Here is a 144,179-nt window from a genome sequence, read left to right on the forward strand (position 1 = left end):
TTAATGGTGCTCCCGGTCTGCCTCTGTATTAGAGGCAGACTGGGAGCACAGGATCGGGCTGCCCCAGCACATGTACCCGCTCTGACAGCATGTCAGAGCGGGCACATGTGCTCAGTATACTCACCTTCCGCCTCCCTGCACTTCCGGGTTCACTGTGAAGTGCAGGGAGACGGATCAGTGCTGATCCTGCCCCCTAGTGTAAAAGAAAAAAAGTAAATTTAAAATCCCACCCCCCTTTACCCATTTTAATAAAAAATGAAGCCCTTCCCTGCCAATTGATCACTGTAGGATTACATTTTAATATGATCTGATTTTTTTTTTTTAACCCCTGAGGGTTAATTCTTTTTTTTAACCCTCAGGGGTTACATTTATTTTATTAATTAATTTAAATATTTTTAAATTATAAATTTAGCTAGCTGGGGAGGGTGGAAGTTAGTGGGGAATTGGGGGATTTAGTGTTAGGCTAACTAGGGGTTAACGTTAAAAAAAGTTTTAAAATAAGCTTTAAAAAGTTAAAAAATTAAGTTAAAAAAAGTTTTAATAACGTTTAAGTAAAAAAAATAAACCCTTTACCCAGTCCAAATAAAAATTAACCCCTTCCCTGCCAGTCGATCAGTGCCTACAGTGATCAAAATACAGATCACAGTATTTTACTGTTATCTAATTTTTTTTTTAACCCCTGACGATTAACTTTTATTTATTTTTTAACCCTCAATGGTGAAATTTATTTAATTAACTAATTTAAATATTGTATAATTAAATATTTTGCTAGCTGGGGTGGGTGGGAGTTATGGGAAAATGGGGAATTTACTGTTAGTGCTGCTTACTGCTAGTTAGGGGTTAACGGTAAAAAAAAGCTTAGAAAAATGTTAAATCTGTAAAAAAAAGTTTTACGAAAGTTTAAGAAACTTTAAAAAAATTAATAAGCATAACAAAAGTTTAACAAATAGTTTTAAAAAGTAAAAAAAGTTTTAAAAAGTAAAAAAATACATTTAATAACGCTCATTACCACTACACCTGGTACAAGCTAGCGGAAAAATGATCCCACGCTAAGGTTCAAAATATGCCTTTTGAAATACCCTGGGATGTCTTATTTAAGAAATGGTATGGCTCTATGGGGTATTTGGATTATATAGCCTGGTAAAATACTCTAAAATGGGACATGGGCACAGCGTAAAAATGTAAAGTTTGAAAAAAAATGAAATGGCTGTGTCCCAAATGTGCCCCTCCGATGTCCACATATACCTGGCAAAGGTACATACGGGGGTATTTTTGTACTCAGCCGACATAGCTGAGCAACATATAAAGTATTATACAGTCATAGTACACATAAGGTTTGCAAACTATACTGTGCAAACTCACTTTGTGTGTCAAAAAGGCAGAAAAAACGCTTAATACCACTACACCTGGTACAAGCTAGCGGAAAAATGATCCCACGCTAAGGTTCAAAATATGCCTTTTGAAATACCCTGGGATGTCTTCTTTAAGAAATGGTAGGCCTTTGTGGGGTAGTTTGAATTATATAGCCTGGTAAAATACTCTAAAATGGGACATGGGCACAGCGTAAAAATTTAAAGTTTGAAAAAAACTGGAATGACTATGTCCCAAATGTGCCCCTCTGATGTCCACATATACCTGGCAAAGGTACATACGGGGGTATTTTTGTACTCAGCTGACATAGCTGAGCAACATATGAAGTATTATACAGTCGTAGCACACATAAGGTTTGCAAAATATACTGTGCAAACTCACTTTGTGTGTCAAAAAGGCAGAAAAAACGCTTATTACCACTACACCTGGTACAAGCTAGCGGAAAAATGATCCCACGCTAAGGTTCAAAATATGCCTTTTGAAATACCCTAGGGTGTCTACTTTAAGAAATGGTAGGCCTTTGTGGGGTAGTTTGAATTTAAAACCTGCGAAGATGCTTGGAAATTGCACATAGGCCCAGCGTTAAAATCCAAAGTTCTGTAAAAACTGATATGGCTTGGTCTCCAATATGGAACTGTAGCTTCACAAAATAGTGCCAACGACATTCATTGGGGATGTCTTTTTACTCAGAAGACTTAGCTGAGCATAATTTGGAGGTTTTGAACTTAGTGGCACATATGAAATATACAAAATGCCCAGCAAAAATGCAATCCGTATGTAAAAAATGCACAAAATTATTTTTTACCACATACTTTGGCATGTAATGGTAAAAAAATGGGGGCATGTTAAGGCACAATATGCACCTTATGAGATACCCTGGAGTGTCTAATTTTACAAATGGTAGGCCTTTGTGGTTTTTTTTTTGAACAGTCAAACTGTTATAATACCCCAAATGGAAGCATAGGCTCATTAAATCCGTCTCTCAAAATTCTACTGTGAATACTGAAAAGGACAGGTCTCCTGTATGGCACTGTAGCTTCACGAAATAGTGCCATAGACATACAATGGGGGTTTCCTTTTACTCAGAAGACTTAGCTGAGCATAATTTGGGGGGTTTGAACTTAGTGGCACATATGAAATATACAAAATGCCCAGCAAAAATGCAATCCATATGTAAAAAATGCACAAAATTATTTTTTACCACATACTTTGGCATGTAATGGTAAAAAAATGGGGGCATTTTAAGGCACAATATGCACCTTATGAGATACCCTGGAGTGTCTACTTTTACAAATGGTAGGCCTTTGGGTTTTTTTTTGAACAGTCAAACTGTTATAATACCCCAAATGGAAGCATAGGCTCATTAAATCCGTCTCTCAAAATTCTACTGTGAATACTGACAAGGACAGGTCTCCTATATGGCACTGTAGCTTCACAAAATAGTGCCAAAGACATACAATGGGGGTACCGTTGTACTCAGCAGAAGTAACTGAACACATAATAAAACTTTGTACAGGAATAGCACACACCAACTTTACAAAATACACATGAGAAGTTCTTTGTTATAAGTTTGTGTGCGAAAACCCCCCAAAAACACAATTTTACTCCAATATTTAGCAAATGGCTACGTATAAAGTGTCAAAACAACCTTAGGTAAATAGCCTGTGGTGTCTACTTTATATAAATATATACTTTTGTGTGGCAATTTTGTTTTCTTTTATGGCTATTAAGCTTACAAGACAAACATACCAAATTCTAAAATCGCTCCACATTAAAAGTTTATTTTACTCCTTGTGCTTTGTGACCTGTAACTACCAAAAAAAAAAACTTAAAATCCCAGACACATTATATATTCTGTAAATCAGAACAACTAAATGAATTTATTTTTAATTACTTTCCTTAACCTGCACTAATTGTGCACACATTATTATTGCAAAAACTGTTAAAAAAATCAAGATTTTTCATTTTGTTTTGCATTTTTCTGTATTTTTTAATAATAAATAAGCATTTATGTAAATATATGTTACATCAAATTAAAGCCCTTTCTGTCCTTTAAAAAACGGTATATAATATGCGTCGGTGCAATAAATTAGTAAAATGCAAATTGCAGTTGAACGCAAACAGCAAAAAAATGCAAAAATGCTTGTGTCATTAAGTGAAAGACAAGCTTCTGAAGCTCTGTCCTTAAGGGGTTAAGGGGTTAAGGCACTTCTTTTTATTATTATTATTATTATTATTATTATTATTATCGCCATTTATAATGCGCCAACAGATTCCATAGCACTTTAAAAAATTATGAGAGGGGGGGGGGTGGGGGGGATGTAACTATAAATAGGACAATTACAAGGAAATTTACAGGAACAATAGGTTGAAGAGGACCCTGCTCAAACAAGCTTACAGTTTATAGGATGTGGGGTATAAAACAGGAAATATCAATCAAATAAGGTGGGAGTGAAGCAGAGCTGAAGGAGAGAGTAGAGTGCTGCCCTAGGAGAGAGCAAGTGACAGGTATGTGAGGTAGAGGTTATTCTGGGAGGCCATAAGCTTTCCCATAAGTTTTCCTAACTTCTTAAACGATTGAAGACTGGGGGAGCGTATCACCGAGTGATTGAAGAGTTTGAAGAAGGAGAGCATGATTAACAGTGTCAAAGGCAGCAGAGAGGCAAAATATATCGCCAATATTGGCAGATTCTCTGTCTGGTGAGAATTTCCATAATTTAAGCCCATTTAAACATGGTACATGTGCTCATAGAAGCCACTGTATTGTAAAAACTTGCTCCATGAAAGGGATACTTTTTTAATAATCAGAAAACTTGACTGTTTCCTTGAAGCAAATTGTCTTGTGTGAATTTTGCATTTCTGTGATGACATCTAGTGGTCTCTTTATATTGTTGTACTTTGAAATATTCATTTATGAGTGTCCTTCACCAATTTCAAGCAGTTAATAATGAATGCATTTCTTAGAAATAGGATACTTACATAATATTTAAATATACCCAATGAGACAAATGTTTTCTGCAATAGATTATGTTTTTTAATGATTTTGTTGATAGCTCAGAATTATTTAGCGAAACATTCAAAACAAATATACACATTGTATAAAAAAATATACACATTAAATACAAATACACACAAATAGATATTATTGAGTGTTATGCATGGTTTCATAATTGCTTAAAAGAAGAAAATGGAAGCAAGCAGATCCACCAGTGAATGTATAATCAAACAGCTTAAACCAAAACAAAGCATTTATCCCAGCGCTACGGAATCTGATGGCGCTGCATAAATAATAAAATAATAATAATAACAGTAATAATTATCAAATGAAGTAAAAGACAAAAATAAATCATCTCAGTCATAGTATTCTAAGGCAGTCATAGTATTCTAGGGCGATTCACCAAAACTAGACTATAACATTTTGCTTGACATATTTTGCACCACACAGGGTGCTTACTCATAAGCGTGTCCACGTGCCTTCTGGAAATTATTTCTCAGTCAGAGCTCAGAGTTTGGCAGTGTGCCACAAGATGTGAGGTACGATATATATTTTTTTAATTTTATTTGTGAAAATCTTCTTTTTCTTTCTCTACACAATTGCTTAATGGAATGGACTTTGGATTGGAAAATCTCAATTCTGACACACATCAAATAAAACTAAATTAGAAATCTAACAGAAGTCCATTTATACTGGATGCTGGTGGCTTAATCAAAATCATACAGAACACACATGCTTTTCACTATATCTATAATATTCAGAACGGTAAATGTGGCTTTTGTTATTTAATTACTCAGCGTGTAATTAAAAGACGCATGCTCTGGGTCATGTGCCTGCAGACCACGGCAAGTTTTCTCATTGTGCATAAATCAAGATGAGCACACAATTTTCCATTTTGTTTTGTTTGGAATCTGAACTTTTTCTTAGCTGTTCATATGCATTTGAGCAATGCGATTCTTAACAAATATAGCATATAGAAATAAATAACATTGCATTCCTAGTTCAAAAGACTGCTGTGGATACATTGCTATAAGAAATGGCATAGAGAATTGTGTAATTTTGTTATTTGCTAGGCAACTATCGTATTATTATTATTGGTATTTATACAGCGCCAACTTATTCCGCAGCACTTTACAGTATGATGAAAGAGGGGAAAATGTAACAATAAATGAGACAATTACAACATGTTACAGGAACAAAAGATAGATGAGGACCATGCTCAAACGAGCTAACAGTCTAGAGGAGGTGGATTATAAAAACACAATAGGACAGCAAGGGGAAGGTGAGAACAGAGTGTTACTCTGGGAGGCCATAAGCATTCCTGAACAGATGGGTTTTGAAGGACTTCTTAAATGATTGAAGACTAGGGGAGAGTCTGATGGGGGTAGGCAGGCTGTTCCAAAGGAAAATAGCCATCTGTGAAAAGTCTTGCAAGTATGAGTTAGCAGTAAGGGTGCGAGTACTGGACAGGAGAATAGCTGCAATTAGGTTATTTGTGACTTTAGTCAGAACAGTCTCAGTAGAGTGGAGGGGTCGGATTGAAGAGGATTAAGGAGAGAGTTGAAATTGAAGAAGCAAGCCAAATGAGTAAAGACAAGTCTTTCTAGAAGCTTTGAGGAAAAAAGAAGCAGGGATATGCGACCATAGTTGGAATGGGATACGGGTTTAGAGATGGCTTTTTAGGATGGGTATGACAGTTAACAGCTCTTCCACAGCTACTACAGCTATCACCCATAGTTAGAGCAAAAGGCATGGTAAGGATAGTATCAGTAGTCGACAGCTGCAATTTGGACAGTGAGTCAAAGCAGAAATGTCCCCCCCCCCCAATTTTTTTTACTATAATAACCCTTTCATCAAGTTTTGAAAGGAAATATATTATTTGTTAAACTAAATATATTTATTTTAAAACTTAGAAAAACTTGGGGGGCGGGGCCTGACTCGCAAGCAGAGCAGTCGCATGGTAGAGGAGCTCCCGCCACACACAATATTTATTGGGATAAACCCAGACTTTCCAAGCCTGAAATGATACCGGGGCACGCTACTCTTGATGGGGGCTCCCTGGTGAAGTATCCGATACCGGACTCAAGGGTATCCCGTAATTGAGAAGCCAAGGCGGCAGGCTGCGGCCTGCGGTGGATGGAGCTGAGGGGAGACGGACGCTCTCCTCGCCCCTACGCTGGAGATACCAAACCATTGAGCACCAGTTCTCCCCCCTCAGGACCGGTGGGGGTGATCCCGGTCCAACCCCACCAGGCAGCAGGGCTAAATCGTGCACTGACAGGGGAACCTCTCAAGCAGCCCTTCACTACACGGGCCTACAAAATGGTGGACGCCACATGTGCCCACAACAGCCACTCGGAGAGGCAAAATATACAGACCAAGCTTGATGCCCTATTCGAAGCCTTTTGGGCAACACTGGCGAGCAGAGGCCGACAGGTCGCGGAACCAGAGCACTCACCCAATAGAGAACCCGCGCATACCCGCCAGGACCACATGGGCCCCTGCCTGACGAGGCCTACAAGATGGTGCCAGAGAAGGAGACCCCTCCCGCCTAAACATAAACGAGCGAGACCGCGCCACGCAAACGGACCCGCCCGAAGTAGCTCGAAAGCTCCCCACAGAACCGGCATGAAACCGAGACCCACGACACACCCTGTAACTGGCGGGCTTCCCACATGGTTCGGAATCCGCATGAAACCGCGGAGGGCCCTAGGGTATCAGAGAAGAACACCACTCACCTGCGTTACCAGACCAGGCCATCACCGCGACGAGCGGACAAGCCAGCTGCTGGAACCAGCGACGCGGCATATTGCTGTGACCCAGCAGGACTCCTACGTACCCCCAACAACTTTCCCTGTGCTGGGTATTGGCTGACAGTGGACTCACAAGATGGGAACCACAAAGGTACACTTCCAAAGCCTTTGCTACAACAGACGCTGGATGGGCCACATTGCAGCCTCCTAAACAGAGACTTACCAACAATGCAGAATCTTATAGAAATGTTCACTCTTTGACCACTCTTGTATAGCTAGCACTCTCACAATCTGCCTTATATATAAGTATATTGCTGTACTGCACACAGCAATCACGCTCTCATGTAGCCTGTCATTTAATCACCTAGAGAAGCTGAGCCAGACTGCCTGGTACTCATGTAATACTCTCCAATGTTTAAACCATATTACTCACTCAGTAGGCACATGAGCAAGTTACCATTTTTACTTTATTTTAGTACCTTGTAGACTTTTAAGAATCGACTATACGTGGTAACGATGCTTAACATATACCTACCTTATTAGCCTGTATAGTGTTACTGAAGTTATAACGCTGCTTAATATCTCACTTAAGTCTAACCACTTTCTTTACTACTACGCTAAACTTACTAGAACCACTCTTCTTAATATAAAATGAGGCTAAAAGTTACTCAGAGATGATATAAATTGCATTGTACTATACCCGTTATGTATGAAACTTTATCGTCTCTTTTCTCTCATTCTGTACCCCATATAATTTTATGCCTCAATAAAAAAAGAGATTGACAAAAAAAAAAAAAAAACTGAGAAAAACTTATCCTTACCTTTAGTATATGACAGGATCATTCAGTCATATACATGCACCTTGAGTTAGACAGTGTCTGAATTTGACAGTAAGTTGGTCTAAATATGTCATTGCCCTGTGCAGGGTGTGAATCAGGGAATACCATAGAGACTAACTTTCAGTTTTCAAACACTGTCTTATCCAAGGTGTATGCATATGACTGAGGATCCTGTCACATACTAAAATTAGGGAGATTTTTTTTTACATATACTTTATTTAACAAATAATATATTTACTTTTAAAAAAAGAGGTGATAGTTGTCCTATAAAGACAAAGTTCATTTTGCCAAGCTGCTACTGCGAGTGTCACTTACACCCATTTTAATTCTCTTCTTTAGAATTGTTTTACTGACGAGTTGGTAAGATAATTATTTAATTTGCAGTGTGCTTTGGTGCTACTGCTTGTGCATGGACATTGCAAATGTCTTCTCTCAGTAAGATACACAGTGTTTGGCTGTAGTTTAATGAATTCTGCTCATACTGAGTATGGCAGTAGTAGTGTTGCAGGCAGGGTACAGCATCATTAAAGATGATCAGTTCTCAAAGCCTTATGACTGCTCACTTTAAAAAACAAAAAACAAAAAAGAAAACGTTCGCCCCCCTCCCGAGCCCCCATCTGTGGGAGGGGGGGTACATTTTTATTTAGGGTCCCCACCTGCCGCTCAGGGGTGGGGGTCGGGGGGAGGACAATAGGCCCCCCCTCCCTTATTGGTATTTAGGGCCCCACCCACCGTTGAGGGGTGGGGGCCAGGGGGGAGGACATTAGGTCTACCCCCTTATTCTAATTTAGGGCCCCCACCCACCGCTCAGGGGTGGGGGCCAGGGGGGAGAACAATAGGTCCCCCCTTATACTGATTTAGGGCTCCCACCCACCGCTCTGGGGTGGGGGCCGGGGGAGGTCAATAGGTCCCCACATTATTTTACTTTAGGGCCCCCACCCGCCACTCAGGGGTGGGGGCCGGGGGTGCAATAGGTCCCCCCCCTTTAGTTTCAAAGCCCCCACTCGCGCGTCGTGGGTGGGTGCTCGGGGACCCTTTTTTTTTTTTGAACAGATAGCAACCACAGGCTGCTCACTGTTGAAAAGACATGCCCCTACTGGCGGTATAGAGAGTAGGGGCAAAATCTACTAATACTAAGTAATTTTTCGGAATTTCGGCATTTCGGGACTTCTCTTGCAGCCGCTTAGTAGATAACTCCCTAATTCCCACGGTATTAGGGAGTTATCTAACAAAAGGCTGAAAGACCTAATTGGTATAAATAATAACATAATAATAATAATAATAATAATAATAATATTAATAATAATAATAATAATAATAATAATATTCCTATAGATTATAAGACGATTCTACAAGGTTTTTATTCCCCATTATATTATCTATATGCCCCATTTTTGTCTCAGAGTATTCTATTCTTATCAGAAGATAATTGGCAGGCAGTACTGTGTATTTTGTATATATGTTGTATATATTTTGTTTTGTGTTTCACTATAGACTGATTGTATAGGTATATCAAGCACTGTACCTTCTTTCTTGTACTTGAGCTGTGTATAGGTAGACTGTATTTTTTGGGGATCTTACACTAAGTGTTTTATACTCTGTCTCTACACTTTTATAGTGGTGAGCAAACCATTGAATAGGACTATCATCATACCTTTGGTGTCTTTACACAGGATAGATGAGTACTATTTGCAATTTTATTAAGTTGTGGCAATAAATGTATATTCATTTACACTTTCTTTCTTGAGTGTGGTATCATTTGGTAGTAATTTAGGGTCTTTAGAGGTGACTCAGATACCTGCACCTTTTGTTTTGACTGAGTGCAAGTACTATTTTTTTTTTTATTTACCTGCTTTTCGTTTATTGCTATTTTTTTCTCTCTCTATTTAGTCTTCAAGAATGAACAACAAGCTTATAAAGCCACAACAGCGATTGCAAGCTATTCGATAACAGATGTAATAGTACAGTGTCATGGATTGCAGACTAAATGCACACTTTTGTATATACCGTATATACTCGAGTATAAGCCGACCCGAATATAAGCCGAGGCCCCTAATTTTACCCAAAAAAACTGGGAAAACTTATTGACTCGAGTATAAGACTACGGTGGGAAATGCAGCAGCTACTGGTAAATTTCTAAATAAAATTAGATCCTAAAAAAATTATATTAATTGAATATTTATTTACAGTGTGTGTATATAATGAATGCAGTGTGTGTGAATGAGTGCAGTGTGTGTATGAGTGCAGTGCGTGTATGAGTGCAGTGTGTGTGTGTATGAGTGCAGTGTGTGTGCGTATATATTAATTGAATATTTATTTCCAGTGTGTGTATATAATGAATGCAGTGTGTGTGAGTGCAGTGTGTGTATGAATGCAGTGTGTGTATGAGTGCAGTGTGTGTGTGAGTGCAGTGTGTGTGTGAGTGCAGTGTGTGTGTGAGTGCAGTGTGTGTGTGAGTGCAGTGTGTGTGAGTGCAGTGTGTGTATATGAATGAAGTGTGAGTGTGTGTGATGCAGTGTGTGTGAGTGCAGTGTGTGTATGAATGCAGAGTGTATGAATGCAGTGTGTGAGTGCAGTGTGTGTATATGAATGAAGTGTGAGTGTGTGTGATGCAGTGTGTGTGAGTGCAGTGTGTGTATGAGTGCAGTGTGTGTATGAGTGCAGTGTGTGTGTGAGTGCAGTGTGTGTGTGTGAGTGCAGTGTGTGTGTGAGTGCAGTGTGTGTGAGTGCAGTGTGTGTGTGAGTGCAGTGTGTGTGAGTGCAGTGTGTGTGAGTGCAGTGTGTGTATATGAATGAAGTGTGAGTGTGTGTGATGCAGTGTGTGTGAGTGCAGTGTGTGTATGAATGCAGTGTGTATGAATGCAGTGTGTGAGTGCAGTGTGTGTATATGAATGAAGTGTGAGTGTGTGTGATGCAGTGTGAGTGCAGTGTGTGTGATTGAATGCAGTGTGTGTGAGTGCAGTGTGTGTATATGAATGAAGTGTGAGTGTGTGTGATGCAGTGTGTTTGTGTATGTGTTGGTGGGGGTGGGCATTTAATATATTATTAATTATTTTTTTTTTAATTATTTTTTTTTTGTATTATTATTTATTTATTTATTTTTTTTTATTATATTTTTTTTTCGTCCCCCCTCCCTGCTTGATACATGGTGGTCCAGTGTCATTGGTAGTTCAGTGGGGGGAGAGGGGGGCTGGCAGAGCTGTACTTACCTTTCCTGCAGCTCCTGTCAGCTCTCCCTGCAGCTCCTTCTCCGCGCGGTCTGTGCAGCTCCCTCTGTCAGCTCCCAGTGTAAGTCTCGCGAGAGCCGCGGCTCTCGCGAGACTTACACTGGGAGCTGACCGAGGTGCTGAACGGACGGCGCAGAGGAGGAGAGAGCTGACAGGAGCTGCAGGAAAGGTAAGTACAGCTCTGCCAGCCCCCTTCTCCCCCCAGTCTGTATTATGGCAATGCAAATTGCCATAATACAGACTATGACTCGAGTATAAGCCGAGTTGGGGTTTTTCAGCACAAAAAATGTATATACTCGAGTATATACGGTAATAGGTTAAGCTAGGTTTAGCATTCTCATTAAATGTAACATATCAGTGAAACCAAAGCAAATATGAGCAATGTGCTAATCATTATGTGATATGTGGTGGGTATACTTTTTGTATAAGGGAGTGAGCACAAAAATAGCCTGTAACATGTATGTAGAGTAGATTACATGACTAGATAAACAGCTTAGTAGAGAACACATTATCTAGACTAGAACAGGCTAGTAAACCACTGGTATCAGCTTCTGCAATTTGTAACTACTGCATGTTGTGGGATTATGGCAGTGACTTGGGAGTTAAACAAAGAGGTTAGTTCCATTAGATAGAGTCACAACCATATGGCCCTTAGTATAATCATGAAGGATGGCATCCGCGGGTGTCATGGGGGTCTAAGTGCTGAGCCACGACCATTGCAGCGGGAAGAAAGTCCACGATTAGCCAACCCCCGATATCGGGAAGCACATGCGTTCTGCATGACGGTCTTGATCAGCAGGAGGGCAACCGTTAAGCAGTGTATTCTCCCAGCCCCAGGCCTTTGTGGAAGCTGACATCCTAAGTCCACGGGTTCGGTACCTTTGTGTGGCCAAGTCTATGCCCCCCGAGGGGCAGGTGGAAGGTCGAGAAGGTCGATCTTCCGCCTGTGTGGTCAATGTCTAAAGGTCATGCCTCTGGTAGCTTTAAGCTGTTTAGCGTAAGTGCTGCCCGGGGGTGACTCCCCTGTCACCGTCTGTGAGCCTCTCAGCATCCTCTGTTCAGACCGGGTGGCAGTGGAGCGTGACTGCAGCTTGTGTGGTCAGGGCACTGCCATGTGTCTGCTGAGAGCATTGTGCAGTTGCGGCTGGGCGAGCGTTGGGCACCCAGTGGGGACCGAGATAACCCCCACTGGTCCAAAGGGGGGGGGGGTGGTAGGAGATAAGCAAAGTCACTGGGTGAGTTCAGTGCCAGGGAGAGTATCTGCCTCCCCCCAGCTCCAACTCCAGTAGGCCGCACGTGGCGTCCCGGTCTCCCAACTCTGACGGGTTTCAGAAATGTGTTTCACAATGCAGCGGTGCACCCCCAATATGAGTAGTGCACCCTAGTGAGTTTGTGGGCTTTGTAGCCACCAAAGTTACCCCCAAAAGCCGCCCGCCAGGCAGGAGCTCCACCCCCAAGTGTCGCTTAACTTTATGTCTTTTGTTGTTGTTTGTTTGTTTTTGTTTTTATCCAGATATATAATTATTTAATTTTGGAACATCGGAGTTGGCATTGTAAAAATGGTTGATACTGCATAGCCATTAGGCCAGGCAATATTGTAGCCATTTTGTTTGCTAACACTTTCATAGGCACCATTCTGACAGCTTTTTTGGCTGCTGAATTACCTTCTCAACGGCAGCAACTAAAAATTATTTTTGCCAAAGTTGTTTGTAAATTTATATATGTGCAATAATCATACTCTACCACGAGTTGTACAATGACATATTACTGGTAATATAATAATAAAATGAAGAAAAATGAAGAAAAACACAAATCTATTTATTTTATTCTAATGTTTTAATAATGTTACATGCAGTAAAATAGATTGTTTCATATTTCACAATATATATGTAGACATTTATGAATATTTTTTCACTGAAACAAACTTATTTTGTTTTCCAGTACCCATTTTGTTCCAGTAACATTGTTTTTCCTCTACCCATATCTTGTTTATAAGCTGATGTGCTATCAAAAGAGCAGAAATTCTTCTCTCTAATTAAGCCACTTCACTCCGCCTGTTTGACTGTTGAACAGGTAATGACTTCCTGAAGCTAAGATGACATAATGTGAATATTAAAATTAGAAAAAATCAAAGAACACATTATTTTATATGTTTATATGTATGTTTGCATGTATGTATTTGTTCACATGTGAATAAATTAGTATTACGAGCAATTTAAGGATTTCCAACAGATTCTAATAGGTAGGCATATGCTTGTAAGATGTTGGTGTTTATGTGTCATATTATACTTCTTAACTTATTTAGTGTATGGACGTGTGTTTAGCTTATTGCTTAATTACCTGGATCAATAGCACGGCCATCATAATACAGTGCAGCATCCTACATAAAGAAAATGAACAATCATTTTATTATTTTGTATAAACACAATATTTTTTAGAACTACAAATATGTTCTATACCTAGATGTATGTTAATCTATGAGTCCTAAATATATCAAATATAACCAAGAGTTGTAGGTTTGATTTTTTAGTTTCTTTAAAACCAATTTACTGGTTTATTTTACTAAAATTGGTTGACAACATTAGGATTGATTTACTAAAAATGCACTTAACTGTCTGACGTAGGGGGCTTTTCATCCAAACGTATTGGTTTATATTATGTTACTGTCCAAGGAGCCATAGATCCTGAGTGTGCCGGTTTCAGAAAATTCCCCTCCTTAATAGAGATGTTAAATTGTTTGCTATGGTCATTCCCAACAAACCCAAAAGTTTATGTAATCTTTATTCCACCTGGATCAATCAAATCTCATACCATATACAGAAAAGAAAAGTATCATTGTCTTAATTTTAACATTATGCATTTAGCAAAGAAAGTACACACACTTTCAATCAATTCCCATTCAGCTGATTTAGGATTCAACTTAAATACCTCTCAATCTAGCTGAAAACATTCTACAAGATGCTGTCATTGAGACATTTGCAAATATTTTTCACAGTTATAACTTACAGGACTTTATCATAGGGCTTTACCCATGGAATCTAGTCTTCCTTGGACACAGATATCCATTTCTCCTTTGAAAGGGGCAGTCCCTGTGAGTGTGATGTATCATGTCCATTAATGGGTCTGGAACGATGCTGAAATGGGCCATAACTATCACTCCATTCCACAAAGAATGTCTAGATGATTATCAACATTTGAAAGGCTGTGTGCAAGGTGACAAACTGACCTAGGCATATAATGTGTGAGCAAAGACAAGTCTTGTCTTTTGGGAAAGATGGAAAGATATTTGGGACAGATTTTTTTCCAAACACAATGTTAAACAAAATGTTCATCCTGGAGTGTGGGACCAAGTCACTGAGTAAGATGGCTGCATTAAGACAGAGCTCTGATGTACACCAAGCATATTTCTCCCCCCGACACTACACATAAGATGGGAAAAATCCACAAGCATTCTGGTCCCACAAAGTCCTAGGACCTGAGGAAAATATCTCTAACTCCTTCACTGCGGGGATACTTCACCACCATGCCAGATTGAAACCTGCGGCTCTCACCGGCCGGTGAGAGACGACCTCGAGATGGCCTAGAGATGGAACTTTATTCACCTACCTCCCCGGTGCTAGTGCTAGAGCAGTGAACCTAGATTGGATGATCTTAATTAGAGATCTGCCGACCAAAGCCAAAACTGTAGTTGGCGAATTCAGCCTTGCAGGCCTCCATCTGAGCAGACCTGCAGTGCCTCATTGATGACATCTAGGGCCTAAGGACCTCATAGATCCGCTGGAGGCCAACTCTGACACTATCAATCAATCAATAACAACAGACACCCTGCCAGAATGGCCAACTAAGGATGATGGCAGTCCTTATTGTCAATCTTGATAACACAAGTCATCACTGTAACCTAAGACTTCTGGGTGTACCTGAAAAAAATGCATCTCCTACTCACCTACGCAAAGACCTCATGGAAATCTTCAATTGCCTCCTCAAATGCCTCCTCTATTTTCTTTATCCAAGCACATCTGTCCCTCAGGCCAAAAGGCCCTCAGACAGCTCTCTTCTGCTTAGCCGACTATGGCCTCAAGGAAGCTATCTTGCATGCAGCCAGAGAAACAACAAATCTACACTACCACCAATGCCACCTGCAACTCTTTCCAGACTTATCAACTGCTGCAGTTGCATACTGCAGAGCCCTAAAACCACTTACCCATGTTCTGGCAACCCAGAAGATAAGTTACCACTGGCAGCTAACTATGGGCCTGGTGGTCAACTCTCCAAAAGGCCTGGAAACTGTTCGACCCTATCAGGATTTTGTTCATCTTGGGACCCAGCTTCAGCTTCCTCCCATAAACATGTGGTGGCTTGTCCCAATAGACTTCTATTTGCCGACCACCATTCAACCCGACGTAGTGCTGCAACCCCAGTGCCATAGAAGAGGTATAGCAGAAGTGACAAGAACAGCTGGTGCACTCTTAAGAAGCGGGGCAAATCCTCCTCATTCACTGGTGTCATTCTAGCTTACTTGCCCTTCTTCAGAATGATAAGGATCTGAGCTTCCAGATAAATTCTCACATGCCATTAGACATTTCAAGAGACATTAAGCACAGGTAGTTTACATCCAAGAGACATTCTTCAAGGAATACAGAGGGAACACAATTTCAGATATGGTGGGTATACTCACAAATAGGTCCATACTAGGAAAAAATACGCTAGATAATACAGACATTCTCTGATAATCCCAGCCCCATACCATACTTGCTCCTCAGGGTACAGGAAATCCCTAAAGATTTGGAATTTGAATGAGGCCAAAAGCCTGATAACGTTGTATTGAAAGAAAGAGGTTCCACCTAGACTGACTCTTTGGTTTCAATGCATGGAGGATTTCCACTCCATGGAGGAAATCACCAAACCTATCTAAACATTTGGAACCATTGAATCCTCTGCAAGGAGTTGCGGATCCTCTTAATGTGAAGCCGAGAGATCATATCCTCCCCCCCCCCCCCCCCCCATATATCTGGACTCCACTTGTTCAAACCCTCATTTTGGATTAAAGTTCTTATTCAAACAGCTAAAATGGAGTAATTAGAGAAGCAAAATGTGATAATTCACACTGAATTACCATGACACACAATGGTTGCAGGCCGTAGATATAAGACATAATACTTTTATGTTGCCACTTGTCTACAATTGTATCAGCAAGATGATAGCTTGTAGACATTTCAGCTGTAATGATGTTACCCTTTAGAACAGCTAGCATTCAGGAAACAATTGTTTTTTCATGATCTGTCATTTCATATGCTTAACTAATTATATTCTCTTTGTATTGGAGACGTGTGTATCTCAACACCTCTACGTTGTGGTATTGAGTTCTTCAAGACTCGCTCTGCTCTCATTTCCTGTGTTTTCGGTTGACATATGAACACAAAAAAATGATAAAAATAAATTTACACACAAAAAAACATGCTTATCCTAAACCACCATAACTCTGTTTGTGTGTGAGGGGTGCTGTGTGTGTAGAATTGTTGTGTGTGTGTGTGTGTGTGTGTGTGTGAGAGAGAGAGATGGGTGCGGTGTGTGAGTAAGGGGTGCAGGGAGCAGATGTTTTTTTTTTAATTTAGTTCTTTTTTTTAATAATAATGAATATCCATTGATAAAATCTTTATGTCCCACCAACCCTGCTTCTTACCTTTGGGGAAGGTGGGGGGGGGCACTGCCAGCCCTGGTGGTCCGGTGGTGAGAAGTGATCTATAGCCTGCAGCTCCTCTGGCTGCAGGCTGTCTTCACTTCCGCAAGCAGCATGCTGTGTGGAGCATTGGTGTGGTAATGCGCAGCAACACTCCACACAGCATGCTCGCGGGAGGAGTGATCTTCCTCCCATATCGCTCCTCCTGCCTTCCAGGTCCCTACTGCCTGTCACGGCAAGGGTGCATAATTTAGTATTACATTATGAAATATTATCCTTTAATGCCATTTGTGTAGTAAATGGCACAAAAGGATGCTATTGCTGAGGTCAACAGGGGTTACATCTTTTGAAGCTGGGACCCCCACAGAGGTTGGATGACAGAAGGGGAAGTGTGGATGGCATAGCAAGGTTGAAAGGGTTTTACTAATATGGATGTGAAGTAATCAAGGCTCTGCAAGGTGTGAGGTTCTACACTTGGGAAAAGTCTGAATGTATCTTCATCCATTTGGCCTGTACCATTAAGTGCTGAGTAAAACTCTTTGAAATGTAAATGCCATTTTAGCTTTTATTATATTTGGAATGGGACAAGCCCAATCTTTTAATTAAGCCTAAACATGAGTTGCACAACTTAAACCGTGTGGCAGGAATTGTGATGTCTGTCCTATTGGATCGCAGGTGGGGCGTGCAACATGTCTATGGAATGGGAAAACAATAACAAATTCATAGAGGCAATTATTATTTCTGTGGCAGGTACAGTAGAGGAGATAAAACCAAAAAGTTTATATTTGGCTTGCTGTTTCTGGAACAAAGGAGGTGGTCACTTGGAATCACTATAGGTACGCCCCTGGGTGGGGTGTGATAATTCCACAGGGTATATCTCCTGTGATCCTGAAGGGTGGTGTGTACTTGCTTGGGGCCAAGATTTAATTTTGAGTGAGTCACCATCATCCTTCCTTGCCAGAGACCCCCTGGACAGAAGTTGTACTTTGAAAAACCTAAGTGAGTAATTAGGACTTCTGTTATTTTATCCTTTTTGTTTTTATCTGTTGTTGGTGTAAATAATTTGTTTATTATATATTGTTATATGCACTGTGACTATTTTTGCTCATAATAAACATTCATTTATTAAGTTCTACCTTTGTCTGGTTAAGAATCGCGTTACCTGAAGAGACTAGTTAACATTTTTGTAATTACATAGATATTGTGCTAAGTAATATTTGGTGGGTTTTTATTGTTGATTTACCTGGGGGACCAAGGCACCCCATTTATAAATTGTCTTGGTGGTGGCAGCGTTAAGATAGTAATAGTTATATTATGTTTAAGTGTGGGTGGTGTTAAAAGGGGTATTTTGTCATTATTTCCGGTCTAGTGCAGACAAATAGTGTACTTTAACCCTTTCACCACTACAACTACATCACGCACACTCTTGGAGTAGGGTGCGTTCGTGACAAATTGGTGGCATAGCGGTGGGATAACTAAAAGATTTTTCATCTTTTTATACCAGATTTTAGTGTTGCTGGATTTGTTGGTTAATCCAGGCACTAAAATAAATTGTGTCTCAATTTCCAAAGGCTGAACTCAGTGCATATATAATATATTTACACCTCAACAGTCCCCCCCCCCCCTTCTCTGTTTTTTCTTTGCTATCTTTTATTTACTAAATGGAGTACCAGGCACAGTCCAAGGCAGCGCTAGACCAACTTTGCCGGGAGAGATCTATTCCCTGTCGGGGAGAAACAAAAGAGGAACTATTACAAGCGCTGGTGGACTATGATTTGCAACAAACAGTGCAAAGTGAGGCCTCAAACACTGCAGAGGAGATACCTGCAGCTTTTGTCAATGATGTACCGAGATCTAGAGATCCTTTGGATTCTTACTTGCAAACTGTGTTGAAATATGTGGACTCAGCAGATATAAACCAAAGACTACAGCTTATCCTTCAATATCAGGAGGCTGAGAGAGAGTGCCAAGCTGAGAGAGAGCGCCAAGCTGAGAGGGAGAGAGAGGCTGCTGAAAGGGAGAGAGAGGCTGCAGAGCGGCAGGCTGAGAGAGAGGCCTCTGAGCGACAAGCTGCCAGAGAGCATGAACTAAAAATGGCTGAGTTGGAGAGGTTGACTGCCTCCCCTATAAGTATTAATTCCAGAGACTCTTCTGCACCCAAACCACGTGCAGAGAATTTTCCAACTTTGGACAAAGATGGTGATTTGGATGTTTTCCTGCGCAGTTTTGAAAAAGTTTGCAGGCAGTTCCAGCTACCAAAGGACCAGTGGGCAAAATACCTCACCCCTTGTCTCAGAGGTCCTGCACTGGAAGCATTTGCTGCGCTTCCAGCAGAATTTGACCAGGACTATGATTCGATTAAGGCTGCCTTGCAGGAACGGTATAACCTCACTCCTGAGGTGTACCGAAAGAAATTCAGGACTTTGCAAAAGCATCCTACAGAAAGTTATGCAGCAGTTGTGGGGCACCTGGAGACAGCATTCCGACAGTGGACTACAGGGCTGGAGATTACCACTTTAGAAGGTCTGCAAGATCTGCTAATAAAAGAACAGTTTTTGCAGCTCTGCCCAGCCGATGTACAGGAATGGCTGCTGGACCGGAACCCCAAAACAGCATTGGAAGCGGGTAAGCTGGCAGATGTCCACACTGCCAACCGAGCAACAGTGGACCGGAGCAGAGGGTTTGCCAAGGGAGCATCCAGCTGGAGGACCACACCACCACGACTCCCCATCACCAGGCCTAGCGGGCCATCTTTTGTTTCAGCTCCTACCTTAGGGAGAGGGGGAGCTAGTGCCATGTCTGCGCAAGGAGATAGTCACAGATGTTTTATTTGCAACCAAGTGGGGCACATTAGTGTTGCTTGCCCTGGGAAACGGCATCCAGCATTATCAGCTGGGGAGGGACGCTCCTCGGAACCAATGTCCTCTGTGTTGTTTGTAACCAGATCAGAGGGCAGCAACAATGTGAATCTGCAACCTGTGACAGTCGGAGGAGAGGTAACTGTGTGACTCAGGGACACTGGGGCAGATGTGACTCTTGTGCGTCCAGAGCTAGTGCGCTCTGAGGACTTAATTCCTGGCAAGACTCTAGCAGTTAAAGGAATTGGGGGGATACGGCTTGTAGTGCCAATGGCACGAGTTTATTTGGATTGGGGAGCGGGGAAGGGTTTCAGAAATGTGGGGGTAGATGAGAATATCCCTGCAAATGCATTACTTGGTACTGACTTAGGTAGATTGTTATCCCAGTATGTGCCTGAAGGTAATGTGTGTTTTAAACCCAAGCCTCATAGGGGCCCTACTGTGCAGAGGGCAATATGTAAAAGTGTACGTAGACTACCTTGCTGGGAGGGAGGGCAGAATGAGCATGTGTGCCAGGCTGTGCCAGAACCAGAGGTGTCTGTGGTAACAGGTGAAAGTTTGCCAGGGCAACTTTACTGGGAGGGAGGGCAGAATGTGTGTCAATCTGTGCCAGAACCAGGGCTGTCCGTGGAAACATGTGAAAATGTATGCAGACAATTGTGCTGGGAGGGAGGGCAGAATGAGCATGTGTGCCAGGCTGTGCCAGAACCAGAGGTGTCTGTGGTAACAGGGGAAAGTTGGCCAGGGCAACTTTACTGGGAGGGAGGGCAGAAGGTGTGTCAATCTGTGCCAGAACCAGGGGTGTCCATGGAAACATGTGAAGGTGTATGCCGGCAATTGTGCTGGGAGCAAGGGCAGAATGAGCATGCATGCCAGTCCGGGCCAGAAATAAGAGTGCCTGCAATACCATATGTGAGTGGGCAAAAACAACTGCAAGGGGAGGCAGGGCTAGATGAGCGTGTGTGCCTATCTGTGTCAGAGCCAGGGTTGTTTGAGATCAAACCACTGGGAGTCAGGGCAGGATGAGTTGATATGTTCCCCTGTATGTCAGTCAGGAGTATGTCAGGTGCCAGAACCAGGAGAAAGTGAGGGGCTATGTGAGATTGTGGGAGGATGGCCTGGCTGGGAGAGGAAATTATGTGAGTGTGTACCACATTATGTGCCTGACCAAGGGGTGTCAAAGGTGTCATGTGACAATGTGCAGGAAGAGAATTCTAGGGACAGAGGGCTGAATGAATATGTGTGCCAATATGTGCCTGAAGCAAATGTATCAGATGGGCTGTGTGAAAGTATGGAGGGAACCAGGAACCTTGTCAGCTTATCACAATCACATCTCACACATACACCCAAGCCAGCTCAGGAGAAGGAATCTGTCTCTAAGCAACTTTTTGATTCTGAACCAAAGGTTCAGAGTCAAAAAGGGCAACAAGCCCTGCAGGCAGACCACAAACTAAAAAATATAAGGAGTGTGGATACATTGCAGGTACCCTGGGAGTGTCCTCTGTCTCATCTTTTGTGTGCTTACAGGGGAGTACTGCAGAAATTGGTTGGTTTCTTCCCCTTAGAGCTACTACATGGGCGCAGTGGGTGCGGCCCAAGAGATGTGACCAGAGCGCAGTGTGAGAAGGAAACAGGCAAATCAGGCATGCGTGTTGTGGATATGGCTGTTCTATGGCTTAGGGACAAAGGGCAAGCCTTTTTGGGGGAGGTGTGCAAACACATGAGGGCTACCCCATTCGGAACAAGTGTTGATACGCAAGGTAGAGGCATGTGAGCCTTCTCCCATTGCGTCTCTTATTTGGGGGAGGTGTCACGGCAAGGGTGCATAATTTAGTATTACATTATGAAATATTATCCTTTAATGCCATTTGTGTAGTAAATGGCACAAAAGGATGCTATTGCTGAGGTCAACAGGGGTTACATCTTTTGAAGCTGGGACCCCCACAGAGGTTGGATGACAGAAGGGGAAGTGTGGATGGCAAAGCAAGGTTGAAAGGGTTTTACTAATATGGATGTGAAGTAATCAAGGCTCTGCAAGGTGTGAGGTTCTACACTTGGGAAAAGTCTGAATGTCTCTTCATCCATTTGGCCTGTACCATTAAGTGCTGAGTAAAACTCTTTGAAATGTAAATGCCATTTTAGCTTTGCTCCAGTATCATACCCAAAGGAAGGACACAAACATTCATATTTACCCCACAGAATAATAATAAAGCCTAATTTTTATTATATTTGGAATGGGACAAGCCCAATCTTTTAATTAAGCCTAAACATGAGTTGCACAACTTAAACCGTGTGGCAGGAATTGTGATGTCTGTCCTATTGGATCGCAGGTGGGGCGTGCAACATGTCTATGGAATGGGAAAACAATAACAAATTCATAGAGGCAATTATTATTTCTGTGGCAGGTACAGTAGAGGAGATAAAACCAAAACGTTTATATTTGGCTTGCTGTTTCTGGAACAAAGGAGGTGGTCACTTGGAATCACTATAGGTACGCCCCTGGGTGGGGTGTGATAATTCCACAGGGTATATCTCCTGTGATCCTGAAGGGTGGTGTGTACTTGCTTGGGGCCAAGATCTAATTTTGAGTGAGTCACCATCATCCTTCCTTGCCAGAGACCCCCTGGACAGAAGTTGTACTTTGAAAAACCTAAGTGAGTAATTAGGACTTCTGTTATTTTATCCTTTTTGTTTTAACCCCTTAACACCGCAGCCAAATGTACAAGTTGTGAACGAAACAAAACGTAAACAAAACCTGGCATTTGCGCTATATGTCTGTCCAACCGTAATTCACCTCTTTCATATTAAATGCACCCCCCCTTATTATATATCATTTTATTCAGGGGAAACAGGGCTTTCATTTAATATCAAATATTTAGCTATGAAACATAATTTAATATGAAAAAAATGGGAGAAAATAAGATTTTTTTTTATTTTTTTCGTTCTACATGACATTTTAACTGTTAATGTCATAATACTGTTTGCTTTTACTGCAATAAAATACACATATTTGTATTCAGCAAAGTCTCACGTGTAAAACAGTACCCCCTATGTACAGGTTTTATGGTGTTTTGGGAAGTTACAGGGTCAAATATAGCGTGTTACATTTGAAATTGAAATTCGCCAGATTGGTTACGTTGCCTTTGAGACTGTATAGTAGCCCAGGAAATAAATTTACACCCATAATGGCATACCATTTGCAATAGTAGACGACCCAAGGTATTGCAAATAAGCGATGTCCAGTCTTTTTTAGTAGCCATTTGGTCACAAACACTGGCCAAAGTTAGCGTTCGTATTTGTTTGTGTGTGAAAAATGCAAAAAACGCCAATTTTGGCCAGTGTTTGTGACTAAGTGGCTACTAAAAAAGACTGGACATACCCCATTTGCAATACCTTTGGTTGTCTACTATTGCAAATGGTATGCCATCATAGGGGTAATTTTCATTCTTGGGCTACCATAGGGTCATAAAGGCAACGTAAGCAATCTGGCGAATTTGAATGTGAAAAAAATTAAACACAAGCATTATATTTGACGCTGTAATTTTTGAAAACACCATAAAACCTGTACATGAGGGGTACTGTTGTACTCAGGAGACTTCGCTGAACACAAATATTTGTGTTTCAAAACAGTAAAAAGTATTGCAGCAATAATATCGTCCCTGTAAGTGCTGTTTGTGCGTGAAAAATGCAAAAAACGTCACTTTTACTGGCGATATCATGGTTGTAATACATTTTACTGTTTTGAAACACTAATATTTGTGTTCAGCGAAGTCTCCCGAGTAAAACAGTACCCCCCATGTACAGGTTTTATGGTGTCTTGGAAAGTTATAGGGTTAAATATAGTGCTAGCAAATTAAATTCCCTATACTTTCGGCATGGGTGGTCAGGCAGGTCCCGCTAATTGTAATTAATTAGGATACCTAATTATGTAAAATTATTACATAAATATATGTGTAGAATTAATATATGTATATATATACATATGTGTATATATACGTATATATATATATATATTTTTTTTAATATTTTTATTTATATATAGGTATATATATAGTGATATATACGTATATATTTATGTATATAGATATATATATTATTTCGTTCTACGTGTATTTTGATATAAATATATATATATTAATATCACAATACAGTTAGAACGAAATAAAACACATCTATATATTTTTTAATATTTTATTTTTAATTATTTATTTTATTTTATTTTTTTACGTATTTACATATTTATTTATTTTATATTATTTATAAATATATATATAACAATAATTATATATATATTTAATCAGTATCAGTCTACGTGTAATTTGATATTAATATATATATATATATATATTAATATTTAAATACACGTCGTGTATGTGTAAATGTGTGTGTATGTGTATATATATATATACTTAGATCATATATATATAATATATATGATCTAAGTATATTTTATTTGTAACTGTCATTTTTTTTATTTCTTTTTTTAACTAATATTTTATTTTTATTACAGGACAGGGGGCAGAGACAGTGTCAGCCAGTGATTTCACATCACTGGCTGACACACAGGATCAGTGATCACAGTGACTGCCTGTCACTGTGATCACCTCCTGCAGATTGGGTAATTGACCACAGGGGGGAGTGCCTGGGTGGTACAAGCACTCCCCCCTTCCAATCTGCAGGGGGATCACTGTGCCAGTTACATGTGTCAGCCAATAGGCTGACACATGTAACACTGATCGCAGTGACAGGCTGTCACTGCGATCAGAGAGCTCTGAGATCGCAGTGACAGCCTGTCACTGCGATCAGAGAGCTCTGAGATCGCAGTGACAGCCTGTCACTGCGATCTCAGACTTAGCAGATCGCGGTCACTGACCCCAGGGGGACTGCCTGGGGGGCCAGGTAAGTCCCCCGACCGCGATCTGCAGAAGGGGAAAGCCGCCGGCCGCATGTGTCAGCCGATTTGAAATCGGCTGACACATGCTGAATACTGGTCGCAGTGACAGCCTGTCACTGCGATCAGAGACTGCAGATCGCGGTCACCGGCCACAGGGGGGGTTGCCTGGGGGGGCAGGCATCCCCCCGACCGCGATCTGCAGCGGGCGATTAGCGCCGGCCACGTGGGCGGCCATTATGGCGAGGACGTACTATTACGCCCGCCGGCGTTTAGAGCCGGTTCCTGCAGGGCGTAATAGTACGTCCTCCGGATTTAAGGGGTTAAATGATGTTGGTGTAAATAATTTGTTTATTATATATTGTTATATGCACTGTGACTATTTTTGCTCATAATAAACATTAATTTATTAAGTTCTACCTTTGTCTGGTTAAGAATCACGTTACCTGAAGAGACTAGTTAACATTTTTGTAATTACATAGATATTGTGCTAAGTAATATTTGGTGGGTTTTTATTGTTGATTTACCTGGGGGACCAAGGCACCCCATTTATAAATTGTCTTGGTGGTGGCAGCGTTAAGATAGTAATAGTTATATTATGTTTAAGTGTGGGTGGTGTTAAAAGGGGGATTTTGTCATTATTTCCGGTCTAGTGCAGACAAATAGTGTACTTTAACCCTTTCACCACTACAACTACGTCACGCACACTCTTGGAGTAGGGTGCGTTCGTGACACTGCCCTCTCTCTCCCACTAACAAAGGACCTTTAGGCCGGTGAGGGAGATCTTTGATCTCTCCAGTGCCTGAGAGGGCCACGGAATAAAACGGGGCCGGCAGGGGAGATCAAAGGATGTCCCCTGTCGACTGGGCACGCTGGGCTGCACAGACAGTGGCGGCAGCGGTGTAGCTCAGCTCATTCCAGAACACTACATTGTCCCGGAATGTGGGTGCTCAGGACCCGGGACAGGCTCTCAAAATACGGGACTCTCCCAGGCGATCCAGGACACATGGGCACCCTAGGTCCCAGCTGCCTTGAGATCATTAACAAGATCCTCCCGTTTAGTTCTGGGCTGATTCCTCACTGTTCTCATGATCATTGAAACTCTGTTATTTTGTGTTTCCTCCATTTGCGAATAATCGCACCAACTTTTGTCACCTTCTCACTAAGCTGTTTAGCGATGGTCTTGTAGCCTATTCCAACCTTGTGTAGGTCTACAACTTGACCCTGACATCCTTGGACAGCTTTTTGGTCTTGGCCATGGTGGAGAGTTTGGAATCCGATTGATTGTATTGATTGATTGCTTCTTTGGACAGGTGTCTTTCACACGGTTAACAGGCTGAGATTAGGAGCACTCCTTTTAAGAGAGTGATCCTACTTTTAGCTACTTACCTGTATAAAAGACACCTGGAAGCCAGAAATCTTGCTGATTGATAGGGGATCAAATACTTATTTCACTCATTGACATGCAAATCAATTTATAACTTTTTGGACATGCATTTTTCTAGAATTTTTTTTTTTTTTTTTTTAATGTTTAATTTTTATTGTACATTTTCCAGAAAGAAAATAACGTGCGGGGTACAGAAAGGAAGAAGGGTGAGGGTACGAAAACACAACGTGTATATAAACAGCACATTAGTAATCACAATTATACAGTTGATATAGTATGATACGCATAGTACAGCACAATTGCACATTACCGCACACAGTAGTTGGTGATAAATGAGTGACGACAAATCATACATGGGGCTCAAACGATGGACCAATAACAAGTACCTCTGCTCAAGTTGAGCCATAATACAAGAAAGAGATCCTTGATGTCTCTATTGGAATGTGTAGGTCGACAGTCTCTCTGTGTTAAGTGATAGATACTATAACTGTCATTTGTGTGCTAGGCGTATAAGTTGAGTATAGATAGAGAAGAGAAATAAAGTATTTACAAGACAAAGGGAAAATAAGTAAAGATTAAGGAAGATGGGGAGGAGGAGGGTGGAATATGGGGAGGAAGGTAGGGGGGAGATGCGGTGTTATGCGGAAGCCACTTGAGCCAAGTAGGACCGACTATGTCATGAGACCTGGGCTGTTATTATTGGTCATATCAAGTTCATGAACTTGTTGTAGGTGGTGTCCCAATTTTCCCATTGTTCGCTGAATTTGGGTGCTATGCTTCTTTTGGACCATTCTCTTTCATGGCAGTATATGGTGTTAACTCTACTTAGTAGTTCACATATGAGTGGAACTTTATTACTCTTCCAATGCGATGCTATGCAGAGTTTTGCTGCTATTAAAACATTTATGATTGCTGCTCTCGAGGGTAAACGGTGTAGGTCTGGTATTAAATGGAGTAAAAAACCTGCTGGGCTAAGAGAAATATGTGAGTCAGAAAGCGATTGTATAATGTTATTCACATAAATCCAGAAAGTGCGGAGTTTCGGGCAGTCCCAGAATACATGTAGAATAGAACCATTTTCACTGTTGCATCTCCAACATATGGATTTAGTGTCGGGATAAATTCTACTCAGTCTACTGGGTACTAGGTACCATCTCATCAATACTTTGAAATATGCTTCCCAGAGGGTGACGCACTTGGTGGATTTTTTTGTGGATGATATAGCGTATAACCAATCTTTAATATGAAATTCTACACCTAGGTCTTTTTCCCATTTTGTCATGTAGGGTTGCTTACCACCATTGAGGTGTGTTGATTGTGCCAAATAGCATGCTGTGAGAAACTTTGATGGTTGACTGGTTTTGGTTGATAAGTAGCACTTGTGGCCAATCATGCTAAGTGTAGATGTGTTTAAAAAAGTGATTGCAGCGGTATTTAAAATATGTTTAACCCGTAGGTAAAGAAAGATATCTCGGTGCGGGAGATTGTAAGCTGATTGCAAATCAGGGAAGGTCCGAAGACCATTGACATCATATAGAGAGAATACATGGGTCAGACCATGTAATGACCAGTGTTGTATAGCAAGGTCTGGGGAAAGCGTTGAGAGGGCTCGTAACGGAGCTAGATAGAGCAGTTCCTCTTTCGGGCAGAGTTTCGTGCTCCATAATTTCCATGAGTTTAACATAAACTTTGTACTCGACAGCAGGGACGAAATATCATGAAAATTTTTTGACCACAGTATATCCACCAAAGAGTGGATGTTGCCACAGGATTGTTCTAGTTTGAGCCATAACGGAAAGGTTTTCTTAGTCATAATGTCCAGGCATTGAGCCAACGTAGAAGCTTTGTAATAATTGCCAATATTAGGGATGCTCAGACCTCCTTGGTGGAAGGGACGCCATAGAGAGTGGAATGTAATTCTCGGGGGTTTCTTTTTCCAGATATGTGCATTTATTGCAGATTGGAATTTTGTGAGGATTGAACTTGGGAGGGTAATGGGCAACGTCCTGAATAAGTAGAGTATATGAGGTAACGCCATCATTTTTACAGAATTAATTCTCCCAATCCATGAGGTGTTTAGTTTATCCCAAGAATCAAGTTGGTTGGTGATTTTAGATAGGATTGCCTCGTGGTTTTCTTTTATAGTTTGAGCTTTAGATTTGGTAAGTTTTATACCTAAATATGTAATAGACGTTTTGCGCCAATCAAAAAGAAATTGTGACTTCAGAGAATCCACAATGTGGGATTTTATGTTTAAAGGAAGTATTTGAGTTTTGTTAACATTATTTTTGTAAAAAGAAACACTACCATATGAGCTTAGGACTTGTAAAAGATGGGGTATGGAAGAAGTCGGATTTCCCAGGAAAAGAATGATATCATCCGCGAAGACAGCAAGCTTTTTCTCTCCTGCGGGGGTATTCGGGCCTGGAAGCAATGGGTCTTTTTTAATTGAACGGATGAGTGGTTCCAAGCAAAGAATAAAAATCAAGGGGGACAGAGGACATCCTTGCCTCGTGCCATTAGATATATTAAAGTTAGTGAATGCAAAGCCTGTATTGAAAACTTTCGCCGAGGGTGAGGAATATAGAGCCAGAATGCTTGTGATGAATAGGTCTGAAAAGCCAAATGCTTTTAAGGTGGCCTTCATGTAACCCCAATTGAGACGATCAAAGGCCTTTTCGGCATCAAGAGCCATAAGGACCCCGGATTGTCGTTGACGAGTAGCCCACTCGATTAGATCAAAGCAATATCTTGTGTTGTCGCCCACTTGTTTACCAGGCACGAAGCCAGCTTGTTCTTCAGATACTAAGTTAGTTAATATAAGTTTCAATCTGTTAGCAATAAGTTTAGCATATAACTTCGTGTCAGCGTTAAGTAAAGATATTGGTCGTAAGTTACTGCAGGATGTGGGTGGTTTGTTCGGTTTGGGCAGAGTGACAATGTATGCTTCCAACATTTCTTTCGGAAAACTGCCTTTTTCATTTATAGTATTAAAAAGATTTGTAATATGTGGGGTTAGTTGTGATTCCATTTTGATATAATAATAATTAGAAAGTCCATCAGGACCAGGGGCTTTGTGCTTGGGAAGGGAGCGAATGGTTGCAGCCACTTCATATTCTGTAAAAGGTGCATCTAGTATTGCATTTTGTTGTTGCGTGACTTGCGGTAATGATATTTTCTGTAGGAATGCTAGAGTTTCTTCGTTGTTCGGAGTGAGTATTTCCCCTTTTTTGTCCAGGTTATAAAGATTCTCATAATACGATGATAATTCGTTGACGATATCGATGGGGTTAAAAAGTTTTGTTTCTGATTTAGAGAGGATATATGGTATTTTTGTTTGAAGGTACTTGGATTTCAATTGGCTGGCTAATAGTTTGCCGGCTTTGTTGCTTAGGCCGTAATATTTCTGTTGAAGTTTAGTTGCATGGTTAGCGTATTCTTGGATTTTAAGGTTTAGGATTTTCTCTCTTGTTATCGTTATTTGTTTCGTCGTGGATCTAGAGGGGGACGATTTATTAGCGTTTTCTAAGGACATGAGCTGTTGGTGAAGTGAATCTTTGAGTTTACAAATTTTTTTTTTGATAGTTGAGCCTATTTTTATGAATGTACCCCTAATCACCGCCTTGTGAGCTAGCCATTGGTTTTCTATAGACGTGTCAGCTGTGTTGTTGTTGGAGAAGTAGTTTTGTAATTCCAGAACAACTGTGCGTGATTCTTCGGGTGAGTCAAGGATGGATTTGTTTAACCGCCACGTGCCATGGCCCTTTGCAGGGTAGGGCACTGCTAATGTGATGATTATTGGAGCATGATCGGACCATGTCCTCTGTCCTATTGTATGGTCTAAAAGATGGGGTAATGTTAGTTTATCTATCATGCATAGATCAATTCGCGTGTATGTTAAGTGAACTGGGGAGAAGTATGTGAAATCTTTGGCATTAGGATATAGATTCCTCCATGTGTCATAGAGATCATGCGCGAAGATGAGATTTGAGAATAATTTGCTGTTGTGGACAGTGAGTTTGTTAGGTGTTTGATTTTTGGTGCGTTGTATGTCTAATGAGGGGTCAAGTATACAATTACAATCGCCACAAATTATGACGTGGCCTTGTTTTAGAGTGGAGATTTTTTTGATAGCTTTATTGCGAAATGAGAACTGGGCATCATTAGGAGCATATAAGGATGAAATCGTCACTTGAATGCCGTTGAGTTCGCCCACTAGGATAAGCAGTCTGCCAGTTGGATCTGCATACTGTGTGTGGGGGGTAAATACCCAGTCTGCATGTATTAAAATAGCTACACCTTTGGATTTGTTGGGTGCATATGCATGATACGCTACAGGGTATTTGGTGGAACGTAACTGAGGTGGGTTGTTTTTGCAAAAATGGGTCTCTTGAAGGCAAACTATTGCCGCACCTGAGTCGTGCATGTCCTTCAATACTTGTCTTCTTTTATACGGGCTATTGAGACCATTTACGTTTAGAGATAAGATTTTCAAGGTGTTAGTCATTGTAGTTTTTAGTCCAGCAAAGTGGGAGTATTAATTTCCTTAAAATTTGGTCTAAATGCACAAACTATTGGTATATACCGAGAGAAATGAGGGCATACTCTGTTGAGACCTAGTGGCAAGTGTATGGGAGTGAGTAGTGGTTTCTTGGAGGTAGGTATGAGTTTAGGAATAAGATAGGGGAAAGGAAAGAAGGAGAGAGGAACAACAAAACAAGAATAACTATATACAATTCCTTTCATTTTGAAAGGAAAATATGATCCAGTCATACTGAGGCACTGAGGGTGTCAAAAGTGATGACCCGGGGGGGGGGGGGGGGGGGGTGGATTACCTAAAACCTGAATGAGTAACAAACAATTTTTTTTTTTTTTACTTTATTTATATTTTTTCCTCTTTTTTTTTTTTATTTTATAATTTTTGTTTTGTTTTTTAATTGTTCTTTGTCCTTTATGTTTATGGTTAAGAACTGTATGTAGGCCGGGGAGATTCCTAGGGCAACCAAATCAGCAAAGTGGCGAATGAGTCCAAAATTTGCTGCATAAATGCCTTATCATAGAATGTTAAATTGGGGGAACAAGTGAATTCCCTATGAGAGGGTTAAACCTTGCATAAAAACCAAGTAATGTAATAAACTCACGGATATTTGTGGTGGTTTACTATAGATGTCGTGGTATAGCATTCGCAATGTCGATAAGGGACTAAGAGCATATTTAAATTAAACATTGGTAATAGAGGGAGATGATGCAAACAAACAAGCAAACACGGTGCTCTGGAGTGAACCAGTGCATCGAAGGTACATTATACACCTGAACGTATGTGCGGGGTGAAATGACATTAAGATCTGATACGTAACGTAATCACATACATTGAATGTAACTGAAGTACGAGATTTATATAAAGGCGAGAGTAATATAAAGAAAATAATAATTAACAAGCGATTGTCTCTGTCATCGAGATAACTGACATAACATAAAACTGATTGGCATAGGAGAGTTTATGCTGGGCTGATGATGTACAACCGTAATGGCCATCTTAACCCCTTAAATCATTAAAGTTTACAGTTTAGTGAAGCGCCTGTGGGTGCTTTGTAAACTAGCGTATTGGATGTTACAGGAAGAATAAATAAAAATGAATAAAAAATAAATAAGATATCACATCGGTTTATATGACTATGATTGTGGAGCAACAAACATTATGGCAGGGAGAAAGTACAAGTAAAACTCGACCGCTTAGCCATAATTAAAGCGGTGATGTGTCGTGTGATGAAGCTCGTTGCTCTTAATGCCCGTGTACGGGTTTTTAGCTGTTAATGCGGGCTTAATGGTGTGTTAGTTAAATTAAAACCACCTTAGGCAATTAAAAGGTATAGGGACTGCGGGCTAATAAAGTAGCCATATGCAGAGGGTGGGACAGGAGCACTATTTTAAACATGAATGTGAGTCACATGAATAACAACAAAAGGAAAATAAAAACAAAACATAGAATATGAAACATAACCCCTATGATGCACAGTGAAAGCCCAGGCAAGTATAATATACTCATCGTAATGCCACTTAGAGGAGTGAAGGAAAAGTTCATGCATCTTTAGCTGACGATCCCGCCATAATCCACTCTGGTTGTAAACGTTTAATGGAGCTGCCTGCTGAGGGGAGTTCTTTCGAGGTTGAGTCAGATGTGATCCATAGGCCCCAGGATTTTAGAAGTTTCATCCCTTCCTCAGGTTCGTTGATGCTTAGAGTCTTTCCTTGTCGCCATACCAGAAGTTTCGTCTGGTAGCCCCATTTGTAGGAGACGTTGTTGTTGCGTAAAGTTTTCGTAATATTTATGAATTGTTTTCTTCTTGCCATAGTGATGGCCGAGAGATCAGCGTATAAGGAAATTTGTTGAAACGGATCCGGGAGCATGCTTGCCTTTCGGGCTGCGTTTAGTAAAGTGTCCTTATGCGTGTAGTAATGGAACTTCACGATGACGTCCTTGGGAGTGTCGCTCGCCATGCGGGCCGGGCGAGGGAGCCTATGCATTCGGTCAAACGACCAGGCAGAATCCGGTAGTTCCGGAACTAGGGATTGACAAATCGATAATATGTAAGCAGGCAGAGCGTCGTGGGACACATCGTCCGGTATGCCTCTAAAACGAATGTTTTGCCTCCTTGATCTATCTTCTAAGTCGGCTAACTTAAATTTTAGAGTGATGTTTTCTTCGGAAATCTTCTGTAATTTATCAACCACTTCCTTGTGGGCTGTGCACAATTCATCCGATCTATTCTCCAGTTGACTGGTTCTCTCACCTAAGGCCGAAATTTCCCTCCTCAGGTCGCTATTGATTTTGAGAAAGTCATTTCTGATAGTGGCTCGCAGATCTTGCAGCATTTTATGGAGACTGCGTTCTGTAATTGCGGCTTCTGAGTATTTAGAGGATATAGATTCATTGTCCGATGCGGCATCCGACATGGTAGTTGTTTCGTCGCCATCTTGTTTTTCCCGCCTCCGGTCTTTCCTCTTATTTTTTGGCACTTCTGACAATTTTAGTTGTTTTGAGGGTGACATCGTTGAAGGCAGCCTTTAAAGGAAGGTAAGAAGCTTAGGGGTGTTCAAATGGAGTGCAGTTACGCTTATATTGTCGCTACTCAGGTTAGGTTAACGACGGAGCTCTCACACCATGCGACTGTGCTCGCCGGAAGTCGGACACGCCCCCTCTAGAATTTTTTTTTAACTTCTGTCTCTCACTGTTAAAATACACCTACCATTAAAATTATAGCCTGATCATTTTTTTGTCAGTGGACAAACATTCAAAATCAGCAGGGGATCAAATATGTTTTTCCCTCACTGTATGTTAACTTCCCTTTTCTTTTTTTCCCCCTTTCTTTCTCCCATCCTTACAGTCTCAATCCAAAGGTGCAGTTGAGCATTGCGTTTATGTTATTCTTGTTATGATTTGCCTTTACTGATTTGTCTACTTTTTCTCTGATTTAAATAAAGATTCTTGACACTTTAGGTCTAAATAGCTGTTAAGTCCCCCATCCTTCCTTTGGCTCTGGTTAAAAAGCTGATTTTACTCACCTTTTTCCAGCACTGAGACGATCATGTTGTGGCTGGCCCCGCTTATGCTCCGCTTGTACACTTGATGATCTCAGCCAATCCAATGCTGTCTCATAAGAATGCATTGGGAGGATATCGCCACTAGAGGTGATCCTTGACAATAATATAAATACTGCCTTTTCTCTTGAAAGACCGTGTTTCTGCTGAGAGCATTGTGCAGTTGCGGCAGAGCGTTGGGCACCCAGTGGGGACCGGGACAACCGCCACAGGTCCAAAGGGGGCAGTAGGAGATCAGCAAAGTCACTGGGTGAGCTCAGTGCCACGGAGAGTATCCGCCTCCCCCCCAGCTCCAACTCCAGTAGACACGTGGCGTCCCGATCTCCCAGCTCTGACGGGCTTCAGAGAGGTGTCGCACAATTCAGCGGTGCACCCCCAATATGGGTAGTGCACCCCGGTGAGTCTGGACTTCGTAGCCACCAAAGCCACATTAAAAAGTTTGCAGGGCTAGGCTATAGACAAAGAACAACATTACATTAAGCCATAGAGTCCCTTTAAATTTGTAAGTCGCTACTATATTTCCAAATTATGATGTCATAGACACAGATATATCTTTTTAAAAGTAAAGATTACCTGTTCTTTTGTCCTTAACATAGTTACAATTTATTTTCAGTATATGTAATACTGAAATACAGATCACATGATGTGTTATATATTGTTTAATTTAAGCAGGGCAAAATATTAAAATATTTGTTTTGCTATATATCTCTTCCATAGATATTGATATTTTTTGTTACCTTTTTGCTATTTATTTTTCTAACGTTGCTGAAAAAATCATTTCATCATGAATCAGAAAATATCAATTCAATATTACATTTTATAGTTACTCGTATGTGGTGTTCAGCTATTATGTTGCAACAGTGACACCTTGTGGTGGTCTAAGATTATGTTGCTGCCTGTGTAAAACTAGATTGTATTTGTTTCAATTTAAAAACAGAGAAATTCTTATCATAACTTTTTTTAACAATCAATATAGTACACTAAGTTATATTTGCATTTTTAATTTAGGATGGAAATAGCAACCAGCATACATTATGAAAAAAATAAACAAGTTGGTACCTCATACATTCCCTGTGAGTTCCGGTAAAACAAATCTACAATTTGTCCTAAATTTAGATTTTCTTTTAAAGATTTTCAGTCTTTGGTGTGAAAAGAAATGATAGTTACTTTTATAACAAAATTTATTTCTCCATGGGAAAAATGATATAATTTAATTTTGCATCAGTTAAACCAAGTACACTTACGACTGGATTCCCAGGCAAAATATTTGGGTTCTCTGCAGGTTGTTGATTATTGCTGAGTGAGTCCTGTTTTTTGCTGAAATAATACAAACAATATGTTACATGTGGATTTTAAAACCAATTTGAACTATACATAATAGTAGTGTAAATTTTCTACCAGACAATAGCCTTTATATACCTCAAATATTATACAATATATCAAATCTCAATCTCCTTTTTAGATTAGACTAACACAGCAAAACAATTTGGTTCTTTTGTTTTAAATTATTTTTATTGTCATCGTTTCATGAGCACAAGCATTGAGCATGGCATTGTAAAGAGCATATGGCGCCTATGTAGAGGCTTGAGTGGTGAAGCAGTCGGGTGTTACAGGAACAGACAAAATAAAATAACATGCATGCATTTTGCAAATGTAAACATTTTTTGTCGAGTGCTGGTAAAGCATGGAACAGCATTTCTAATCGGGTGTATCTGCATTGTCCTGCAACCCGTGCCAAGGTCTGTTGTTGGGTCGGGCCAAGGGTTGTAGTGAGTGCAGGGTTTGTGGTGCGGGTCTGTCCGCGTTTGGTCTATGCGTGGCTAACAAGGCTGCTGAGCAGCGGCGGTAGGTTTTATGTGTGTCTGTGGGTTGCAGTGTATACCGCTTGGTTCAAAAGGCATTGTCTTTCAGTACGTCAACCTCATGTGATATCGACCAGCCAGTGATCCGCCCAGGACGCTGGTCACCTGCATGCGTCTTGCAGCAGTTGATATTGCCCTCGAGTGGGGTATTGTAGCGGATCAGTGTACGTAGTAATGCACGTCTGACTTGTATTCATTTTTCTAAGTAGTGACAAGAGCTGGCCTACTTAGGAGATGGTGGGCGTATTGCGTACACCTACAGAGTCTACAGCGGCTGAGTCTAGACCTGGGCCCTGGTTGGGTGCGTGTGGTTGGGATAGGTGTCGCAAATGGGTGCAGTATTCATGGTGGTTATCTGCAGAGTAGACTAGTGGTTGGGTAATGGGTCCAGAGGAAAAGTGTAGAGAGAGAAAGAAAAAAAAAAGGAGGGAGGGAGGATTTTGGCATGAGCGTCAGCCCTGGTCACCGCCCCGGGGGCCACCCCAGGTGCAGTCGTCTAGGTGTCTTTCGTTTGTACGGCCTGGCATCTAAGGTGTATTCATGCATTATACGAACTCATCTGTGGAGATATGTCTTAACCAGTAGAACCATCGTTTCATGTGGTTTTTTTTGGCTGTCGTCGTAGTAGCATTCAGATCCTCAAAATTTCTTGTGTCTTTCACCTCTTCGACCCAATGTTGGACTAGGGGTGTGCGTGGTTGTTTAAAGAATATGGGGATGGCTGTTTTCGCTGCATTGAGGAGTCTCGGTACCACGGATCTTTTATATGACGGTGTAGGTATTGTTGTATGGTGTAAGAGGAAGAAGGCTGGTGTCATTGGTAGGGTGTCATCAGTCACTGCGTGAATGACTTGGCCTAATGTTTCCCAAAATGGTTGGATGAGGGCACAGTCCCACCAAATGTGGAGGAAGGTTCCATCTTACTCTCCGCAATGCCAGCAGGTGGCCGGCACCGAACTGTCCCGTGGTGCGTGGAGAGAATTATTTTGAACCACAATGGCAGAGTTTCTTCATTTTATTTTTTTTATTGTAGAATCTAATTCATGCTTGGCCAAATTTTGGTATTGAAACAATTTGCCCATTACTGTGCTGACATTCAATAATAGCTACGACATTGCCTGGCCTAACAACTACAAAACCAGGCTTTTTTGAATTGCTAAATTTAAGTTGCCAAAATTAGATCACTCATTATAAAACAGTTTTATAATGATTGCTTGTAATCTTTTTCCTTTTGATATCAGTTTTAATGAAAAATGGGGAGCAAGTGTCATTTCAACTTGAAAATAGGAATGGTTTTAAAACTATGAAAAGAAGAAGCCTGTTGGAAATGTACCACCCACTTACCTATTCCACCCTGAGAAGAACAAAGTGTTCACACACATCCAGTTTGTACTGACCAGTTGCCATTCTTAAGTGTGTCTGAGGGGGAAGTGCCCTGTTAACATTTCCCAACTGCATCGGAAAAGCTAGCAGGCACTGCAAAATTCAGTGTGGTAGGGCAAAACCACTACAATGAAAGGTATTTGAAAAGAGTGGGAGTAACAACAGCAGGAGTCATTTAAATTTATGTATTATGAACAACAATGCTGTAATGAAGAAAATCTCACAACATGCATGGAACAAGTGAGAAGCATTCAAAGAAATAATCTACTAACCTCTAAAAACAACAAAAGAAGAAAAAGGTACGATTGATATACCTTTTGTATGCAATTATTGTAGCAAAAATAAAAAAAAACTAAGTCAACTAACCTATCAGCATTGGCGCATTTTAAAAGATGACCCCATTCTAAAAATCCTCCTATCAGCACATCCCAGGATAGTATACAGAGGTTGCAAAAACATGAAAATATGTTAGTACAAAGTAATCTTAAAATGAAACCTCTAAATCACTTTATGAATAAGAGTGAAGAGTATTTGGAGAAGCGAAAAGTAAAAAAAAAAAAAAAAAAGACACTTAACCAATGTAAAAGACTATATAATACAGATTCAAAATTAGAGATCAACTTGTTTAAAAAAAATGAAAACAAAAAACAAAAAAAAAACTATAGATATATATATGTTTTAAATTGCCTCTTTGATTTAATTCTTAATTGGAGATTCATTAGATATTTACACACTCATACATATCAGCAATATAAAGAAAGGGTTAGAAACACACAGTTTCTCCTATCATTTTAAAACACACCACAAGCAAATTCCAAAAGACCTCTTCTTTTGTGCACATACATCAGTCAAAAAAGATTGCAAAGTAGGAGATTTTAACAGAAAAATAGGTGAATAAAAAAAGAGGTTCATCTTTAATTTTAACACTTTGATTCCGGGTGGCCTAAATCAAGATTTTGAGCTCTGCCATTTTTTAAAACTAAATATTTTTATTACAGTTTTATTTAATTTTTGTATTTTGAAATAAAAAATGATTTATTTAAGTTTTACTTAATTTTAGTTTTTGAATACTTTTTTTTTTCACAGGAAAGGATGCGGAGGAAAGATCGATGGAATGCAGAATGTATTCCACACACAAAATAAGCCAAAGGGAAGTGACATCATCATGCACCACCCAATTTGCTTTCCAAAGGCAATTAATGAGCCGTGGACACCACAGTCACCAAAACAACTTTAACGTAATGAAGTAGCTTTGGTGTATAGATTATTCCCCCACAGTCTCACTGCTTGAATCTCTGCCATTTAGGAGTTAATAACTTTGTTTATGCAGCTCTAGTCACACCTCCCTGCATGTGACTTACACAGCCTTCCAAACACTTCTTGTAAAGAGTCATCTAATGTTTACACTTCCTGTATTGGGAATACTGTTTAATTTAGAAATTCTCATCTCCTGCTCTGTTAATAGCTTGCTACACCCTGTGGAAGTCTCCTGTATGTAATTAAAGTTCAAATTACAGAGCAGGAGATAACAATGTTTAAAGTAAGTTACTTCTGATTGAAAGTGAAACCATTTCTTTTCATGCAGACTGTGTGTGTCACAACCAGGGGAGGTGTGGCTAGGGCTGCATAAACAGAAACAAAAGTGATTTACTTTATAAATGGTAGAGAATTGAGCAGTGAGACTGCAGGGGACATGATCTATATACCAAAATGTCTTCATTAGGCTAAAGTTGTTTAGGGGTCTATAGTGTCCCTTTAACAAATTATTAAGGACATATAAAAGATGCTCCTTGAAGAGGGAAGAAATCTTACAATCAAACCAACTAAAGAAGTATATTATTGGCAAATCGGCTTTTGGGAGATTGAACTGTATGAGAATTTTTTATCTATATCAGAGAGACATCTTGTTTCTTACCTTTGACCTTTAGCACTCTTTTCAGGAACAGATGGTTTGGGTGATTTCAGGGGCTTATGAATACTTCGGCAAAGAGGAAAAAAGATTGCATATTTTGGAACACTGAAAGAAAACCAGTAGAGTAAAGTTAGTAATGTAGTTACTAGAGTTGGGCCCTAAATTAGAATAAGGGGGGGGGACCTAATGTCCTCCCCACTGGCCCCCACCCCTGAGCAGTGGGTTGGGGCCCTAAATACCAATTGGGGGGGACATAATGTCCTCCCCCCTGGCCCCCGCGCCTGAGCGGTGAGTGGGGGCCCTAAATAAAAATGGGGGGGGGGCCTAATGCCCTCCCCCTGGCCCCCACCCCTGAGCAGTGGGTGGGTCCCTAAATTAGAATAAGGCCCCCACCCCTGAGCGGTGGGTGTGGGCCCTAAATAAAAATTGTGGGGGACCTAATGTCCTCCCCCTGGCCCCCACCCCTGAGTGGTGGGTGGGGGCCCTAAATACCAATTAGGGGGGAATCTAATGTCCTCCCCCTGGCCCCCACCCTTGAGCGGTGGGTGGGGGCCCTAAATAAAAATTGGGGGTCCTAATGTCCTCCCCTGGCCCCCACCCCTGAGCGGTGGGTGGGGGCCCTAAATAGAAATTAGGGGGGGACCTAATGTCCTTCCCCCTGGCCCCCACCCCTGAGCGGTGGGTGGGGGCCCTAAATTAGAATAAGGGGAAATCCTAATGTCCTCCCCCTGGCCTCCACCCCTGAGCCGCGGGTGGGGGCCCTAAATAAAAAGTTAACCCCTACCTACCCCCCTCACCCTAAAAATAATGAGGGGGGGACCTTTAACTAAGTACCTGTAAAAATAAACTGAGCTCTGCAGGGTGGGGAAAGGCTTATAAAGCCTTGCCCGACCCTGCAATTAGGCTCAGAGCACTCTGATTGGTGGATTTGAGCCATCCAATCTGAGCGCTCTGACAGGTAAATGAAGAGACTGACAGGTAAGTCTCTACATTTATCTGTCACAGCACTCTGATTGGTTGGCTTGAAATCCACCAATCAGAGTGCTCTGTGACATTTTACACAGCATTATTTTTAGGATGAGGGGAGTAGGTAGGGGTTAATTTTTTGGGGGAGGGGGATAACTAGGGGTTTGGGGACATGGGGGGGTTTATATTTTTATTTCGGGCCCCCACCCGCCGCTCAGGGGTGGGGGCTAGGGGGGAGGACAATAGGTCCCCCCAACTGGTATTTAGGCCCCCCACCCACCGCTCAAGGGTGGGTGCCAGGGGGCAGGACATTAGGTCCCCCCCTTATTGGTATTTAGGGCCCCCACCCACAGCTCACGGATGGGGACCAGGCGGTAAGACATTAGGTCCCCCCTTATTCTAATTTAGGGCCCCCACCCACTGCTCACGGGTAGGGGCCAATGGGGAGGACATTAGGTCCCCCCATTTTTATTTAGGGCCCGCACCCACCGCTCACGGGTGGGGGCCAGGGGGAGGACATTAGGTCCCCCCTTATTCTAATTTAGGGCCCCCACCCACCGCTCAGGGGTGGGGACCGGGGGGAAGGACAATAGGTACCCCCTTATTGGTATTTAGGGCCCCCACCTGCCGCTCAGGGGGAGGCTCAGGAGGGGGGAACTTTTTTTTTTTTTTTTTTTAGCGAGTAGGGGCATAATTTTCTAATACTAAGTAATCTTTACTTAGTATTAGTAAATTTGGCTGAATGACCAATTCAGGTCTTTCAGCCTTTTATTAGATAGCTCTCTAATACCATGGGAATTAGGGCGTTACATTGACTGACCAAGTAACTTACATTTTATATGAATGTGTGTTACTTGATTGTTGTAAGTGTTGCAAATGCTTACAGCTGAATCCTGGCTATGTTTGTATACTTTTTATTTAAAATTGAATACAGTGTAACATTCTTCTTCTTCCACTGGGTAAGTATATTAGTACTTAGGTAATACATTTTACTTCCTTTTGCAGCCCTCTAGCCCTTTCCAGGACTTTTTAGAGCCATTTTAGTGCCCAAAAGTTCGGGTCCCCATTGACTTTAATGGGGTTTGGGGTCAAGTTCAGGTCAAGTTCGAATCCCGAACTCGAACTTTTTGCCGAAGTTCGGCCGAACCCGGTGAACCCGAACATCCAGGTGTCCGCTCAACTCTAGTAGTTACCACAAACTGGAACACTATGTAAAATATAATAAGTTAACACGTCATAAAATGGGATGAACGCAACCCACATTTTTGTAACTTGATAAGATAATGCAAGATAATGCATATTAATAATTACTATGTCAGCATGGAGTAGGTTAGTTTCCCATGCTACTCTAAGTATTTTAAATCTATATTATCAGCAAAACCCAGTGAAAAATATTCGACTGGATTCAGACAATATTTGTATTGAATTTTTCCTGGATTTAACGCCAGATAAAAATGCAAGTAGCCGGCAGTGAGCCAGTGGTAGAGGAACTAAAATGAACTGGGAAGCTGGTGTCACCCTGGCTCCTGACACTATGTAATCCCACATTATTATATTAGTCAGTATTTCCACCATACAGGACAGTGTTCTATGCACACTCCCTCCATATTTTAAACTGAATACATTACTGATACTGATGGGTGGCATAGTGGTTGTGGGCATGGAAGAAGTGCATGATTTCTCCCTTGGATGAATATGTGAGTCATATTGGCACTTATAAAGTTTTTTTGTTACTAATTGCCCACAGTTTGCTAGTAGCTTTTTTCTGACATGTTTTTTAAGGTGTTTTAACAAGGATTATGTCCCCGATTAATTGTTTTGAGTCATAGAATCCAATAATTGCCATGGAAAGCATATAATGGATAATATTTGATCTAATATTTATCGGTAAGCCCTTTACTGTGGTGATTAAATTGACTTGAACTGATAAAAGGCTTATTGGGAGCCAATCAACAACCAATACACTCGATCAGCTGATTTGTGATCTAGACTTAAGTTAGTAATAAAGAGCATTGGAATAAGACTGTGGTGTCAGATTTAAAGGACTCCCAGCTAAAGAAAGTGTAGAGAAGCTACCTGGAAGGACAAACTAAAATTCCAATAATTTAATGACTTTCAGCCGTCATGGGATGAGGGTCCATGAGCAAAATAGCTGAAGATGGCCTGTCCAATATATGTAATATATTTGTCCTACTACATAAGCACCTTTGAGACTGAACTAGGGTGTTGTAAACTGTAGGAAGTGAAGAACGATGATCACATTTTTAAAACTACATTCTACACTATTTCATGTTAATTTATACCTTCAAGTAATATTATTTTTACATTATTTTATTTGAAATTGTATGTCTTATGGTACAAGCTGTGTGATTTTAATCTAATAATGTATTTGCATGCACATCATAAAGCAAGCTATAATTCAGTTGCAAAAAATAAAATATCTTACTCTTTCAGGAAACCCCAAGCCAACGCGTAAAGACATAGCAAAAACAAAGCAGCTGTAATTGTAATAACAGCAGGAAACCAATTATCAGGATGCCAAAAATATGATGTTCGAACGAGCACGGATGTAGTCACCTGGAAAAAAAGTGTACTTTAATTAATTACATCCTGTTATGAGAAAAGCATGTTTATAACAATCTTTACTGCAAGAAATAGGACAAGTATCTGTTTAAATAAGTTTGATTTGTTCACCAGTCATGAATTGCAATCTATCATGGGCTTTGGAGTCAGACAACAACTGAAAGATCACATTAAGAATATCTGTTTATTATCATAGGCGTACGCAGCATATTTCATTAGGTTGTGCACTCTGGAATTCATTATCTATGTTATTTCCAATTTTACATGTAAATATACATGTAAATATACATGTAAATATATATTAAAATGCTATGTGTGTGTGAGGGTGAAAATATGTTCAGTGAGCCGGTAGTGTAGTTGCCAGGTGGCTGTAAGTATTGAAGCTATGTGTGAGACATGTTGTGACTGTGTCTTTGTGTGATGTGGGCATTTTGACTGAGAATAATGTATATAATGTATGGGTAGATGCAGTGGCGTACTAACAGGGGTGCGCGGGGTGATCCGCCCGGGTACCACTCACTAGGGATGGTGCCCCTGCAGGGCCAATCTGTGGGGTGTGCGACCCCGCCAGGTGGCCAGCACAAATCTCATAAAGTAGCTTGCATCACTGCTAACATATTGCGAACTGAATAAAACATGCTGCATACAGGATGTTTTACTCAGTTCATTACTTGTTCTCCTTCATGGTCTGGCTCTGTCTGAACATCCATGCAGCACTCCTACATTGACTCACACAGACTTCATACAAAAACATGCTTACGTTCAAACACACTAACCCTGCTCAGTGCTAAATACATTGAAAAAATATACAAATATACAAACACTACTCGTGCTAAATACATTAAAACATTTTGAGTGTGTTTTTTTATGTTTTAAAGTTGGGAGGGGAGGGTGCCAAATATAGGTGCTGCCCCAGGTGCCAAATGCTCTAGGTACGCCCCTGGGTAGATGTGATGATGTGTGTTGCTGTATGAATAGTTGTAAGAGATATGTTTGGTTAGCTGTGAGTGATCTGTGTTGCAGTGCATGATGTGTGGGTAGCTGCAAGTGTGTAGGTGGTGTACAGCTATGTTTGGATAGCTGTCATGGATATTTTGGGAGTAAAATGTAGATCCATACATTTCATGGTATAAACTCTCACTTTAAAAATCTGCAATTTAAACTTTTTCTTACAGATTAAATAAATTAATAAAAAGGAATACCTCCCTAAGACACACAGGTACATACATATAGAGACTGCAATCAGTTGCAGAGGTATTCAATTGCAGTTGCACACAGGCACACACTCACAGACATATAATATATCCTCACAGACGTGCACAAAGAGATGCATTTACACATGCACATGAAAACACAAATTCAAATAGACATAGACACTTACAGATACATATATTCAGACACAAATGATAACACACGCATGTATACTTATATTAGTACTGCTGATGCTGACCCCTCCACTAGTACCACCACCACTACTGTTGCCACCACTAGTACCGCCACCACTAGTACCACCACCACTGCCACACCACAACTTGTACTAGTTTACCTGAATAAAACAGCAAAAAATGAGTACCAAAGAGCGCAACATGGTAGGGACTATGAGTTCCATTCAAAAGCAGCATCCCATGTACAAAGAGGCTTTTTTCTGATTCCCCTCCAAAAAAGAAGACCACCAGTTCCACAATAACATCTGCTGCTGCTTCCACTGCAGCTTCTTCTACCACAGTTAGTGTCATACCGTCTAAGTTTTATGGTAGAAGCAAGAGACCAGTTAAAGAAGTAGAGTTGTTGCACTTACCAATGATTCCCCTTGGTCCTTGTAGCACCCCAAAGAAGCAACTAAGGCAAAGAGCAGCAGAGAGTGGGACTATGTTGCCATTGCCACCAGAGACAGGTTTTACTGAACAGGTAGAACACAGTACCAAACCAGGGTCCCCAATGTCTGGTCTTGGTGGTGGTGATGATGAATCTGATTATGATTTTGCTCTTTCCCCCACCACTGCAGACAATATACTCAGTAATATACCTCTGGCCCCAGAGAAACAACAGTATGAGCAGGATGAATTACAAGAGGGATACCCTGAGATGTCAAGTAGCAGTCCCCTATATTCACATTCTAGTATACACTCACCTCCTGCATCTTCTCCTACATCTGTCTCTGGTTTTGGATCACACTTTCTAATGGCGACAGAGGTATCATGTGATATTAGTTCCAGAAGTAGCTCAGGAGGAGGCAGAAAAAGAAAGTGCTAAGGTAGGAAGCAAGGCCACTGGGACTGCATATGACCTTGCTCAGTTCTTCTTACTATCTAATACCAGTGATACCTCCTCCACCACACTTAGGCAGAGCACAGTGAATATTGAGGATTAAAGTAGTCCAAAAGACTGGTTGTACAGACACAGTCAGGTGCCTCATTATCCCTGGGAAGTGTCCACCAGCCTACTCTAGAAAATGTTGTTGGCTTTAGTTCCAGGAGCATGTCAAAACAGCAGGCCAACAAGATCACTCACCTGATTGCCCAGTTCATAGCTGTAGGATGAGCTTATTTTCTGATGATTGACAGGGAGCCATTTAGACAGCCAATGCATGCCCTTGCTCCACAATATGTCATTCCCTCATGTACAACTTTCAGAAGAAACATTGTTCCTGCACTTGACCATTCCTGCATGGCAGTGGCCTAGTGGCCAACGCCAACATGCATTCTTCTCTTTGACCACACACTGGTGGCAGTCCACTGTGCCTGGGTGTAGTGGTACTAGTGGAGGTAGTCAAAACTTATCAGCAAGGCAGGCCGGTAGTGGATCTGTAGGGCATCAGGGTTATACATCTCTCCTGCTACATACTAAAGTCACGGATGAAAAGCATACTTCTGAAAACATTTTGCAGGCAATTAAACGAATGGTGGAAAATTGGTTTGTAGAGCAGGCAGGCACCAATGTGCATGTTGGGTTCATGGTGAGCGATGGAGCAGCCAATATGGTAAAAGCTCTTAGAGATGGTTCTTTTATCGGTGTGCGCTGTTCTGCACAAATCCTACATTTAGTGGTGAAGGGTGCAATTCCAGAAGGTAACAACAAGGTGTCAATTATACTGGATCGTTGCAGTAGGATTGCTGGCCACTTCCACCATAGCGTAAGGTCAAGCGAAATCAAGAGGCAGGAGCAAGATAAAACACTCCCGACACATCGTCTGTGACAGGATGTTAGCACACAGTGGAACTCCACTCTAGAAATGCTAGAAAGAATTTTCGAGCAGCAGAGGGCCATTCATAATATTTCTTTGCACCATTTCATTGGTATTGGGTCCACACATTGGGATGTGAGGACTGGACAATAATAGGGCAGCTAGTTTCAGTCCTAAAACCATTTAGGTAAGTGACTGAAATTTTAAGGATCAGTCATTCCCTTGTTCACTCACCTCACTTGCTTGAAATGAGGGAACCTGTTCCTGGTGGCACACTCCAGACTGATGTAGCAGCAGTACTCAGGAAGCTGAAAGAGCTTTTGAAAGGTCGCCTAAAAGAAAGATTAAACAAAAGCCCTGAACTAATGCTGACTTCCCTGTGTAATCCAAGGGTTAAGGGGAAACTGGCACTACAAGCAAACAGCCTCACACACTAGAAGAAACAACTTATTAATGTGATTCATAATTTGCATCAAAATGCTGGATGAGGCAAATTTGGGCATTACACCTGCCATGTCTGCTACTCCTAGCAGCTGCACCACAACCCCAGCACAACAAAGTGCGGCATCTACATTTTGGGCAGAGGCCCTTGGCAATTTGGTGGGAGCAAGTTAAGCACCAGGTAACCGAGAGGAGAGCAGTGCCTCTGGAATGGTCAGAATCTAACTGTAAGAACTACCTTTGCCTCCTACTGCTGACCCTTTGGCCTACTGGGATGGTAAAAGGAGTTTGTGGCCTGCTCTCTGCCTTCAGTTTGTGGCCTAGCCCAGCAGCTATTATCCTTTCCTCCAACCTCTGTGTAAAGTTCCCCCAACCTCTGTGGAGTGTTCTCTATTACAGGGAACATCCTCGATCCACAAAGGTCTCAAATGTCACCGTGACTGATGGAGCAAATAGCCTTCCTCAATTTTAACCTCCCTAAATTGGGTTACCCCTTTCATACTTGAGGTGTCACCATCTGTAAATGGATAGTAATCACTCCAGTGCCACTAACCACCATCCAAAGTCGAGAAAAATAAATATATATAACATTAGCCATTTTAATATTTCTTTAGGCCTTCATAACAAATTCTATAATATATGCCTAAAATTCCTGTCCCCTTTTTTCCTGTCCCCTTTTTTCTTTTGCAAAAATAAAATTATATATATTCAGTAGTCAAAATTTTTTTCTATTATTAGTGTTGTATGAGAGTGGAAAGTCTAGAAATATGAATGAATGGTGTGTGAATGGACAGCAACAGGTTTGAAGCCTTGACATGGCATTACTGCTCACATGGGTTTGTGTATTTGTATGCATCATGTATTACAACTTGTGTGCTAATGCAAACATGTTGTATGATTGTACTTTGGCTGAGATTAGGAGGGATTTAAAGATCTATCTTCCTGTTTAGGATAGCAAAAAGAGGGAATAAGATAGAAGATGTAGAGAACAGCTAAAAGTACCTGGGGTACCACAAACACATGGCAACCATCAGGAAGAGGCAAGGAGGATAGCAAATCCAGGTACCTCCAAAGAGTCAGACAGGTACTGAAGTCACAGCTCAATGGAAACAAGATCCAAGCCATCAACACATATGCCCTACCAGTCATCAGGTACCCAGCTTGAATAATAACCTGGCCAAGAGAAAAACTGGTCACCATGGATGTCAAGACCAGCAAACTACTCACTATAAATGGAGGATTCCACCTGAAATCCAGCACTCATAGACTGTACACCTGCCGGAAGAAAGGAGGTCGGGGCCTGATGAGTGTCAAGGCCACAGTCCTGGATGAAACACAGAGCATCCACAAGTACATCACAAAGAATGCTCCCAAAGATGAACTGCTAAGGTTCGAGGATGCAGAAAAAGAGGAGGTTCTTTGCCAAGACAAACCTCTCCACCGGCAGATAGTGGATGTGGCTCACATGACAAAATCCTACCAGTGGTTGGAAAAGGTAGGACTGAAAGTCAGCACTGAGGCACTAATCATAGCAGCACAGGAGCAGGCACTCAGCACCAGATCAATAGAAGCTGGAGTCTACCACACCAGGCAAGACCCAAGGTGCAGACTGTGCAAAGAGGCCTCTGAGACAGTCCAGCACCTAGTAGACGGATGCAAGATGTTAACATGAACAGCATACACAGAAAGACACAACCAAGTTGATGGGATTGCGTACCGAAACATCTGCACAGAATATGGATTGGACCTGCCTAAGTCCAGATGGGAGATACCACAAAGGGTAGTTGAGAATGGGACTTCAAGATCCAGACAGACAACCAGACATTGTGGTGGTAGACAAGGAACAAAAGACTGCAGTCGTGGTGGATGTGGCAATACTCAGTGACTATAACATCAAGAAGAAGGAACATCAAGAAGAAGGAACATGAGAAGGTGGACAAATACCAAGGACTAAAAGAAGAACTTGAAAGGATGTGGAAAGTGAAGGCAGTAGTAGTCCCAGTTGTGATAGGAGCACTCAGGGCTGTGACTCCCAAGTTGGGGGAGTGGCTTCAACAGATTCCAGGCGGGACATCTGAGATCGCTGTCCAGAAGAGTGCAGTTGTAGGAACAGCTACGATACTGTGCAGAACCCTCAAACTCCCAGGCCTCTGTTAGAGGACCCAAGAATAAGGAATAAGCATATTACCCAGGAGGGGTGAGAAAATATATATTTTTTTTATTTTATACATATATATTTTTGTGCTCAGTGAGTGAGTGAGTGAATGGTGTCAAATATATTTGCGGCATGTATATTGTGTGGTAGAAATGTCATCCAGCTTTGTAAAAGCTACACTTTGTTTAATATTCTGCTTTAACTTTTAGAATACTTGAGAGATTGGTGTACTTTAATTGACCAGAAAAAAATATTTTATCTATTTCAGCAGTTTTAGACACACTGATGTAAGGTGCCATTTTAAAAGGAGTAAGGCTAGAAGCAGACAGACTAGTAGCAGACATATGTTGATTTTTTTTCTTACATAGGATTGTATGGGGATATAGGGTAACTACAGCCTGCGATATTTAACGATACTACAGCAAATGTCACTGAATAGGTAGAGTGATGTTGTTTTCACTATTTGGTCAACATATACAGTTAAATATCATCTCCTTAGCAAATAGCTCTCGAATTATGTGGTTTAGTGAGTATCAGAATGAAGAATAATGTTTTTACTAGATTCCAGTGATATTTATGTCAGAGGATATGGTAAGTAAGCATATTATGTATTGGTTTTGGGACTTAATAAATAATACTTACACAATTAAATTTGGTATGTGTATAGTGGCATAAGATCTAAAAAAAATAGTTTTTGCTTAGAATACACTATCCAAGACAATTCTCAGGGAACCTGCAAATATCCTAAAAATTCTAAAATAATACTTTATCATAATTCATTTGATTGATATGATTCTTTAAAAAAAATGTTAACATCAGTAAAGCAAACCTGATAAAATGCAAGTTAGAAGCTCATTGAGTTGTTACCTATATAGAATATGAATAAACCTTTCTGACTGACATAAAAACTTACTGTTGTTGTTGTTGGTTCTGAGGGTGTTGTCGGTAATGTAGTAACCCAAGGAATCACATGAATGATTACAGTAGCTGTTGTAGACAGTTGTAATGCTTTATTTCCACCAAATTCATCAGTGACTTCAAATAGTAGTTGAAAGACAGTAGGGTCTTTAATGCCCTCAAATACATTATACTGAAAATTTTGATTTGTCACTAAAAATGGATAATCTAAACCATTCCTTTGAAGAGCAAAGCGTTCTGGAGTGTTTCCTAAAAAGAGAACATGCTTTATTCTTATCAATACCAATAAATTTGATGGGATTAACATGAATGATTATTTTACTGGAAACTTTAGTTAAAATATAATGACATATTATCAAGTGGCATCTTTAGATTGTATATTTAGATATTTAAACTAATTCTTCCATTGGCTGCCATATTATATCAGTAGAGATGTCCCGAATAGTTCGCTGGCGAATAGTTTCTGGCAAAAATAGCTTGTTCGCGTTCGCCGCGACGGGCGAACATATGCGATGTTCGGTCCGCCCCCTATTCATCATCATTGAGTAAACTTTGACCCTGTACCTCACAGTCAGCAGACACATTCCAGCCAATCAGCAGCAGACCCTCCCTCCCACCTCCTGGACAGCATCCATTTTAGATTCATTCTGAAGCTGCATTCTTAGTGAGAGGAGGGACAGTGTAGCTGCTGCTGATTTAATAGGTAAATCGATAACTAGGCTAGTGTATTCAGTGTCCACTACAGTCCTAAAGGACTCACCTGATCTCTGCTGTAAGGACAGCACCCCAAAAAGCCCTTTTTAGGGCTAGGACATCAGTCTGCTTTTTTTTTTTTCCTGTGTAATCTAATTGCAGTTGCCTGCCTGCCAGCGTGTGTCAGGCTCACAGCGTATACTGTGCCCACTTGCCCAGGGCCTGCAAGGGCACAGTGTCACACCAGTGCAACTCATATCTGGTGTAACAGTAGTGTACATTAAAAAAAAAAATAGAAATTTGACTGTGAAATAATAGCAGTCAGTTTCCTTCACATGTGTGCGTTTCAGGGCCTGCCAGGGCACAGTGTCATACCAGTGCAACTCATATCTGGTGTAACAGTAGTGTACATTTTAAAGAAAAAAAAAAAACTTTTTTTGACTGTGAAATAATAGCAGTCAGTTTCCTTCACGCGTGTGCGTTTCAGGGCCTGCCAGGGCACAGTGTCACACCAGTGCAACTCATATCTGGTGTAACAGCAGTGTACATTTAAAAAACAACTAGAAATTTGTAGATATAACTTGAGCTACTCACCAGACACAAAAAAAAACAAAAAAGAGGTATTATTGTCCAGGAAATGTAACTTTTCGACATTGACGTTGTATTATCCCTATGCTGTATATTACTCGTACATTCCCTCTTTAACTTTCTGTACCCCATCCTGCATACCTCAATAAAAGAAAGATTGACAAAAAAAAAAACTAGAAATTTGACTGTGAAATAATAGCAGTCAGTTTCCTTCACACATGTGCGTTTCAGGGCCTGCCAGGGCACAGTGTCACACCAGTGCAACTCATATCTGGTGTAACAGTAGTGTACATTTAAAAAACAACTAGAAATTTGACTGTGAAATAATAGCAGTCATTTTCCTTCACACGTGTGCGTTTCAGGGCCTGCCAGGGCACAGTGTCACAACAGTGCAACTCATATCTGGTGTAACAGTAGTGTACATAAAAAAACAAACTAGAAATTTGACTGTGAAATAATAGCAGTCAGTTTCCTTCACACGTGTGCGTTTCAGGGCCTGCCAGGGCACAGTGTCAGACCAGTGCAACTCATTGTCAGGATCGGGACAGGGATCCAACACGCAGAGTACAAACAGTAGCCAGATACGTATACCGGACCTTAGAATGGCCGGACTAACGTAAGTAGTACAGTATAGAATGGTCAAAGACAAGCCGAGGTCGAGGGTAACAGAAGACAGGTAAGCGAGAGACAAGCCGAATCAAGGGTAACAGAGAAAGCAGAGTAAGGTAAACAAGCCGGGTCAAAACCAAAAGGGATAATAGAATACAAAAGCACTGAGTGACTAGAACAAGCTAGAACCACGACAGGGCAATGAGCTAATGAACGAAGCTCTGTTAAATACCCTGTTCAGAGCAGTAACCACGCCTCCGAGGCGTCCTGATTGGTCCTGCAGCAATTGAGTGACAGGTCGTTCCGGAGGAGTGTCCTGATGACAACTTCCTGACTAGATGCTGTAAAAGGCAGTCACTCCCTCGCGGCCGGCCTTGCATGACCGGATAGACCGTGGGGAAGGGAGCCATCAGGCCGTCTGGATGGAGGAAGAGCTAAGTCTCTACCTCTTTCGGAGGTAGAGACCGCAGGTACCCTGACACTCATATCTGGTGTAACAGTAGTGTACATAAAAAAAAAACTAGAAATTTGACTGTGAAATAATAGCAGTCAGTTTCCTTCACACGTGTGCGTTTCAGGGCCTGCCAGGGCACAGTGTCACACCAGTGCAACTCATATCTGGTGTAACAGTAGTGTACATTAAAAAAAAAAAAAAAAAAACCTAGAAATTTGACTGTGAAATAATAGCAGTCAGTTTCCTTCACACGTGTGCGTTTCAGGGCCTGCCAGGGCACAGTGTCACAACAGTGCAACTCATCTGGTGTAACAGTAGTGTACATTTAAAAAATATATATATTTTGAATGTAATAGATTGAATTGCAGTTAGTTGTCTGCAAGCGTGTGTGTAAGGCCTACAGCGTCTACTCTGCCAACTTCTGCCAGTGCACAGTGCCACTCATATGTGTTGTCACAGTAGCTTGCACGCATAGTACCACAAATTGAAAAAAAAATGACAGGCAGAGGCAGGCCACCCCGCAGGGGACGTCATGGTCATGGTGCTGTGATTCCCTTTGGCCCTAGAATAATGCCCAGTGTTCAGAGGCCATGTACCCTGAACTCGAAAAGTTCTGAGGACATAGTTGAGTGGCTAACACAGGACACCCAATCTTCTACAGCTTCCGCTCGGAACCTTGGCGCACCATCCTCCTCCAGCTTAGCTTCAGGCACCTCTCAAGTTACCACTCCCCCGCCTGCCGCCACCACCAACACTAGCACCACAGCCGCTTCACTTGATCTGTCAGAGGAGTTATTTACACATCAGTTGGAAGAAATGAGTGATGCCAAACCATTAATGCCAAAGGATGTAGATAACAGGGATATGTCTCAGTCAGGCAGCATTACACACATGGACGTACGGTGTGATGATGATGATGATGATGTTGTACCCGCTGCTGCTTCCTTTGCTGAGTTGTCAGATACAAGTGAAGCGGTTGATGATGACGATGCGTCCGTGGATGTCATGTGGGTGCCCGCTAGAAGAGAAGAAGAACAGGGGGAAGTTCAGATGGGGAGACAGAGAGGAGGAGGAGACGAGTTGGAAGCAGGGGGAGGTCGTCGCAAGGAGCTAGTAGCACAGTCAGACAGCATGCATCGGCACCCGGGGTCAGCCAGACAGCACGCCAATCAATGCATGCTGTTGCCACCACCAGAATGCCATCATTGCAGAGCTCAGCAGTGTGGAAATTTTTTTGTGTGTCTGCCTCTGAAAACAGTGATGCCATTTGCAACCTGTGCCAAAAGAAACTGAGTCGTGGGAAGTCCAACACCCACCTAGGTACAACTGCTTTGCGAAGGCACATGATCGCACATCGCAAACACCTATGGGATCAACACGAGTACAAGCAGCACACAAACTCAAAGTCGCCATCCTCCTCCTGGTCCAGCATCTTCAGCCACGTCAACCACTGCTGTCCTCCTTGCCCCCTCTCAACCATCCACCACTCCGTCTCTCGCCTTGAGAAGTTCCTGCTCATCTGCCCACAGTCAGGTGTCTGTCAAGGACATGTTTGAGTGTAAGAAGCCAATGTCACAAAGTCACCCTCTTGCCTGGCATCTGACAGCTGTCTTGTCTGAACTCTTAGCCCGCCAGCTTTTACCATACAAGCTGGTGGAGTCTGAGGCATTCCAAAAATTTGTAGCTATTGGGACACCGCAGTGGAAGGTACCCGGACGAAATTTCTTTGCACAAAAGGCAATCCCCAACCTGTACTCGATTGTGCAAAAGGAAGTAATGGCATGTCTGGCACATAGTGTTGGGGCAAGGGTCCGTCTGCCCACTGATACCTGGTCTGCAAAGCATGGTCAGGGCAGGTATATCACCTACACTGCGCATTAGGTAAACCTGCTGACGGCTGCCAAGCATGGAATGCGTGGCTCTGCAGAGGAGTTGGTGACGCCGCCACGACTTGCAGGCACCTCCTCTACTCCTCCTACTCCATCCTCTTCCATAATCTCCTCGGCTGAGTCCTCTTGTGCTGCTGCGTCTTGCTCCACATCAACGGCACTGCCCCAGCTTCCCAGGTACTATTCCACATCCCGGATACGGCAGTGTCACGCCGTCTTGGGGTTGACTTGCCTGAAAGCAGAGAGTCACACCGGACCAGCACTCCTGTCCGCCCTGAACGCACAGGTGGATCAGTGGCTGACTCCGCACCAACTGGAGATTGGCAAAGTGGTTTGTGACAACGGAAGAAATATGTTGGCGGCATTGAATTTGGGCAAGTTGACACATGTGCCGTGCATGGCACATGTGTGTAATCTGATTGTTTAACGCTTTGTGCATAAGTACTCAGGCTTAAAGGATGTCCTGATGCAGGCCAGTAAGGTGTGTGGCCATTTCAGGCATTCCTACACGGCCATGGTGCACTTTTCAGATATCCAGCGGCGAAACAACATGCCAGTGAGGCGCTTGATTTGCGACAGCCCGACACGTTGGAATTCAACACTCCTAATGTTCGACCGCCTGCTCCAACAAGAAAAAGCCGTTAACGACTATTTGTATGACCAGGGTGCTAGGACAGCCTCTGCGGTGCTGGGAATTTTTTTGCAACGTTACTGGACGCTCATGCGCAATGCCTGTAGGCTCATGTGTCCTTTTGAGGAGGTGACAAACCTAGTCAGTTGCACCAAAGGCACCATCAGCGACTGTGGCGAAACCAACCTCGCCACTGGGCCCTGGAGAGGCCTGTTTGCTAGCCTCCTACCTGCTGACTATGGCCCCTGGGTTATTTGGGGCATATTGTACTTTATATTGCTGCTGCTGGCCCTTTTAAAAGCATCGGTGGACATATTGGGACTTTTGGGACTACTGTCCCTTTAAGACTGTGCTACATATTCTAGTGTACTGCCTGTAATATTATATGTGTATTTGTGTGTTAAGCTTAACCTGGGATATGTATGCAGCATTCACCTGATTGTTCGGTAGAATCACTCCATTCATTATATTGAGTAAAACTACCGAACAACCAGACCACCCAGGACTAAGTGTGCCTCCAATTACAGTTTGCAACAATGTTGCAAACGGGTAATTGGCAATCAGTGTAATGTATTCTTTGTCCTCTGGGTGGCCGCCATTCGGGAAACAAACACGTGGCGGCGGCCATCTTAAAATACCGAACAGCGGTGTTTTTCCGTCGAGTGTCTGGAACTAAAATCGGACACTTGACTAGGCAAACACCGCTGAGACCTCCATACTTCCAGAAATTCGTATAAAAACTACCGAATGGCCCGCCGTTCGGTAGAAAGAACCCCTCAAACAAGGGAATTCATTCAAACCCTCTCCAGGCTCTATAACACAGGCAATTCGCCTGTTTTCATTCCCTTGTTTGTGACCGACCGCAGGGCCAAAATGCATGGAACTGTTTTCGGATACTTTACCCATGCGGTCGGTCAAATCTTTGGAACCCCATATCTCCCGAACCATTCATCCGAATGACTTGAATTTTGGATATGTTGTCCCCCTGAATAAGGGCTATCCAGCGATGCTGGATTTAAAGGTGTACCCCCGGGTTTTGGGGTACATCCAGAACTTTGCTGAAAAGGTGTACCGGATAATTGGGTTTAATGTCACACTAAGGGGAGGGGATGTGTGGGAGGTAACATCTATGTCATTGGTTCTTTTATGCCTCCCCCTGGGTGTGGCCTGTATGTGTGAGTTGGAAATAAAAGCCAGGCTGGATGAGCCAGTCCAGAGTTCCTGTTTTAACCTCAAAGTGATGTGTCGTCTCATTATTGGGGGAAGGATTTATTGTATGCTGTTCCAGTTGACTGCTAGGGGTACAAGCCTATTCATATGGTTCCTATTCAATGGTCTACAGCATTCATACGCTTGGGAGAATTTAAAGGTTTCTTGGATTCGGTGATTATGGTGTCTGCCAGAGTGCTTGGAGCCCTCAGGAAGCACTAGGAGCATCCATTAACGGAGGTACCAAGTCGGGGTGCCAGGCGATCCGTTACATTGGTGGCAAGCGGTGGGATGGCGTCCTAGTGCGAGGTAAAGCAGCTCAGAGACACTGTTTGGATTTACAAATTGAGGGCAACGCTAGCAGTCGTGCAGCGCCCCTGGGAGCAGACAAGTATGGAAGGTTCTGGCTCTGGAGATGATTGGCTGGCCGAGGTGAGGCAGCGAGTGGCCGAGTATGGGGATGATATACCCATGGAGACACGCCGGGTGATCTGGAACCAGGTCATGGCCGAGCGAAACACAAGGCTGGACCGAGAATTCCGGCTGGCGAAAGAGAGGAAGTATGCTCAGCAGCAGGAGCGTTACAGCAGCCGAGTAGAGGCTGCATCCGAGGTGGTTAGCCGTCTTTCCCTGAGGCGGCGGGAGGAACCCGAAGTGGGGGTCCTCATAGACTGGTCCTGTGAGGAACCACAACAGGCAGGTAGAGATGGGACCAAGGTCTCTCCACCGGGCCCACCGGGATGCTGGGCAGCTGGCCCAGATCCCCAGCAGCAGCCAGAGTTGCCAGGTGGGGAAGCAGGTGGCCCTTACTCACAAATGTTGAGGGGCCTCACGGATTGGTCCTGGGAAGACCCACAGATGGCAGGTGGAGATGGGACTGCCGTCTCTCTACCGGCCCTACAGGGATGCTGGGCAGTCGGCCCAGATCCCCAGCGGCAGTGTGCGTTACAGGGAGCTGAAGGTGCCGTTCTTGCTCCCCAGCGGCAGTCTACGGTTCAGGGAGAGGAGCCTGTTATCTCCTCTCCCCAGCGGCTGAAGGTGTGTAAGGGAGAGGAATTTTTTATTCCCTCTCCCCAGCGGCAGCGCAGCTCACAAAGGGGAGACAGTAAGCCCCTCACCAGCGCAGATGGGACCGTGGTCTCTGCGCCCTGCCTACAGGGAGTACAGAGGGTCAGCCCTATTCCCCAGCGGCTGAAAGTGTGTAAGGGAGAGGAGTTTGTTACCCCCTCTCCCCAGTGGCAGCTTAGCACACCAAGGGGAGACAGTAAGCCCCACACCAGTGCAGATGGGACCGTGGTCTCTGCGCCCGAGTTACAGGGGGCAGAGGTAGTGGGTCCTACCCCCCCAGCAGCAGCGTGATTTATTGGGAATTGGGAGCCCAGTCTCCACTCCCCAGCGGCAGTGTGATTTGTTGGGAATTGGGAGCCCAGTCTCCATTCCCCAGCGGCAGGCTGAGTTACAGGGGGCAGAGGTAGTTGGTCCTACCCCCCAGCAGCAGAGTGATATGCCGGGAAGGCAGTGTGAAGTGCAGGGAGAGGAGAGCAGCGTCCTCCCTCCCCAGCGGAAGGCTGAGTTACAGGGGGCAGATGTAGTTGGTCCTACCCCCCAGCAGCAGCGTGATTTTTTGGGAATAGAGAGCCCAGTCTCTATTCCCCAGCAGCAGGACACTGAATTGGGAGGAGAGACAGTCGGTCTCCCTCCACAAAGACTGAAAGTAGGCATGGGAGAGGAGATTGTTACCTCCTCTCCCCAGCGGCAGATCATCAATGGGCAGAGTGTTCTAATGGGAGAGGAGATTGTTACCACCTCTCCCCAGCGGCAGCTTAATGTACCAGGGGGAGACTGTAAGCCCCACACCTGTGCAGATGGGACCGTGGTCTCTGCACTTCCAGCACAGGGGGTAGGGACGGTCGGTCCTGCCCCCCCACAACAGGGCTGTTTAGCCAAAGGGGAGACAGTCTGTCTCCAGCAGCAGAGCTGCGCAGCTAAAGGGGAGACAGTCGGTCTCCAGCAACCAGGCTCCAACCAGACTACTCCCGTAGTAGTGCTGGCACCAGGGCAGAGTACCGCTGGTCTCTGCCCACTCAGCAACCCACCAAAACAGCCTACCAGTCCCCCACACAGCCGGGGTGAGGCACCTGGACCTGGACAAGTTTTTCCATTACTCAGGTGTAGTAACCATTCATTGTGGGTGGACTGTACTGCTGTTTCTGTTTTGTGGGTGGGCTGCTGGACTAACAAGGGCACTGACCGGCAAGAGGTCAGGTACCCTGTTAGTATGTTTGGAAAAGGGGAGAAATGTGGCGAAACCAACCTCGCCACTGGGCCCTGGAGAGGCCTGTTTGCTAGCCTCCTACCTGCTGACTATGGCCCCTGGGTTATTTGGGGCATATTGTACTTTATATTGCTGCTGCTGGCCCTTTTAAAAGCATCGGTGGACATATTGGGACTTTTGGGACTACTGTCCCTTTAAGACTGTGCTACATATTCTAGTGTACTGCCTGTAATATTATATGTGTATTTGTGTGTTAAGCTTAACCTGGGATATGTATGCAGCATTCACCTGATTGTTCGGTAGAATCACTCCATTCATTATATTGAGTGAAACTACCGAACAACCAGACCACCCAGGACTAAGTGTGCCTCCAATTACAGTTTGCAACAATGTTGCAAACGGGTAATTGGCAATCAGTGTAATGTATTCTTTGTCCTCTGGGTGGCCGCCATTCGGGAAACAAACACGTGGCGGCGGCCATCTTAAACTACCGAACAGCGGTGTTTTTCCGTCGAGTGTCTGGAACTAAAATCGGACACTTGACTAGGCAAACACCGCTGAGACCTCCATACTTCCAGAAATTCGTATAAAAACTACCGAATGGCCCGCCGTTTGGTAGAAAGAACCCCTCAAACAAGGGAATTAATTCAAACCCTCTCCAGGCTCTATAACACAGGCAATTCGCCTGTTTTCATTCCCTTGTTTGTGACCGACCGCAGGGCCAAAATGCATGGAACTGTTTTCGGATACTTTACCCATGCGGTCGGTCAAATCTTTGGAACCCCATATCTCCCGAACCATTCATCCGAATGACTTGAATTTTGGATATGTTGTCCCCCTGAATAAGGGCTATCCAGCGATGCTGGATTTAAAGGTGTACCCCCGGGTTTTGGGGTACATCCAGAACTTGGCTGAAAAGGTGTACCGGATAATTGGGTTTAATGTCACACTAAGGGGAGGGGATGTGTGGGAGGTAACATCTATGTCATTGGTTCTTTTATGCCTCCCCCTGGGTGTGGCCTGTATGTGTGAGTTGGAAATAAAAGCCAGGCTGGATGAGCCAGTCCAGAGTTCCTGTTTTAACCTCAAAGTGATGTGTCGTCTCATTATTGGGGGAAGGATTTATTGTATGCTGTTCCAGTTGACTGCTAGGGGTACAAGCCTATTCGTATGGTTCCTATTCAATGGTCTACAGCATTCATACGCTTGGGAGAATTTAAAGGTTTCTTGGATTCGGTGATTATGGTGTCTGCCAGAGTGCTTGGAGCCCTCAGGAAGCACTAGGAGCATCCATTAACGGAGGTACCAAGTCGGGGTGCCAGGCAATCCGTTACAGCGACATCATACCATTTGTTTTCTTTCTGGAGCGTGCCCTGCGAAGAGTGCTGGATCAGGCCATAGATGAGCGTGAAGAGGAAGAGGAAGAGTTGTGGTCACCATCACCACCAGAAACAGCCTTGTCAGCTTCGCTTGCTGGACCTGCGGCAACGCTGGAAGAGGATTGTGAGGAAGAGGAGTCAGAGGAGGAATGTGGCTTTGAGGAGGAGGAGGAAGACCAACCACAACAGGCATCCCAGGGTGCTCGTTGTCACCTATCTGGTACCCGTGGTGTTGTACGTGGCTGGGGGGAAGAACATACCTTCAGTGAGATCACGGAGTACGAGGAATGGGACATGAGTAGGTCAGCATCCAACCTTGTGCAAATGGGGTTTTTCATGCTGTCGTGCCTGTTGAGAGACCCTCGTATAAAAAGGCTGAAGGAGAACGACCTTTACTGGGTGTCCACGCTACTAGACCCCTGGTAGAAGCAGAAAGTGCCTGAAATGTTAACGACTTACGGAAAGGATGCAGCAGTTCCAAAATAAATTAAAAAGTATGCTTTACACAGCAAATAAGGGTGATGTCAAAGCACAACGGGAATCTAACAGGGGAAGAGGTGAAAGCAATCCTCCTCCTCCCACGACCACGCCGGCAAGGACAGGACGCTTTACAGACGTGTTGTTGATGGAGGACATGCGGAGCTTTTTAAGTCCTACGCATCGCCACAGCCCTTCGGAGTCCACCCTCAGAGAGCGACTCGACCGACAGGTAGCAGACTACCTTGCCTTAACTGCAGATATCGACACTCTGAGGAGCGATGAACCCCTTGACTACTGAGTGTGCAGGCTTGACCTGTGGCCTGAGCTATCCCAATTTGCGATAGAACTTCTGGCCTGCCCCGCTTCAAGTGTTCTGTCAGAAAGGACCTTCAGTGCAGCAGGAGGTATTGTCACTGAGAAGAGAAGTCGCCTAGGTCAAAAAAGTCTAGATTACCTCACCTTTATTAAGATGAATGAGGGATGGATCCCGAAGGGACTGACAGTGGGCGATACATTCGACTAAAAAAGGCCTCATCAGGCCTTTTTTAGTCAAATGTATTGCCCACTGTCAGTCCCTTCAGGATCCATCCCTCATTCATCTTAATAAAGGTGAGGTAATCTAGACTTTTTTGAGGAGGAGGAGTAGAGGAGATGGCAGCAGGCCTGCCTGCAAGTCGTGGCGGTGTCACCAACTCCTCTGCAGAGCCACGCATTCCATGCTTGGCAGCCGTCAGCAGGTTTACCCAATGCGCAGTGTAGGTGATATACCTGCCCTGACCATGCTTTGCAGACCAGGTATCAGTGGTCAGATGGACCCTTGCCCCAACACTGTGTGCCAGACATGCCATTACTTCCTTTTGCACAATTGAGTACACGTTGGGGATTGCCTTTTGTGCAAAGAAATTTCGGCCGGGTACCTTCCACTGCGGTGTCCCAATAGCTACAAATGTTTTGAACGCCTCAGACTCCACCAGCTTGTATGGTAAAAGTTGGCGGGCTAAGAGTTCAGTCAAGCCAGCTGTCAGACGCCGGGCAAGGGGGTGACTTTGTGACATTGGCTTCTTATGCTCAAACATGTCCTTGACAGACTCCTGACTGTGGGCAGATGAGCAGGAACTGCTCAATGCGAGAGACGGAGTGGCGGATGGTTGAGAGGGGGCAAGGAGGACAGCAGTGGTTGACGTGGCTGAAGATGCTGGACAAGGAGGAGGATGGCGGCTTTGAGTTTGTGTGCTACTTGTACTCATGTGTTGATCCCATAGGCGTTCGTGATGTGCGATCATGTGCCTTCGCAAAGCAGTTGTACCTAGGTGGGTGTTGGACTTCCCACGACTCAGTTTCTTTTGGCACAGGTTGCAAATGGCATCACCGTTGTCAGAGGCAGACACACAAAAAAAATGCCACACTGCTGAGCTCTGCAATGACGGCATTCTGGTGGTGGCAACAGCATGCGTTGATTGGCGTGCTGTCTGGCTGACCCCGGGTGCCGATGCATGCTGTCTGACTGTGCCACTAGCTCATTGCGACGACCTCCCCCTGCTTCCAACTCGTCTCCTCCTCCTCTCTGTCTCCCCATCTGAACTTTCTCCCTGTTCTTCTTCTCTTCTAGCGGGCACCAACGTGACATGCACGGACGCATCGTCATCATCAACCGCTTCACTTGTATCTGACAACTCAGCAAAGGAAGCAGCAGCGGGTACAACATCATGGTCATCACACCGCACGTCCATGTGTGTAATGCTGCCTGACTGAGACATATCCCTGTTATCTACATCCTCTGGCAATAATGATTGTGCATCACTCATTTCTACCAACTGATGTGTAAATAACTTCTCTGACATACCAAGTGAAGCAGCTGTGGTGCTAGTGTTGGTGGTGGCGGCAGGCGGGCGAGTGGTAACTTGAGAGGTTCCCAAAGCTAAGCTGGAGGAGGATGGTGCATCAAGGTTCCGAGCGGAAGCTGTAGAAGATTAAGTGTCCTGTGTTAGCCAGTCAACTATGTCCTCAGAACTTTTCAAGTTCAGGGTACGTGGCCTCTGAACACTGGGCATTAGTCTAAGGCCAATGGGAATCACAGCACCATGACCATGACGGCCCCTGCGGGGTGGCCTGCCTCTGCCTGTCATTTTTTTTTCGATTAGTGGTACTATGCGTGCAAGCTACTGTGACAACAGATATGGCACTGTGCACTGGCAGAAGTTGACAGAGTAGACGCTGTAGGCCTGACACACACGCTTGCAGACAACTAACTGCTATTCAATCTATTACAGTCAAAATTGTATTTTTTTTTAAATGTACACTACTGTTACACCAGATATGAGTTGCATTAGAAAAGTTTTTTTTTTTTAAGTGCAAGCTATTGTGACACCAGATACACACAGTATATGCTGTGAGCCTGACACACACGCTTGCAGACAACTAACTGCTATTCAATCTATTACAATTTTTTTTTTTTTTAAATGTACACTACTGTTACACCAGATATGTGTGACACTGTGCCCTGGCAGGCCCTGAAACGCACACGTGTGAAGGAAACTGACTGCTATTATTTCACAGTCAAATTTCTATTTTTTTTTTAATGGACACTACTGTTACACCAGATATGAGTTGCGCTGCTGTGACACTGTGCCCTGGCAGGCCCTGAAACGCACACGTGTGAAGGAAACTGACTGCTATTATATTACAGTCAAAAAAGTGTTATTTTTTTTTAAATGCAAGCTATTGTGACACCAGTGAGTGAGTGGTGGCACTGGGCAGGCCCTGAAACACACACGTGTGAAGGAAACTGACTGCTATTATATTACAGTCAAAAAAGTGTTTGTTTTTTTAAATGCAAGCTATTGTGACACCAGATATGAGTGGTGGCACTGGGCAAGTGGGCACAGTATACGCTGTGAGCCTGACACACACGCTGGCAGACAACTAACTGCTATTCAATCTATTACAGTCAAAATTCTATTTTTTTTTAATGTACACTACTGTTACACCAGATATGAGTTGCACTGGTGTGACACTGTGCCCTGGCAGGCCCTGAAGTGCCCACGTGTGAAGGAAACTGACTGCTATTATATTACAGTCCAGAAAGTTTTTTTTTTGTTAAATGCAAGCTATTGTGACACCAGATAAACACAGTATACTCTGTGAGCCTGACACACACACTTGCAGACAACTAACTGCTATTCAATCTATTACATTCAAAAAAGTGTTGTTGTTTTTAAATGCAAGCTATTGTGACACCAGTGAGTGAGTGGTCGCACTTGGCAGGCCCTGAAACGCACATGTGTGAAGGAAACTGACTGCTATTATATTACAGACAAGTGTTGTTTTTGTTTAAATGCAAGCTATTGTGACACCTGTGTGTGAGTGGTGGCACTGGGCAGGCCCTGACATGCACACGTGTGAAGGTAACTGACTGCTATTATATTACAGTCAAAAAAGTGTTGTTTTTTTAAATGCAAGCTATTGTGACACCAGTGAGTGAGTGGTGGCACTGGGCAGGCCCTGAAACGCACATGTGTGAAGGAAACTGACTGCTATTATATTACAGTCAAGTGTTGTTTTTGTTTAAATGCAAGCTATTGTGACACCTGTGAGTGAGTGGTGGCACTGGGCAGGCCCTAAAATGCACACGTGTGAAGGAAACTGACTGCTGTTATATTACAGTCAAAAAAGTATTGTTTTTTTTAAATGCAAGCTATTGTGACACCAGTGAGTGAGTGGTGGCACAGGGCAGGCCCTGAAACGCACACGTGTGAAGGAAACTGACTGCTATTATATTACAGTCAAAAAAGTGTTGTTTTTTTAAATGCAAGCTATTGTGACACCAGATATGAGTGATGGCACTGGGCAAGTGGGCACAGTATATGCTGTGAGCCTGACACACACGCTGGCAGACAACTAACTGCTATTCAATCTATTACAGTTAAAAAAAAATTTTTTTTTAAATGTACACTACTGTTACACCAGATATGAGTTGCACTGGTGTGACACTGTGCCCTGGCAGGCCCTGAAATGCACACGTGTGAAGGAAACTGACTGCTATTATATTACAGTCCAAAAAGTTTTTTTTTGTTAAATGCAAGCTATTGTGACACCAGATAAACACAGTATACGCTGTGAGCCTGACACACATGCTGGCAGACAACTAACTGCTATTCAATCTATTACAGTTACATTTTTTTTTTTTAAATGTACACTACTGAACACCAGATATGAGTTGCACTGGTGTGACACTGTGCCCTGGCAGGCCCTGAAACGCACACGTGTGAAGGAAACTGACTGCTATTATTTTACAGTCAAAAAAGTGTTGTTTGTTTTTAAATGCAAGCTATTGTGACACCAGTGAGTGAGTGGTGGCACTGGGCAAGTGGGCACAGTATACGCTGTGAGCCTGACACACACGCTGGCAGGCAGGCAACTGCAATTAGATTACACAGGAAAAAAAAAAGCAGACTGATGTTCTAGCCCTAAAAATGGCTTTTTGGGGTGCTGTCCTTACAGCAGAGATCAGCTGAGTCCTTCAGGACTGTAGTGGACACTGAATACACTAGCCTAGCTATCAATTTCCCTATTAAATAAGCAGCAGCTACACTGTCCCTCCTTTCACTAAGAATGCAGCTTCAGAATGAATCCAGAATGGATGCTGTCCAGGAGGTGGGAGGGTCTGGGAGGGAGGGTCTGCTGCTGATTGGCTGGAATGTGCCTGATGACTGTGAGGTACAGGGTCAAAGTTTCCTCAAGGATGACAAATAGGGGGTGGACCGAACATCGCATATGTTTGCCCGCCGTGGCGAACGCGAACAAGCTATGTTCGCCAGAAACTATTCACCAGCGAACCGTTTGGGACATCACTAGCCACAGTCCAGGTGTTAGTCCCCTTGAAACAACTTTTCCATCACTATTGTGGCCAGAAAGAGTTCCTGTGGGTTTTAAAATTCGCCTGCCTATTGAAGTCTATGGCGGTTCGCCCGGTTCGCCCGTTCGCGAACATTTGCGGAAATTCGCGTTCGCTGCTCGCGAACGGAAAATTTTATGTTCGCGACATCTCTATAATATCAGTGTAACTGTTCTCTATAAGCACTAGCATGACATAGATTCTAGGAAAAGAAAACATTTGGTGCAGATGATAAATCAGTTTAAAAAAATATATCCCACATTTTTTTCAGAGCCTGTGTGAAATGCAAAAGTTTCAGATCCTGAATTAAATAATGCTATGTTCTTAATTTTAGTTTTACCAGATTGACAGGGTTATCCACATATCATTTATACATGCTGCACCATGTAAAAGTACTCTATCATATTAAAGGACCACTCTAGGCACCCAGACCACTTCAGCTTAATGAGGTGGTCTGGGTACCAGGTCCCTCTAGGATTAACCCTTTTTTTTATAAACATAGCAGTTTCAGAGAAATTGCTATGTTTATACTGAGGGTTAATCCAGCCTCCAAAACCTCTAGTGGCTGTCTCATTGACAGCCGCTAGAGGCGCTTGCGTGCTTCTCACTGTGAAAATCACAGTGAGAGCACGCAAGCGTCCATAGGAAAGCATTGTAAATGCTTTCCTATGCGACCGGCTGAATGCGAGCGCGGCGGAGCTTCGCATGCGCATTCAGCCGATGACGTCGCAAGGAAAAAGGAGAGGAGGAGGAAAGCTCCCCGCCCGGCGCTGGAGAAAGAGGTAAGTTTAACCCCTTCCTCCCCCCAGAGCCCGGCGGGAGTGGGTCCCTGAGGGTGGGGGCACCCTCAGGGCACTATAGTGCCAGGAAAATGAGTATGTTTTCCTGGCACTATAGTGGTCCTTTAATTAGCCAAGGTGTAAATCTACAGCATATAAATGCAATCGTTTGTAGAGTAGCACTTTCCATGTACCTTCCTATAGCATAGTGAAGAATTCTCTACAACACAGCCCAACCATTGCATGATATAAAACTTGGTCATATTTATCACATATTAATCTGATTGACACAAGTGATGACAAATAGAAATATTATACCTGATATAATGGAATAACTAAGCTGGTCAGCAGAGGAATCCTTGTCAAAGCACTGCAACTGAATGACAGGCAATTTTGTTGTTGAATAGATAATGTTCTCGTAGTATGCAGGAACACAAACTGGTGCCTCATCATTCACATTCTGCCAAACAAATATTATGATTATCAAATGAAACATTTTACGGAGAGTGTATTTGTTTGCCTGTCATTGTAGATCAACGTTAAGAGAATCTGTGTGCAAACAGAAAACACTCTAGTTATGTTGACTTTGAAACTTGATATGTTCTGAATAATGTCCATTATCCACATAACCGTGTGCTCATCTTCTAATCATATTGATGGTAATGTGCATCATTATATTATAGAACCAATGTGTATCAGATGATTTTTATTTTCTGTGTAGCACATCTTACACATAAATCATATGCGTTCATATTGACTACACTTTATCTTTTCTTTTTCTTAAACAGAAATAAGCTTGAGAGGCAAGAACAAATCTAACAAGACTGCAAAGACACATAGCTGTCAGCAGCAAAAATGTGCTCTGATTTTGAATGTGTCAAAGGGCTCAATTTCCAGTCTTCATGGACAAAAAAAATGACCTGGACAGACAAGCAACAAACAACTCCACATCAGCAAGGGTCAAGAAAAGGAAGAAGACAAATATCAAGAAGCACTGAGGGAAAAGAAGAATTTTTATTAAGTCCATGTTTAGTTCATACTTGGATCACTAGAGTGGCTGAATGAAACCTATTATTTTTTTTTTTTTTAGAATTTTAGCATCAATATATTCTGCAGCACCTTACAAAAGAAAAAGTAGATATTTTGAGATGAGGACAGCCCTGCTTAAAAAACAATCTATGAGCGTTTGAGGTAGACTGATATATGTGTTGTGTTTTTAGAACATTTTTAGAATCTTGTATCAATCTGAACTGTTTAAAAATTTTTTTTTAGAATTCTATATATATTTCTTTTATTTTTATAGTAATAGATTTGTCATATTTATCTTTACTGCTTTATAAACACTCTGTATGTTATTTGTTTTGCATTTATTTCATATAAAAATATAATCAAAAATTAAATGCTATATATTTTCTCAATTAAAAGCCATAATTTAACTAAGGGACTTGAAACATGGACATGCTAAATTATAAGTAAACAGCAACATACATATATTATTTTCTTTATGTAATATTTATTTTACTTTGATTGATTTGTCTTTCTTTCGTCAGAATAGCAAAGACCATTACTAACTTCACTAACTGATGTTTACAGGAATTGATAAAAAAAAAAAAAAATAATTAAAAACATAAATATCATTTAGTATATTATTTTGTTTTTAAATCTTGGTTATAATAGTGATATCAGCTGAGCCAGAATTATCCTCCTTGCTGCCCCAAGGTCAGTATATTCAATGTACCCACTGATATACATAGAGACACACACACACAGAAAGCTTGGAGATTTCTATTGGATGTATTTATACAACTAGTTGGTCTATGGTGACTGGGGGTAACAGGGACTATACAGGGGTGACAAGGGCTATAGTTGGGTGACAGGGACTATACTGTGGTGACAGGGGCTTTTTTCTCCATCCTTCAGGCTTACTCTGTACTAGGGAGGGGGGAATACAGATCTTTGGTTTCCCACCCTCGATTCAAGATGCCGACCAGGAAAATCTCTCTTATTGGCTTTAGCCACACTGCAGGAGAATGGACAGGCTAGTGATGAAGATCTTTGATCTCCACACTGGCCATGCTGTCTGTCTCCCTCCTGCTGGCCTGAGGCCCTGGTCTCAAGGGCCATATGGCAAACTTGGCCCTGGATATAAATAGTTAAATATTTGAAGTAAACTATAGTTAACAATACTGCTAAGGAAATTATTATACACAAAGCTCTACTGCAAACCACAAACATAGCTAAACATAGCAAACCTTTGCACATACAGACTTCAGCAACCATGCCCACTTCAATTCACTAAAGTTTCATGGTGCTTGGAGTGACCTTCTAAATAAAAAATATTGCAGTAAGACTTTTTTTCTCCCATGGTAGAAAGAGCATAAGATCCACCAATATTGGGGTAGTTTTACAAAGATGGATTAGCACGGTATTTCCATATGATATAACCAATTCCCCATATCTTTATTGTTAAGTAGCCTGTTAGGAATAGAAACTGTACATGTTTGTGCTGTCCCTTTAATATGCATTTAGCACTAATCAATTAGCTGTGCCTGTTTAGTTTTTCAACCCATTATATATCTATGTGGGCCATTTTTTGGGACTGGTTACTATGATGGTATTTGGCACACTTCAACCAGACTCTTATAAGTAAATTTATCAAAATGAATGCCTATAATGGAGTACTCCTGGATTGTATCAGGGATCATATCAGCGCATATGGAGACTCTTTGCAGATGTTGATCTAAACACATTTTTGAAGACCTGAAGAGCATGTGGTACGGTTTATTCACAGTTAGAAACAATACAGCAGAAAATAAAATAAAACAAACAAAGCAAAATGAAATGTAATAACAATAATAATACTATTACTGATGATGCTGGTAATATTATATAGGAAAGCGCAAAGCTATAAAAGCCGGATTGTGGTTGCAGGTAGTAGTGGGCTATTTGCCTGGAATGCCAGGCGATACCTCGTCAGCTTTGATCTTGCTACCATAATGTACACCCCCGTGTACCCTCAACCAAATCTTTTTAATAACAACAAATGAGGTAGTGAGTGTCTAACTTTTCTATGTTATTTTTTCTGAGACATACTTACTGTGATGTGTATTGTAGCAACAGCAAGCTTTTTTAATTGCTTCAGAGGATCAGGTTGGATATCATTGTTCAGGTCAATTGCTTGCACTGTAATTGAGTACTGGTTCTTCTTTTCAAAGTCAAGCTGATTTAGTACTTTAATAACACCTGGTGGTAAACAATCATTATTATAAACATAGCATACTAATGTTAACAACAAGTTAATGCTAACATATAATGATATGGTTTTTTCAAGCAGTGAAATATTTCAGATATTTTATACTTAATTTTTATATTTAAAAAGATCTTGCTCTCCTTTCCTGGGCTTGCATTGTATCTAAGAGTATCAGACCAGGTGTTGGATTCATAAATAAAAATAAAGGGGTTTACTCTCTTGACTTCCCGAGTTGAGTCATATGTAAATGTAATTTGCAATGTCCTTGGAATGATCTATATTGCAAAACAGTTTCCCAAAATGACCCTCAAGTTAGACGAAAGATGTACTTTTTATGAAGATAAATCTGAGATGATAATTCTTAACAATCTGAGAATAATACATACTTTTATCTGTGTTGTTATTTTGAAGTTTTGTTTATAGCCTTCTTAATAAAGAGATATAATTATGTAACTATAACAATACAAACAGAAAATCCATCTCCCAAATCGAAACAAAAATAAAACAAAAACAATTTTTAGTAAATATACCCCAATAGAAGCATGCATACATTTAATTAATCATTTTTGATTGGGGGTATATCTAAAACAGCTTGCAAAACTTGCAGATCTCTTGTCTGAAGTCTTTGCAAGCTCTCCTCTTCTAATCCCGCACAGACTTTCTGTGGCTGTCCAATCACAGACTTCCCAATGCAACTCAATGAGAAGTCTTTGCAAGGCAGGTGCTCTGAGCAATTGCTGCCCCTTGAGTTTAGCTCCACTGTGCTAACCAAGCCAGAAAGTAACAGGACTAGTTGTCTGATCGAGGGCTAAAGGAGGGTGGGCTTGCAAAGCCTTCCTTAAGGAGGCGATCCTAAATGTCGCTGGGCTGAAGCAACTCCAGCCATCCAGCCCTCAAGGGCCATGCGATTATGATGATCACATTACTACAGTAGAAGGCTTCTGTGCTGCTTGCAGGATTTACTGCCTGGGTTGTTAGGCAGTCCCCCAAAGTACAAATAAAAGTTAAAATCGAAGTTAAAATTTTATTAGAGCATTACATAAAATGTCATTGTTACTGTACTTTGATATATATATATCTATATATACTTGTAATGAAATTATATATATGTATATATATATATATATATATATATATATATATATATATATGTGTGTGTGTGTGTGTAATTTATGTAAAATATATTAATAAAATGCTTTATTTAATAATATATTATAAAGTAAAATATATAAAATGAATATATATATATATATATATATATATTACAGTTGCAAGAAAAAGTATGTGAACCCTTTGGAATGATAAGGATTTCTGCACAAATTGGTCATACAATGTGATCTGATCATCATCTAAGTCACAACAATAGACAATCACAGTCTGCTTTAACTAATAACACACACAGAATGAAATGTTGCCATGTTTTTATTGAACACACCATGTAAACATTCACAGTGCAGGTGGAAAAAGTATGTGGACCCTTGGATTTAATAACTGGTTGAACCACCTTTGGCAGCAATAACTTCAATCAAACGTTTCCTGTAGTTGCAGATCAGACATGCACAACGGTCAGGAGTAATTCTTGACCATTCCTCTTTACAGAACTGTTTCAGTTCAACAATATTCTTAGGATGTCTGGTGTGAATTGCTTTCTTGAGGTCATGCCACAGCATCTCAATCGGGTTGAGGTCAGGACTCTGACTGGGCCACAAAAATTACATAGTTGATGCAGAGTCTGGTTTTAATCCATAAAGGGCATAAATCACCTAACATTCCTAAATTGTTTGGAATAACCTGCTTTAAAACATCAGGTATGATGTTGTATCGATCAGGTAGTGTTGGGGATTGCCTTTTGTGAAAAGAAATTTCATGCGGGTACCTTCCACTGCGGTGTCCCAATAGCTACAAATTTTTTGAACGCCTCAGACTCCACCAGCTTGTATGGTAAAAGCTGGCGGGCTATTAGTTCAGACAAGCCAGCTGTCAGACGCTGGGCAAGGGGGTGACTTTCTGACGTTGGCTTCTTACACTCAAGCATGTCCTTGACAGACACCTGACTGTGGGATAAGCGGGAACTGCTCAAGACTAGAGACGGAGTGGCGGATGATTTAGAGGGGGCAAGGAGGACAACAGTGGTTGACGTGGCTGAAGATGCTGGACCAGGAGGAGGATGGCGGCTTTGAGCTTGTGTGCTGTTTGTACTCATGTGTTGATCCCATAGGCATTTGTGATGTGCGATCATGTGCATACGCAAAGCAGTTGTACCTAGGTGGGTGTTGGACTTCCAACGACTCAGTTTCTTTTGGCACAGGTTGCAAATGGCATCGCTGTTGTCAGAGGCAGACACGCCAAAGAAATGCCACACTGCTGGGCTCTGCAATGACGGCATTCTGGTGGTGGCAACAGCATGCGTTGATTGGCGTGCTGTCTGGCTGACCCCGAGTGCCGATGCATGCTGTCTGACTGTGCCACTAGCTCCTTGCGACGACCTCCCCCTGCTTCCAACTCGTCTCCGCATCCTCCTCTCTGTCTCCCCATCTGAACTTTCGCCCTGTTCTTCTTCTTGCCGAGGGGGCACCCACGTGACATCCATGGACGCATCGTCATCATCAACCGCTTCACTTGTATCTGACAACTCAGCAAAGGAAGCAGCTGCTGGTACAACATCATCATCATCACACCGTACGTCCATGTGTGTAATGCTGCCTGCCTGAGATATATCCCTGTTATCTACATCCTCTGGCAATAATGGTTGCGCATCACTCATTTCTTCAAACGGATGTGTAAATAACTCCTCTGACATACCAAGTGAAGCGGCTGTGGTGCTAGTGTTGGTGGTGGTGGCAGGCGGGTGAGTGGTATCTTGAGAGGTGCCCAAAGCTAAGCTGGAGGAGGATGGTGTGTCAAGGTTCCGAGCGAAAGCTGTAGAAGATTGGGTGTCCTGTGTTAGCCAGTCAACTATGTGCTCAGAACTTTTCAAGTTCAGGGTACATGGCCTCTGAAAGCTGGGCATTATTCTAGGTCAAAAGGGAATCACAGCACCACAACCATGATGGCACCTACGGGGTGGCCTGCCTCTGCATGTCATTTTTTTTTGGATTAGTGGTACTATGCGTGCAAGCTACTGTGCGACCAGATATGAGTGGCACTGTGCAGTGGCAGAGGTTGGCAGAGTACACGCTGTAGGCCTGACACACCCGCTTGAAGACAACTAACTGCTATTCAATCTATAACAGTGAAAAACATTTTTTTGTTTTTAAATCAACGCTATTGTGACACCAGATATGAGTGGCAAAGTGCACTGGCAGAGGTTGGCAGAGTACACGCTGAAGGCCTGACACCCGCTTTAAGGACACTGACTGCTATTAGCTTACAGTGAAAAACTTTTTTTCTTTTTAAAGGCACGCTATTGTGACACCAGATATGACTGGCAAAGTACACTGGCAGAGGTTGGCAGAATACACACTGAAGGCCTGACACCCGCTTTAAGGACACTGACTGCTATTAGGTTACAGTGAAACACTTTTTTGCTTTTTAAAGGCACGCTATAGTGACACCAGATATGAGTGGCAAAGTGCACTTGCAGAGGTTGGCAGAGTACACGCTGAAGGCCTGACACCCGCTTTAAGGACACTGACTGCTATTAGCTTACAGTGAAAAACTTTTTTCTTTTTAAAGGCACGCTATAGAGACACCAGATATGAGTGGCAAAGTACACTGGCAGAGGTTGGCAGAGTACACGCTGAAGACCTGACACCCAGACGCTTGCAGACAACTAACTGCTATTAGCTTACAGTGAAAAACTTTTTTTCTTTTTAAAGGCACGCTTTTGTGACACCAGATTTGAGTGGCAAAGTACACTGGCAGAGGTTGGCAGAGTACATGCTGAAGGCCTGACACCCGCTTTAAGGACACTGACTGCTATTAGCTTACAGTGAAAAACGTTTTTTCTTTTTAAAGGCACGCTATAGACACACCAGATATGAGTGGCAAAGTACACTGGCAGAGGTTGGCAGAGTACACGCTGAAGGCCTGACACCCAGACGCTTGCAGACAACTAACTGCTATTAGCTTACAGTGAAAAACTTTTTTTCTTTTTAAAGGCACGCTATAGAGACACCAAATATGAGTGGCAAAGTACACTGGCAGAGGTTGGCAGAGTACACGTTGAAGGCCTGACACCCACACGCTTGCAGACAACTAACTGCTATTAGCTTACAGTGAAAAACTTTTTTTCTTTTTAAAGGCACGCTATTGTGACACCAGATATGAGCGGCAAAGTGCACTTGCAGAGGTTGGAAGAGTACACGCTGAAGGCCTGACACCCAGACGCTTGCAGACAACTAACTGCTATTAGCTTACAGTGAAAAACTTTTTTTCTTTTTAAAGGCACGCTATAGAGACACCAGATATGAGTGGCAAAGTACACTGGCAGAGGTTGGCAGAGTACACGTTGAAGGCCTGACACCCACACGCTTGCAGACAACTAACTGCTATTAGCTTACAGTGAAAAACTTTTTTTCTTTTTAAAGGCACGCTATTGTGACACCAGATATGAGCGGCAAAGTGCACTTGCAGAGGTTGGCAGAGTACATACTGAAGTCCTGACACCCGCTTTAAGGACACTGACTGCTATTAGCTTACAGTGAAAAACTTTTTTTTCTTTTTAAAGGCACGCTATAGACACACCAGATATGAGTGGCAAAGTACGCTGGCAGAGGTTGGCAGAGTACACGCTGAAGGCCTGACACCCACACGCTTGCAGACAACTAACTGCTATTAGCTTACATTGAAAAACTTTTTTTCTTTTTAAAGGCACGCTATTGTGACACCAGATATGAGTGGCAAAGTACACTGGCAGAGGTTGGAAGAGTACACGCTGAAGGCCTGACACCCAGACGCTTGCAGACAACTAACTGCTATTAGCTTACATTGAAAAACGTTTTTTCTTTTTAAAGGCACTCTATAGAGACACCAGATATGAGTGGCAAAGTACACTGGCAGAGGTTGGCAGAGTACACGCTGAAGGCCTGACACCCGCTTTAAGGACACTGACTGCTATTAGGTTACAGTGAAAAACTTTTTTCTTTTTAAAGGCACGCTATAGAGACACCAGATATGAGTGGCAAAGTGCACTGGCAGAGGTTGGCAGAGTTCAACCTCTGCTATTCAATCTATTACAGTGAAAAAACATTTTTTGTTTTTAAATGCAAGCTTAAGCTATTGTGACACCAGATATGAGTGGTGGCACTGGGCAAGTGGGCACAGTATCCACTGTGAGCCTGACACAGAAGCTGGCAGGCAGACAACTGCAATTACATTACACAGAAAAAAAAAGCAGACTGATGTTCTAGCCCTAAAAAATGGCTTGTTGGGATGCTGTCCTCACAGCAGAGATCAGATGAGTCCTTCAGGACTGTAGTGGACACTGAATACCCTAGCCTAGCTATCAGTTTTCCTATCAAATGAGCAGCAGCTACACTTTCCCTCCTCTATCTAAGAATGCAGCTTCAGAATGAATCTAAAATGGATGCTGTACAGGAGGTGGGAGGGTCTGGAAGGGAGGGTCTGCTGCTAATTTGCTGGAATGTGTCTGCTGACCGTGAGGCACAGGGTCAAAGTTTACTCAATGATGATGAATAGGGGGCGGATCGAACCGCGCATGTGTTCGCCCGCCGTGGCGAACGCGAACACGCTATGTTCACCAGGAACTATTCGCCAGCGAACAGTTCGGTACATCACTAATCACAAGTCAACTTTATATGGGAACAAAAAGTAATGAAGGCCATGTATTACAAAGGAAAGGGTACAGTATATCTATACTTTTCCTTTTCAGCATTACTGGAAAGGAAAACATGTTATTTTAGTTCCCAGAATCACAAACCCCTTATCCATTTGATTGATTTTCACATTTGTATGGACATATTTATTGTGTATTGTCAGGTGTAAATGTTCACCATGTACCTGTTTCTGGCTCAATATAGAATCTTGGTGGGTTTCCATAGTCTCCTGAATCAAATGTGAATTTCATATTATTAAATGGCCAATCAGTGTCTGCGAAGTTAACTTTGCCAACCATGGTCTCCATAGGGCTGTTCTCTTGTACAAAAAACTCATTTGTTGAAGATGTTGGACTAGCTTCATTTACTCTAGTAACTCTTACAATAACAGCAACAGTACCTGTAATAAAAAGCAAAACAAATTCTCAATTACCAATTATGTCCAGAAACTGTTATCATAGTTTGCTTTATTATGAAATTATTTTCACTCCATTATGAAAGCATACTGAACAAATGAACTTAGTTTCTGAAATGTTGGCACAAGTAGAGTAATCATTGTTTAGTGCAAATTTTGTTCAAATACAGATTCCTAAAGGGACACTATGGGCCCCTAAAACAATTTAGCTTGCTGAAAAGTGTGTCCATTTTACAAAAAAGTGCAAATTTTAGTAGAAATTGGCACTTTTATAAATGAACCCATTGGTAGTTTGCTTAGTTGAGTTAAACTCAAGAGAGACAATTGCCCAGAGTAACTTCCTTGTAAATACTTCTCATTGAGCTGAATTGGGAAGTCTGTGATTTAACAGTCACAGAAGTCTGGGTGGAGTTAGAAGAAGTGGACTTCCAAAGGCTGCAGACAAGGGTAGTGTTTGTTATTATAATTTTGTTGGTGTTTGGACAGTAGAGTGTCCTTTTAATTTATTCAGTGGCATCATCTTCTCTCTAGTCTTATTTTAAATCCAGTCTAAGAAAATTTCCATTTTTATATAAGACAAATCTTCATAACAATCCAAAAAGATGCAGAGAATATTAAATTGATATAAACTCACATATAGGATAAAGAGAATTTAACAATTCTTGATTATTTTATTGAGGCTAGACACAATATTTCATAACTTAAATACTGGAAATTGGTAAGGTACTATAACATATAAGGGCCCGGCTCAATTAGCTTATACGCTAGAGGGAGTGGCGTAAAGTGACACAAAAGGTAAGGGTAGGTAGAAAAGTAGGTTGCTAGAATAGTTTTCATTGAGATATAGTGTTTATTTTTTATTTTTTTTCAGTTTATTTTTAGATTTTTCTAGATTACTTTTGTATTTTTATTAGGAATGTGCATTGGCAAAAAAATTTACTTGGTTCGGAAATTCGGTTAAGTAAAAAAAATTGACTGGTTCGGCAATTCTGACCAATGGCATTCGGTTTGGACATTCGGCATTCGGGCATTCATTTCAGGATTCGGCAGTTCGGCATGTCATTCGTTTCAGGCATTCGTCAGATCGGAATGTCGTTCACTTTTAAAAATAAACATTTGTGTGTTTTTTTCTTAAACAGCAATGTTTCACATTGCATAATGGACCCAGACCACATAATCTTTCAGAAATGATCTGGGCTTAGTTAATAATTAGTAGCGTTAGTTTAGTATATATACAATTTACAAAATTATATTTTCACTGCACAGATAGTGTGTAGCGGTACTTACCTTATCCGGGGGCCGGCCGCGGTCCTCTCTTCAAGCCGCGCGCGGTCCTGCGGCTGCACGAGCCGCGCGCGGCTCGTCCGACTGTTCAGACAGGAAGGCGGGCAGTGACCGCGAGAAGCGGTCACGTGTCCCGCCTGCAGCTAAGAGCGCGCCGCGAATCTCGGGCGCGCTCTTAAAGAGACAGTGGGAGCCTAAATTGCAAAAAGGCTCCCATTGGCTCCTGTCATGCCAATCACCCCATACACTTACCTGTTGGGGGAGTGGAAGTGACAGGAGCCAATCACATTAGTTTGAAGGCTACTTATACTTACCCTTTTCCCTTAGTTCCTTGCCCTATCGTGGTTTCTGCTACAGTTCCCTTTAGTGCTTGTTGTGTTCAGTTGTGTTTCTCCGTATTTGACCTTGGCTTTGTATTCTGACTTCGTTTTCGCTTTATCCTATTCTGTACTGTTTGCCGGCTTGCTGATTCCTGTGTACCAGACCCCGGCTAGTTTTCGTTTACGCTGTCTCTTTGTGCCCTTGACCTCGGATCGTTCCTGACTCTGTCTTATCCTATTACGTCGAGTCCGGCCACTCTAAGGTCCGGTAGACGTATCTCTCCTCTGTACTGTCTTCTGTTAGGCTGGATCCTGCGTGTAGGGGTATATACTCGTTACATTACGATAGGGCCATGGACCCCGCAGATTTAGCTCAACAGATGGCGACCCATGAGGCTAGATTTGTAGAGCAGGATCACCGTATGGATCAAATAGCTCAGGCTCTCCAGACGCTCTTAGCTAGAACCATTCCAGCAACCGCACCTAACCCTCCTGCACCCCTGCTTCCTGAAGTATCGACTATGCCTAATGCTACAGCACATTTAACGCCTCCTCCTAGGTATGGAGGGGATTCTAAGACATGCAGAGGGTTCATTAACCAAATAGAGTTTCATTTTGAAATGTATCCACGTTCATTTCCCACAGAGAGGTCCAAAGTTGGGTTCTTTATGCACCAACTTACCGACAAAGCACTTGAATGGGCAAACCCTATTTGGGAGGCTAATGGACCTATGGTGCATAACTTTCACAGTTTCCTAACAGCTTTTCGCAGAACTTTTGACACTATGAAAAGGTCTAAGAATGCCGCTAGAGCATTAATGAGGGTTAAACAGGGTTCTAGGTCTGTGGCTGATTACGCTATACAGTTTCGTACCCTTGCCTCACAGGTCGATTGGACCAATAATGGGTTAACTACTGCCTTCATGGAAGGCTTATCAGATTCTATATTGGATGAGGTAGCGGCTAAGGAACTTCCTGTTGCCTTAGAGGACCTTATTGACTACCTCATCGATATAGATAATAGGATTCGTGACAGGCTCTATACTAAGAACAGGAATAGACGTTTTGTTACACCTATTCAACCCAGAGTTAATATACCGGAGAGTGTTAAAGTATCTGAAGAGGAACCTATGCAATTAGGGGTTGCCAAACTCTCAGATACTGAGAAATTACATAGGAGAAGGGAGGGACTCTGCCTATATTGTGGTAAGAGAGACCATATGGTAAAGGAGTGTCCTCTGCTCCCGGAAAACTCTCGCACCTAAGACCTTATAGGGGACTGGCCTTGGGTGTGATTTCTAAGTCTCCTACATTGCCTCCTAACCGACTGCTTCTCCCTGTTTCTTTACATATGGGAGAGAGTTGTATAGTTGAAAACATAGACGCCCTGGTTGATTCTGGGGCAGCCGAGAACTTTATAGACTCTGGTTTTGTAAAGAGAAACAATATTCCCATCAGAGAGAAGGAGATACCCTTGGCCGTTGAGGCCATAGATGGTAGACCATTGATATCTCCTGTTGTTACTCACGAGACTGCACCGCTACACATGTACACAGGGGTTCTACACTATGAAACCATTCGGTTCCAGGTCATCACCTCTCCCTCTTCACAGTTGGTGTTAGTGTATCCATGGTTACGTGCCCACAATCCCATTTTTGACTGGGAGACAGGGCAGATAAAATCATGGAGTGAAGCCTGCCATGAGTCATGTACTATTGAAGTCACGCCTGTGAATTCTATTAACGTTCCTACTGTTCCTCCTTTATCTACGGCTATACCCTCTCAGTATTTAACTTTAAAGACTGTCTTTGATAAAAGAGAGGCTGACAAATTACCGCCTCACAGACCCTACGATTGTGCTATTGATTTGTTGCCTGGTACTATACCTCCTAAGGGCAGGGTGTACCCCCTATCGGTTCAAGAAAACCGTGTCATGGAGGAGTACATTAAAGAGTCATTAGACAAGGGATTTATTAGAAGATCCTCTTCTCCGGCTGGAGCGGGGTTCTTCTTTGTATCAAAGAAAGAAGGTGATTTAAGACCTTGCATTGATTATAGAGGTCTTAACAAGATCACCATCAAAAATGCTTACCCTATACCTTTAATAACAGAATTGTTTGACAGGCTCAAACATGCTACGGTATTCACCAAATTAGATCTTAGAGGAGCATACAATTTGATACGTATTAAAAAGGACCACGAATGGAAGACAGCCTTTAACACTCGGTCAGGTCATTATGAGTATACCGTCATGCCATTTGGGCTTTGCAATGCCCCAGCAGTGTTCCAAGAATTTATTAATGATGTCTTAAGGGACTTTATTCACTCATTTGTTATTGTGTACTTGGATGACATTTTAATATATTCTACAGACATTCACACTCATCACAGACATGTTACAACAGTTCTGAAGACCCTTCTTGCTAATGGTCTTTATTGCAAATTAGAAAAATGTCTATTCGACCAGTCCGAGGTCCAGTTTTTAGGGTATTTGATTTCCGCTGAGGGTTTTCGGATGGATCCCCAGAAGCTCGCTGCAGTCATAGAATGGCCTCTGCCGCAAGGTCTGAAAGCCATCCAGCGTTTTCTGGGTTTCTCTAATTATTATAGACGTTTTATCAAAGGTTTTTCGTCTATAGTAGCGCCTATTACTCGTATGACTAAAAAGGATGGCAATACACGTGTCTGGTCTACTGAGGCACTTCAGGCTTTTGACTTTCTTAAAACTACGTTCGCCTCTGCCCCTATTTTACAGCATCCTGTCCCCTCATTGCCATATATACTTGAGGTTGATGCTTCCGATATAGGGGTAGGTGCTGTCTTATCCCAAAGAGAGTCTCCTGACAAGCCATTGCATCCTTGTGGCTTCTTTTCTAAACAAATGTCCAAGGCAGAGAGGAATTATGATGTGGGTAATCGCGAACTCCTTGCTATCATTTTAGCACTCAAAGAATGGAGACATTTGCTAGAAGGAACTAAGGATCCTATTCTCATATTTACAGATCATAAGAACCTATCCTACCTTAGCGAAGCTAAAAGATTGTCTTCAAGGCAGGCTAGATGGTCACTGTTCTTGTCTCATTTTAATTATATAATCACCTATAGGCCAGGTGACCGGAACACTAAAGCGGACGCTCTGTCCAGACAATTCGAGACTATTGACAAACAGGAGATTGATGTCACTCCTGTCATTCCCCCAGACAGGATAATAGCAACTACTATATTATCTATTTCCTCGTCCCTCTTGCAGGCCATACAAGCGAAACAAAGCATGGCACCCAGCGAGAGGCCTAATGATAAATTGTTCGTTGACGTTCCCGAGAGACGGGATATTCTGTCACTTTATCACGATACTAAGACTGCTGGACATCCTGGTATTTCCAAAACAGTGTCAGCCGTTTCTCGGTATTTCTGGTGGGATACCTTACGTAAGGATGTTACTGACTATATAAGTGCTTGTTCTACTTGTGCATGTATGAAAACCTCTCGTAGAGTTCCTTGTGGGCTGTTGCATCCGTTACCCGTTCCCGAGAGACCTTGGTCTAATCTATCAATGGATTTTATTGTTGAATTACCCCCTTCGAATGGTAACACAGTCATCCTAATGATAGTAGATCGGTTTTCCAAAATGGCTCACTTTGTGTCTCTTCGCAAGTTGCCCACTTCCAAGGAATTGGCTCTTATCTTCGCTAGAGAAGTGTTTCGACTACATGGTATTCCCTTATCTATTGTGTCCGATAGGGGTAGCCAATTTATTTCCAGGTTCTGGAAAGCCTTTTGTTCGGAGATGGGTATTTCCCTCTCATTTTCTTCCGCTTACCATCCCCAGTCTAATGGAGCTGCTGAACGTGCCAACCAGTCTCTAGAGCAGTACCTCCGTTGTTTTGTGTCTCACCATCAGGACAATTGGTCTGACCTGCTTCCTTGGGCTGAATTTGCTCGGAATAATGCCACTCATGATTCTTCCGGCAAGAGCCCTTTTTACGTTGTCTATGGCCAGCATCCCGTTGTTCTTCCGGCTGCATTCTCCTCACAGGGCATGCCAGTTCTGGATGAGCATTTGGCTGGTTTGCGTAATACTTGGGAGCAGGTTCAGCGTTCTTTGGTGGACTCTGCTGCCCGCCAGAAGGCTCAGGCTGACAAGCATCGCAGAGCGGCTCCTTCCTATGTTGTGGGGGACAGGGTTTTGCTTTCCACACGGAATATTCGCCTCCGGGTGCCTTCTATGAAATTGGCTCCCCGCTTCATTGGTCCTTATCGCATTATACATAAGGTTAATCCCATTTCTTATGCATTGGGTCTGCCTAAGAATCTGCGTATACCCAATGTATTTCACACCTCTTTGTTGAAGCCTTACGTACACAACCGCTATACCCGGCATACTCCCCCTCCCCCTCCTGTCTCTGTGGAGGGTCATGAGGAGTTCGAAGTATCTGCTGTTATTGACTCTCGTTTTCTTAAGGGTCGGCTTCAGTACTTGGTACATTGGAAGGGTTATGGGCCTGAGGAGCGCAGTTGGATTTCTGCGGATGCTGTTCATGCTCCCCGCCTTGTACGTTCTTTCCATTCGCGTTTTCCTGCCAGGCCTGGTCCTGCCCGCTCGGAGGGCGTGTCCTCAGGGGGGGGTACTGTAGCGGTACTTACCTTATCCGGGGGCCGGCCGCGGTCCTCTCTTCAAGCCGCGGCTGCTCGTCCGACTGTTCAGACAGGAAGGCGGGCAGTGACCGCGAGAAGCGGTCACGTGTCCCGCCTGCAGCTAAGAGCGCGCCGCGAATCTCGGGCGCGCTCTTAAAGAGACAGTGGGAGCCTAAATTGCAAAAAGGCTCCCATTGGCTCCTGTCATGCCAATCACCCCATACACTTACCTGTTGGGGGAGTGGAAGTGACAGGAGCCAATCACATTAGTTTGAAGGCTACTTATACTTACCCTTTTCCCTTAGTTCCTTGCCCTATCGTGGTTTCTGCTACAGTTCCCTTTAGTGCTTGTTGTGTTCAGTTGTGTTTCTCCGTATTTGACCTTGGCTTTGTATTCTGACTTCGTTTTCGCTTTATCCTATTCTGTACTGTTTGCCGGCTTGCTGATTCCTGTGTACCAGACCCCGGCTAGTTTTCGTTTACGCTGTCTCTTTGTGCCCTTGACCTCGGATCGTTCCTGACTCTGTCTTATCCTATTACGTCGAGTCCGGCCACTCTAAGGTCCGGTAGACGTATCTCTCCTCTGTACTGTCTTCTGTTAGGCTGGATCCTGCGTGTAGGGGTATATACTCGTTACATAGTGCAACCAATCAGAGAGCACTACCAGCATGCAACACTTCTGCATATATAATCCCACCCCTGTGACACCATCTTTGTGGAGAGTTTAGAAGCAGACAGTGAGCAGAGTGTGAGAGCAGAGAGTGAGCAGAGCGTGAGAATGTGAGAGTGGATGGATTATCTCGGCAAAGGGGAAGTGCTCACTAACACAGATTTAGACAGATTTGTGAACAATATTTGAGAGACATAGGCCTTTTGTGTACATAGAAAAAGTTGCGGTGTAAAAACAAAAGTGCTGCGTTTATAATTTTGTTCAGTGTATATATATATATATATATAATTATTGAAAAAAACATTTTTAACAAAGACATGTTTTTTTTTTTTTTTTAATTAAATATTTACTAAAAGTTATTTAGGGGACAAATTAGTAAACCTACCCCATGGCAAAATCACAAATCAGGCATGAGTCTTATTTTTCTATCCACATTTTATAGTGGAACCTTGAAATTTGAACGCTTCTTTACCCAAATAATTTGTTATTCAAACATAGAATTGGAGAAAAATATTCTCGGTACAAATTGGTTCTCAAACAGCCTTCTGGAATGCGTTAAAGGATCACTATAGGGTCAGGAACACAAACATGTATTCCTGGCCCTATAGTGTTAACACCACCATCTAGCCCCCCTGGGCCCCTCATGCCTCCATAAATATAGTAAAAATCTTACTGTATTCAAGCCTGAAGCTGTAAATCTGCATGCTGTTAGACTCAGAAAAACAAGCAGCCTGCTGACATGTGGTAGCCTGATCCAATCACAGTGTTTCCCCATAGGATTGACTGAGACTGACAAAGAGGCAGATCAGGGGCAGAGCCAGCATGATTCAAACACAGCCCTGGCCAATCAGCATCTCCTCATAGAGATTAATTGAATCAATGAATATCTATGAGGAAAGTTCAGTGTCTGCATGCAGAGGGAGGAGATACTGAATCACAGGATGCTGTGCACAGTGCTGCCCTGTGCTCTGCTGACAGCAGATCTGAGTGGATGGAGGCATATTATGCCTCCATCAACTCCGAAGTCCCTCTGGTTCACCCTGAGTGATTGCAACTGGAGGTGTTCCTAGCTTTCAATATAATGTTTACATGAGAAAGGCTACAGGGAGCTATAGTTCTCACCTGAACAACCTCATTAAGCTGAAGTTGTTCAGGTGACTATAGTGTCCCTTTAAGTTTGAGTTCGGAGATTCCACTGTATTTTTATGGATGGCTATATTTATTAAATGGTTTTCTAATATGCCAACTATCAGCATAGTAGTCATATTTCCAATTGTTGTTTTTATTGGAAAACACAAAAAATAAAAGGTTATTCTTTTAATTTAAGGAAAGTTGTCTGATTATCATTATCACTGCAATGATCACTTATGGTCATAAAGCCCTGCACCTGCTGAAGTTCATAATTTGATCATATATTCAGGGCTGGTTTCTCTTAGCAGATTTGAAGCCCATGGAACAGCGCAGTCAGGGGAGTGGGCCTTGACAGAGCAAGGAGTAGGCAGGGGAGTAACCAGTTAAAGGGGTGTGGTTATTTGTAAATGGGGGTTGGAAGATAGGAGTATATTAAGCAGCCATTTTATGAGTAAGGGACATTTTAACTAAACTGACACTTACCTGGTAATTGTTTTGGCGGGTCTGTGTTGGTTTTTCTTTTGTCTTTCAGATCATGGCATCGATGGAAGAAATCCTGGAGGGAGTGTGAGCTGCTGTGCGGGATAGAGGACTGGCCTGGCTTCATGAGCAACTGGGGGCTCAGGGTCCCCCCCCTACAACCCCTGCGGCGGCTGCACGGCGTTCCTTGAGGAGGGCGAGACCGCCCCAGCGGCTGAGCCCAGGCGTGGAGCCCGAAGTCGGCAGACGGAGGAGCCCGTCAGCGGAGTCTGTTGGGGCCCTGGATGAGGTAGCGGGCCCCAGCGGAGTGGAGGTACCGCGGCCAGCACCGGCTGTTCAACGCGGTGCTGGCCGGGCGCGGGCATCAGCTAGGCCGCGGCCTGCCACGCGGTGCGCGCCCCACCAGGAGGCGGCAGGCGGGACGGTTGCAGCTGGAGCCAGGACCCAGAGCGGATCGGATGGAGGGAGCAGTGAGCAGATGCGGCCCGGTGAGTCAGGGAATGGCGCTGGGGCCGGGCAGCGGGCGGGGGGCAGAGCGGAGGCCTCTAGAGACCAGGCGGTCCCCCTGATGGCAGGGGGAGCCCCTGTACAAGGGGACACAGCGGGGGCGGCCTATAGTGGGGCCAGGTGCAGCACTGGGGACACAGACGGCGGGTCCGCCCAGCCAGGTACCTTGGGGCAGGCAGGGCCCACGGCTTTGGTGGACCGGGGACGCCAGGAAAGGCAGGTGGAATCCTCATTTCACAAGGCGGCCCAAAGGGGGCCAGGTACAGCGTGTCGGGATAGCTCCCCAGAATCAGCCCAAGGCATGGAGGCAGGACGGGCTGGGAGAGAGCGGGAGGGCCACACAGGCAGCTCCCAGGGGCGGCGGGGTCTCACACACAGCCCTAGGCCGCATCGCAGCAGGGAACAGCGCGGCATCAGTGCCAGGCGCGACAGGAGGCGGGCGGACGGGTGGAGGGGCAGAGAGAGGAGCAGGTCAACAAGCAGGCATAGTAGGAGGAGATCAGTTTCAGGGGAACGGAGGAGGATTCAGCGGCGCAGTGCGTCTGGGTCATCAGGCAGGAGCTCGCCAGGTCAGCGTCGCAGCGCTTACGGCCGGGAGGGCCAGGCAGGGGGACGGGACAAGGTGCGGAACTACAGGCAGGAGCGTAAGGAGGTTGGGTGGGTTTGTGATCATGTGGACACACTACCCAGGTGTCGTTCTCCTTGCAGGTCACGCAGCCCTACACCCGCGGTCCTGAGGCAGGGCCAGGCTGACAGGAGTCGGCGCCAATTGGATGCTCCGGAGCCAAGCATGGCGGACGGAAGGGAAACGAACCCACGGCCTTCTGCGGCTTCGGGCTCAGGCGGTGAGTCAACTGTTGCACCACACGCAGGAACACTGTTGAATTGCTTAAAATCTTTCTTAGACTCATGGGCGGGTGGGGAAGTAGCTTCACCTCAGTTTGGGAGAGTGTGGACGTGTGAGAAGGGCCAAGGGTCGTCGGGTAGGGCCGAGGGTCCGGCACAGGATAGCGAGGTGGGTTTATCTGTGTCTGAAGCTAGTAAGGAGTCAGGGGAGAAGGTTGGTATAGGGGGCGAAATTACCGACGCTGCGCGGCAAAACGTGCACGTGTCTTTCTCGGGCCCATTAGGATGTCATCTGAAATTGGACGTAAAGGAAAAGATTTGGAAGGGTGAGTTTGTGGAGGTTTTTTCCCTCCTCCCGTTGGAGGAGTTTTTAGACATGAAGGAGGAGGACAAGAAGGACGCGAAGAAGGAAGAGGAGGAGAAAAAGCGTAGGTATCGGAAGATTCCCAAAACATTTGGGAACTGGCTAAGGGCCTTTTGTATCCTGGCCAGTGTAATAGGGGAAAAGTCCCCGGATAAATGCTCCCAACTGTTTTGCTATCTAGACGGGATTGGGGAAGCGTACCGGACTTACGGTGGGGTCGCCTGGTGGCGGTATGACGAACAATTTCGCCAGAGGTTAGCGGCGAATCCCAGCATGCGGTGGGATCAAATGGACCTCCCCCTCTGGATGCGGCTCATGATGGCGCAGAAGGCTGCACCCTTTCACGGGACGGCCGGTGCGGCCCCTGGGAGACCTGCATCGGCCGGGCAAAAGAAAGGCTTCTGTTGGCTCTTTAATGAGGGCCAATGCAAGTGGGGAACGTCGTGCAGGTTTAAGCACGAGTGCTCCGGTTGTGGGGGGGCCCATGGAGCCAGTCGGTGTTTTAAGCGAGGTAAGTCTGCAACAGGAGTGGGAGCCAATGGAGCGTCGGCCCCCTCCGCTGCCGCGGGGGGCAACCCCGGTGAAAATAGGCGAGATGCTACCGTGGCTAAAACAGTACGGTAACCACCAGGACGCCGAATTATTATGGCAGGGTTTTATGGAGGGTTTTACAATACCGTTTCAGAGTAGGGATGTGGGGAGGTTATGCAGTAACCTCAAGTCGGTGGGGGAACACCCGGGGGTTGTGCGGGACAAGTTGCTGAGGGAGGTGCAGCTGGGTAGGATGGCAGGGCCGTACGCGGTTCCGCCGTTGCCTGACTTGAGGGTGTCCCCGCTGGGGGTAGTCCCCAAGAAGGAGGCGGGCAAGTGTAGGTTGATCCATCATTTATCGTACCCGAAAGGGGCGTCAGTAAATGATGACATTGATGAGGCCCTGTGCTCCGTATCGTATGCATCATTCGACCATGCTGTCGAGTTGGTTCGGAGAGCAGGGCGAGGGGCTTTGATGGCGAAAGTGGATGTGGAAGCAGCATTCCGGCTCCTTCCTATCCACCCAGACTGTCACCATTTGTTGGGGTGTTTTTTCGAGGGTAAATTTTTCATGGACCTATGCCTACCCATGGGTTGCTCCATTTCATGTGCGTATTTCGAAAAGTTTAGCACGTTCTTGGAGTGGGTAGTGCGTAAGGAAACGGGCGGGGGTACAGTGGTCCATTACCTGGACGACTTCCTGTGTGTGGGCCCGGCGGGGTCCGACAGATGCGCCCAGATATTACGGGTTTTTCAGAGGGTAGCGCAACAGTTTGGGATTCCTCTGGCTGAGGACAAGACAGTGGGCCCGACCGAGTGCCTGAGTTTTCTAGGGCTGGAAATTGACTCGGTCATGGGGGAATGTAGGCTGCCGGAGGAGAAGTTGAGGGTGCTCCGCCAGCAAGTGAACGCGGTAAAGGGCGCTAGGAAAGTTACGCTCCGGGGACTGCAGTCCTTGCTCGGAAGCCTTAACTTCGCTTGTAAGGTGATCCCTATGGGTAGGGTTTTTTGTAGATTGCTGGCCAGGGCTACCTGTGGTGTTCGGCTGCCGAGTCACTACATCAGGGTGTCTGTGGGCATGAGAGAGGACTTGGACATATGGGACCGTTTCCTCACTAAATTTAACGGGCGGGTGTTTTTCAGGGATGCAACAAAGGCATCTGGTGACGCTGGGCTGTTTACGGACGCCTCGGGGAGCGTTGGCTTCGGGGCTTACCTTGGGGGCAAGTGGTGTGCCGAGGTTTGGCCTAAGGCTTGGTTCGAGAGCCCCTTGATTAGGAACCTTGCCTTTTTAGAGCTTTTTCCAGTAGTGGTAGCGGTATCGCTCTGGGGCAGGGAGCTCAAGGATAAGAAAGTTATCTTCCACTCTGATAATATGGCAGTGGTACAAGTAATTAATAGTCTATCGGCGTCGTCCCTTCCTGTGGTAAGGTTGTTGCGGCAGCTGGTGCTCTTGTGTATGTCTTGGAACATTGTCTTCAGGGCGCGGCACGTGCCAGGTCTGCTGAATGTGGTCGCTGACGCTCTGTCTCGTTCGCAGTGGGAGCGGTTTCGGGAAGCGGCGCCGGATGCGCAGGCGAAAGGGCAGGCGTGCCCAGAGGAGATGTGGCGGCTCGGGACGTCGTGCTTGGGCGATACATAAGGAGCTCGCTGGCACCGGGGACTTGGGCCGCTTATACAAAGGTTTGGAGTGAATGGGAGGAGATGATGTCGCAGGCGGGAGCGGGCGATTCCGCAGCCGGTAGGTTGGATACGCTGTTGTGGCTTCTTTGCAGGTTGGTGGCAGGTGGGTCGTCCCCTTCTAGGGTGGAGCGCTACATGTCTGCTCTGGCTTTCCTGTTCAAGTTTAACGGGTGGGAGGACTTGACAAAACATTTTTTGGTGAAACAAACATTGAGGGGATTCAAGAAAGGCAGGAGGTCGGTGGATGCGAGGAGGCCCGTGTCCTTTGCCACCCTTCAAGGGTTGGTGGGGTTGTTGAACGACGTGTGCATATCGGCATTTGAGGTAACTTTGTTTTCTGTGGCTTTCGTATGGGCTTTCTTTCGGGCTTTTCGAATTGGGGAATTGGTGAGCGCCAATAGGTCGGGGACAACAGGTCTCCGGTTCGAGGATGTGGTGGTCGAACAGGACAAGGGCGTGATCTGGCTCCGGCGCTCGAAGACGGACGTCTTCGGAAAGGGTAAGAAAATTGTCCTGTCCTCGCTACCAGGGTCTACGGTGTGCCCGGTGGTATGTGGGGACATGTTTTTGCAGATTCGCCCGAAGGTTGGTGGTTGCTTCTTGATCCACGAGGACGGGAGAGCGCTGTCGCGCTTTCAGTTCTTGCGGGTCTTTCGCATGGGTTTAACGAAATTGGGCTTGCAGCCCGGACAATTTGGTACACACTCCTTCCGTATCGGGGCTGCGACTGAGGTGGCGCGTCTCGGGCTAGGAGAGGAGCGGATAAAGTGGATTGGGAGATGGGAATCCATCAGGTTCCGCGCATATGTAAGGCCGGATAGGTTGGTGTGAATGGAATGTTGTGGCTGTGGGAAACGGGTGCTCTGCCGGATAAATTAATTTGTTTCTTTTCAGGCTTGGTCACTTGGCTGGTGGGTCACTCGTTTGTCTACTGGGCGGAGAAGAGGGCCGCAGTTCGGAGACAAGGCACACAACTGGGTTTTCTTCTGGACACAGTGGACCTTCGGTGGTTTGGTTTTCGGGGTTTCAGCTGGCAGAGCATAAGTGGGGAGATTTTCGGGATGTTATCAAGAGGGTTTGCCCCGGATATACTTTTAATTCACGGTGGGGGCAATGATTTGGGTTTGGTCCCCCAAAAGGTGTTGGTCAGGAGAATGAAGAGGGACCTGGATAGGGTACGGGAACTGGTCCCTGGCGTGGTAATAGTGTGGTCTGAGATGGTGCCGCGGTTGAACTGGAGGCATGCCAGGGACCCGGCGGCTGTGGCACGTTGCCGAGGTAAAGTGAATAAGGCCATGTCTGTCTTTATTAGGAGGATAGGGGGGGTCCCGGTGAGGCACTTAGAACTGGAGGGTATGTTGCCCGGTTAATTTAGGCGGGATGGTGTGCACCTGTCTGAGGTTGGGTGTGATCTCTTAAATTTAGGTTTCCAAGAAGGTATCGCTAAAGCCCTATTTATGTGCGGTGGGGGTCGCTCGAGACATTAAGGGATCAAGTCTCTTGCTATGGCGGGATAGGGCTTGGGTAATTGGAAGGTAGGAGGAGTATCAAGTGGTTAGGCTAAAGTTAGGTTGGATTAGACCGGAGTGTTAAATGGTTTGTGGGTTCGAGCTCATCGGTGGCTCCGAACCAGGTGGTGTAGGGGGGTCTCGGTACACCCCTACAGTTAAAAAAGTTATGGATATGGGGCCTCTTTGGTAGGCCATGTGTTATGTGTTATTTGTTATTTATAATGTTATTTATTGTTATTGGTCGGGGTCATTGCCGGGGGTAATTTATGTACGGTGGGGGATGGGGGTAAATTTATATTATGTGGCAATGACCCCAATTTGTAACCTTGTTTATAATAATAAATAAAGCTATGGACTTTTATATTCCAACAGAAATACGGTGTCTGTAAGTTATTGGGGGTTGGGGTAAACAGCGCACCTGCCGAATAATCGACTGTGCGCATGTCATGAAGCCCATGGAACAGCGCAGTCAGGGGAGTGGGCCTTGACAGAGCCAGGAGTAGGCAGGGGAGTAACCAGTTAAAGGGGTGTGGTTATTTGTAAATGGGGGTTGGAAGATAGGAGTATATTAAGCAGCCATTTTATGAGTAAGGGACATTTTAACTAAACTGACACTTACCTGGTAATTGTCCCTCCCACCCTCCCTGTAGTTTTGGAGTTCCCGTTTGGTCACAGCGGCGTGATAGGGCTTGGGTAATTGGAAGGTAGGAGGAGTATCAAGTGGTTAGGCTAAAGTTAGGTTGGATTAGACCGGAGTGTTAAATGGTTTGTGGGTTCGAGCTCATCGGTGGCTCCGAACCAGGTGGTGTAGGGGGGTCTCGGTACACCCCTACAGTTAAAAAAGTTATGGATATGGGGCCTCTTTGGTAGGCCATGTGTTATGTGTTATTTGTTATTTATAATGTTATTTATTGTTATTGGTCGGGGTCATTGCCGGGGGTAATTTATGTACGATGGGGGATGGGGGTAAATTTATATTATGTGGCAATGACCCCAATTTGTTACCTTGTTTATAATAATAAATAAAGCTGTGGACTTTTATATTCCAACAGAAATACGGTGTCTGTAAGTTATTGGGGGTTGGGGTAAACAGCGCACCTGACGAATAATCGACTGTGCGCATGTCAAGGGTTTTACTGAATATCAAATCCTCTACTGAAGTCTATGAAATATTGCTATTCAGTAAGCACAGTACACCCTGATCCAGCCCTCAGTATGTGGTTCAGCTATAAAAATATGACTGCTGGGGGGCGTGGCCTGACTCCGCATGGAAGCAGTCGCATAATCTGAGCGCTCCGCCATTCCGTGGACTAACACAGCGTGTAACACAGCATTACACCGCCAAAACACGACTGAAAACCGAGGAGAGCTCAGGGGAAGTCATGTCGACTAAGTCAACGAAAAAAATGAAGCAGAGAACCCTTCACTCGCACCTCACAACGGGCCGAAGTGACAGCCAAGATGGCGCCGACGACCGTAGCCCCACAGCTATAGACTGCGAACCGGGTGAGTGTCCAGATCCAACGGACCCCCCCTGTACCCAACCGGCCACGGATGCCTCCGTGAGCCACATGCTGCAGTCCCTGCAGTCCATTCTCCGTTCAGATTTCTCTAAAATGGCGGCGGACGTCAGGGCAGACATCCAGGCCCTAGGGGACAGGACGGCGCATTTAGAGGAGGCGACAGAAGGGCTAAGGGAAGCCCACAACGACTTAGCAGAAGCACATACTGCATTGCAGCAAAAGGTACAATACTTAGAAGGGAAAATAGCAGACAATGAGGACAGAGACAGAAGAAACAACATAAGATTGAGGGGGGTGCCTGAGGAAGTGGGCCCACAAGACCTGCCTAAATTTGTACAGGACATGTTTAAGGCACTCATCCCAGAGTTAGAGGCCTCAGACCTCCGGCTAGACCGCACGCACAGACTGCCTAAGCCTAAACACCTGCCTACCTCCACACCAAGGGACGTAATCACCAGAGTCCACTACTTTACAGTGAAAGACCAAATCATGCAGGCCTCCAGGAAGCACCCTCCGCTGCCGCAACAGTTTGCAGAAATCAAGTTGTTCATTGATCTATCTGCAGCGACTATGTTCAAGAGAAGAGAATTTGCACCGATAACCCTTGCTTTACGATCGGCTAACATCCCTTACAAATGGGGATTCCCAACGAAATTAATACTTAAGAGGAATGGAACTGACAAGATAATCTCCACGCCACGTGACGGCGCGAGACTACTCAAAGAATGGGACATTCCTATACCACCACCGCCAGGCAGCTCCAGATCCCCGACGACATCACCACCCCGAAAGCAGACGAAAGGCCACAACTCGCTCCCTTGGCACAACATGAACATTCCAGAAATATACCAGCGGCACGACGACAACTTGGGGCGCACCGTTCCTGCCCATCGTTGATAAACCACAGATATGTATATGTTAACAGAGACTATATACGCAAATCCCCCCTGTGCACCCTCATACCTGTCTTCACTTTAATGGTGTCGCACAGCCGAGAGTCCACACGAGGCGGCTGATTATACATGATTGTTACAACTATTAGTTAGATATTATTATAATACTGAATATTTTGCTTTCTCTACGACCTGTGATTTCTGATACCGAGTGTTACCAGTGGAGCACACCCACTAATTTGAGTTATCATTATTTTAGCTTTTCCCCACGTGTGCATACCCCATTAGTAACGCTACGACAGCACCCACGGTACCCCACAAGGCTTAAGAACTAAGCCACTTTATTACCCGTCAGCAGATTTCTGCACCAGCCACCTGGCTATCGGGCTTGTATATAGTTCACGTTTTTCTGTTATATAGTGCTACCTAACCCTCCCCCCCCCCCCCCCCCCACCAGTGTCGCCACCACACTCCGACGGCGCTGTCACAAAGCTCAGGTAGACAACGAACCTAAAATTCACACTGGTGACATGTCCCTCAAGGTACTTTCTCTTAATGTGAAAGGGCTAAATACACCCAATAAGAGGAGATTGGCACTGCTAGAGGCCAAAAAGCAGAAGGCGCATGTCGTTTTTTTCCAAGAAACCCACTTTAAATGGGGATCTCGCCCCAGATTCAACTCACCCTGGTTTCCTATAGACCATCACTCCTGCTATTCCACAAAAAAAAGAGGAGTGTCCACTTTAATTAGCAAACAAACTACTTTTGAACTGCTCCGAAAAATCACTGATAAAAAAGGTAGATACCTGATAATTCAATGCCATCTCAACAATAACCCCTTCACCTTAATGAACATATATGGGCCTAACGAGAACCAAGAGGAGTTTATGTCTAAAATGTTTGCATTATTGAACCTGTATAAATTTGGGGAGGTAATACTTGGAGGCGACACAAATTTTCTTCTAGATAGCTTTAGAGACTCATCAGCCTCGAAAACAGTGGCAACGACCACCTCCAAGAGGAGGCTCACACAGTCACGTAACATTCAAGAAGTCTTAGCAACACATGACTTTGTAGACCCTTGGCGAATCACACACCCCTCTGAAACAGATTACACCTGCTACACTGCGGTGCATAACAGCTACTCCAGGATAGACAGGTTCCTAATAAAGACCACATCCCTCACAAAAATTCTGGACACAGAAATAGGAGACATCACGTGGTCAGACCACGCTCCTATCACATTAACACTCAAAGAGAGATTCCCTAATACAGGCCAAACATCTTGGAGGCTGGACAACCAATTGCTAACACAACCACACATAGTCAAACAAATAACAACAGACCTCCAGAACTATTTTACAGACAACGATCAACAGGACATTAACTCAGACTACGTCTGGTTAGCTCATAAAGCGGTCATTAGAGGAAGCTTTATAAAACACGCTAGCCATACCAAAAAAACACGGCAAACACAATACTTGACTATAGTCAATGAGATTAAAACTCTCACACACGAGAACAAACGATCACCCAATAACACTCTACAGAGAAAACTATTGGCACTCCAATCCCAGTTGAGGGATATTGAACTGGCTAAAACTACCTACCTTTTACAAAAATCAAAACACAAATTCTTCGCAGCAGGGAACAGGGCGGGAGCCAAATTAGCAGCTCAAATAAAACAAAAAACCGTCGCCTCCAGAATTGCCTACCTACAGGATAGCAATAACCACAAAATTATTGACCCTCAGGGGATAGTAAATGCCTTTGCAAAGTACTATGGTCAACTATATAACCTTCAACACGAAGGAACAACTATAGTCCCGACAAAAACAGACATAGACAACTTCCTATCGGACCTACATCTACCCTCACTGAACCCAACCGCAATAGAGGCCTTGCAGAAGCCTATATCACTGGACGAAATCTCGGCAGTGATCAAGGCGTTGCCCACAGGCAAGTCACCAGGACCTGACGGTCTCACGAATACTTACTACAAGCAGTTTGCAGCTGTCCTCTCACCTCACCTGCTAAAATTATATAGGCAGGGTAGCAACAAAGGTGCATTACCAGAAGAAACTCTCCTGGCCCACATCTCCACACTCCCTAAACCCGGGAAGCCACCTACACAGTGTAAAAATTTCAGACCCATATCATTGCTGAATGGAGATGCCAAAATATACGCCAAAATACTTAGCAACAGAATAGCCCCCTTCCTCACGCAACTAGTGCATAACGACCAATCAGGGTTTGTCCGCGGCCGACAAGGCTCGGATAACACCCGACGCATTCTAAACACGTTGGCATGTATGGATAAGAGCAACACAGAGGGCCTTCTCCTTGCGCTGGACGCGGAGAAGGCCTTCGATCGCCTCAATTGGACATACATGTCTAGGGTCTTAGAAGAATATGGGTTCCCACCAGAAATGATCACAAGTATCAATGCACTGTATAGCACGCCAGCTGCCAAGGTTTCTAGTGGAGGCTTCATCTCGGACAAATTCCATATCACCAATGGGACACGCCAGGGCTGCCCTTTATCCCCCCTCCTATATATACTGTCCCTAGAACCTTTGGCCCACAAGATCCGCAGTCATCAAAACATCAAAGGAATACGAATACTAGGCCAAGACCACAAATTGGCTCTATTCGCCGATGATGTCCTAGTGACGTTAACAGACCCGGAACACTCACTGCCCCACCTGGTACATACCCTTAAAGACTTTGGCCTGGTTTCCCACTATAAATTAAATCAGGACAAGACCCAGGCATTACCAGTTAACCTGCCTTCAGGCCGCATAACGGCTCTAAAAGACAAACACCAATTCGATTGGAGGTCATCCTCCCTTACATATTTGGGGGTTAAAATTGCGCCTTCAGTTGACAAAACTGCCCGCATAAATCTTTCAACTCTTCCCAACATGTGCAAAAAGGAGACACTGAGATGGAAACATACACATATCTCTTGGTTGGGAAGGATTAACGCCTTCAAAATGACCATACTGCCCAAGATCTTATACATCTTTCGCATGCTTCCCCTAAAAATAGCACAACCCATACTCAAAACCCTACAAAAAATATGTAACGCCTTTATATGGGACAATAAAAGACCTAGGATCCCTGCCAAACTCCTGTACACACAAGTCAAACAAGGGGGGGTGGGGTTACCGAATATAGCCCAATACTACAAAGCGTCAGCGCTAACAGCCGGGATCCTTCTACACTCCCCTAAAGGAGAATTAAGCTGGGTAGATATGGAGAACAAACAGGTTCCGGGAGGGAACATGGTTGACACCCTGTGGACACCCAAACACCTAAGACCCCCCGGACTAGCCCTGTACCCAACCACCACTCTCACACTCAGCATCTGGGACACGTTCATGTCCTCACTAGGATGTAAAACCTTATATCACGTCAGGGCACCACTATCGGCTCTAAAAGCCACTTCACCGCACCTACCTCTAAACAGGTGGGTTAAAGCTGGTATCACCAACATACAACACCTGCTGGAGGACAGGGAGGTTATACAGTTCGCTGACATACAAGCGAAATGGCACCTACCACCGGTGGAACTATTCACATACCTCAGACTTAAAGGTACCATACTGACTCACGTACAAAAACAAGACGATACCCGTGAGAAAAACCCTTTGACAGAGGGAATTATAGAAAGATGCTGGGCCGTACCAAGCAAGCCCAAGTCTATCTCCCTCTGCTATAAAATGTGGGAAGAAGTAGTCCCCCGTCAAACTCCCCAGTGTAAAAAGCAATGGGAGGAAGATTGCTCCCTCAATTTATCCAATGAAGATTGGGTTCAGGCCCTCAATGGTCTCTCTAAACTCACTAAATGCTACACACACATTGAAGCACATAGAAAACTGCTCTACAGATGGTACCTGACACCACTGAGACTACACAAAATTTACCCTACTGTGCTGCCAACGTGCTGGAGGTGCTCCAAGGAGATGGGAACCTTTTTCCACATATGGTGGTCGTGCCCAGTGATTCAGCCCCTCTGGACAGAAGTCCGGAGTTTGCTGGAGGCGCTGGGTATAGGGAGCCTCACCCCGAATCCCCAAATGTACCTCCTGCTTATATTCCCGACCAGGATTCCTAGGGAACACAAGCAAATTAGTGCTCTCATAATATTGGCTGCTAGGAACCTTATAGCAACTAACTGGAAATCACAAGCCTGCCCATCCAGGTCTCAGTTATGGGACAAGATCCAACAATATCAGATTTATGAGAGCATATCAGCGCACCAAAGTGCAGACACACAACGGTTCGAAACCGCATGGCAACCATGGCGGACAATATATGCTAAAGTATTGAACAAACAAAACCTGTAACGAATGCTCCGACAGATAACTTATCAGGTTACTACCAATGTGCATGGCCATACCATGAGATGTAAGGACACTGACCCACCACTGCTCAACCCTACCTATCCCTACACCCCTCCTTGCCCTGTAGGCCTTCTCTCCCCTACTACCACCCCACTGTGTCATCCCAAATTGTATAGTAAGGAAGAATTTGTATCTTATTTCTGTATAACACGTTCGCATATTGTATAACTTGCTGAAATATGTAATCTCGTACCCCCCCCTTTTCTTTTCTGTACCCCATAACTTGCAAAACAATAAAAAGTTATATGAAAAAAAAAATATGACTCTGGAAGCGAGTACAAATGCTCAACTTGCTGGTTGCAATAGGTTTAAGTACTCCACTGGTACTCCTACTTTTCCAATGTAAATACAGCCAACAAACTCAATCACATGATTCTCTTAGTAACATATGCTGTTTTTAGACATTTATATACTTACTCATATAATACATTTCACAATAATACAATTCTTACTTGTCAGAGAAGGTGCTCCTGAATCTGAAACCTCAATTAGCAGGGAGTGTATGAACTGCATCCCAGCAAATGTTTCATTATCATAGTCGAATGAATTAGGTCCAACCTAGTAAAATTTGGTTAAAATTAACAGATAGTGACAGACAAAACAAGTGTTTAACATTAACTATTTAAATTGAGTTTGAATTTAATAGTTACACAGAATATGTGTGTGTGTATTTAATAACTATATATACACACACCTAGGTGCACTCCCCACTTTAATTTGCTCTGTGTATAGGACCATTACTCGGTGCTATTTGCCAATACACAAAAATGTATAGAATCCAAACTAATGAACACAAGTTAGTGGCCTATGCCGACAATGATTTTTTTAATAGTTAGTTGCCCAATGACCTCCTTACCTCACCTGTTTAATGTCTTGGAACACTATTCTGTTTTGAATATTTTTATTGTTTTCACAATATAAACGCAGATATCAAACTGATTCGTAATAAAGCAAATAGTTGCCCGCGCAGGGGCATAGGCATCAGTAAATATACTCATTGTCGCTTACGTAGAAACGGATTTGTCATAACTGTTATAACAGAACATATTGGTTCACATTATCAACTGATACATGTAATTAATTTGGATTAGCGCTTCGTGTGCTGATTGTGTACTCTATGTAGTTAATTTTTCTTATAAGATCCATGCAAACATTATAGATCCTTACGTAAGTAAATGCTCCAGGGTATTCCTGTGCACTGTTAAACTAAAAACTGCATGGTCCGACGTATAACGCAGGTAATCAACTGAGCCTACACTCTGTATAATCGTTAGAAGCATATTTAATTTCTGGCTGAGGCATGAGTATGTAATTATCTATGTATTAACCATGCCATGGAATATGTAAAAAACATAAGCATCATTTAGGATAAACATTATGCTCCTCTATTAGCTACATAGCTAGTTAATTTAATTAGTGCTGCTCTGGCTAGGCCTCATCAACGACTCAATAAACATAGATAAACTAATGAAGGAATTAAATAAAGGTAGGCCTCAATTTGCGTCCGAAAAGTATCGTATAGCGCGTATTAACCATATGCTCCCTATAGAAGCTCAGGTAACCGTTGAAGCGTGTAATATTGTAATCATACATGACAGAGGCACAGTGTTAGTCTAGCATCGTGAGGCATCAGTAAATCCCAGCTATGAACATGTTTGCAGCAGTTAGGCACGGACAACGTAAGCACGCCATAAGATGGGAGTGCAATCACTTATGTAGTTATGGAGGCAGTTTATATGTTTAACTGGCCAGCTAACGTTCCCTGAGTTCTTAAAGGACCTGCACAATGATGCTAACCGTTTAAAAATTAAATGCTTGCTTGGAAATAATAAAGTAAAGAAAGATAAATAAATTTTAAAATGTAAATAGCTAATGACGTGTAGTTACAAGTGTACGTGCGTCTTCCTATTGGGATATGGTAGCATTGTAACTTACATCCTGTTTTACATCTGTCTGGCTATCTAGTCAACAAGAATAAATGGCCTTTAGCGGGTGCCCATAGGAGCTTTCGAAATGTGAACAGCTAATGACATGCAGCTACGCGTGGACGTGCGTCTTCCTATTGGGACATGGTAACATTGTAATTTACATCATGATGAAATAAGCAAAACAGGGGAAATCTAACATTACATAGAGAAAGGTTTCTCAAACAAATTATCTAAATACTGTCCCTATATCATTATCTGTCTTTCGTTGCGTTATTTATTCCTTGTTTGGGACAGAGCTCAGGCGAAGTAAATAATAATAAAAAAAAAAATCTCTCCGCTGGAGGTGGCATAGTCGTGCCTGGTACGGTACGGTGTATCTGTGCATGCCGCTCCCCACTTTGGCCTCTGGTGCGCTCTTGCCAAGGGTGCTCCTACGTGTCCAGTCGGTTGGTCTGTGCAGGGTCTCCCTAGCACCTCCGGTGCATCCGTCCCCCCCATTTCTCCATCCAGGCCTGCTCTGGCCGTGCAGCCGGGTACACCGCAGTGCTGTGGGCACTCAGGGATGTCGGCAGTCCGGCAGACTCCCACCCCTGAAAAGTCCTCGGCCCCTTATCCCCTGCACCTCCCCAACTCCTGCAGTACCCCGTCGGAGCTCCAGCCCCATGGTGCCTCACCCTTCTGCGGTCTCACGCTTGTCACCGGTGCTCGCCTCCCCGGCTACCGGTCTGCCGGGGGTCCAGCGCGCCTCTGCGACACAGGGCTCACAAAGTTGGGGGCATCCTTCCCTGGACCACCACCAAATCCTGGGGTTAGGGCCGGCTCCGCGCCTTCCATTCTGCTGCCTGGAGGGGTCTATCTGTGGGATCCGTCAGCCTACCTCCCTGCAGCTAGCTCATTCTGCGGCCATCTTGGCTCTTCATAAGGAAGGGCTCCCCATAATGTAGGCCCCTCTCCTCCAGGCTTCGGAGATGTGACTTATGGGCCGGGATCACCCTCGCTGGCCCGAGGGGGTGGGAGCGGGGCCGGGTCCCCCTCTCTCCCTCTGCCGTGTTGTCTCTCGTCGCCACATGTGCGTAGGCCCCGTGGGCTCAACCTGCAAGTCGGGCGGATTTTTCAATCATGATCTGGCTGAGGCTCACTTGATGTGTTCCCGTTCCACCTCTCACTCGATGCCCGTATTTGTCTCGGGTCCAGGTGGGCTTTTAAAGCATTATTTTGTTTATATTTAGGCTGCTCGTTGCCAGAGCTAGCTCGGATGGCTGCCGCTCAGCTCGGCGGCCCGGCCCCGCCCCTGGAACACTATTCTGTAGTCTTAGAGTACAGGGTGAATATCTCTAAGTTTGCAACCATCTCTGTTCTCATGACCACCTGATAACAGCCCCAATGCACAAACTTAAAACTGTACAAAGGCACATTGACACCTTTATCTGGCCTGGCTAATGGCCATGAATCTCCAAACTAATTATGTATGCCCCCACACTGCGTCTCTTAGTCACAAACACTGGCCAAAATTAGCGTTCATATATGTTTGTGTGTGAAAAATGGAAAAAACTAATTTGAACGCTAATTTTGGCCAGTGTTTGTGGCTACTAAAAAAGACTGAACATACCCCATTTGCAATACCTTGGGTTGTCTACTTTTGAAAATGGTATGCTATCATGGGGTTAATTTTCATTCCTGGGCTACCATATGGTCTTAAAGGCAACCTAACCAGTCTGGCAAATTTCAATGTGTATAGACTGAAAAATATAATGTGTTGTATTTGGCCCTGCATCTTTCCAAAACACCAGAACAGCTAACAGTATTATGACACTGCACTGTATTATGGCACAGACACTGCACAATCTGGCTATTCTGGCCATGCGATCGCAAGGACCCCGCAATCACATGGCCCGGAAAGGCTGAATCTGGCAGAGGGGGGCTGCCTTAGCTCCCAGGCATCCCCAGGATCGCTACTGCTGGTGTGGGATTGGCGGGGACCGGGTGAGTAAGAAAGACAGTGGGGATGTTCTATGTTGGCGTTTAGTGCCACCCCCATAAGTACGGCATAGAATGAACCCTTAAAGGGTTAATTGGCACTCTCTGATTCTCGCTAAACGTTGGGTGAATATAGAGTATGTCATTCTGTTACCTGAATTGCTTTATCAAACTCCCAAAGAAGGTGTGCACTGCATCTCCAACTCGTTGCCCCCTCTCTTGCACTCACTGTACAAATTGAGCTCTACCTCGCTAAAGTTTGCACTCACGTCAGACTGCTCCCCACTAACTCCTCTATACAGGAATGCCATATTTCCCTGCAGGATGCAACCCCAAGACTATTGTGATTTTTTGACCAAGCAGAAGTCTCTTGCATTGTGGACCTGGTAACAGAAGGCTGTATGAAAACATACTCAAAACCCAACAAGCCACTCTTACCTGTCGCAATCTTTTAAAATACTTACAATTGAAAGGTTTTGTTTCAACAGCCAAAATAATATAGGCTGCCATGAAGAGACCCACATGGTTTGAAAAGTTATGTTTTCAGAGACAGTGCTCTACAGGATCCATTTTTCTAATTTACCAGGAGCTAGCTCCTGGGCTCCCATGTAAACACACCTTTCCCATACATGGGAAAGTGGCATGAAAATGATGCTCTATTGAGCATCTGGGAGGTTAAATCTAAACTCTATATATGGTTCACTCATAAAGAACAGGGGTACAAAATCCTCTTTAGATGGTAACTTACACCAGTATGCTTACTTCAAATACAGGTGTTGGGGGGGGGGGGGGGGGGGATGGTGTGGCCAGACTGGGGCATACTACCATCAATGGTGGAAAAGCCCATGCCTACATCCATACTGGACATAGGTGGCCTCATGGCTATTCCATGATTAAGATAAACCTATACAACCCAATCCATGGTTCTTTCTTCTCTCCAGGCCAATTGAAAGCCTGCCGAGGAATGAAAACGAGCTAATTTCTGCGATGGCTCTAGTGGCCAAGAGAGCACTGGCCCAACACTGCAACCAGCTGACACTGTCTTCTTAGGTGGAATTGTATAATATACTTACCAATATCAGAGACATGGAACAACTCACATCGCAAATTTAGGATTCCCCACAACGCTACTATAATCCTGAATACAGCATCTTCTACTATTACAAGGATTGGGGCAGAGTCCACTCGGTGGAATATCTCCTTTTCTTTTTCCTCTTCTCCTCTTCCTTCCACCTCACTCTTCCCTTCTTATTAACCCATTCATCTTTTCCAACAGCAAAGCTTGGGTAGAATCAGGGCCGTCTATAATATGAATAGGACCCTGGGCAAAGCATTTTCTTGGGCCCCCTAGGCCCTGCCCCTCCCCCCCAATTACGCCCAGCCCCCAATCACACTGACAGACCTTCTGACACATACACACACACAGACAGATATATTAAAACATTTGCAGATACATACTGACACACATACACTGACACACAAATATATACTTATATACATTCAGACATACTGACACACACATACACATACACTGACAGATATACTGAAACACACACAGACAGATGTATTGACGCACACAGACATTCTGACACACACACAGACATTCTGACGCACACACAGACATTCTGACACACACACAGGGATACTGACACACACAGGCATACTAACATACACACCGACAGGCATGCTGACACACACACACACACTGACATACACACACACAAACATACTGACACACACACTGACATACACACACACAGACATACTGACATACACACACACAAACATACTGACATACACACAAACATACTGACACACACACAGACATACTGACATACACACGAACATACTGACACACACACAGACATACTGACATACACACACACAGACATACTGCCATACACACACACACTGACACACACACAGACACACATACACACACATAGACATACTGTCACACACACACACAGACATACTGACATACACACACAGACATACTGACACACACACACACACAGACATACTGACATACACACACACAGACATACTAACACACACACAGACATACTGACATACACATACACAGACATACTGACATACACACACACAGACATACTGACACACACACATAGATACTGACATACACACACAGACATACTGACACACACACTCAGACACTGACATACACACACAGACATACTGACACACACAAACATACTGACACACACACAGACACTCTGACATACACACACAGACATACTGACATACACACACAGACATACTGACACACACAAACATATTGACATACACACACAGACATACTGACACACACACACAGACATACTGACATACACACACAGACACTGACATACACACACAGACATACTGACATACACACACAGACATACTGACACACACAAACATACTGACACACACAGACATACTACTGACACACACACACACACACACATTTAGCCACCCTCCAGGTTCTTACCTTTTCCTGGAGGGTGGTTTCCCTGGGGTCCAGTGGCAGGCTGAGGCAGATGGGAGTTCTCCTCTGGAACTCCCCTCCTCCTGCCTTTCTCCTCCCGCGTGGCTATTATCTCCGGTGGGAGGAAGTGACGCGCGGCACTCACTTCCTCCCAGCCGGTACAGGCCCGGTCGCGCTGTTTAAGCGTCACAGTGCCCAACCAGGCCCCTGCTCACACATGCTTACCGGGTGGCCCTTAGTGCATGGGCCACCCAGGGGGGATCCTTAGTTGGCGGGCCGGTGCGGCTCTGTGCAGCCGCACTGCCGGGTACATGGGGGCTGCTCAAATTGCGGGGCCCACGGGGCAGCTGCTCTGGGGTCCCCCAGGAGCAACTGGGCCCGGGGCAGCTGCCTTGTTTGCCCCGCGCTAAAGACGGCCCTGGGTAGAATGTGTAGCTAACTAAGTGAACACTATGCATTGAAACCTAAAGAATTGTAAATGTACAAATTGCAGCCTTGTATGCCTAACATAACATATGAATTTTGTACTTGTACAAGTAAAGATGTTTTTGCTTTGTGCTCTATTGCTGAATGGTGTATTACCTTGTTGATTCCAAAATCCTTAACAAATTCAAAAATAAAGAATAAAAAATAAAAAAAAAGAAGTGAAGAAATCAAATCATGCCATCCACATATCTAAAGACACTTATACAGGTAAAGTGATTTTAGTATTATTTAGTATTATTTCCATGTAAATTTCTATAAAGTTTAAAACAAAATAAAATACTGGTTTGTTTAGAGACTGCATTGTTCTAAGAGGAAGAGTTTTGGATACTTACAGTTAGCTTGTTGCCAGTAAGAGTAAATTTATTATTTGAAAAAACATCAAGAGTTCCCATATTATATTTGAGAACATTATTTGGGGCATTCACATCATTATCCCGACATAATAGTGACATAAGAAGTGTGCCAACAGGAATTGTTTCTGCAACTTCAATCCTATATGACAATTAACAAAAAATATATAAATTATAAACATTATTAAAAATTAAATCAGTACATCTTAGAAAAAATATTAGAAACGAGTAATCTATTTTATGCTATCTTACTCTAAATTGTGATTACTTACACGTTGGGAAAACCGTCACATTGAGGATAATTATCATTGACATCTATAAGTTTAATCATTATTACTGCCTCTGTACTATGAACTCTGTCATTGTCAACAGCATGAACCACCAATCTTTGCTCATGAAGGGTTGAAGGGTTTTCATAATCCAAAGGAAAGGAAACTTTGATTTCTCCAGAATCTTAGTTAAAAAGAGAGTGATTAGTATTACGAAACCTTTTAAGCATTAACCATGTTTATTTGTGTAAATTGATTTAATTTAAACACTGAAAAACAGGCATATATGTAGATACACTCTTTTCTTCACATACATGTCTCACACTCTCATGCTTGTGCATGGTTGACCAACTGGTATAAAGAAAATTAGCTACAAACTATATTTTTTATAACCTTGCAAGAAAAGGCAATGGATAGCCTATCTGTACAAAAAATGCAAAATAATGCAAAAAACAAATGGTAATTAAGAGAATATCGAGAAACTGACATTTCTGACAAATTGTGTACTTATAGATATTTGAAAATGTAGAATTTAGATCATTATGTACGTTATTGAATTAATTATTATGGACAAATTATTAGGAGACTTATAGTTTTATTTTTATGTTCAAATTTACCTTCATCTATAAAAAACCCATTGTAAAAATTTGCAAATTCATAGTGCACACTGTCATCGACATCTCGGTCATCTGCCTGCAATGTGTATATCACCATACCAGGAGTAAGGTTCTCAAGAACATTAAGTTTGTCTGTGAAGCTTCTGTAGGAAAAAAATATATACTGGTGTAAATCAAAAGTCAAAAAGCATGAATCATTTTTAAATGTAAAAATGTTAAGAAGCACACTTTCATAATATCTCTACCATCAATGGAATACAACAAAGGATTTTCAAAGAAATTGTTCCCAGTATCACATGCTATAGGCTACAACATAGAAAACTCCTCTATAAGTGTTTAGTGAGGGCATAATTAGTGGTTAGAATTAGTGATGTCCCGAACAGTTCGCCAGGAACTGTTCGTTGGCGAACATAGCTTGTTCGTGGCGAACGCGGCGGGCAATGTTCGGTCCGCCCCCTATTCGTCATAATTGAGTAAACTTTGACCCTGTACCTCACAGTCAGCAGACACATTCCAGCCAATCAGCAGCAGACCCTCCCTCCCAGACCCTCCAACCTCCATGACGAATAGGGGGTGCCACGAACAAGCTATGTTCACTGGTGAACAGTTCCCGGCAAACTGTTCGGGACATCCCTAGTTAGAATAGGTCATATATCCTTGTTTGTAAATGTGGGGCTGAGACATAATGAGCGGTTGGCCAAATAAAGTAGTAAGGTCAAAGAGTATACAACATCCCTCTAAATTATGATTTTCTTAAAGGAACATTCCAAGAATCATAATCACTACAGTATGCTGTAGTGGTTATGATGCCAGGAGGGCCACGGTACAAACCAATGTAAGTAGTCAAGCCGTTTAGAAGAGGCTGCTACATGCTTACACTGTATCCAGAAACTCTCTGCTCTGAGCTAAGTCTAGAGATGACTTAATTACTCTAGAGGGAATAGCTGAAGCTCACAATGAACGTATATACCCTAAACTGTGCGGCTTAGCTCAGGAAACCTAATGGAAGCTCCTAGCTTACAATTCTCGCTTCTGTCTGCAAAAAGGTATGGAGTGGTGTCTGACAGTAGCAGGAAATAAAACCATTACAAAATTGTTTTACTACGTACAATGAGGGGGCACCAGGGCACTTTTTGTATTATAACCACTAGAGTATATTGTTGTGGTTATGGTGCCTTGTGTATTCCTTTAACCTGGTAAATTGATTGAATTTAAATACTGAAAAACAAGCATATATGTAGATGCACTTTTTTCTTCACATACCTGTCTCACACCAAGTAACAGCGGTGTTGGTGATATTCAAATATATTCATATTTCACTGCAAATTTCTCTCCTTTGAGAGTATCTAATTTTTTGGTTCTGCCAAAGTGGCGCATAAAATTCCTTCTCTAAACATACTGAGTTTCAATACGCCTGAAAGTCTGTGTCAGAACTATTTGGTTGTTTGGTTAAAATATATTCTTTTCAATTCTCAGATGTTCAGTACAAAACAAAAGTTGAAAGGTGTTAATGATTGATAAGTATTGTGCTCATCTTTGTAACACTGCTTACACACAGCCCTTTTCTTGAACTTTGTTTTCATGTAATCTTTGGCTCTCTAACTTTCAGAAAATTTGTGATGATATAAAAAATCAAGTTAATATCAAATGATAAGACAATTTGAATGTATTTAAAGGAACACTCCAGTCACCAAAAAAATTGTCCATTTAATCACAGCGGCCAAATGAGTAGTGGGTGGGGCCAGAAGGGGGGTGGGGTTGTCGTCACCAATTGCAAGCATATTCCTTCTCAAAGTGAGCATGTTGGTTTAATGCTCCTCCTGGACAGCCCATGTGCATAATACCTGCTGAAGATCTCTTGCATGAGAAAAAGGAAATTCATTGGTTCTGCACATCAAAGGCAAATTTATGAACAGGCGCGCGCTATTTGCTTGTAACCTTTCTCTGGTGTCTTGATAAGTGGGATACTAGAGGACAAAGGGACCAGGAAAGCATACTGTGCGTGTGTTTGGATCCTGCTTGTGGGATTGCATGTGTGTAGAGTGAGCTGATTGTGGCATGGTGTTTTGTGTAAACAGGTCGGTTTCAGCTGTATTGTGTTTTTGGTGTAATATGTGTGGCTAGAGGCTGTAGAGAGGGAGAGAGTTGTGTATAAGGGGCAAAGTGTGTATAGGGAATATAATGAATGTGTGAAAAAAAGTCTGTTGTGTGTGTATGGGTTGTAGAAGGTTTATGTTTAGGGAATGTAGTGTGTGTTTGCTTACAGGGGATCTAGGGTGTGCATAGGGGATCGAGAGTGTGTATGTCATGAATGTAGCGTGTGTGGTGCAGTGTGTGTCTATAGGAGATCTAATGTGTGTGTGGTGGATCTAGTGCATGTGGACTGTGTGTGCATGTGTGTGTAGATGATCCAGAGTTGTGTAGTCTAAGTCTGTAATGTAATACGTCAAGGGTGCACTGTGAGGGATGCGATGTGTGTGTGAAGGGTGCAGTGTCTGTGTGTGAGGGGTGCAATCTATGTGTTTGATCTTCTGATCTTACTCTGCAGGCCTCGGCTCATTGCCATCGCGGCCTACAGGACCTTTGCCTGGTTTGCCCATTTACCCGAAGCAAGATATTTAGTTACCCCAGGCTTCTGAAATACAGTTTAAGGTACAGACCTTTTTTATGAATGGTGAGCTACTATTTGGCTTAGAGCATCAGATGACCGTTCTAGAGCCAATCATCGGTGCCGCTGCCGGCAGCACTCCATGCTTCCTTAAAATCTATTTCAGATGTAAGTTGTCACCTGGGGGAACTGCAAATCTTGCATTGGTGACAGTCTTTGTGGTTTAACTGGTCGAGAAGTGTCCAGGGATCTCTTCACACCATAACAACTGCATTTATTTTAAGTTGTTATGGTGACTGGAGTGTTCCTTTAACTGTAATGTCTACTTTTTCACATTTGCCTTGTAATTTATTCATGACTTTCTATTAACAACTGAGTGATTGACCATTGTTGTTTCTTCTGAAATTGTATATAGTGTCATAAAAATAAATACTACTCACTTAAAAATTGGAGCTTCGTCATTTTCATTATGAAGAGAAATTGTAATTAAGCCTGTGCAGGAGCTGGCATTATGCTTTGTATTGCTAACCTTGATTGGGATTGCAAACTTCTAAATATGGAAAGGAACAAAGAAAACATATATTAGTATAATAGTATATTTTGCCGGTGTTGGATCAGTTTTTCTTCACCAGTGACTCAATAAAATATGGAGTATTCAAGCATGGTGGGACTCTACTAAAAAAAAAAAAAAAAAAAAAAAAAGGGTCAATATTGCTTGAAAAAAAGTGGTGTTAGACTAGCCTTGAAGAAATATGGCTCCATTAAGAAGCATGTCTTAATATGTCTAGACTTATTAGTCAGTTATATATTACTGACCATGAAAAAAAAAAATGGATGAATGATGCAAGCCCATGACATTTTTAACCTGAGACCTGGAGGTGAACAAGTTTCTGAATTATTTCAAAATATGAGTTATGAGTTGTTATTATTAAATTACATTGCTTATTCTTTTTATTTATAATAGACTCATTATGTTGTTAAGAAATTCTATATATGGACAAAAAAAGTTAACATTATAGAAACACCTTTTTTAATACGTAGTATGCAATTTCAATTTTTTGAATAGAAAATATCTGATTGTTTTCAAGGATATCATCATTATCACAAATAAATGTATTGAGTGTCAATATTTAAATGAATACATTTACAACATTTACATTTTATATACAGAACCACAATTGTCTCTTTGCCCATTTTATTCCATACCTTTGGATTTTTTTCATAATCCAGAGGTGTGCCTGTAGTAGAAATGATACCAGTATCTTCATCCAGTTTGAAATAGGCAATAGTATCAGGAGATAAGATGGAGATCTCAAACTATGGAAATAAGGCATAAACAAAACTAAAAACATGAACATCAATTTGAAATCCATTAACTACATTGTAAAGCACTGCGGAAAAAGTTGGCGCTATATAAATGCCAATAATAATAATAGTAGTAGCACATTTATTAAGTGTATGAACAATTAAAATATTTTATCAGTTTTAGTATGGATATCAGAAGTTATTGCAATAACTACCTAGAACTAACTAGCTGGATACCAACAGAGTAGTCGTCTCAAAAATAAGCTGGAATGAAGTCATAACTATAAATTGTAAGCAATGGGCTTTATTTTATTCAGGGGCAATGAAATCATATTCACACACAACTAAGCGTTTTTTTACACACTCTTCGTAATATTAAAATTACTTTTTACTGAAATTATTCCATAACCATCTATACCTGCTATTTAGTCTGTCATTTATATATATGGTAATTCTTCTTCTTCTTCTTTTTTTTTTACGTAGAAGTATGTTTCAGTTTGGGTAAAGCAGAAATTGGCTGTATATGTATGTAGCATTTATCTTGATTCTCAAATGCACAGATTGGGATAAAATCATATTTAGAGTGTATTCAAGTGGTCATTCTGCTCACCATGCGTAGCAAACATGGTGCATACGCTGTGTTTGCTATGGTAACTCCCTAGCCAGTGCTGCTATCACTGCCTAGGTAGTATAGGCATGGAAATGTCACTCCATTTAGATTCCATCATGTTAGCAACAATGCCAGCATGTTAGAGCCATGACTGAGTGTCAGCAAGCAGGGAAAATCAGTAAAGATCACAAGAGGAATAAGGGCTGGACAGAGGTGGGCGTTACAGAAGTATAACACCTACCTATATAATAAGGTTATAGCAGGGGAGCAAATGGTAAGGGAAGTAGTGGCAGCAATGGCATACTAAGGGGGGGCAGAGGGGGTGGTCTGCCCCGGGTGCCACCAGGTAGGTGGGGGGGCATGACACTGGTCTGAGGGCTAAAGGGGCATATGGGAGCTGTGCCCCATGGCAGCTGCAGTGCCGCACAGCTCACACGCAGAGACCAGCAATTACCAGCTGAACTGGCCACACAGAAGGAAGGATCAGGCAGGGCTATGATCATTTTGGGGCGGGCCATAAGATAGCAGGGGCGGGGCTTAACACAACCCTTACCCGCTGCTCTTACTGCTGCACATGAAGGTGCAGCAAGAAGAAATCCCTGCTCCTCCACCTAACAGGTTCCAGAGAAGGACTTCAGTGAATCCACTCCTCCAGTCCACACTGTCTGTAAGTTAGAGTGTATGTGTGTATGTGTGTGTGTAATTGTATGCCTGTAACTGTGTGTGTGTGTGTGTGTGTGTGTAACTGTCTACCTGTAACTGTGTGTATGTGTGTGTGTGTGTGTGTAACTGTCTGCCTGTAACTGTGTGTATGTGTGTGTAACTGTCTGCCTTTAACTGTGTGTATGTGTGTAACTGTCTGCCTGTAATTGTGTGTGTTTAACTCTGCCTGTAACTGTGTGTGTAACTGTCTGTCTGTAACTCTGTGTTTGTGTGTGTGTGTAACTGTCTGCCTGTAACTGTGTGAATGTGTTTGTGTAACTGTCTGCCTGTAACTGTGTGTATGTGTGTCTGTGTGTGTGTGTGTGACAGCATGCCTGTAACTGTGTGTGTAACTGCCTATGGCTGTGTGTACCTGTCTGACTGTGACTGTGTGTGTCAGTCTGCCTGTAACTGTGTGTGTTGACTGTCTGCCTGTGACTGTGTGTGTGTGTGTGTGTGAGACTGTCTGCATGTAACTGTGTGCGTGACTGCCTGTAACTGTCTGTGTGTGTGTGTGTGTAACTGTCTGCTTATAACTGTGTGTGACTTACTGTCTGTAACTGTGTGCGTGTGACTGTCTGCCTGTTACTGTGATGCTGCCTGTAACTGCCTGTGTGTGACTGTAACTATGTGTATGACTGTCTGCCTGTGTGCGTGTGTGTGACTGCATATGTTAATGTCTGCCTGTAACAGTATGCGTGACTGTGTGTTACTGCTTGTAACTGACTGTGTGTGTAACTCACTGTGAGTATGACTGCCTGTGACTGTATGTGTGACTGTCTGCATGTGACTGTGTGCGTGTGACTGTCTGCTTGTAACTGTGTGTGACTGTCTGCCTGTAACTGTGTGTGAGGAGGTGCAGGGATTTTGTAGAAGGGGCAGGGGTTTTAAAAAGTTTACAAATTTGTGCAATACATTTAAAAAAATGTAAGAAAAAAACATATTTTAAAAATTTAGTAGGTGTTTTTTTTTTTTTTTTTTTGGTAGGTGGGGGGAGTGGGTGCAAAACCCAGTACCCACCCTGGGTGCCACATGCTCTAGTGACAGGTTCCTTTTTAGCTCACCAGACAACAGAAACTATATATTTAGCAATTAAGTTAACATACTGTATGTCCTCTCAAGCAACAAGCAGAAATAGTAAGAAGTGAAAAGATATTATCCATGTATTAATTCACTGTCTAATTAACTTACCTTAACATCATCATTTTCATCAGGGTCTTTAGCCAGAATAGTGTACAGCGGTGTCTGTGTTGGAAATGTCTCAGGCACAGATAGTACAATGCCTATGTAAAATTTGTTTAAATTATTACAAAGAAAAACTTTTTTTATAGTTCTTGACTCTTTATGATTGAGATATAAATCTATATAAAAAGTATCTTTAGGGAAGTAAACCAATCATTTATTATAAGACTCTGCCTTTTTATTGTTCTATACTGAACAATTATTGTTTAGATGAAAAACAACACATAACTAATAACATTTACTTCATTGCCCATCTATAAACTCAGTTTCAAAATGAGCTGTTCCACGAAAGAGCATTTGATATTCAAGCAAACTTCATTCCTACACAGAGACAAATTGTATTCAGATCACAAGTAGATTTGTCTATTTGTATATTCTTTATTTGACAACATTGTGCAGACTCGGCACACTATATTAATCGCATATCACATTACTTGTCTATTTTATACAATGCTATATATTGGAAGAGAAAATACATTTACAAGAATAAATAAGAATGAAAATCCCCACACAAAGATAATCATGTTCAGTATTTACAGACTTTATAAGGAGAGGCTCTCTTTTCTATATGAGATCTAGGATTCTCATGTATCCAAAAGATCTGGAAATACACATCAAATGGAAAACAATATAAATATGTATTGGAATATTATATAAGGTTATACACCACAGGCAACATCTGCCCTAGAAGTCAGCCAATCAGAATGATCTGGCAGGCAAGTCTCACTTCTTGTAAGAGTTACCCTTTAATGTGTATAAATGTATTCTATGCTTAGTAGTGTGGCAAAGGGGTCCATGATCTTCATGTTCCTTTATCCATTCTGTCAGGGTTCCTCTAGGCTCTGAGTGGTGTACATTAAATAGAAAGGGTAGCATGCATGTCGTATCTCATCCTCTCTTCACCAGTTCACATGCTGAACACCTAAGAGCCTAGAGCATCTCTGACAATCCAGGCAAAAGAATCTAAAAAAAACATAGCCAGAGCCTCACTCAGCCATGCTACAAAACAGGACTGAGAAATGGGGGACATCAATGAAAGCAAGGCAGAAAGTTGGATAAGAAGAAACACTTAAGGGAATGAAAGGAGACACAGAATGAATTAAAGGGCAAAAAGAAACACACAAAATGTTGTGAGGGGGATACGTTGAAACACAAAATAGGCTAAGAGGGATAGGAGGGAAATACATGGTAAGGAGGTTGGGTAAGAACCACAAGGGGGAGTGTGGCACAGAGTTGGAATGACATCTTTGTTTTTTTTTTCTAAATTAAGGTAGGAGTGGTACCAGCAGACAATTTCACCTTTATAGCCAAATACCTTAAGTACACTCTGTTGTGAGTCTCTGCTTGTTGTAGATGAACAGTTGTCTACCACAAGCAGCTCAAAAGCCACAAACTGCTAGAGATGCCAAGTGTCCCACGTGGTTGACTATTTCTCCTCTGAGGATTAAAGAAGACCCCATACCGAATGAGTCCTGGGTACTTGACCGCATACTACTGATATGTCAGGCTACCTGCATGTTTCTCACACCTTACATTATAAGGGGTATAATATAATTGCACAAACTTCAACCTCTTTATAATAATTTTCCTAAATCCCAACTAATATCTATTTTTGTTTTTGCATTATTTGAAGATAAAGTTGCATTTAACAAGTTAATATAACTAACGATTTTTCAAATCTGCATTTATAAATGCAAACTTTAAGACATCAAGTGTCTCACCTCTTCCAGTGGAAATGCTTGGATCACAAACTGGTGGCTCATCTATATTTTCAATGTAAACATGAATGTTATAGTAAGTTACATGACTAGCATTGTCTGATGCTTTTAAAGTCAATGCAAATGCTTTGGGTTCATCAGGATTATCATAATCGAACGTCTGTTCAATAATTAGAGAACCAGTAACTGAAAATAAAAGAAAAATATGGTTTACATATGGAAATCCTTATTACATAATAAAATAGATCAAACATACATCTAGCTTATATAAAGTTACAAAAGCCTATTGCTGCACTTAGCATCTGGCCTGAAAAAAGTAGCAACAACATTGGCAACAAGCCCTATGTTTTGCTACTGTTAGAAAGTAGTGGCTTTTTACCAAACACATAATTTCACCAACAGCAACAGTGAGGTTCTGCCTGCTGCTTGTTAAGCAGTGGCTAATAGCTCCCATTATTCTCTTTGGGAACCACTGTAATGGATCGCCTGGCACCCCGACCGGGTACCTCCGTTAATGGATGCTCCTAGCGTTTCCTGAGGACTCCAAGCACTCTGGCAGACACCACAATCACCGAACCGATGCAGCATATGAACCTTCTCAAGCATATGAATGCTGTAGACCATTGAATAGGAACCATACGAATAGGCTTGTACTCCTAGCAGTCAACTGGAACAGCATGCAATAAATCCTTCCCCCCAATAATGAAACGACACATCACTTTGAGGATAAAACAGGAACTCTGGACTGGCTCATCCAGCCTGGCTTTTATTACAATAATACACAAACAGTCCACACCCAGGGGGAGGCATAAAATACCCAATCACATACATGGTTCAGCCCACACATCTCCTCCCCTTAGATAACACTTAACCCAATTATACAGTACACACTTTTCCCCAATTCCTGGATGTACCCCAAATACATATGATACACCCCTAAAACAGGTATCCCCTGATAGCCCTGATCTGGGTGAGCAACATACTCAAAAATCACCCAGATCGGACCAGGGGTTCGGGAGTTATGAGCAGGCAAAGTTTTGACCGACCGCATGGGTAAAGTATCCGAAAACAGTTCCATGTATTTTGGCCCTGCGTTCGGTCACAGAAAAGTGAATGAAACAGACGAATTGCCTGGGTTATAGAGACTAAGGGGAATTCGCATCAATCCCCTAGTTCGTGAGTTTCTTTCTACCGAACGGCGGGCCGTTCGGTAGTTTCCCCACGAAATCCTGGAAGTCTGGAGGTCTCAGCGGTGCTTGCCTAGTCGAGTGTCCGTTTTCAGTTCCAGACACTCGACGGCAAAACACCGCTGTTCGGTAGTTTAAGATGGCCGCCGCCACGTGTTCGGCTCCCGAATGGCGGCCACCCAGAGGACACAGACCACACTGCACTGATTGCCAATTACCCGTTTGCAACATTGTTGCAAATGGTAATTGGAGGCACACTCATTCCTGGGTGGTCTGGTTGTTCGGTAGTTTCACTCAATATACTGAATGGAGTGATTCTACCGAACAATCAGATGAATGCTGAATACAAATCACCCAGGATAAACTTAACACATAAATACATATATAATATTGCAGGCAGTACACTAGAGTATGCTTCACAGTCTTAAAGGGACAGTAGTCCCAAAAGTCCCAATGTGTCCATAGATGCTGTTAAAAGGGCCAGTAGCAGCAAGATACAGCACAATATGCCCAAATATAAATCTTTAAGTGTACCAGTTTTCCAGGGGCCATAGTCAGCGGGTAAGAGGCAGGCAGCCAGGCCCCTCCAATGCTCAGTGGCGGGGTGGGTTCCACCACAACCACTATCCACTACTTACCAACTGGTTTCCAAACCTGTCACTACTGCTGCTAAACCTATCAACAGCCGCTAACTCTTAAACTTTTAACACCAAATTCTTGCTTTATACAAATAAATTTAAAAAAAGCTAATTCTCCATACACCCTATAGGAACAATTCATGTTCGCTATATGGCATTACATGGAAACCTGAAATCATATCAAAAGGCAATAACATTAAAAGAAAGGTCAGACACATGATATAAAACATCAAGTTATGTGTTACATAATTAAAGTATGTGTGGTGTTTAAATGAGAACATTCAGGAATTCACCTCAAAAGTTAAAAATACATGTATCTGTAATATGTATAGCATAACATTATAAAAGAAAGCCAAATCTCAGGGTTAACAATGCCTGCTCAGAGAGAGCCTTTCTTATCAGACAGACTTGCTATGGTGACAATTTACTCATGGTGTGTTTTTCATGCTTCATAAGAAAGTGACTAATCTGTGAGTAGTGGTCATCCAATAATTTAAAGTGACAATAAATAATACATAACATCAAAATTAGAAAGTACACAATAGCACATGCCATGTAAAATACAATGTAGCAAAAATCATGGACCAGTATCATTATAAATGCACAAGCAGTTGAAAAAACAGCATTGTTGTAGAATGCGCTCCTAGTGTAATTCCATGTGCAAAGGAGAAAAAAAAAAAGCCATCAGAGTATTTTTCGTTTTTCTTTGCAAAATATATATATATATAAAAAAAAAAAAAAAACTAAGAAACACTGGAGGAGTATAGGAAAGACATAGCAAGAAGGGTGACAGAAAGAGACAGAGAGGAAAAGAGTAGGAAGTCGGCACTGTGGATACGCGTCAAGCCGTATAGCAGAGAGCAAAGTGGGTGGCTGGGAGGAGTGGTAATACATGTATAAATACACAAAATAGAGGTATTTAATTGAAGATCTAAATGACAAAAACATACAACGTTTTGGCCTTTAGACCTTAATCAAGTATTATATTAGTTAATTAGAGTCTCTATATAAGGGTGATTAGTATTCACTCTACTGTATGAGGTTTCACTACAGTACATTGGCAACCTCCATCCCTTACTTTTACTGTTAACCAGCACCTCTGCTGATCTGAATATAGCGGACATAAGGGTAGATAGCACAAATAATATTATTGTATGGAGATCCCTTATAGTGTATTTAATTCTCAAAATAGTACACTCGGATTTAATTTTGGGTATATAAGACTGGTAATGTAGGCTGCCTGAATTCTTTCCTGGTAGCTCTTATATTAGGTTTACTCCCAATGTCCTTGTCTATACATGTTACGGTTGCCTCCAGGCTAGCTGAAAGTTGGACCGATTGGATATCCTGGTTCCCGAACTCGGAGAGATGAACACCACTTCAATCTGCAAAACCTGCAAGTGTCGAATATCCCACTAGCTATAGTAGAGCTAGGATCCCTTGTTCCCTACAACACAAGTCAAGGCTGCGAGTTGAGGGTAAAACAAACTGGTTTTAATGGCACTCATGCATGGCAATTTTCACAATTTGTCAGACTAAAGGACAACCCTGATGGTACACTGGACAATGCAATGTCCCAACCAATGAAAGCACAAGGTATCTTTTTAAAATGTTCCCTCCTAGCTTGGAGATAATTGGTTTTAACAATTACACTAACCTAATTATCTCCAAGCGCAAGAAAATACCAAGTTTTGTTGCATACATTAAAATACATAAAAATATATAGCGTTTATACTTTTTTTTTATTATAAAAATAGCCCAAACGACCATTCGTTGGACAGCTCAGATCTGAGTGCATCAGATATACGAATTGCACTCAGATCTCACGAATTTTGTATAGGAGTCACATCCCTATAGTTTGTTCGTATGGTTGTTGTGTGAACGGATGGGACAACCGGTAGTTCAGCGGGATTCGTGTAAATCACCCATCGATTCTAGTTCCAGAGATTTTACTCTCAAGTCCCGTTGAGCACTCGATAAAAAAAGATGGCTGCCGCCTCGTGTTCGGCATACGAATGGCGACCACCTTGGAATAAGCACTTAAACTGTGGTTAACCGTAGAAACCACAACTTAATTAGGGACACACGCTGGGGTCTAGGTGGTTGTCGTTCGACAGTTCTTTCATGCAAACTTCGGTACTCTGTCGGGCAATTGTGCGTAAACGGTGACCTCCCTGATGACGGCCAATTAGGTTGCGGTTAACCACAAACCGCAACTCCCAGGTGGTTAATTGTCGGCACACTCCTGTAGCGGGGTGGTCTGCTGTTTGTTAGTTCTTTTGGCGGTTTCGAGGTCAACAAGGTTAACTAGTGGCACACGCCAAGGGCTGGGTGGTCGATCATTCGTATATACGAACGGTTGGCAGAATGAGTTTGTGTAACACAAAGTAACAAAGTGTAACAAAAGTAACTATATATCCGGCAGAGGGTATCTCTGTAACAATACTTAATTTCGATCTCCATATTTTTGGGGGATTGATACAGATTTTTGGCTGTATTATTTTTGCACTGAAAACTTTACATAGGGTTGTTTAGTATCTAAACTGAACAAAATTATAAATGCAACATTTTTCATGAGCTGAACTCAAAGATCTAAGACTTTTTCTATGTACACAAAAGGCCTTTCAAATATTGTTCACAAATCTGTCTAAATCTGTGTTAGTGAGCACTTCTCCTTTGCTGAGATAATCCATCCACCTCACAGGTGTGGCATATCAAGACGCTGATTAGACAGTGTGATTATTGCAAAGGTGTGCCCTAAGCTGCCCACAATAAAAGGTCACTCTAAAATGTGCAGTTTTATCGCACAGCACAATGCCACAGATGCCGCAAGTTTTGAGGGAGCGTGCAATTGGCATGCTGACTGCAGGAATGTCCACCAGAGCTGTTGCCCTTAAATTGAATGTTAATTTATCTGCCATGAGCCACCTCCAAAGGCTTTTCAGAGAATTTGGCAGTAGATCCAACCAACCTCACAACCGCAGACCACATGTAACCACACCAGCCAGCACCTCCACATCCAGCATCTTCACCTCCATGATTGTCTGAGACCAGGCACCCGGACAGCTGCTGCAACAATCGGTTTGCATAACCAAAGAATTACTGCACAAACTGTCAGAAACTGTCTCAGGGAAGCTTATCTGCATGCACGTCATCCTCATCGGGGTCTCGACCTGACTGCAGTTCATCGTCGTAACCGACTTGAGTGGGCAAATGCTCATAAATGATGGCATCTGGCACTTTGAAGAGTGTGACAAACTGTCCTTTGTCACAGGCTTTGTATGTGACAAACTGCCCTTTGCCCCTGGCTTTCAGAGGGGCCTAAATTCCAGCCATGACTATGGCCCTGGGGTGTATGGCCCTTTAAAAACATTATATGAGCATAATGAGACTTTTTGGAACAATGTCACTTTAAAACCATGTCCCCAGACTGTGACAATACTTTGTTCGTGTCTTTTTCCCTCATGGTTCGGTAAATGGGGCTTACCGAACCAATTACCGAACAGGCGGACCATACACAAGTGGAGTGTGATGCCAATTTACCTCCCAGGCTGATGGTTAACCACAAGTTAATTGTCAAACGCTGGGTGGCCGCCGTTCGTATAGTCGAACATGTGGCGGTGGCCATCTTGTTTAGTCAAACGCGGTCAGCAGTGTTTTGTCATCTAGCTCATGGAACTGAAATTGGATACACGATGGCACGAACACCGCTGAACCTTACCTTCTCTGCAATGTTTCGACGGAAATCAAAGTGTGTTCGACTATTCGAACGCCACGTTATAATGGGAAATTTGCATGAACGGCAGCTGTTCGTGCATTCGAATGGGACTTAGTCTTTTTTCTATGTGAAATAGACCGACCGCACAGCCCAAATCTATGGAACTCTTTTGGGCAGGAAAGCCATGCTTGCAGTCGGTCAAATATGACTTCCATCTATCTTTTGAACCACTGGACCAAATTGTATAATTTTTGAATATGTTTGTATACTGATTATGCTGGTTCAGAATATGTAACTATTTATGGAAATTGCATGTATGGTTGGGAAGTTATGAATATTGTGCAAAACTGTATATTTTCCTGCCTGTGATAATTAAGTTAGCCCATTGTGTTTAGTAATTATATCACAGGCAGAGGGGAGGGTTTGTGTGCCTTGGCTGGGAGTGCCTGCTGTACTGTAATGTGTTTGGTTGCTGTAACACTGAGTCCTGTGTACCACAAGGTCCACGTGGGTAGTAACCCTGTAGGAAAACTTGTATAAAAGAAAGTCCTTTGGTGCTCATTAAACAGATCTACAGGGCCCTCAACTCGCAGCTTTGACTCGTGTTTGGAAGGGACAGCTATAATCACTACAGGGATTGCTATGCTCTTCATACTCCCTTCGCTACCAAGCTCTTGTAAGAGCTCTTGTTCCTGATCCTGCTTCGCTCTACAGAAGGAATAGGTTCACCCACTGGAACCTGGAGCCTGTTCATAGGTCCAGGGTGGATAGCAGACAGAGCATTGAGCCTATAAGACTGCTTGAAGTCCTGAAATGTATTAGTCAATAAATATGGCTATTTGCTGGAAGGTTATTCCACACACCTACATTGTTTTCTCTTAAGAGACGGCCTCATGTTGGTTAATAATTTATTACTGCGACACAGAGTATGCAGGGACACATTTATGTTTATATCTAAACAGTTTAACCCCTTAAGGACACATGACAAGTGTGACATGTCATGATTCTCTTTTATTCCAGAAGTTTGGTCCTTAAGGGGTTAAGCTGCTGTGTTATGTATTATGTGTTATAGCTGTTTATTGAAAAATAAATAGATATTTACACTTATAGAAAGTTATACACTTCCTATAATCTACTTTTTTTTTAAAAAAAAAAACACAGTTTGTTGATGTGATAAACCCTTTCTAATATTTTTATTTGGTGAAAGAAGTATTTTTCATTATTGGAGGTATAAGGTATGGTAAGGTTTAGATATAGTAGACATTGCTTTACAATGGTTTTGCATCAGGTGACTTTAATATTAAAACATGTATACATTGGGAATAAACTACATTTATAATGATCTTACTGCTAATTATGTATATAAAATGTAATTTTACATACCAGAGTTTATAGAAAATATTCTCGTAGGTCCTGCAAAATCATAGAATATTTTGTCCCCAGCATCTCTGTCTGTTGCTGTAAACACATGTATAATGGATCGAGGAGGGATATTTTCAGGCACGTATACTGTATCATTATCAACTTTTCTGTGTAAAAATAGCAATATAAAAAGTTTTGCATTATAGCTAAGTTTATAAAGGGGTATTCTAAGCATCATAGCCATTAGAGCCTGAGGTTTTGAGACAGCCCCAGAAACTTTAGTTTTTTTGTCATTTCACTCAAGTTAACTCAAAAATGAGGGAAAGCACTCAATGACTCTTTGCAACATAATCATATGAGCAATACTTAGAGAGTCTAGTGATTGACTAGCATCCAAATAAAAAAAAAATCTAAAGAACACTAAAGGTACCAATGGGAAAGAACGATATATTTAGCCCCTTAGTGACTAGACCGTTTTTCAATTTTCTTACCGTTAAGGACCTGGGCTCTTTTTACATTTCTACGGGGTTTGTGTTTAGCTGTAATTTTCCTCTTACTCATTTACTGCACATACATATATTATATACAGTACAGTTTGTCTCACAATTAAATGGTATTTCTAAAGATACCATTATTATTATCATATCATAATTTACTATAAAATTGTTTTTATAAAATATGATGAAAAAAAGTAAAAAAAAAACACACTTTTTCGAACTTTGACCCGCAAGATCTTTTACACATCTAGAACCGCCAACAAACACCCATGCTAAATAGTTTTAAAATGTTGTCCTAAGTTTAGAGATGCCAAATATTAACATGTTCTTAGCTTTTTTTTTGGAAAATTATAGGGCTATAAGTACAAGTAGCACTTTGATTTCTCCAAACCATTTTTTTTTCAAAAGTAATGCAAGTTACATTGTAACACTGATATCTGTCAGGAATCCCTGAATAACCCTTCACACATATATATATATATATATATATATGTAAAAAATGTAAATGTAAAAAAAAAAAACTTTAAGGGTTACTGCCAAGAACACCACAATATGTGTAGAGCAACATCTCCTGAGTACAGTGATATCACCCATGTATAGGTATGTCAGGTTACCTGGGGGCTAAAATACCTTATTTGGAGGGTGCACATTCCAGTTTTCCAATTTGGAATTTTCTCAGCTGGTCATCATGCACCCATGTCCTATTTGGGACATTTTTGAAGCTGGCCAATGTAATCTAACACCATCAAACCATATATTTTTGAAATGTAGACACCCTTGGGTATTTCAAATGGTGGTATTTTTTTAACACTTTCCATGCACTAATTCTAACACCAGTCTTTTTTCAAACTTTTGGGTAGTAATTTTTTGGTGTTATTTTTCTCTCACATTGTACTTTAGGCATGGATTCTCAGTTCCTGTTATGTGTTACTGACAAAGAACACCCCAATATGTGTTTAGCAACATCTTCCAAATACAACAGGGCCCCCAATGTACAGGTTTTATGTTTTTTTTTGCAAACTTACAGGAGTCAAATGTAGGGCTTTCCCCTTTTCCATGTTTGCACATTAAAATTTTCCAGATTGGTTTGCTGGGCCTATGTTGTCTTTGAGACCGTATAGCAGCTCAAGAATGAATATTAACCTCATTATGGCATACCATTTGTAAAAGTAGACAACCCATGGTATTCAAAATGGGGTATGTCCAATCTTTTGTAGTAGCCACTTAGCCACAAACACTTGCCAAATTTAGCATTCATATTTGATTTTTGCATTTTTTTTACTGGTGATTTAATCGTCGTGATACATTTTACTGTTTTAAACACTCATATTTGTGTTCAGCGAGTCTCACGAGTTTAGCAATACCACCCATGAACAGGTTTTATGGCGTTTTGGAAAGTTACAGGGTCAATATAAGGCTTGCCCAATTCAGTTTGCCAGATTGATTTGCTGGGTCTGTGTTGCCTTTTGAGACCATATGATAGCTCAGTAACGTGAAATAACCCCATCACGGCATACCATTTTAAAATGTAGATAACCCAGGGTATTTCAAATGGGGTATTTTCAGTCTTTTGTAGAAGCCACTTAATCACAAACGCTAGCCAAAGTTAGCATTTTATTTGTTTATTATAAATATATTTTTTTCAATTTATCTTATATATCTTATATATATATATATATATATATATATATATATATATATATATATATAGGGAAATTGATTCACACTTACTGTCATTTTCCTTTCCTGGACATAGGCCATGTAGGCACAACATTGGTTAGCTCCTCCCTATTCCTAATTAGACAGGAATTAATTAAATGAAAATGTATAAGTACCACCTCCTATCCCCTCCTCCCTCAGTCATGTTACTAGCAATATTCCAGGGCGGGACCTTTGTGCTGCCATGGCCTATGTCCAGGAAAGGAAAATGACAGTAAGTATGAATAAATTTTCCCCTTTCCTGGCCATATCCATGGCAACACAACATTGGGTAATACCCAAGCAATAACTAAGGGAGGTAAAGAAAGACACAGACTCCAGAATCTGAGAATGCAAAGTGTGTTAGCACTACAACCAAGTGACAATATACCATATAGGGATCAAGGATCCATTACTGAAAGGACAGATTTAGCAAATTGATCTGATTGGCCTGCTCTGACATCACTCTGGTAATTCCTGATTAACATATTAGCCGAAGACCAAGTGGCTGCCTTACAAATGAGTTCAGGAGAGACTCCGGCTGTGGCAGCCCAAGAGGATGAAAGGGATCTAGTTGAATAAGCTTTGAGACCCACTGAAACCGGGCACTCTGAGGATTGATAAGCTTGTATGATGGCGTCCACGATCCATTTGCTAATGGTAGATTTGGAGGCCTGCATGACCTTTTTACATCCAAAAAATGAAGGACAAAAATACTCTGGGTAGAGCGCCATGGAGCAGTCCTTTCAATATATACATCTCACCATATCCAATGAAGAAAGGTCTTTACTCCCCTCGTCTCCCTGAGAACCTGATTCCAAAGCTGGAAGAAAAATCTCTACGTTAATATGAAATGCAGAGGGGACTTTAGGTCTGGACTCCGGTACAGTACGAAGGATGACTCTGTCTCTGTGAAAGATGGTGAAGGGTTCCCTAGCGGACAGGGCATGAAGTTCCGAGACTCCCCAAAAAATTCCAAATAACTTTACCACGCTGTGTAAAATGACACAGAGCACTCTGGTTAGTGGATTTCAAGCCAACCAATCAGAGTACTGTGACAGGTAAATGTAGAGACTTACCTGTCAGTCTCTTCATTTACCTGTCAGAGCACTCTGATTGGATGGCTTAAGCCGCTCAGGCAATGTGCAGCTTGCGCAGTATGTGCGGCAACCACACATTCCGTAAACCTCTGCCCGGTTACATTGGACACTACCCCAACCACTGCCATTCCAGACACCTGAGGGTGGAGAAGCAAGGCAGGGACAAACTTGGTCGTCCAATTGTGTATTTAGGAAGGTCCCAAATATGTAACAATTTTAATGTTGGGGCTTCTGCTTATAGTGCTTGCCGGCTGTTGCATGTATGCTCACATTGTTTCAGGGCACACGCAACAGCAATGTGCCCTAAAAAAATGCATATGAAACCGTACCTAGCTTCACTTAATATTGACGTTCTGGCAGGGCTACTGTCCAAACTAATCCCATCTAAACATTTGGTTGAGTATTTAGTCTCGGGTTTCTCCCAAGGTTTCCACATGGGTCTTATTTACATGCCGGGAGGGACATGGGAGTCTAACAATCTTCAGTCTGCCCTGACCAACACAGACACAGTAGACACATTGTTACTGATCGAGCAAGAACAAGGGTTTGTACTAGGACCATTCATCAACCCCCTTTTTCTAGCTGGAGAACTAACCCTATTGGTTTGGTCACTGGGAAAAACACACAGAAACAGAGACTAATCATAGACCTATCGGCACCACATTCTTCGGTAGTGACTAGTCTTAATTCTCTTATCCCCTCGGAAGAATTCTCCCTACAGTACGCTACCATTGACAACACAGTATCTACTATCATATCTGCGGCTGTAGGTGCCTGGCTTAGCAAGAGTGACATTGTGAACACCTTTAAGCTACTTCCCATCCATCAGTCACTATGGCACCTGCATGGAATTAAATGCTCCAAGAGTAGCCCAAAGATTTTCAACACTTTTGCGGACACCTTGTTTTGGCTGCTCTTAAATACTAGCAGGTGCCATAGCGTCATCCATTACCTAGATGATTTTCTGTTTGAAGAGAACAATGCATCCCCCCAAGCAATCTCCAAAAAAGACAGAAGGACCAGACACCGTAATACAATTTCTGGGGATGCAGCTCGACTCAGTAGCAATGGAAACCAGACTTCAACAAGACAAAGTCATCAATATAAGACAGGCCATAGACCACTACATACGCTTAGGCTCATGTAACAGGAAAGAGCTGCAGTTACTAATTGGCTAACTGAATTTCACCATGCATATAATACCTCAAGGTAGATAGTTCATTTCAAGGCTCCTGTGCCTTCTCCCTACACTCCCAGATGACCACAGCCATATCCCTCTTGACCAGCAAGCCACCGCAGATCTACACATGTGGAACATGTTTCTCGCAAATTGGAATGGGAGAAGCATGTTCCTCCCCAGGTATCTGTAGAATCCCCCACCATTTGGTCTAACGCAGCGGCATCCACTGGGTTTGCGGCCATTTTCGGGAACAAATGGCTCTGGGGTAGGTGGCCGCAAGATATTAGACAGATTGAGGGGTTCTACAAGAACTCAGTGCTCTTCGAGGTATACCCCATAGTAGCTGCAGCAGTGACATGGGGCCATTTATGGGCAGGGGGTTTCTCTGACAATTTGGCAATTTGCCACGTCATAAACAAAGGCCTGTCTTCCTCCCTGATGATCATGAAATTTATCCGGAGACTGAAGTGGTTGGCAGCCTGTCACCAATTTTATCTGGTATGCTACCACTTACCAGGCATTTGTAACACAGCTGCTGACCAGTTATCTCGTCTTCAATTTCTGGCATTCAGGAGGTCCCTACCAACAGCCTCACCAATAGCCACGACCGCTCCACCACTCCAAGATCTAATCATGGATTACAAGACTTGCTATGTCATAGCAAAGAATTGGCGAAATAGGCATTATCAAATAATATGCATAACGCATATGACAGGGCATTCATGTTGTATAATAGGTTCATGACAGATCACCACCTGGCCAACTGGTTTGATACTACAACCATGGTGGTTTTCACCACTTTTTGCCACCTCAAACTAAAGCTGTTACATAACACTATCGAGTTATATCTCACGGGCATCCAACACCATGTGTTTTCATCTTGTTCCAACAACCAAGGCTTCCTCACATCCTACCCCATCAAAACCATTCTTAAAGGTATATATAAAGCAAACGGTCCTACTCCACGATGTAGGTTGCCTATTGACATACATCTGTTTAAGTGTATATCAGGCTTACTGGATATAGCACCTTTTGAACAACATACAACTCCATTATCAAAACAGCCATATACTTGGCTTTCTACGGCTTTCTCAGACCACGAGAGTTCACTATCACGGGGCAACACAATGGTCAAAATTGCCTTTGCACCTCGTACCTTAACAAGCAACAAGACCATTATGTGCTGAGCTTACCCTCAACTAAGGCTAGTCAGATGGGTCAAACCTTACTTATACATTACAACAAAACAAGAGAAAAGTGTGCAGCGCAAAAAAACACAAATAAATATTTCTTATTGGTGCATTTAACAACCCTTACAACATGCAGTGCAACACCAATGTGGGGTATAAAGGTAATATATAAACATATATACCCTAGTCACAATTTTGGTGTAGATGTTCCTAAATAGAATAAAAAGAGATTCTCATAGTGCAATATTGTAATGTCCTTTTAATAGACTTAGATAATTATATGTGGTCCAACTCACATTTTGCTGAGCCTGTCTTAAAGAACTGGCTCATGTAGTATAGCTTGATAATATATAGAATAGCAGCTCTCAAAGGTCCAGTGGGTCTACATATATTCCAGGTTCAGATCTCAGAAGCAAAAGGCATAGCAAAGCAAAGCAAAGTTAAATAAAATAGTAAACATTTATTGATATAGAATAAATAAAATCTTACATCAGGGTTACTGGAGTGCCATATGGTAGAATAGAAAGCGAGTCCCAGCTCGTCTTCCTCAGGTGCATAACACAATGTATTGACCTACCGGTCTTTTAAAACAGAATTGGCGCCAGATGCAAACAAACCCGCCCACCAAGTCCCAGTATCCAATCCCAACATTGTCCATCCTTCAGCCGATATGTCTCGGCACTCGCAGCATTATATGACGTCACTTCCGGGTTTTGTGAGTTCCAGCGCCCATTTTTTCGTGACGTCCATGTGTTCCACTTCGTGCCTTTGTACTTATACATTACTACCCCACTGACAATTCATGGTCAACAAGTGGTGCCCGTTGAAAGTTTTTGACACATACCTACGTTCAGAACCCGCGCACACCTCACTTCCTCTCCTGTTTCTTCACGGGGCTACTCTCACCACGTCTAAATTCATGGTATATATACGACTATTGTTGACATGACTTGGCTTGAATGCCAACAAATATTCAAGTCACTCATTCAGGATAGGGGCAGCATCCACTGCCTCAAGCCAAACATTCCGGTGCATATGATCAAAACATTAGGCCGCTGGAAGTAGTCAGCCTATGCTGTTTATATACCTCAGCCAATACAGGAGATAAGAAAGGCATTTGTTAAGGCTGGGCCTGAAGTTGTGGGAGTGGCTATGTACCTTTAAAAAGAACTCCTCCTCCCTGCATTGCCTGATTGGTTCCAGACGTATTGCTGGCCCACCCTCCACTCCCTCTATTCAACTCTATCTAAGGTAGGCCCACTTATTTACAGGCCTACCACATACGTCGGTATCGGCACACCTCAACCGACTTTGCTTATTAAAGGTAGATGACTTAAAGGACCACTCTAGGCACCTAGACCACTTCCGCTTAATGAAGTGGTATGGGTGCCAGGTCCAGCTAGGGTTAACTAATTTTTTTATAAACATAACAGTTTCAGAGAAACTGCTATGTTTATCAATTAGTTAAGCCTTCCCCCTATGTCCTCTAGTGGCTGTCTCATTGACAGCCGCTAGAGGCGCTTGCGTGCTTCTCACTGTGATTTTCACAGTGAGAGCACGTCAGCGTCCATAGGAAAGCATTATGAATGCTTTCCGATGTGACCGGCTGAATGCGCGCGCAGCTCTTGCCGCGCGTGCGCATTCAGCCGACGGGGAGGAGAAGAGGAGGATCGGAGGAGGAGAGCAGGAGGAGATCTCTCCGCCCAGCACTGGAAAAAGGTAAGATTTAACCCCTTTCCCCTTTCCAGAGCCGGGCGAGAGGGGGTCCCTGAGGGTGGGGGCACCCTCAGGGCACTCTAGTGCCAGGAAAACGAGTATGCTTTCCTGGCACTAGAGTGGTCCTTTAAGCTCTATTTCATTTCCATTACTGAAATGGCCTCGAACACAAATATGTATATATCTCAAAGTACACTTATAATAAAATCATATATATGTATTATATATGTATAATATATATTAAAATACTTTAATTATTTTATAATATATTATACATATATCACTAATAGGTTGCTAAAAGGTAAATGTATATATATATATACATATATATATATACATATATATATATATATATTTACCTTTTAGCAACCTTGGGGACTGTCTGACAGCTCAGACAGTCCCCCTGCTGGCAGCTCCTAGACTCCTATTGCGGCAATGTGATCATTGTGATCACATGGCCCTGGTTGGCCGGCGTGGCCGGAACTGCTGCAGGGGGACTGCAGGATACCCCAGCAGTCCCCCACAACCGTGATTGCCGCGGATCGCCGGTCCAGGTAAGTCCAGGGATCCTATTTGCCATGGTCATTCTAGGTACGTGCGCGGTCCTTAATGACCGTTTTTTTGTCAGATGTAAGTAATACGTCCACGGTCGTTAAGGGGATATACATAGATATATATATAATTTCATTCTTAGTGTATTTTGATATAAATATATGTATATATTGATATCAAAATACAGTTAGAATAAAATTATATATATATATATATTTTTTTTATTATTTTTACAAATTTTTTATTTAGTTTTTATTATTATTTATTTTTTATAACATATATATATATATATATATATATATATATATATATATATATATATATATATGGAAAAACAATGAAGGGAGCACACTAGGTCTTAGCTCCTGTTTCATGCACATGTCTGTAGACTTGTGTAGCCTTTGTTTCCTCCGGTTTTCTTTTACCGGGCGTTTGTTTTTACTCTTTGAACGTAGTTCCCTAGCAACTACGCTATCTTCTTGATACGTAATACGTAATACGTCACACGCACGATGTCACGTGGTGGTTTTCACTTCCGGGTTTTCAGTCTGTCGGCTGTCCGATCATCTTACTGGTAAGCTTATTACACGGTTATGTATAAATTGTAAATAACTTTCATTTGTCACTGTGATCTTGATAAAGACCCAGCAGGGTCGAAACGTTGATTTATTTGTATACCACAGCGATGTATTCTTTGGAATGCAGTAAATAATTTTGCACTATTACTAAGACCTAGTGTGCTCCCTTCATTGTTTTTACGCGGGATTGCACCTAGGCCTATACATATATTTGAAAGTTTTTGTAAAGGAGGAGTGCCTGGCTCTTGGATTTTTTCTATATATATATATATATATATACACACACAATATATAGTTATTATATATATATATATATATATATATATATATATATATATGTGTGTGTAATTTTACTCTAAGTGTAGTTTTATATTAATATATGTATATATTAATAAAAAATACACTTAGTATGACGTTATATATAAGATATACATATTATATATAGATGTTGTACATTATATATATATATATATATATATATATATATATATCATATATGCATATATATATATTTTTTTACATTTATTACCCTTTATTTATTTACTTAAACTTTTAAAAACTTTTATTCACCAGCAAGGGGACTGCCTGTCAGTTCAGGCAGTCCCCCTGCTGGTAGCACTGTGGACACCTATTGCGGCCATGTGACCCCTCTTTTAGAGAGGGGAGACCGTTCACCAGCGGGGGAATGGCAGCGATCGGTAAGTACACGGGGAGGGAGAGGGAGGGTAGGGGGGAGCGGCCACCGGCAGTGAGGGGGGTATTCTCAACATCGAGGCATCACTGCAATACCATTAGAGATGTACTCTAGAGCTGATACTCTAATTCCCCTCGGATGTATCAGGTACGTCCACGGTCCTTAAGGACCATTTTTTGTCGGACGTACCTGATACGTCCATGTTCACAAAGGGGTTAAAGGACAACTCCAGGCACCATAACAAATTTAACTCAATGAAGTTATTATGATGTCTGCAGTTCCTGGCTGTCATTTTTCCTCATGTATGATTTACCTTTCTAAATCATTTCTCTTAGTGGGTGGCTGGTAATACATTGAGAGTGTCAGCTGACACTCTCAGCCTATCATCAGTACTCAAGGGAAAGACTTCTGCATTGGTGTTGGGACCAGAGAAGGAGGCAGAGGTGCTGAGTAGACAGCTATTTTTACTGTTTGAAATTGGTTTAACAACATAAGTAAAGATGGATCCCAGGATTTACAGACATCATCACTACTACATATGATGCCCATTAGTGATCTTTTTAACTTGCTTGTTTAAGAATTAACACACATACAATACTGTTAATTACTTACTCAAATATTGGAAGTTCATCATTTAAATCATTGATATAGATTATCAGTCCTCCTTCACAGAAAAGTCCAGTTGTATCTGTCGCCTTTATCATAAGCCTGAATTCCTAAACGTAGGAAATATACTGCTATATAAAAACACCTAGGGAACATACATATTTATACATCATCCTCTTTGTCTATTGTTCTGTTAGTTATCACTGTTTTTACAGCAGACATGAAGCATCACTGTTCTGGTTACACTATGTGATGACTTGTAATCCTCTTTTGCGATACACTCTCCATGTGTCTCAATCATAGAAACATAGAAACATAGAAACATAGAATGTGACGGCAGATAAGAACCATTCGGCCCATCTAGTCTGCCCAATTTTCTAAATACTTTCATTAGTCTCTGGCCTTATCTTATGGTTAGGATAGCCGTTTGCCTATCCCACGCATGCTTAAACTCCTTTACTGTGTTAACCTCTACCACTTCAGCTTGAAGGCTATTCCATGCATCCACTACCCTCTCAGTAAAGCAATACTTCCTGATATTATTTTTAAACCTTTGTCCCTCTAATTTAAGACTGTGTCCTCTTGTTGTGGTAGTTTTTCTCCTTTTAAATATAGTCTCCCCCTTTACTGTGTTGATTCCCATTATGTATTTAAATGTCTCTCTCCCACACTCCTCTCTGGTACCTGCTCACCGTGGTACCCATCTGACAGGTGAGCACTTCCTGTCAGACCACTTCCTCGGCCATTCTACATACAGCAGCAAGAGGGGAGCAGCACAGCACTCCCCTGCTGGTAACTCAGCATCCACGGGCCCCAGACTGCAGTGGGGGGCATAGCTAGAAATTTTGCCTCCTGGGATGGTTGCTGAATTTGCACCTCCTCTCACTCCTAATCACCAAAGCGCCACCGTGCTGTGAGGAATATAGCGATCAGGGTTTATAAGGTGATTCATATCCCCACCACCTCTACACAGGCTACGTCATGCTCCAGAGCAGGCGTACCCGACAGAGGTGCTGGTGAAGCATGACAATGCTACATGAATTGGAAAGGAGTGCTGTGCGCTCCTCTACTGCCTGTAACTTGGACATTGCGCCCCTCAGGTGCTAATAAGCACTGGTAAAAGAGTTATTGCAGGGTTGTACTTAGCATTGAGCAGTGTTTGTATGTTTGAATGTAAGCATGTTTTTGTATGGAGTATGTGTGTAAATGTAGGAGTGTACTTGTGTGTAGTATGTGTGTTTTCATATACTTTTGTCCTTTGAAAGCAGTGGTTTACTTGTTTTTAAGTACTTTTGCCATTTGAAAGCAGTGGTTTACAATGCCTTTGAATATAGGGGTGTGTCTGTATGTAGTGTCGACATTTAGATGCAGGGGTGTATTTTTGTGTAGTGTTGGCATTTGAATATTGAGGTTTATGCACATAATCACACTAACACATGCATATACACAGATTGACACTCATACAAACACTGACACACACAGATTCATATGGGCACACACCAACACACATGCAGAAACAGAGACACACAGATACACATGCAGATAAATACACAGACACACAAATATATACACAGGCACAGATATACATATACAAACTGATACACACACAAAGATACACATACAGACATATAGACAAACTGGCACACAGATACAGATGAGAAAGTTTCACTCTGCGTCTAACTTCCGCCACTATAAATTCATGCTGCGTACAGGGTGGCTCTTTCCTCTTCAAAAGAAAACTACTTCATTACACTCATAGCCACACTCTCCCACAAGCCCAAACAACTGTTTCATGCTATTAACTCTCTTCTGTGCCCTGCTGTGCCTCCTCCTTCTACCAACTTGATCGCCCCAAACTTTGCAACTCACTTCACTGAGAAGATTTCTTCAATCAGGGAAGATATCTCTCATCTCTCTCCATTTACTACCAGCCTTTCCCCTAACTCACTCAGCTGTCCTATGCTCATCTGCACCCACAACAGCAGAAGAGGTATCTGCTCTGCTCCGTTCCTCCCACCCCACCACCTGTTCACTTGATCATTTTCCCTCGTATCTCATCTGCACTTTGTCTCCTTCTCTTGCTCTGCCTCTCACTAAAATTTTCAATCTCTCCCTCTCCTCTGGCATCTTTCCTCTACCCTTCAAACATGCAACAGTAACCCCAATTCTGAAAAAGACCAACCTTGACCCCAATTCCCCGTCCAACTGCAGCCCTATCTCGCTAATGCCATTTGTCTCGAAGATCCTTGAGTGCATGCAAGATTGGCAGACTTCCTCGAATCCAACTTCCTGCTTGACCTGCTTCAATCTGGATTCTGTGCTCAGCTGTGACCAAAGTATCCAATGATCTTATCATTGCAAAATCCCAGGGCCACATCTCTATCCTAATTCTCCTCGACCTTTCTGCTGTTTTGACACTGTTGATCATCCTCCGTAATCTCAGTCTATGAGATACCGCTCTCTCCTGGTGCTCTTCTGGTCTTTCCTCCCTCAAGTGTTGTTACTCCCTTGTCTGTGTCCCTCTAAGTCAATGGTGCTACCTTCCCCTCTACCTCTAAGGCTTGCTGCCTAGGTGTTCTCTTTGACTCCGACCTCTCCTTCACCCCTCATGTCCAATAAATAGCCAAATCCTGCTGCTTACATCTCAAAAATATTGCGCGCATCTGACCCCATTTAACTCCTGATACGGCAAAGATGCTTGTCCATGCCACTGTCCTCTCTCGCTTTGACTACTGTAATCTGCTTCTCAGTGCTCTTACATGTTCTCAACTTGCCCCGTTACAGTATATAATGAATGCAGCGGCAAGGCTCATCTTCCTGTCTGTCTGCACTTCCCACGCCTCCCCCTTTATCAGTCCCTACATTATCTTCCTGTAAGATATAGGATTACATTTAAGATCCTGGTACTTGCTTACAAATCTCTACCCAATTCTGCTCCGACCTACTTAAACTCACTATTCCACAAATATGTACCGTCTAGGCCCCTACGCTTTGCCGGATACATACGTCTACCCTCTGTTCGTACTCCTACCTCTGATGCTCACCTTCAAGACTTCTCTATGGCTGCACCGTTCCTATAGAAAGCCCTTCCCCTCTCTGTAAGACTTTCACCCAATCTCCACTTCTTCAAAAACTCTTTGAAAACGTACTTCTTTAGGAAAGCATATCAATGAAACTGTGAACAGCTTTCCCTCCCCACACCCTAATTCCTCTCCTGAAATGGTCATCTAAACAAAACACTAAGTCCTCAATGAACACTATCCTAGTAACCCACTTTTCTACCATACCCTTACCTTTTGTGTCACATTAATCCACTCCCTCTAGCATGTAAGCTCATTGAGCAGGGCCCTCAATGCCTCTGTTCCTGTGAGTTCAACTCATCTGGTTACAAATACTTGTATGTTAGTCCACCAATTGTACAGAGATACGGAACTTGTTGGCGTTTTATAAATAATAATAATAATAATAATAATAAAAATAATGCAGACACACTGATAAACATACAAAACAAGCAGGTACACAGACAAACAAACAGACAGATACACCGACACACAGACAGATACACATACAGACGTATGCAAATACATAGACAAACAGATATACACATGCAGATACTCTGACAGACAAACAGATACACAGACAGACACTGATACACATGCAGATACACACACCTGCACACAGACACACACACGTAGACGCACAGACAACCAGATACACAGACAAACAGATAGATACACAGACCCACAGTAATACTATCAGAAACATATACAGACACACAAATATACACTCATATGCACACAAACAGACACCCATGCAAAATTAACATTATTTTGTCACCCTCCCTCCTTTTTCCTCCCTTTAGGGTTCTTCCCTGGCTCAGGATGTTTGGAACCAGTGAATCTCCCAGGCTGCACTCCTCTCCTCTCTGCCCCCTCCTCGTTGTCTTCCTCCTGCGTGGCTCTTTGATAGCTGAGAGGTAGTTACCGGCTGGCTGTCACTTCCTCCCAGCAATGACATAATTAGAGGGACCCTGTCACGCTATTAAAGCACCACAGCCAGACTGGGTCACTGAAGACACATAGCCATTGGGTGGCCCTAAGTGCATGGGCCACCTGATGGCCCACCTCAACCTCGAACCACCTCCCCCAGCTATGCCACTGCCAGGCCGGTGCAGCTATGCATCGGCCCTTAAGATAAGCAAGTGACCCAAGGTAGCAGGAGTCGCTTTCAACTGTGGTACGTACGCTACTGAGTCTAGGCTATTATTGATTACTATTACAGGCTGGAAGATGACCTAAATATGTAAACTATAGTTCCAATTTTGTCTCTTTGGTAATCCTGAGCAGCAGTAAACTTTGTAAAGATTGCATGAAGGATGAGGATGAGGATTTTTATTGGCATTTTATTTTACAGTAAGAATTGTTTTTTGTTTTTTTTTTTAATCTAATGAGCTATTTAGCAATTCATTCTGTGATACATTTCCTCCAAAATTATATTTTTTATAATAAAGAAGATGAAGTTACCTTGTATCCCGCATCAAAATCTAAAGGAGAAGAGTTGTTTCTATAAACAAATCCATTGGCTTTATCTATCTCAAAAAAATATCCATCTGGCGTTGGCCCAGAGGTTTGTGATTCTATAGTATACTGTAAGAAAAGTAGTTGCTGTTAGTACATTGCAATATAATGTTTTGTACATTGCCCTTTATTTATTCTATGCGATTAAAGTAATTTTAATGTTCTTCTAATTTTAAAAATGTTAGCTTATTATTTATTTACTTTTAGTTTCCCACTGTAAAACATAACAAAACATTTATGAATGACAAAGTGAAATATAGGTCTGCCCAAATAGTAACCCCACTACTGAACTACAGAACCCTTGGCCTATATGTGGCGAATTTGCAATGCTGGTTCAAGCCTTATATGTATTGTGCTGAATATCTACAATATTTATTTTGTATGTTGTTTAGTGCAATAGTTATGGTGGTTCAAAAGGCAAATGAATGCATGATATCATCCTACCAACAAAATATTTTACAAAAAATGGCCAAATGCAGAGCACACAACAAATGATTTTAACATATATTACTAGTGAGATTTTCCCGTACGACTGGTGTCACTTAAAATTATAATTTGTTTTTCATTAACCAGTGCAAATCAGCAGCAGTACCAATTTTAATCTAGCCCTATAAGAAGAAACAAATGCTATAGAAAAGCAAAGAACGACCAACAAATATTCCGATTTGATAGCAAGAAGTTAAAACGCTGAAAAAATATTTTTTTATTATGGTTTTAATTATGTTTTTAAGTTTACATAAAACCAAGAAAGTCCCTATAACAACAATAAAATATGAATTGCATTAGTTCTGAGCAGCAGAGGAAATCAGGAAAGCAGTGAAATCTCCTAGATCCTTCTGTTGTCCTCCACCCCCTCTGCAGGTAAACTAGGTAGGGACCCAAAATCATCTCCAAACTCATGGAAGCGTATTTGATTATACCAATGTTACTCGTGATATGGTCTATACGCAAGGTAGTAAATCAAAGCCATTATGTACGAAATGGCTTCATTAACTACCCATTTAAGATGGCAAAGGTAAATTGACTTTTATTTAACTTTTAATATGTACCCCTGAAAAACTATAATACATTTTTTGAACAAGTAAACTGTAAAAAAACAACATATAGATCATGAAAAACAGAATGAAAATAGTCTTTTATGTACAAAGGACATTTTCTTTTTCAAGTTTTATTCGTATTGAAAATGTAACCACTAAAGGTACACCAATATAAAAAAATATTCTTACTGAAAGTGGAAGACCATCATCGTCTGTTACAGGAACAGTATACAGCTGATGAAACATTTGATAATTTTCATCAATCCTTTCACTTGCTGAAATAAAATACCATAGGTGAGACATTTTACCACTGGATATTGAATGCATTTTTAATGTCTTATGTTAAGTTTTATTAAAGCAGGCTGAAAGAGGATTACTGATGTCATAGTAAAGATCTTTATTTAATCTTACCTAGTTTAATTCCAAAAGCACCAGTACACTTTGGAGGTTCATCTTCATCGACAAGGTTCACAGTAAGAAAAGCACTGTCTCTTTCAACAAGACCATCCATTGATACAACTTTAACCATGAATGTTTTACTGGCTTCCATTTCATAATTCAATGATCTTGTAGTACTGATCACTCCAGTGACTAAAAAATGAAATAATGTTGCTGATTACCAAACCTAAATATAAAACATGATAGCATTTGACAATTACTGAGAGAGCCATTAAATAATCCTATGCAAAAAGTGGTACAACAATTTACCAGGTTATTTGCCATTGTATGATGTCAGAGATAGTTTTATATTCTATGCAAACCAACATAAAAAAACATTTCTACAATTTAACTCAAAGAAAAAGGAAAAAGGAACAACAAAAAAGAGATATAGCACAAGAAAGGTGGCACATGGGATTCTCTCCATTCTCCAGCATTTAGATGTTAACAGGGACAGAGGAAGAACTACCGCCAATGCTTCCGGGATCCGTGCGGTGTTACGGCTGTTTCTTAATCTGTATTATCACTACAGCAACAAAATTCTTGCAAGATGCATGTTCCAGTTGTGTGCCCCCAATTCCCTTTTGTTTTTACTATGTATGTGTATCTGTGTCAGCATGTATGTGTCAGTATCTGTGTGTGTATTTATGCCAGTATATGTGTGTATCTGTGTGTGTGACAGTATGTATATGTATGCGTATTAATGTCACTATATATGTGTATCTGTTTGTGTTGTAGTGTGTGGCAGTGCATGTTCATGCACCCCAGCATCAAAACACCAACACAATACACAAATACAGCTTTGCTTTCAAACACCAATATTAGACACAAATGCTCACCTGCATTTAAACACCAACACTACATACAAACACACCACTGCATTCAAATGGCAGCAATGCATACAACTTTCATTTCTACATTCAGAGACTCATATTCTATACAAAAAAACATGCTTACATTCAAATACACAAACACTGGTTACAAATACAACCTTGCAAGGTTGGGAAAATTGTAGATCCCCAGCTTCAAAGCATTGTTGGAGTTGCAAGACAGTCGAAGACCTTTTGGCCATGCTTGTGCTAGAGCAGGGGTTCTCAACTCAGTCCTCAAGGACTCGCTACCAGTCCAGGAATTAGAGATTACCTGGGTGTGTCTAAGTTGTTTAGAAAAAGAAAAACAAAAAAACACCTTAGAGCCTAAGGTGTTTTTTTCTTTTTTCTTTTTCTAAACACCTTTGACACACCCAGGTAATCCCTAAATCCTTGACTGATAGGGGATCCCTGAGGACTGGGTTTAGAACCCCTGTGCTAGAGGGTGCCCAAAAAAAATCTTGCACCAGGGCCCTCTCTATATTAGTTCTGCCACTGTGTAGGGACAGGAAAAATCTTAAAAAGGAAAAAAAAGAATTATACAAAAAAAATGCTTGTTTTTTTTTATAATAGAATAAGTGCTGCTAATTTAGTGATTAGTTATAGTATATTCCAGTTAATTTAGTGTACCTATATTTTATTTCTGTTTAAAATGTTAGGAATACAAACAAATGTATTCCTAATGCTTTAGTGTCCCTGTAGCTGAGATTGATACCAGGGTTCATTGATGTATGTGGGCTGTTGAAGCTAGCTGCCTGGTCCAATTACACAGAAGAGCCACTGTAGCTCAAGTTGCTCAAAATATTAATGCTGGCCATGAGGGAAAGTTGCCTGAATACACAGTGCATTGATCTTTTAGAGACAGGAAAAAGGACTCAATCCAGCTAGTTGTAGTGTCGTAGAGTCACCTACAATTTTCCTCATGGTGGCATGTACTGCCCCCCAAAAGGGGACAATATCTGGGTTCACCCACCAGATATGTAGGGAACCCAATATACCTGAGTCCTCCAGCATGTACTTGAAACGTTATTGTTACATTTATGGAGGAGTTAATGAATGTGGTTCCACCTTATTATCAACTTATAATTTGTTTCCTGTATGGATTAATGTGTTAGTTTAAATATTTTGGCCCACTGTTCATCAGTAAAGATGTCATCTAGGTCATCATTCCACTTAGTGACATATCTTGGACAGTTGACAGGCGATAACACAGTTGATACACAATGGAAATATTTCTGGCCAGTCTCTCACATCTGTGGCAATAAGATCAGAAGTTGTGAGTTATCTGTGAAGTTTCATGTGGAGGGATATAATGACTTAAATAAAGCTGTAAATAGGAGAGATTTATAATTTTCAATTGGGAGTGCATCACTCATATTGTGTGAGGGTAATGAAAAATCCAGGTTATGTGTTAAGAGAAGCATGGGATTTGGAGAAGTTGTAAAGTTACATTTGAAACTACTAGAATGCCAAACTCTAAGACTAGAGTCAATGTAAGGGTGATGAAGTAAGGACTGTGGGATCAGAGTCGGTTCTAACCAGACAAAATTAAGCTATTAGACTCTTCGATTCCCGGGTGCACCCAGTTGTGCAGAGTGTACATGCCAATCAATTAACCTGGATAGATGGGTTGCTCGCAATATTTTGTGATAGGTATTTTGAGAGGTGTAAATGTTCCAAATTAAGACAACAGGCTTTTAGCCCCCCTATGTATGAGGAGATAGGAATGCGGGATGGCTATTGGGATGGTCTGCAAGAGATACAACATCCAAGGGAGGATATTAACATTCATTTTGTTCATTTGGCCAAACCAGGTCAGCCTGAAGCAAGAGGTATTGGATTATACCCAAAATCCCAGGTAGTTCATAATATATTCTGCACTATTTGAATAGGAAACTGTCTCTTGCGGCAGCTAAATCATTGGATGGGAAAGAAATATTAAGGATTTCCAATTTATCCTCAGTCAGTTTAAGATTAGCTAGAAAGTCATATTCTTGGAAAGAATATTGGGAAGAAGAACACTGAACTACATCATATGAAGCTATCTTAAGTTGTTTTGCCAGAAGGGCATCACTTTCAAGTGATTGGAAAGAGCTATAGAGGGAGAAGTAGTAGTAAATAAATAATTTATGTAGTGTATGTAGTGTGTGGCAGCCATATTTTTTGTAGTGTATGACAGCAATTTTTCTTTTACATTTTTGTTTTGAACCTATGGATTTAAAGTGCTCTCTAATGAAACACTAGTGTGCCTCTGAGACAGTTAAACAATGAACTTCTAGTGTCTCATTATCAGTGAATTACTGTGATAGAGCTACTCTAATGTCCACTACTACTTCACAGACTATTACAAAGCAGTAATTCATCCTCCAATATTTCTCCAAAGGTTTAAAGAGGGGGGATTGAATTTGAATGATAAATCTCCCATCCCCCGTGAGACTCAGAGAATATTCACTTACATAGGGAATATGTCCCTTTGTCTGAAAATCTAAACTTTCAACAACAGATACATAATCATTGAAAAGCATAGAATAATATATATATATATATATATATATATATATATATATATATATATAGATATATATATATATATATATATATATATATATATATATATATATATATATACACAGTCATCTACACATATGACCAGCACTACACATATACAGTTAGATCTGTAAATATTTGGACAAAATAAATTCAAGTTACAGTTAAATTATGTGTATGGGTTTAAAAGTGCATAGAGGGGGGCTACATATTAAAGGAATTACAGTTTTATACAATATTTTTTGTTCAACCCATTGAATTACAGCTAAAGGTTTGCACTTCAATTGTATCTTGGTTGTTTCATTTCAAATCCATTGTGATGACGAACAGAGCCAAATTTATGAAAATTGTGTCAGTGCCAAATATTTCCGAACCTAACTGTAGGTACATATTTATAGATACACACATACAGGCACAATACATATTCAGACATATTACAGGCATACAGTCACAGACACCCACTAACATATACATACATAAAGGTATGCACATCTTTAGACACACATACGAGGCAATAATTATATATACAGATACAGGCACACACAAAAATATAAAAATGACAAAACTGCAGTGAGAGTGAAAGTTCCATATTTGAAATGAGTCTTTGTCTTGCATATGCGTATTTCTAAATGTGTGCATTTGTATTTGTGTTGATGTATGTGTCCACCTTATAGAATTTGTCACAAAATCCAGCAGTGTCCGGCTGTGTTTTGACTGTTAAACTTAAAATCATAGTAGGATATTTACAAGATTAATAAAAGAGACTGTGTTATTTACAAAATAAGTAGAGACAATGCAAAAATGTTGTTCATCTTCTAACTGGCTTGACTCTAATTGGCTTAGTTTGTAGGCCAAGGATTCAGACTAGAGCATAGATACCTGCTGCCAAGGGATACATGCTGTGTAGCTATACTACTGATCTGTCTCTTTTTCCAAATACCCGTTGGTTTTATTTGCTTTCCCTCCACTTGAAATGATTAAGTAATAGCTGCAGTTGTTTGAATCAAGAGCAAAAACAAATGTGAGGAAGGCCACTTGATGGACACATGTCTCTTTTCAGCCTATGTAACTATGTAACTAATACAGTGGAAGCAAAATGAAGAATGCAGATGTATGAAAAATGACCAGTTACTTCAGAGTGACTTGCTTCTTCTCCTACATTACCTTTGTGCTCCTTCTGTCCCTTTCTGCTTCTTGCAGACCCTTCCTTCTCCTTGCAGACCCTTCATACTCCTTGCTGACCCTTCCTGCTCATTTCTATTCCTTTCTGCTCATTTCCTACTTTACATTTGCGCTCCTTGCTGCCACTTCCAGCTCCTTGCTGCCCCTCTCTGCTCCTTGCTGCCCCTTCTCCGACTTTACCTTTGTGCTCCTTCTGATTCTTTCTGCTCCTTTACCTTTGTGCTCCTTCTGTCCATTTCTGCTCCTTGAAAACCCTTTCTGCTCCTTGCTGCCCCTTCCTGCTCTTTTCAGACCCTTCCTGCTCCTTGCTGACCCTTCCTGCTAATTTCTGCTCCTTCTCCTACTTTACGTTTGTTCTCCTTCTGCCCCTTCCAGCTCATTGCTGACTCTTTCTCCTCCTTGATGTCCCTTCCTGCTCATTTCTGATCCTTCCCCTACTTTACCTTTGTGCTCTTTCTGTCCCTTCCTCCTCCTTGTTGCCCTTCCCAGCTCCTTGCTGACCCTTTCTGCTCCTTCTATTTTACCTTTGTGCTGATTTACCTACCAGCTCCTTGCTGATCCTTCCTGCTCCTTGCAGACCCTTCCTGCTCCTTGCAGACCTGTCCTGCTTCTTGCTGCCCCTTCCTGTTCATTTCTGTTACTTCATGCTCCTTCTCCTACTTTACCTTTGTGCTCCTTGGTGTCCCTTCCAGCTCCTTGCTGCCCCTTTCTGCTCCTTACTGACCCTTCCTGTAGGCTGTCTCCCCCATCCCTCACTTACCTGATCTATAGGCTGTATCCCCCCATCCCTCACTTACCTGATCTGTAGGTGGATCCCCCCATCTCTAACTTACCTTATCTGTAGATGGATCACCCCATCTCTTGCTTACCTGATCTGTAGGCTGCACAACCCCATCCCTCACTTACCTGATCTATAGGCTGCCACCCCATCTCTTACTTACCTGATCTGTAGGCTGCACAGCCCCATCCCTCACTTACCTGATCTATAGGCTGCCACCCCATCTCTTACTTACCTGATCTATAGACTGTCTCCCTCCTCCTGCGGACACCCATGGTCCATACACAGGGTCCTACAGCACACCACACACCACTTATTGCTGCCTTGTGACATTATGAATTGAGGAAGACAGAAGGCAGCATATGTGTTGGACATGTGAATGTACAAATATTAAGTCTTTCATAGCTCTACAGAGAGTGGTTCCGTAAGTAATAGCACCCTATTGCAAACATGCTGAACAAAAATGTTTGCTCCTATATTAGGCCTGTTTTAACTGAAATGTAGTCTGTTGTTATCACAATGCTGTTCCTATTGTAGACACATTAAATGGGTGCTCACTGTAGTTGTTAGATTATCTAGAGTTCTCTAATTTAATATAGTCTAATATCACACAGTTTGAGAATTGTTTAATATTAACAACAGTTACTCTCAACAACAATGAGCCTCCCCCATCTCAACCAAATTGATAGACTGTAATTATAATTTTCATTTTGGTACAACATAAATTACATTCATTGGCTGAGAATGCTGTGGGTGGTTTAGCCAGTTTAATATTCAAGGTAGACACCAATGATTATACTATATTGACTATGGAGCCAGAAGTGCCCATTTATATGTTTTAACAACTTACCTGGGCTTGTAAAACACCCCCAGCAGCATCCTCTGCTGTCAGGAGTTTCTGCCACTAAGCTAAACATGCTGTATAAGACTGCAAGGAAAGTAGGAGGTGGTAGGTGACCAGATAAGTTGCCAAACTATTTTGCATGGTTTTACCACTTAACCAAGGAGGATTCCAGTGGCCTCTGGCACCATAACCACTACTGCAAGCTGTAGTTATTCTAGAACTTTGAGTATTACTTTAAGCTAGGGATGGTGCCAGTGAACTCTAGGCTACTCATCATCTATCATTCTTTTAAATTTACACAATCACATGACCAGACATATTCCTATGTTGTGATAATGTGACCAGGCATATTACAACTGTATCATAACATAACACCTGGATTACTTATGAAATTCCGTGAGAAGCCTGTGAAGGCCATTCCAATGCTAATGCAGACTAGTGCAACATAAGAAATACACAAAATGTTTTAAAATGTGCAGTGATCCAAGGGAATTTGGTGCTTACAGGCCTGTGCAGGCCATCTTGCAAAACTACAGCCCCTAAAATTCACAATCCACAACATCTTAAATAATGAACGGATAAAATATTTACCTGCATCAATCTGAAATGGTACAGTTCCTAAAATTCTGTAGGTACTTCCAACTCCACTAGCTGCAGATATAACTTCATTTGAACCTTTATTTTCAAAAAGGGAAACTGGATTCACAGTGAAGGTAAGGAGGAATGATGTCTGGCATAGTGCTGATGGAAGAGAAAAAAAAAGTACATAAACATTTTTCTAATAGGATATTTTAAATCAGAAAGGTGAGACTAGATAAAAAGGAACAAGTCAATGAAATATACAATAACATTTCAAAAACTACTAAGAATGTTTTTTACCGTGTTGGGTTAATGGGTAAGTATATAGGTTCTGATCTTGAGAAAGACCTTATAGAGGTCGAAATCCATTGAACATTTGTTTGCACAATAAATTAATTCTAAATTTCTAAATCCAGGTGTGCACCTTTATGATTTTTCTTCATACAGTTGAAGAAAAAGTATGTGAACCCTTTGGAATGATATGGATTTCTGCGCAAATTGGTCATAAAATGTGATCTGATCATCATCTAAGTCACAACAATAGACAATCACAGTCTGCTTAAACTAATAACACACAAAGAATGAAATGTTGCCATGTTTTTATTGAACACACCATGTAAACATTCACAGCGCAGGTGGATAAAGTATGTGAACCCCTAGACTAATGACATCTCCAAGAGCTAATTGGAGTGAGATGTAAGCCAACTGGAGTCCAATCAATGAGATGAGATTGGAGGTGTTGATTGCAGCTGCCCTATAAAAAAAACACACACCAGTTCTGGGTTTGCTTTTCACAAGAAGCATTGCCTGATGTGAATGATGCCTCGCACAAAAGAGCTCTCAGAAGACCTTCGACTAAGAATTGTTGACTTGCATAAAGCTGGAAAGGGTTATAAAAGTTTCTCCACGGTAAGACAAATTGTCTATAAATGGAGAAAGTTCAGCACCGCTGCTACTCTCCTTAGGAGTGGCCGTCCTGTAAAGATGACTGCAAGAGCACAGCGCAGACTGCTCAATGAGGTGAAGATGAATCCTAGAGTGTCAGCTAAAGACTTACAAAAGTCACTGGCAAATGCTAACATTCCTGTTAGCGAATCTACAATACGTAAAAAACTAAACAAGAATGGATTTCATGGGAGGATACCACAGAGGAAGCCACTGCTTTCCAAACAAAACATTGCTGCACGTTTACAGTTTGCACAAGAGCACCTGGATGTTCCACAACAGTACTGGCAAAATATTCTGTGGACAGATGAAACCAAAGTTGAGTTGTTTGGAATAAACACACAATACTATGTGTGGCGAAAAAGAGGCACAGCACACCAGCATCAAAACCTCATCCCAACTGTGAAGTATGGTGGTGGGGGCATCATGTTTTGGGGCTGCTTTGCTGCATCAGGGCCTGGACGGATTGCTATCATCGAAGGAAAAATTAATTCCCAAGTTTATCAAGACATTTTGCAGGAGAACTTAAGGCCATCTGTCTACCAGCTGAAGCTCAACAGAAGATGGGTGTTGCAACAGGACAATTGTCACGTCCTGCTCTGTTCTGTGGAGATGTCTGGCAATGGCTTCTGGTATCCAGTACTCTTGTTTCAATTCTTGTTTAGTTTTTCTTGTTTTTTTGGTTTTCTATTCTATGTCTGGTTTTCTTTATTCTGGGATTTCTGGGTTCATTCCTGTAATCCATCCCTGGGATTCCCAGTCTCCAGGTTTCACTTAAATGTTTGTTTTATGTTGCCACACCTGTTTGTTTTCCATCATTCACTCTGTTTCAGTGTTCCTGCAGGCAGCTCCTCAAGGCTTCTGCCCTTTCTTGCAGGTAAGTGCTATATATGTATTTTGGTTGTTTTAGCATACATTAGGCAGTGTAGGACCTGCCAGATATGGGGTACATTGGCATTGTTGGCAGGCTTATGCAATGTATGATCATATAGCAGGGGCAGACTGAGCACTCGGGCACATCGGTCATGGACCGAGGGCCCGAGGCTCTTGGGGGCCCTTAGTGCCTGCACTAAGTGAGGGGCCCGCACGACCTTCTGCGGGCCCCTGTTATTAAATACTTCCTCCCCTTGGTCGGCCGCAGCAGAGAGCTTGCAGCACACTGAAAGACAGCCCAGGGGCCTTATCAAAGACCCTCCAGGCTGTCTCTCACTGTGCCTGTCCGAAAGTACTGCCTGTGGGCTGGAAAAAAAATTGGCAGAGGCACCAGGAGCAAAGCCTTTGCCGTGAGCTGAACACAGCATGCAGGCTGCCTGTAACTGAGCAGCCCCGTGCGGAGCTGCTCTATCAGTGTTACAGACAGCCTGACTCCACTGCAGTACCATGGCCGGCCAGGGAGGGAGCTCTTCAGGATTGGCTGCACCCACCAGGGGTGCAAACAAGCTTAGTCTGCTACCGGATCACCAGGGATAAGGATTCCCCACTCCATGGACAAAGGTAAGGCTCAGGGAGGGGGGAACACATTATTTAACTTTTTTTTCCCACAGCTCTTATGTCTCCACCCCCTCCACCCTTCATTTACCCCTTCATCAGCCCCACACCCCTTTATCACCCCTTCATCATCCCCACACCCTTTCATAACCTCTACACCCTTTCATCACCTCTACACCCTTTCATCACCTCTATGTCCTTTCATCACCTCTACGTCCTTTCATCACCTCTACGTCCTTTCATCACCTCTACGTCCTTTCATCACCCCCACACCCTTTCATAACCTCTACACCCTTTCATAACCTCTACATCCTTTCATCACCCCCACACCCCTTCATCACCCCCACACCACTAAAACCTGCATCACCCCCTACACCCACTACAACACTTTACATCCCCTACACATACTACAACTCCTATCACTCCCTACATATACAACCCCTATTACTCGCTACACATACTACAACCCCTATTACTCGCTACACATACTGCAACCCCTATCATTTGCTACACATACTATAGCCCCTATTACTCGCTACACATACTATAACCCCTATTACTCGCTACACATACTGCAACCCCTATTACTCCCTAAACATACTACAACCCCTATCATTTGCTACACATACTATAACCCCTATTACTCCCTACACATACAACCCCTATTACTCCCTACACATACTACAACCCCTATGACTCGCTAGACATACTACAACCCCTATGACTCTCTAGACATACTACAACCCCTATTACTCGCTACACAAAC

The 144,179-nt window shown here is 42.6% G+C and overlaps 1 protein-coding gene and 1 long non-coding RNA gene across 2 annotated transcripts; both read right to left on the reverse strand.

Moving 5' to 3' along the window:
• Nucleotides 1-13,119: 13,119 nt before the first annotated feature.
• LOC134601724 (cadherin-related family member 4-like) lies at nucleotides 13,120-107,420 on the reverse strand. Its single transcript, XM_063446229.1, has 16 exons — nucleotides 107,379-107,420; nucleotides 107,043-107,153; nucleotides 106,277-106,386; nucleotides 103,229-103,371; nucleotides 102,615-102,795; nucleotides 102,325-102,484; nucleotides 95,563-95,668; nucleotides 74,093-74,308; nucleotides 67,979-68,124; nucleotides 65,200-65,341; nucleotides 48,997-49,250; nucleotides 42,167-42,297; nucleotides 38,758-38,859; nucleotides 34,842-34,914; nucleotides 13,526-13,565; nucleotides 13,120-13,275 (listed from the first exon to the last, which is right to left on the reverse strand). Exons 1-16 carry the CDS (start codon nucleotides 107,418-107,420, stop codon nucleotides 13,217-13,219), a joined length of 2,016 nt encoding a protein of 671 aa, XP_063302299.1. The 3' UTR covers nucleotides 13,120-13,216.
• Nucleotides 107,421-109,661: 2,241 nt separating this feature from the next.
• LOC134601028 (uncharacterized) lies at nucleotides 109,662-118,448 on the reverse strand. The gene is made up of 3 exons (XR_010090398.1): nucleotides 118,340-118,448; nucleotides 111,417-111,599; nucleotides 109,662-109,736 (listed from the first exon to the last, which is right to left on the reverse strand). It is a non-coding gene; the product is annotated as an uncharacterized LOC134601028 (long non-coding RNA).
• Between the last annotated feature and the right edge of the window lie 25,731 nt (nucleotides 118,449-144,179).

The sequence above is a fragment of the Pelobates fuscus genome, chromosome 3 (genome assembly GCF_036172605.1).
Source record: "Pelobates fuscus isolate aPelFus1 chromosome 3, aPelFus1.pri, whole genome shotgun sequence".
In the NCBI taxonomy this organism is placed as follows: domain Eukaryota; kingdom Metazoa; phylum Chordata; class Amphibia; order Anura; family Pelobatidae; genus Pelobates; species Pelobates fuscus.

Coding starts and splice junctions, on each gene's coding strand:
- LOC134601724 (XM_063446229.1), bottom strand. CDS start 107,420: ATGACTTCATTCCAGCTTATTTTTGAGACGACTACTCTGTTG. Junction 42,298..48,996: donor CAGAACCAACAACAACAACA/GTAAGTTTTTAT, acceptor CTTTTTTTCCAG/GTGACTACATCCGTGCTCGT. Junction 13,276..13,525: donor TGGCCGTGCTATTGATCCAG/GTAATTAAGCAA, acceptor ATGTCATCTTAG/CTTCAGGAAGTCATTACCTG.